Source organism: Homarus americanus, unplaced genomic scaffold (assembly GCF_018991925.1).
Source record: "Homarus americanus isolate GMGI-L3 unplaced genomic scaffold, GMGI_Hamer_2.0 scaffold21914, whole genome shotgun sequence".
Taxonomy (NCBI): domain Eukaryota; kingdom Metazoa; phylum Arthropoda; class Malacostraca; order Decapoda; family Nephropidae; genus Homarus; species Homarus americanus.
In genome coordinates this window covers 3,591,980-3,736,158 of record NW_024719665.1, presented here as the reverse complement: position 1 = coordinate 3,736,158, position 144,179 = coordinate 3,591,980, and the positions used below count along the sequence as shown (strand labels likewise).

Sequence of the window (144,179 nt, the reverse complement as noted above, 5' to 3'; positions counted from 1 at the left end):
TAATATTTTCAGATAAAATTATTCTATTTATCTGAAGTCACTAATTACCTTGTCACTGTAAAGGAAACCTTACCTGGTTCTGGGGATTAAATAAGATTGTACACCAGATGTTAGGACTGTTATCCATAAAACTGTGCCTTTAACAATAAAATTTTCAAGAACTTTTGGATATTATTGTTACGGAATGTTGACATCGTATACACGAGGTTCTCCTCTCTCATCTGATGATTACATAAAGGATACAGAAAGTTTTGAAGTAAATTGTAAACACAAACACACACACACTACATCTTTGACCACCATTGGGTCGAGACCTATTCAGGCGCTGCTCCTGCTGAGCAGTGGCTCTGGCCAATGTTCGGCCCATTCCCCAAGTCCCTTTCCCCGACCCATCCGCACCACCGGAATATCTACATAATCAAAAGTGACAATTTCGTTTCGGGAAGAAGTAGGACCAGTGATGAACAGTGATGAACAGTGTTTAAGCCAGTGAGTTCAGCACTAGACAGTACCAGTGAGAGCCGTGACCCACCAGTGGGATAAGCACCCCTGGGAACTGGCCACCATCTTGTATCCAGGAGGTGCTAATCAGACCACCATGGGAACAACAGTGGGTCGGCTTCACACCTGACTACGAGATAACACAACACCACCTAGCAGAGGGAGTGAGGTACTGTTACACCACCCCACACCACCTTGTGTCCCCATGACCACGTGAGGTCCTTCATATCAACACCTAAGGACGAGTTACTGCACCACGAGGCCTATGTGACCTCACACAGTATGGCAAGAGATTAGCCCAGGCCATCAGCTGCAAACTATAATACTTTGTATGTTCAATTCATATTCCTTCTTCTTTCAGTAATGAAAGCTTTGTTAAACGACCCACCCACCCCATGCCTTTGTATGTAATAAGTAATTTTTTGTCTAATGTATATTTTCAGCCTTCGGGCTGCAGAACTTTTTCAATAAACCGTTAATTATTATTATTATTATTATTACTATTATTTATTTTAACACACACACACACACACAAATACACACACATATACTGTATAACCTTGACTGTCACAATTTGGCATCTTTTATAAGATAACCAAATTATACATAATATTCAGGTATACTCTCTAAGAGAAGGAATTAACCTGCCCTCAGCTACATGCTAAGGTAATTTTTTCGTTCTTGTCTGTCTGTCTGTCTGTGTCTAACTCGAGAATGGGTTTGTGGGTTTGCACTAAACTTGGTAGGCATGATTAACATATAAGAAGGTTCATTTAATAAACTTTCAGTGTAAATCGCGCCAGAATATACCAAGTGTCGTCATGGTAACAGTTTGCGCAGTGATAACACCTAAGATTTTTGGATGTTAAATAAAATAATGAGGCAGTCATCAGCAGTAGCTATATTTATTTACGTACACTGTGTGTGAAAATGTATCACTTTACGACATTGTCTCGCCACTTAAGCATTATGCAACTTACTGACATTTTGTAACAACTTGTCAGTGCGCCACAAAACCTGCACAAAGTTTTGGAGTCTCCGGAAAATGTTTTTACCCGGTGTTGGACTTAACCGTGAAATCTCGATCCAGGAAACTCAGACCGTGGAAGCCGAGTCTGGCCCCAGACATAAGCATTGTTTAGGCTGCCACTGGGCATTATTTCAGAGGGGCACAAAAGAAGTCATTTCTATTTTAGATTTTGTTGTTTATATCTCTTTCTTGCCTTTGTGTCCAGCACTGAGAATAAAATTCAGTTTTAAATCATTTGCACAGACCTCTTCATGGAATAGTTTTCCCTGCAGTGGCGGTTACTGTGGTGTATTTGAGACCTAACAGGAAATCCTTCACAGATAAGCAAGCCCAGGTACTTAAAACACGCTCAGTTAGTTGAAGATTAAAAAAATAATACAATGGGTTTAAAACTGGACTGACATTATCTATCTTCACATACCTGACAGTTTCTGGATTACCAGCACTACCACAACTGTATCTTTACACAAGCAATGATATCAAATGATCCTTCTCGTGAAGGATCACTCCCTCCCTCCTCTTTATTAGTGACTGCTAGTTACTTGCATTGTTCACGTAATAACTGGATGGTCAGTTTAAAAGGAAGCTGAAGAGTTCTTTCTTTCTTCTGCCCCGACTAGGTATATGTCAGCTTCTTGATGTCAGCAGACTCAACAACACGTTTGTATATTTCACCTTCCTACTGCTGCGCGTATCTAGTTATCAGTCATTTCACATTTATATGTGTGCATTATAAACCTGATGGACAGGTTCACCAAATATTTTTGCTCTGCTGGGCTTCAACATGTGAGTAATGGCAGCTCCAACAAGAACTATGTTTGATAACAGTAGGTGCCTTGGATCTTGCCACAGTAAGGTTTATCAGAAAAGTAGTAAGTCGTACAGTACTATTTTTTCTAAATTAAAGTGTATTGGTGTTACAGTAATGACAGTTCTGTTTCGCTTTTTTGGTGATCAAAGTATTCTCGGCATCATTAAATTCTAATTTGTTTCACTACAATGTTGTTGTACACGTTAGCAGTCATTCGAGAGTTATGAGATCTTTTCTGTCCTGGAAGTACAGGTGTATCATGTTATGCCTTAACTGATAGGACATAACATTAAGTGTGTCAGACTTTGTCAGTCCTCAAGCAACATAAATTCATCTATCATTTCACTCTCATTAAATTTACGTTCTGGAGACTAATGTTCAAGTGACATGCTTAGTCAAATTTAACGTAAATTTAGTTCGATATTTTTTGGAATACAGTGAGTCGAGAAATCTTTCCTGCTGTTGACATAAGAAATAGCGCCTCGTTGGAAATCCGCACAAACTGGAAGTAGATTAAGTCAATGGGAACCTTGAATTCGTATCACTTGCCAATGAAGAATGGAAAGCCATCTATAAACACGGTGGATATCAATAGAGTTTTACTCCAGGCCTTAAGAGGATAATAGCAATGCAAATTTTCTGCTGAATAATTATTCCCATTACGAGATTAAAAGACACTAGACAAGTTAACTGTACACCCTCACCCTCTTCGTGTGGCGCCGAGGTGCGTGCCCAGAGGATATGGGTTCAGTAAGGGAAGTATTAAACAGCTTCTCGGTTGATTATTTTTTTTTGTCTTTGTTCCATGATTGTGCTGGTGATACGTCAGGCTTATTTTTTTATACTAAGGAAATAAAATTTGGACACAATAGTAACCAAGTGCTCTGGCGAAAACGATTGTGTTTTATTTAGTGTTTGACTTGTATTGTATCCAGCCCCTCCCCCCCCCCCTCCCTTCCCTATTTCCGTCTCCAGGTGTCCCGCGAAGAGCAAGGTTGTACATTGAACGTACCACTATTTGTCCAACTTGTGTCTACGTGATGACACATTAAATCAGGGAAGGAGAGAGCTCTCATAAGTCTGATGTTCCTGGATATGATTTTACTCGTCCTGAAGTGCTACCATGATATGGGGATGGCGACATTTTCAATTCATAATGTCAACAAGAGACACAGTAATTCAGTGGACCACAAAGGTTGCCGAAGAAGGTTACACGTCAGTACAACTAAATCAAGGCTCCTCCTGTTTATTTACTAAATTCTCCTCACCTTATCTCACCTGAGAAAACTGGTGACCAGTTGAACCACTAAAGTGTGCCTAAAACGTCTTGGGTCAGTGTCAGCACCTGAGACAACCTGTAGCACCTGGGTTACCCACGACAACGCCATTGTGAAAACAACTTCAGCTTGAATCAACGTGACAAAAATGCCAACGTGAGAACTCGACGACGGTATATAATCAAAGCGACATCGCCATTGACATCAACGCCCTAAGTTGCCTATTGCGGCTGGTTATTCAGCAGTCACCGGTTGAATAGCCTCGTAGTCTACATAGCCGGGACGGTTACATAGACTACCAGGCTAGCCAATAAGGTGACGGGAGAATAGCCACATGCCCACAGCCTATATTGTAACGCATCCCTCCTTGCTGGTTACCCGTGAAGAAACCTCTTAGAAGTTTCGGCCCGACAGAGAGGCGCCAGTTAACTCCGCCTCCCGTCTCTCTCATCTCCATTTTTTTCCAGAACACCAGCTGACGCCATCGAAGTAACCAATCACGTTTTTAAAATAGAAATGCGACGTCATCACCGAGGTTATTTAATGAGCTGCCACTCCCTTCTCGACACACTTCACTCCATTCCACTCCTTGCTGTCTACAATCCCAGCTCACTCTGTCTCATTTCCTCAACGTGTCAACCTATGGTATGGTAGTCTACCTCTACAGCACATCTCCAGTCTCATCACGGCCCAGCTAACTTATGCTAAGTCACTTAGGTGTTGGGACGTGCCAGCCTAAAACACAACTTAGTGTTACAAACTGCTGTCCTAGTTGTGTGCTTTCTTCCCAGTATTTATACTAGGACACGACACACTTTCCTGGCCAGTGATCTTACTGTTCGAGCGTTACTCCAGTTGAAGACAGTCACAGTGCTCTTTTCATTTTCCCATTTTGTACGGTAAATTTCTTGAACGTCTGCATAACTTTTCATCTTGGTGTGTATATTGTATATATATTAGTATAAATATTAGGTATAGGTATAAGACAATTACTACCCCTCGCAAGTGATTTCTGAGCCTAGTGATATTATTACATTTTTTTTTAATTATTTAATTGGGAATACTACTTATTTGCTTACGAGTGGAACTTACGGTTAGTTTTCTTGCTAAATCTTAGTCTTTGTGTATCTAAAGAGTTATATGTTAATTCATTCTTTAATTTGTCAACCGTAAATTCTGCCCCGTGACAATACTAATATAGGATACAAATATATAACAGACATACAAATAAAAAATACAGTGAACATGTTTCTGTGTGTGGATAGTGACTGGTGATGACGTGAGGGAAAGAGAGAGTGAAGATGAAGTATGTGTATGTGAGTTAGTGAGGGAAGGGGACACAGGAAGGAGGTGAGAGTGACCAAGGGGCAAGGGAATAGTACAGACATAGAATCAATTGTAATTTGTGGAATCATCCCAGTTATTTCAATACCACACTACCAAGTATGGCTGAAGTATAAGTAACCCGGCGCTTCAGTTGTGACTTTACTGTTCCTAATTAAACTTCATTGAATCTGGCCTTTAGTAAATTAAAAACACTAAAATAATTATTGAAATTAAGATTACATATTTGGTGTGTATGTCAGTTTCCGTCACTTCGAAGCAAGTTTATTCTGAGTATTTTAAGATGTTGTTTAGAGATAAATTCACGGAAAAGAGTAATCGGGTGAAAGTAAAGAGCCTTGAGGGTGTCTGAATATTTTGGCTGTTATGCTTGAACATTATTTATATATCTTATTGTCACTGTCTTCCTCGTCTCATAGTAACATTGGGTAAGTTCCCATAATATCTATTGTCAAATCGTCTATATATTTAACACCAAAACAGAGACGGTGATATAAGACTGTTTTGCTTCACAACACACATATTTAAAACCAGTTTTCCTTGTCTAATAGCGACCAGGCGCTTAATAACTAAATGAATTATTTCAATAGTTACATGAACACGTGTGCTGCCCCAAATAGTTTTGAGATGTTCATTATTAGTTTGTTAATATTCTGAAGTTAGCACAAACAGCCGAGGCGAGTAGAGTGGGAGACAAGATGGCCCCTCATCCATGGAGCCATCACCCCGGGAATCAACTTGGCAACTGTAACTCTCCCCCTCTGAAGTTCTTTACCACATTTACATCAGAGGGTCTTCATCCATTTGTACCAGTTGGAGGGGGTGGAGGATTCCATCTTCTTCCAGTTCTTCCCACAAAGAAATTTGGGTAACTCAGATGTGTGTTTGTGGCGCCATTGAGTGAGGAAGATACAGGATAGTGTGTTAAATGTTTCCCTCGATCATTTTCGCGAGGTCATCGTCGAAGTTCTCACGTGAGCAAGGATCTACAGGAAGTGCATAATTTTACTTATTGTAGAGGCCAAATGGAGAACTTCATTGGTAAGGGCAACATTAGTGCCAGTCTCCGATGCAGCACTCAGGACCAGGAGTGCCTCTGGAGAGTCTCAGAAGGGAAGAGCAGGCACGAGTGGAATTTCCCCTGGGGTATCCGACAAAGCTTCATGTCTTGTAGTGACAGCAACAAGTTCTGCTCAAGAAGAAAACTTTCCATCTCATACCGGAAAGAAGATTTTATCATGAAGAGGATAAAAGATGTCAAGGATAATTCCCGCACCCGCCCGAGAGATCAGTGTATCACAACAACCATCAAGTCTGTGACAGGTAATTTATTTGCAGGATTGTAGAATAGAAACTAGTGTGGCTAATTATAAATTTAAGGAAGCGTTCCAGCCCTATAAGAGATGTTACAGAGCATAAAAAGGGGTCCATTAGGGGCAGACGAATAGGTATTCAGGATTGAGTAGGCCTTACCATCATCACACGGAGAGGTGTTCTTCTCGGTCTTCCTTAAGAGGTTAAGTTTCTTTTGAATTATTGGATCATCCAATGCACTTTCCCCATCAACGTTTGTACGTCACTAGCGCGAGGCTCTTAACCTGCTGTTGTTGATGGAGGTGGGTCAGAACAGCTGGAGAAGCAGCTATATAAAGGTGACAGCACGCCGCCTTAGGTCCGGATCCGCCGACTGCCTGAAACGTACACCACAAATACATGTAACATTAATTTTCCCCGAAACTTCGAGAGAACGTAAAGGAGAGAGAGCTGGTGAAAATAGAATCGGTCCTCTTCTCTAATCTTCTTCCACTCCTTTGTAACGATGAAGCAGCAAGTTCTTGAAATCCTCGTAGTCTTTAGGATCCGTAGGTCTTTTAGTGGTACAGTAAAGGGCCTAGTCATTTTCTGCAGCAATTAAATTTTAATCAAGGTTTATACACATTTCCATTAGAAAACCGTATAACAATGACCTCCGCCATAATTTGGAGAGAAAACCCAAAATCCAGTTACTTGTACCATTCCACTGGTTTATATTTCTTCGTAGAGAGAGAGAGAGAGAGAGAGAGAGAGAGAGAGAGAGTCTTTCTAGTCGGCTTTCCTTAGTATTGGAAGAATAAGAGTCTTTTCTTATTCTTGCGTCTCCTTTCTGCTTCCTGAGCAAAGCTGAAGCTCCTCCGTATCGCCTTTTTTACACAACGTCGGTGCCCGGTGGTAAGTCATCACCTACTGGCGAGGTGCCATGTCTTATGTATTTGGTAGCATCTTATACCTCGTTCATTGTAATAATGTCTTCGATAGGATTCTTTATGTCAACATATCTTCCAGTACATTTCATTTTGTTCTCTTCCTCAACGTTTAGTAGATTAGAGAAACAATATTACGTCCATATCTTACTGCCTTTTTCCTCCCCAAATAAAATTACATTTATCATGTTCATTTTTACGATGTAAAAAAGAGGTCAGTGTTATAGTCGACGTAGCCAGTTAAAGGGAGACTTTAATGATGCCATGAACAGTTAATTATATATTTGAAGTGTAGCGCCATTAATACTGAGTAAACAAGGTACACTACAGTACACTGTGTTCATACAAATCTATCACTAGCAAGTCTACGGACTTGGCGCACCCTCATTCAACTACTACAAACGTTTGCTATTAGAATTACACTTAGTACAGGGTACGTACCTCTGTGTGACCGTCGTTGATATACAAAAATATTAAGTTTTATGTCTAATTGTAGCGGCGGGTGAGCTTCATTGTCTTGTGTCAATACCTGTTAAGTGGAAGCATGTTATTAATTGCTTCTCTGTTACTCAAATACACCTCCCATGCCTTGCACGTTATTATGAAACTCTTACATTTAACATCAACAACTTTTTCTGTGTTTCTCATTTTTTCTTCAGTATCTAACTCTTCTATGCTTTAAGTTTAATCGTTGGTTTTAGTTTCTGTTTGTTTTATTGTTGTATACAATAGTTTTTTATCATTGTTACATTGACAGCTACTGTAGTGCACAATACATACAATCATTGAAGTGCACGTAAGAACACACTTACATCACCTGTCACCTGTGTAAACTTTAATATTAGAGCAAGAACACCTTAGTGCTACGCAGAGTGAGGTTATAACACCTTAAGTACAAGTAAAGACATTCTTAGAACACGTCAGTAGACTAAGTACACACGTCTGGATACTTGAGTGTGATGCAGCATGTGGTTATAACACGTAAATCACCTCTTGAGAAAATCAATATCTTCACTTGTAATTTTCTCCCATCAACCTTCTCATAACGTAGTTGACTCAAACATCAGCAATGTAATTTTACTCCATAACTTCCTACTATTGTTTGCCCTCTTCTTTGTTTTCCCTTTTCTTAAATAAATTACTTTTTAATTCAATTGAAATCATTAAAAAAAATCCACCAAAGTGTCAGAGACCAAGAGTATGTAAAGACAAAATGACCCACTCAAAATTATCAAGAAAATCATTATCATTGGCCATTAAATTTGTCCATAATACCAAAGTTTCATAGACAATGAATATATCGAAACACTTTCAATAATACTAAGGAATCAAACTGTTGCTCAATTAAATATGTCAATGCACTCATTGTTTAACACCTTCAGTATGTTAAAACAAATAGAGTCACACACCAGGAGTACATCAAGACATCAACGTGCCAGAACCTTAATATAAACAGTGGATCATAGACATTGAATAGTTAAGGATGAACAAGGTGCCAGTGACCATAAATATCTCAAGACAATCAGAGTTATGGATTGTGAGTTTGGCAAAGAGATCATTGTGTCCAGACCACACTGTACCACCTACACTGACTGGTGGTTCATGGTTCACAGTATTATGTACCACACTGTACCATCTACACTGACTGGTGGTTCATGGTTCACAGTATTATGTACCACACTGTACCATCTACACTGACTGGTGGTTCATGGTTCACAGTATTATGTACCACACTGTACCATCTACACTGACTGGTGGTTCATGGTTCACAGTATTATGTACCACACTGTACCATCTAGACTGACTGGTGGTTTATGGTTCACAGTATTATGTACCACACTGTACCATCTACACTGACTGGTGGTTCATGGTTCACAGTATTATGTACCACACTACCACCTACACTGACTGGTGGTTCATGGTTCACAGTATTATGTGCCACACTGTACCACCTACACTGACTGGTGGTTCATGGTTCACAGTATTATGTACCACACTGTACCACCTACACTGACTGGTGGTTCATGGTTCACAGTATTATGTGCCACACTGTACCACCTACACTGACTGGTGGTTCATGGTTCATAGTGTTTGGTGCATCATAAACTATTATTCTCTCAGTAAAGTTATACACGACTTCTGAAGACAACAGATGTCAGAGGAAGATCTCGTGTGTTTTGGATGGATGTTCTCACTTCGTCTAGGCGAGAGACATGACAAGGAAGATATATTACATGGAGAGTATGTTCCCCACTGTATTATTTAAGTATTATACGTTGGTGATTGTAAGATTGTGTATATACAAAACTATTATACACAACAAGTCGGAACTGAAAATGCATACAACACACAAAGAATTTGCTGTGTTGATTTCGGAATGAATTTGTCGCTCTTGTAAAAGGTAAAGAGAATTGGTATGTCCTGTGCACTGAGAGGTCTGAAGAATTCAGTTAAAATATGAAGTGTTTGTTGTGGGAGGGACGGTCTGGGAAGCCGGCCACCTGCATCCACGAGTGGTATGCAAACGCTGTCCTTTTTAAGGTTATGATGCGAGACGGGAAAAAAATAACGGAACAAGAACGACAAGTGTTCCTAGGTGTTTGTAAACACAGTCGAGTTAAAAAGAGGAGGCCGGCCTAAAATGAAGTCCTCAGTGGTTGTAGCTGGACACTTAAAATGGGTAACATAATAACATGTCTAACATACATAGGGAGTTGTTGCACATTAAAAACACACACACACAGAGAGAGAGAGAGAGAGAGAATAATTATTTTGAGCTATCAACACGATGTAGCATCAGGAAGAGATAAAGGAGCTGCAGAACTTAAAGTTTTGTAACCTGACGTTATGTATCGAGAATTAAAAAGAAATTTTCCTTACTAGATCGGGTATCCATGAAATACAATAGTCATAAAATGTTAGATACAAAATGAGGAAAGCACTGCAGTACGTTCCACAAGACATGCCATGTCTACCCCCATGACACTCCATGAACCACATATGAAGCAGAACCAAAAAAAAAAAAAAAAAAAAACGTTAAATCCCTTAGTGACTAAATTTCAACTTACCATCTCTAAAATTTTCTTAGAAAAAGAAATGCAAGAAGGGAAAATAATCAAACTCCTGGAGACAGAAGGGAGGCCATGTACAGTGTGACGAATACATGAGACTTAATCTAATTTTCTTTAATAAGATTTTAGTCAGTTATATGGTGGGAGGATCCCTAGATATTGTAAGTTATAGTCAGGTCGGAAGTGTTAACTTGGGTACAGCTAAGATTTTAAACATGGGTTGATGAAACATTGAATTATTTGGGTAAAAGTAATGATATTTGTTTTTAAAGAGTGTTATAGCGTTTCTGGTTTATGGTACTGATTATTAATGTTTATAAGGCAAACAGAAAAAGCAAACCAACACAATAAAGTGTCGCTTGATGTCTCTTGTGTAGAATATTTTTTATCCGTGTTTATTGTGTGTGAAGTTCATTTATCCTCTGCAATAATTTATACGAATATATTGTAAGGCCTAAAACACCCGGTATACGGTGTGCGGTGTTTCAGAACAGATGCTACAGTAAGTCTATAGCTTCACCTCCCACATGCACTAATACTCAACCACTGGTCGCCAACACACCAATCACACCCTAAATTAATGAGTTGTGTGATCCAGTGTTAAGGAAAAGTCCGAAAAGACCGGACAATTTGCCAACTGCACTGATTAACTATTACCCCGGAACACGATCCGCAATTCGATCAACACCATGGCTCTCAATTACTGCTGGGTAGATAGAGGGAAATAGCTTAAGCAAATTTGCCCATAGCTTCACCCTGCTAAGGAATCGAACCCTGGACCGCTAATGCGGGCCAGTATGCTGATCATTACACTGCAGGTCGCCATCTTACCCACGTCATAACCTCTACTCATCCACGCCCTCACCTCTCACAAGTGCCACCACTAACTCATTTAATTACTCCTCCCGGAGCTAGTAAGTAACATTACTTTCTCAGGAACACTCTTTAACATGTGAGCGACCAGACATACAGATATACACGACTGGTGCTAAAACAAACTCCTCATACAGATACTTGTTTTTTCATAGACCCTCACTTTCCTTAGTCACTCTTCCTTCCCAGCTAACCATTAAGTACTCCTGATGTCCACAAGTAGTTCTAACATCACCCCGTGTACTGTACCTACAACAGCTGCCTCTCGTCCGCTCACGTGTACAGTACCTACGCCCTACATTCCCGGGCGGTTTTTTTTTTCAAGTGTCTTTCTTGGTATTACTATTTAATGGATACAATTTAAAACACAAAATATCGAGAGCAATTTTTTTTATACAATTTTAAAAAATTCAAAGACATGTACAGTAAAAGTGACTTGCCGGAGCACCACTGAAGGTGAAAGGAGTCGTTATTAATTTACACTCAAGCCACCAACAATAAATTTAACAAAGAAAATAAAGTATCCTCATAATAGTTATTGATCCAAATTTTGTTTAAACGTAAATAAGGTAAAAATCCTTATGGAAATTAAACACCATATTAAGACTAAAAAAAAAAGCTAAGAACATCAGCAGTGTATACATTAGACACCCACCCCCAGTGGCAGTGAAGAGGCACTTGGCTATAACCCTTACCTGGCAGGCTTCCGGAAGCCTCTCAGTTTGGTGGCTGCCATGATGTCGTTTCTTCGAGTATTCTTTTATAATAAGAAATGGAAGATTTATTTTTTGTATTAAGATTATTTATATGGTTGTACTTAAATTATGTAAGCTTATTAAGAGTTTCAATAACTGGTGGTCCTTGAAATTGTAAAATTATGAAATATAATGAAAATCCTTTAAAGGACTTATTGCCTGGCTACATCTTTCCCAAACACCACATCATTGACAACGACAGCCACTCAGGTGACTGAGGACCCTTGAAGCGGTAGTTTATATTATTCACTTAGTCCCAAAGAAGTGGTTCTCAGTATTATTTTTTTCCTTGGCATAGAAATATACATCAAGATTAAGAATTGAAGCGTATTTCTCTGGACTTCATCATTATTATAATTTTTCATTTTTTTTTAATATCGTTACCCCAGGAGTCTAATTTATGCAAAAAAAAATTACTTATTACTCCAGGCGTTTAGAACAAACTTAGAAAATAAGTAGCACTACGTCTACTACTAATACTACTAATACTATTAACTATGGATAATAGTCGATTTGTGATAACTTGTTTGCAATTCTTTTTTGGGGGGGGTGGAACTTCCGACTGGTCATAAACCTAACTTAACCTAACTTAACCCAGGTAGGGGAGCTTTATAAATCTTTTGTCTTTAGGAACCGTTTGTATCACAGGTTTAGGTGAAATTTATTGTTAAAAAATAACACAAAACTCTAAAAAAAAAAAAAAAAAAAGTGACCAGAGTAAGCATTTGCATATGTCAGTCCTCGGCATATATGATCGAAAATTTTATGTCTACGTATTGGTGATAATTTTCTTTATTTTTCTGACATTTTCTAAGGACAAGACCATTAATGAATTATAAAATATATATAACGTTAAAACTCTGAAGGGAGGATCGCTGAGATGGTATGGACATGTGGGAAGACTACATGAGGAGAGAGAGGAGAGTGAAGAGAGTGTAGCAAGTGTGTTGGGTATATTGAGGGAGACCCTGCATCGTGGAAGAGTATGATGGAAAAATACACGGAGGAGAGAAGAAGGGAGGCGATAAGGGAAGTAGAGAGAACAAAGGAGTTAGGTATAGTGTCAAGGTAGTCTCGAGGCTATATTGTCGTACCTCCACCCCCGAGGAGTGAGGCGTCATACATGGGATAGAAATACATTTAACTGTGGTGAAAAATGTCTCAAAATATAAATTCTGTTTGATGGGGAATTAAATGGTAATCATCAAGCAGTAAGAACCGACTCTTCTAGCTGCATCACAACACCGCTGCAGCCTCTTGTTCCTTGTCCTCCGCCCAGCCTCATCCCCCCCCTCACAACACCATCACCAGATATAGTGAACGTTCAATGGTTTTATCTGCCTGTGTGAAATGACGCCGGACTGTGGAGGGTTGAGTGTTTCTCTCTGGTATTTCTCGTACAGAGGCTGTGACTATATTTCTAAACCAGCTCTGCGCACAAGATTTCATTGGCTTTTACACAAGGGCTGTGTTACTGTTTATCATTTACAAGATCAACACATTCAACTAAACACCTTTAAAAGTCTTTCCCGGCACTAAATTCTTTATATTTGTCTTTCCTATTGACCGATATCGCACATCACCATCATCTGATAGATTGACCATCACCATCTTAACCATCACACATCACCATAAATCTGGTATATTGATCATCACCATCATAATAATCACACATCACCATAAATCTGGTATATTGATCATCACCATCTTAACCATCACATAAGGTTAATATATCTTGACACTATTACTGAGTTATATAGTTAACACGTCTTGACACTATTACTGAGTTATAAAGGTAATACAATATCTTACTGAGTTATAAAGTTGACACATCTTGACGCTATTACTGAGTCATAAAGTTAATATATCTTGACACTATCTGTATTACTGAGTTATGAAGTTAATGCAATAATTTGCTGAGTTATAACGTTAACACATCTTGACACTATTACTGAGTTATAAAGTTAACACAATAATTTACTAAGTTATAAATTTAATACAATAGTTTATCGAGTTGTAAAGTTAACACATTTTGATACTATTACTGAGTAATAGAGTTAACACAATAATTTACTGAGTTATAAATTTAACACATCTTGACTACTACTAAGTTATAAAGTTAACACAATAATTTACTGAGTTATAAAGTTAACACATCTTGACACTACTACTAAGTTATAAAGTTAACACAATAATTTACTGAGTTATTAAGTTAACACATCTTGACACTATTACTGAGTTATAAAGTTAACATAATAATTTACTGAGTTATTAAGTTAACACACCTTGACACTATTACTGAGTTATAAAGTTAACATAATAATTTACTGAGTTATTAAGTTAACACACCTTGACACTATTACTATGTGTCTTCATTTGTATAGTCCAATTGTCTTTAATTCGTCTGAAATTTAAATTACTCCGTTCACTACGAATTTCTCTGAGTGGAAGATCTATTACAGACATCCAGTAAAATCTTTGTTACATTGTCTGACTTCTCCCTCTTACGCGATGGATTGACTGATTGGCACATTGACACACACACAGGTTAATTACTTCCCAATCGGTAGGAAGGGAGGGAGGGAGGTAGGGGGGTAGAAGTAAGAAGCAGAATAGCCATGCGGATACAAGAAAACAACTCTTGATTTTTAAATAGAAAATATATGAAGTTCTTTGAATTTCATAGGAAGTTTATTTTATACTCAACATCTTTCATTTACAAGCTGGACGGGCAAGAAATGTCCTGTCCCTTTTTTTTCTTCAAAAATATAGTCAAATTCATCTCTTTTTACTCCATCCTACCATCAATATCAAAGTAATCTAAATAAGTCAATATTTTCTTGCTAGCCCTTGACCGATTTTCCTTCGCTTTAAAATTACTAGATTCGCATTCAGCATGAACGAAGTGAGTGTCACTATGATCACTCAATGTCAGTTTTTATATTATACAATAACTCTCTATGAACCATGGCCTAAGATCATTGATTTTCAGCTATGTATCGTATCTGTGATTTTTTTTAATTCCTGTTCTACTTTAATTGACTCATCATTTTGTCAGGTACCCTGAACGAGTGTAGGTCATACTCAAACTGGTCGCGCGAACGGACAGCCAACCACGTGTCCACTAAGCTGCATAACATGAAAACTCCCAGATTTTACCAAACAATAATACTTACAATGATCTGCAGAAACATAGGCACCAAAATTGGCTTGTACGGTTATAAACAGTGCTCTCTGTGACAACTCAACAGTATAACTCAACGGAGCGCACAGCCCTAATACAGTCGGCCAGAGGCGACAGCAGCTAAAATTTATTGTTGTTGAGCAGCCACTGAATATTAAAATACTTGATAAATATTTCAAGCGATGTTTACTCACCAGATGGGATCATCTGATGAGGTGAGACCTACGCTTTTGAAGCTAAGTATCATTCTAATATGTACTGTACTCGTGAGTGTGTATATATATATATATATATATATATATATATATATATATATATATATATATATATATATATATATATATATATATATATATATATATATATATATATATATATAATGTGGGTGTAGATGCTTGTAATATTATATATATTAAGTTTTATCAAAAACTTAGCATAATAATGTACAACAGGCCAACAAAGGTAGTACTACTGTATATACAGTACCAATAGATACAATAGAATGTCTGCATATAGCTTCATTTTATTGCTGTCGTAGCCAATAATTTACTTCACATACAAATTATTCAAGTGTCGTAAAAGTGATGTACATGGCGCGTAAAACTGAATTATAACGGATATAAAACACTTGTATTAGTCACAAATTTAATACCGTAATGCTATACTCTTGACGCAATATGCCCATCACGGTCTGATATATAACTTGTGATGTGAAAGTAGTGGGTCGTATGTCTTGGAAATTCAGCTTTGTTGAGGATTGAAATATTGTATGTCATGTTTAACATTATTAGCTATAGGAAATCTTTAATATAAGTTTCACTACTCTTTTTCAAACAGATTTTGTTTTCATTGATGTACTTGTCCTTAAGGAATCTCAGATGAAAAAGAAAAATTATCGCCAATACTTATACATTCATCTTTATTTTTAATTAGATATGTCGAAGAACACTCAAAAGTAAACCATGAAAGGACCACTCGTGTACTGATAGTGAGATCCCGATTCCTTGGTGTAAAGATGGTGTTCTGTGGTTGTGTTTTTTTGATCTGGTTGAATATTCGAAGTGTAGAGGGACTCTAGGATTACAATGTCTGGCCTGGAAAGTGAAAATGTTAGTATTTTAAAATTGTGGTTGGTGAATGGTTGTTTCTCTGGTTGCAGTGGAGACGTTTACTTGTGTGACAGTGAATACAATGACGGAAAGCACCGGTAGTAGAAACGCTTACTTGTGTGACAGTGAAGTACAATGACAGGAAAAGTACCGTTAGTGGTGACGTTGGCTAGTATAACAGTAAAGTACAATTACAGGGAAATTAAATAAAAATATTCTGAAATATGACGAGTGTTGAGCAATGGGTTGAACCAGAAAGGCTGACAAAGAGAGGAATTTAAGGTAAAAAGAGACTGCGACAATAATGGAGAATGAGAGAAAACATCAAGTGAAGTGATAATGGAGGTGAGTTTTAATCTAACCCAGAGGAGTCTGCACGAGTCAACAGTACATCCGCGACTTTACTGGATGGCAACAGTCGCCATACTGGTCATAGATATATATGCACGTAGTGGTAAAAAACTAAACTGCCCCGTCTCCTATATTTATGAAAGGTATTGGCCTTCGCTTTTGGCAGAATGTCAGTTGTCGTTACGAATATGAAATATTGATATACTCGAGATAATTTCTTTTATCGAACTAGATTTCCATAAATGCACGACTGACTGTATGATAAATTTATGTGAAAATGTGGACAGGCTTGCAGTCACAACATTTTCCAAGAAGCTGTAGGGGAAATCCTATTGTGATTGGAGAAAGATTTCTGCCAACCCTCTGCTTCGGGGTGAAATATAACTCCGCGGATATGGCTGTGAGGACAAACAACAAGGAAAAGAATGGTAACACCACCGTACTCCGTGTGCTCACAAGTTATCAAAAACACCATTGTTTGTCACCGTGACGACCTCTGTGTTCTTGTGACTGGTGAGCGTAACACATCCCTCCAGTGCCATTCTTTACCAAAACCATTCACCGCCACCTGGGGTCCTCATACCTGGTCCATCATCGACATAAGACTCACACAACATGGTTCATTATCATCAACCTAAGACTCACACAACATGGTTCATTATCATCAGCCTAAGACTCACACAACATGGTTCATTATCATCAACCTAAGACTCACACAACATGGCCCTCCATCATCAACCTAAGACTCACACAACATGGTCTATCATTATCCTAAGACTCACACAACATGGTCCATCATCATCACCAACCTAAGACTCTCACAACATGGCCCACCATCATAATCAACCTAAGACTCACACAACATGGTCCATCATCAACCTAAAACTCACGCAACATGGCCCTCCATCATCAGCCTAAGACTCACACAACATGGACCATTATCATTAACCTAAGACTCACACAACATGGACCATTATCATCAACCTAAGACTCACACAACATGGTCTATCATTAACCTAAGACTCACACAACATGGTTCATCATCATCAACACAACATGGCCTCCATCATCAACCTAAGACTCACACCTCATGGTCTGTTATCATCATCCTAAGACTCACACAACATGGTTCATCATCATCAACACAACATGGCCTCCATCATCAACCTAAGACTCACACCTCATGGTCTGTTATCATCATCCTAAGACTCACACAACATGGTTCATCATCATCAACACAACATGGCCTCCATCATCAACCTAAGACTCACACCTCATGGTCTGTCATCATCATCCTAAGACTCACATAACATGGTTCATCATCATCAACACAACATGGCCTCCATCATCATCCTGAGACTCACACCTCATGGTCTGTCATCATCATCCTAAGACTCACATAACATGGTTCATCATCATCAACACAACATGGCCTCCATCATCATCCTGAGACTCACACCTCATGGTCTGTCATCATCATCCTAAGACTCACACAACATGGTTCATCATCATCAACACAACATGGCCTCTATCATCATCCTAAGACTCATACCTCATGGTCTGTCATCATCAACCTAAGACTCACACCTCATGGTCTGTCATCATCATCCTAAGACTCACACAACATGGTTCATCATCATCAACACAACATGGCCTCCATCATCATCCTGAGACTCACACCTCATGGTCTGTCATCATCATCCTAAGACTCACACAACATGGTTCATCATCATCAACACAACATGGCCTCTATCATCATCCTAAGACTCATACCTCATGGTCTGTCATCATCATCCTAAGACTCACACAACATTGCCCCCCATCATGATCAACAGCCATAAAATAACCCAAGAGTTCTACACTACTGTTGTTGTTCACTGTTCTACACTACTGTTGCTTTACATTGTTCTACACTACTGTTGTTGTTCACTGTTCTACACTACTGTTGTTGTTCACTGTTCTACTCTACTGTTGTTGTTCACTGTTCTACACTACAATTGTTGTTCACTGTTCTACACTACTGTTGTTGTTCATTGTTCTACACTACAATTGTTGTTCACTGTTCTACACTACTGTTGTTTTACACTGTTCTACACTACTGTTGTTGTTCACTGTTCTACACTACTGTTGTTGTTCACTGTTCTACACTACTGGTGTTGTTCACTGTTCTACACTACTGTTGCTTTACATTGTTCTACACTACTGTTGTTGTTCACTGTTCTACACTACTGTTGTTGTTCACTGTTCTACACTACTGTTGTTGTTCACTGTTCTACACTACTGTTGTTGTTCACTGTTCTACACTACTGTTGTTGTTCACTGTTCTACACTACTGTTGCTTTACATTGTTCTACACTACTGTTGTTGTTCACTGTTCTACACTACTGTTGTTGTTCACTGTTCTACACTACTGTTGCTTTACATTGTTCTACACTACTGTTGTTTTACACTGTTCTACACTACTGTTGTTGTTCACTGTTCTACACTACTGTTGTTGTTCACTGTTCTACACTACTGTTGTTGTTCTGTTCTACACTGTTTTACACTACTACTACTGTTGTTGTTCACTGTTCTACTACTGTTGTTGTTCACTGTTCTACACTACTGTTGCTTGTTCTACACTGTTGTTGTTCACTGTTCTACACTACTGTTGTTGTTCACTGTTCTACACTACTGTTGTTGTTCACTGTTCTACACTACTGTTGTTGTTCACTGTTCTACACTACTGTTGTTGTTCACTGTTCTACTACTGTTGTTCACTGTTCTACACTACTGTTGTTTTACACTACACTACTGTTGTTGTTCACTGTTCTACACTACTGTTGCTTTACATTGTTCTACACTACTGTTGTTGTTCACTGTTCTACACTACTGTTGTTGTTCACTGTTCTACACTACTGTTGTTTTACACTGTTCTACACTACAATTGTTGTTCACTGTTCTACACTACTGTTGTTGTTCACTGTTCTACACAACTGTTGTTGTTCACTGTTCTACACTACAATTGTTGTTCGCTGTTCTACACTACTGTTGTTGTTCACTGTTCTACACTACTGTTGTTGTTCACTGTTCTACACTATGTTGTTGTTCACTGTTCTACACTACTGTTGTTGTTCACTGTTCTACACTACTGTTGTTGTTCACTGTTCTACACTACTGTTGCTTTGCATTGTTCTACACTACTGTTGTTTTACACTGTTCTACACTACTGTTGTTGTTCACTGTTCTACACTACTGTTGTTGTTCACTCTTCTACACTACTGTTGTTTTACACTGTTCTATACTACTGTTGTATACAACTTTTGTTTTGCATTATTTTGTGTACAACTCTATTTCTATAGTTCTTCCTTTGTACACTACATTTGGTATGGACTACTGTTGCAGTGCACTAAGTGTTGTACACAATTATTTCCCACTGCCTTAATGTTGTTAAACATTACTGTTGTTTTCATCACTATTTTTAACAGTACTATTGTTGTATATTGCTGTTGTTTTATACTGAAGTCATAATATATTGCTGCTGCTGCTGCTAAGCGTTATTGCTCTTATACACAATTGATGCAACACGTAAGTTTTGTTACTAACAACTATTAATGGACATAATTATCAGTTTTTGTACATTACTGTTGTTTAACAGGACTCACCGCATATTACTACTGCTGTATATTATAGTTCACGTATATCATATTTGCTTTTATGTATCACTGTTGTTGAACACACAGCAACCAAGTATCTTTACACTTACGGTGTTGATATGTCAGTGACTCACATTTCTCTGTATGCCTATTTATATATAAGCTGCCTTGTGTTTCGTATACAAACTCTACACCAAACTCTTATAGATCTGGGTTGGCTCGAGCAGAATGTTTTTTCATCACTGAATATTACCTGGTTCCAGAAGCTACACCGTTCGCCCGCAAATTTCAGCGCATATTCCATCCGATGTTCCATATTTACATGTCATCTCGGGTTGTGTCTGGTGTGTAGCTATGCAGCCCCTCGGGGTGTATCCTGTTTCTAATAGATTACAAAGACCGCCTTAGCTTACTCCTCGCGGATACTGGCAGCGGTGACGAATAGAGCAGCTTCACCTGCAGCTGTTATAGTGTAATCCAGGGTTACAAAAAACGGTATTATTATTGACAATGAAGATTACGTTATAGGGAATGGAGAGGCTTCAATAGGTTAATTACTGTTCTAAAATTAGAAGCTTTTGACCTGGTCTTGACCTGGAGTTGTGCAGCAATGGGCTCGCTTTGATGATGATTGCTGGTAGCGCCAATACTGTATCTTCATCCTTAGCTATAGCACACGGTGAGCGTCGACATGCCTGCCAGTCCACCTTGCTTAGGCTCCACCGAGAATAGTGATAATGTTTGTGTGCAATACTACAAAACTCTCTATCGTGAATAACAAATCCATGACAGGAATTTACATTATGAGCTCGGATGGTGTTCCATATGAGGCAATGATTTCGCAAAAAAAAAGAAACACCATTCTTTGTAATCAGTAAAAGTCGACTTTTAAACAAATGAAGAGGTTTCTTAATTCTTAAGAGTGTAGTTGGCACCTTTTACACTTGAGCTCATCGTATGTTTCGAAACAAGATTCGCATATTTGTAACAGAAAATAAAAGGACAAAAAACTTGATTATGTATTTGGTTTAGCATCGCATGGGCACATAAGCACTGCATTGTAAATATTTACACTACCCAATTTAAACATGTAATTCGCATTTCTTTTATAAATAGAACAAGAGTCTGTGAACCGATATTACAGTGAAACAAATACAATTTTAACATAATTCGAGTATTTTGTTGTAGCTATATGCTTCCTTTCATATAATATACAGGGTATTCCTATATGGAAACGTATCCCCTGAGTTGTATGTTTCTAATTGTGCATAAAACAAAGCAATCTGTGGCGTCTTAGATTAAGAGTTTAAATGACAACTTGTTTATTTCATAGCAGGAGTAATATAAAGAGCTACAAATATCATTACGGCATTATTAAGATATACACTTCGCATTCGGGCATACCAATCCATCCGATACGACAGTAGCCATATCTCTTTTATTTCTGAAATGTAACGTAATGTACGCAACTGTATATATATATATATATATATATATATATATATATATATATATATATATATATATATATATATATATATATATATATATATATATATATATATAAAATAAATCACTGTAGGTGCGCGTGATCTAGGTATATGCTGATAACCACAAGGAAAAAAAACACGAAGTTAGGCGCTTTCGTGTAATTCACATCTTCAGGGGTGAGTACAGACTAGTCTGTACTCAATATATATATATATATATATATATATATATATATATATATATATATATATATATATATATATATATATATATATATATATATATATATATATATATATATATATATATTAGGTTTGTTAAAGAAAGGAAATAAAAGGGAAAATCTGAGCAGGGAAGTAATATAATCTGGGTGTGAGTGAAGACACTAACACCTGGTGTACCCCAAACCTTTGTTTATGTTCCTCTCTGACACATCCATTGTCCTCTTGTGTGATCACTGCCAGAGAACGTGAGAACTTTTCTCCCAATCTACAAATTTTCTTTTCTCCATTCTCTCTCTCTTACATGGAGTGTTTTTAGGAAAACAGAGGCTTAAATATAGGGGGAAAATTATATTTTGAAGTGATGGATGATAAGCTTAGAACGTGAACGAAACGAAGCGTTGCAACAAGAAGAAATACGCTCGCCACACACACACACACGCACGCCTGCACGCACGCCTGCACGCACGCACCACCTTATGTCTTCAACTGACTACAAAAAAGTTAACCATCCTATTTGTTTATTGTCTTCATAATAAAGTCTCTCCTCCCCATTGATCCTCCTCCGCCCGATGACTGGGGAATGTACTGAGAGAAGCGAATAGAGTAGAGGTAAGTCTTGCTCAGACTGGCAGATAGATGGTGGCTGAATCAATACTCCAGTGCGCGAGTTAGTCCTAACTCCAGTGTTGCTGCCACGCATATTGCTCTCTCTCTCTCTCTCTCTCTCTCTCTCTCTCTCTCTCTCTCTCTCTCTCTCTCTCTCTCTCTCTCATAATATATCACTGCATGTGTGCATGATCCATGTTTATGGTGATAACCACACAGGAAAAAAGAAAACACGAAGCTCTTAAGCGCTTTCGGTTATTTCATATTTTTAGGAGCGAGTAGAAACACAAGGGTAAGTAACAAGGCTAAAATAAAGAGAAAAGGAGACTGAGGTCAAGTCCCTCGGAGCAACAGCTGTCCACCATATTCAAGTCGCTAAGTAGTTACCCAAACCTTTTATCTGGTTAGGCCGTGAGATGGTTAGGCCGTGAGATGTTTAAGCCATGAGATGTTTAAGCCATGAGACGTTCATGCTGCGAGATGTTTAGGCCGCGAAAAGTTTAGTCCGTGATATGTTTAGGCAGTGATATGTTTCGGCCGTGAGATGTTTAGGCCTGAGATGTTTAAGCCATGAGACGTTCAGGCTGCCAGATGTTAAGGCTGCAAGATGTTTAGGTCACGAAATATTTAGACCGCAAGATGTTTAGGTCGTGAGATGTTTAAGCCAAGAGATGTTTAGGTCACGAGATGTTTAGGTCACGAGATATTTAGACCGCGAAATGTTTAGATCACGAGATGTTTAGGTCACGAGATATTTAGACCACGAGATGTTTAGGATGTTTAGACTATGAGATGTTTTAGCTATGAGATGTTTAGGCCGTGACAAGTTTAGGCCTTGAGAAGTTTAGGCCGTGAGATGTTTAGGCCGCGAAATGCTTAGGCCGCAAAATGTTTAGACCCCAAGATTTTTAGTCTGCGAGATGTTTATGTCGCGAGATGTTTTGGTAGCGAGATGTTTAGTAGGCCACGAGAGGTTTATTAGGCCGCGAGATGTTTAGTAGGCCGTGAAATGTAATAGGCTACGAGATGTTTAGTACGCGAGATGTTTAGTAGGCCGCGAGATGTTTAGTAGTCCGAGAGATGTTTTGTAGGCCGCGAGATGTTTAGTAGTCCGCGAGATGTTTAGTAGGCCGCGAGATGTTTAGATCGCGAGAAATATAAGTACAAAACAGTACCGGTATCTATTGTCTTCCATAAACGAATTATGCGTGACTAAAAATAAATAAATAAATTTACAAAAGATTTATACACTTTATTAAATCAATTATTGGTCAGGTTATACCGAGTATCCTACTAGGAGAATTAAATGACAAAAATATATCTTATCCACACAAGAATAAAATAAACTTCATTAAAATCAGTTCTACATTAAATACATGGTGCTGTGAGGTGGGTGCATGCGGACAGGAGCTCGTTGGCCTTTATTTCTTTATTAATATATTGGTCTCATAAATTTAACAGGCGACCCTGCATGTTTTTTATCCTTCTTTTGACAGCGCATTACCTTACGCTCTATCAGTAATTGGACCTGTAGGGGTTCCAGTAAGGCTTCTGTGTAGTAATTCTGAAAGTTTGTATAAGTGTCCATTCGCGCAGACACGAGTTTTAATTATTCTACAGGTATGTCATCCTGCAGTCTCTACATCATTATTTTTGTAGGAACACTCGTGTTAAATGCACTCCATGTGTTTCGCCCCTATGGTTGGTGACAATTGTAACCTTGACACCCCGACGCTTTGTTTTCATGTATAGGATCAGTTCTACAATTGGATTTTTTTTTACGGGGAATTATCCACCCGGGCACAGGTCATCGACCCACATCGGAGCCAAGGGGCGAAAAAATAAGAGTTAAAAGAAATTAAAAATAGAAGAGAAAAAGACTGTATTCATCTACGCCACGAAGATGCCGGAAAACGAGCAATTTGAAGTGAGACAGACTGTAAGAGTATGAAAACACAGAAGAAGGCAGAGCATTCCACAGTTTGGCTGTGTGAGGAAAGAAGGATGCACTGTAACAGGTTATTCTAGTGTGACCGACATCCACAGAGACGCGGTGGGCACCCCGGGCAAGACGAATGTTACGAGCCCACTGTCTTGCCGGTGGTACACAGGATGCCAAATCCACCGAACATTGCCCGTTAAAGTACCTGTAAAAGAGAGAGAATGAAGCAACATTACGGCGAAGAGAAAGGGAAAAAAGATTGTCAACTAAAGGAGGAGAGTTAATAAGAATCAAAGGCATTTCGCCTTTGATTCCACCCTATCTAGCAGTTGGACAGAAGAAGAGCCACCCCAGATATGAGAGCAGTACTCCAAATTAGGACGAATGAATCCCTTATAAACTTGAAGCAACTGCTCAGTAGTGAAGTAGCTACGGCATTTGTACAGCATTCCCAGCTTTCGGGAGGCAGCTTTAGCAAAGCTGTGGATGTGTGGCTTCCATGACATATTAGAGGAAATGGTGAGGCCTAGCATATCTATTTTAGAATTTGGCAGAATGATTGCGTCCTGAAATGTGATTGGTTGGAGATCATCTAATTTGGAAAGTGTAATTGGTAAATACTGAGTTTTATTACTATTGAATTTAACCTAGTTTCTACCTCCCCATTCGGAGATGCTTCACAGATCCGCATTGATAAATTAAATGATATCAGCTCAAGAAACAGATCTAGTTTCATAATTAGGGGAAGGAAAAATTGTGAAGAAGAGCAAAATCATCAGCGTAAGAATGGATAGAATTAGTCGTAGTGTGAAGTAAATCATTGATAAAAAGAAGGAAAAGAGTAGGTAAAAGAACAGAACCCTGTGGGGCACCATTATTGGTAGAGAAAGAGCGAGAGATCGATCCCTCGACAACAACTGCCATGAATCGGTTCTCAAGGAAGCTAGAAATTAGAGAATAAAGTCTGGGAGAGAAACCATAAGAGGGAAGTTTAGAAAGCAGAGACTTGTGCCATACCCTGTCAAATGTTTTGGAGATGTCGAGGGCCACGACGAGAGTTTCCCCATAATCCCTAAGAGAGGATGGCTAAAGATAAGTGCAGTAGGAGAGCAGATCACCAGTAGATCTTGCCTGGCGAAAGCCATACTGGTGATTCGACTGAAGAGAATGGCGTTCAAGGTGACGGAGAAAATGAGAGTTGAAGATTGTTTCGAAAATTTTAGAGAGGGATGAAGTTAGGGTATTGGGACGATAGTTAGAGGGATTGGAGTGGTCACCCTTCTTCGGGATGGGCTGAACCAAGGCATGCTTCCAAGAAGAAGGAAAAATTTGGGTTTTGAGGCAAAGGCGAAAGAGGTGAGCGAGCACAGGGGCCAGAAGTTCAGCACACTCCTTCACAACACGAGGGGGTATTCCACCCGGTTCATGCGCCTTACTCACATCCAACCTGGATAACACACCGGCAACCCTACGAGTGGAGATTATAGGAAAGTGCATAGGTTCAGTAGGAGAAGCAGGAGTAGGAGGGATAGAGTAGGAATCGTCTAAGGTGGAGTTAGAGGAGACTAAGGTGCCAAAGAGATTGACTTTATCAAGGGGAGAGTTGGCTATAGAGTTATCAGATCATAAGAGAGGAGGAAAGAGAGAGTGCAGAAGTTATTACAGATGTTTTTGGTAAAGGACCAGAAGGATTTACTAGAAGAAGAGTTAATCATATTAAGATGTAAAGATATTAACAATTTGTCTATACAAGATCTAGGGTACTTTAGGTTAAATCCAATATTATATATATACAACTAAAATTCCTCATCGATGAATTCCGGATTGCACATTCGAAGAGAACGTAAAATCATTGATGGAAATATAAACTGTTTGACTCATTTATGGTGGACAGAACTAGATAGTGATACCTTGTGTGTTCTTGGTTATGTTTAAGTTTTGTTTCCTCTAACACGGTAGTTGACAGTGTTGACATAGCCAGAGTATTTTACAAATTTTAGGAATACAGTGATTTAACACATGAAAAGGTGAACATTTGCAAGGGCATTGTTTATGCTTGTATGTCGAAGCCATGTATCCCAAATTGTCCGGAAAGAATTATGAAGGCAATCCAAACCCTTAAGAAAGATAAGGATTTACGTGTAACTAAAGCAGATAAAGTCAACACAGTAGTGATTTTGAACAAAGATTACTATCTATCTAAAATGACTGACCTTTTATGTGATGTTGCAACATATTCTGAACTCATAAATAATCACCTCAACACTGAAGTTTGTGTTGAGAGACGAAGATAATCACATTAAACAGTTTTCTTCGTTGTCCCCTTCACTGTCACATATGTACAGTCTTATTAAGACTCATAAACCAAATAGCCCAGCAAGATCCTTTATTAGTTCAATTGGGTCAATCACTTATAAGCTGTTTAGTTGGCAACATATCAAATTCTAATATATATATATATATATATATATATATATATATATATATATATATATATATATATATATATATATATATATATATATATATATATATATATATATATATATATATATATATATATATATGATGATGATGATGATGTTACAAAAATCCGAGATGTAAAATCGTCAGTTCACAGTGGGCTCAGCGGGGAATATTATACCGGCTTAACACCCCAGCACCTGAAGGATATGATCAACCTAATCATTCTAGATGCAGCAGGGGTGCTCCTGGCTAAGCTCATGGGGCTTGTCCTGGACAAAATCAAACCTGTTTTTTTCGGAACCGCTTTGTGTATACTAAATAACCTAGAGCAAGCTTGTCTGCAAGCACTAAACACTCCTCATGCGAGGGATTTTTTCTGACCAACCAAAACTCCTCCTTAGGCACTCGTCTTGATCCCCAGGCCGACCCTGTGGAATAACCCTTCTTTTTGTGGGCTTTATCCACACTGATAACAAGACTGAATGAGGCGTTGAATGGACAGAGCAACACGTTAGCCACGCCCCCATACGCCTTCATATGTGGAACCCTCAGACCAGCATGGGAGGCATAATTAAGTTAATGATGTCATCAAGAGGAGACTGGCAACTGAAGACCAATAGCGTAAAACCTTAACAAAAGGCCCGGGTGCAACAAATGACTGGAGCCTTGGAGGAGCTCAAAAGTTTTCATTGTTGCTCACTGAATTAGTTGCTTGAAATTGTCACTTTTAATGAGGGAAAAAAAAAAAAGTTCAATATAATATAATGCTTATTCTTTGCACTTAGCGGGTACGACATTGAAATGGGTTTATACTTTATTAAAGTTAATGAAATTAATAAAAAGAAAAAGATGCACTCACTGTGTGTTGTATTGTGTTTCACACACTGGAAGAATTGTATTTTTATTAATAATGGGGCTTCCCTAAACTAGTAATGTACAGAATATTTTCCGTATCATTAATGGGCAGGAGTCAGGAGGCCCTTTATTGCAAGAGATCCGCCTTCTGCTGCACCACTCGCCCCTGCTGAGGACTGTCCAGCATACAGGAAACCGTAGGCCTAGACATCTGACAATAAGCGTCCAAACGGAATCATACCGACTCCCTGGAAGGTCGGTAAAAGGCTGGTGTAAGACTACAAATGTCCTTCCACCTTGGTTCCTAATTATCCTCCCGTCTGACTAGCAGGAGTGAGGAGTGAAGCAATCCTAAAGGAAAACCAGAAGGAGGGAAAGTATACGAACTTATTGTGCCTTCAATACTTCCTGATCCTAACAGCATCAGAGACTGGGAGCCTGGGGCATCATGGCCCTGAAGCTTATCAATGAACTGGATAGGACAAGCACAAAACGGTTTCGCTGATGCTCTAAGTATACTTGAAACATAAATTAAAACTCCTGATTTGCCTGACCTTCCGCAGTTTTCTCTATTTTGTGTTTGACGAGAAATCATATATATATATATATATATATATATATATATATATATATATATATATATATATATATATATATATATATATATATATATATATATATATATATATATATATATATATATATATACATGTAAATATATATATGCGCGTGTAACCGGTCGGAATTCTACCTATTGGGGTTTTTGAAGTTATAGTAGACGGTAATTCAGTGGAAGCGCCCCTCAGAGAGTACCGAACCAAAACAAACACATTTAATAAAAGTATTTTCCGTGACCGTGGAATAGCTAGTACCTGTGATTGGGGTTAATGAGACGCACTGGTAAAAGATAACATAACTATTCCTTCCAACACTACAGATGGAATCAATAATTGTACACAAGCACTAGAGTACTTCTTAGCCTGGCTTATAACAATACAATGGGATCAAAAGTTGTACATGGCATCAACAAAATTATTAAAATATATTAATTTAATCTGAAAAGAACTAATAATACAGCAGTACTACATACACCAGAACAGACACAAGAACGAGGAACTCATGTGAAGCAATTCCTTCATACATCCTACATCACTTAGTAGCATATAAAACATTAAAAAAATATTACTTTCACCGATGAAAATACCTTAAGTGCATCCGACAAAATTATAGCAATCCCTGAGGAATAGAAATCCTGATTTAGTCATACTACACAAGAACATGGATCCCGCATACCCTGTCTGGAATGACCCACAAAATACTATAATCCTAACTGTCCTAACAACACAGAACCCGAAGGTTGTAACTACTAACCTATCAAGTGGCAGGCATTTACAAGAAACCGAGAAAATCACTCGTGACCCGTCAGGCAGGCGGGTGCTCCGCTGTTTTTCATTACTCTTTCTAGGTTCAGGAGTCATGAGTGCATTTCACCACCAACACCTGTAACATGCTTCACACATAAGTTCAGAATACACCCGTACTTTAAAGTGCTACAGCATCAACCAATTCTTGAAGAGGAACTCCTACGTTCCACGTGTTCAAGCAACCAAAAGGCCGTTGATCTCACTGGGGAGATGAATGTCTCTACGTAACCACTAGAATTCCAGGTCCCAGCGTGTGACCCTTCATTCACTCAGTCTGCACTTAGTTGGCTTACTCCCAGTACTTGATGGGCAGGAAGAGAACAACCGTTGGCCCAGCTTAGTTAGGCCAGCTCAGAGAACAACCAGGTGAACCCTGCCCGTTAGTAGGATTTATCACTGATTGACTGAGAAGATGTGTGGGTGGTTCCTGTGGTGTTGTATGAACCACCATCAACACCAACCAAGTGGGGTCTCGTGACCTTGCAAGACGGGATGAACGCCTGTGAAGGGACGAGGCCACGTGGTCGCTTTCCTCGCGGAGCACGTATTTAGACGGCCGTCTAGGTCAATGATCGTGAACTTCTGAGGCCAGGCCAACGCCTGCATACCTCAGGGTGCTTGCCTGCCCCCCCCCCCTCCGCCCATGACGTCATCTATTCGAGTATTTCTATTAGTTTCCTTGGGACACGCGTAATATATTTTGAACTGGGAAACTATCCACTATAGCTTTAAATTTTATAATTGTCCCTTGACTTCATGAATCGTGTCTACATTAATTCGTTAAAGTACATTTAAATTTTTTTAAGCCTAGTTCAAAATGCTTCCACCCCCTGAGTGAGGGCGTTGCTTGGAGCCTTTGTTTTAACTCGCCACGAGGCATGAGTGTTTCAGCCTGGCCTACTTATGTTTTCCTGTTCGGCAGATCGGTCATTTTTGTTCTAACATTTCTAAATATCACATTAAAATTTCTGAATATATATATATATATATATATATATATATATATATATATATATATATATATATATATATATATATATATATATATATATATATATATATATATATATATATCTATATATATATATCACCTGCCACTACGTCAGCCCTCATAGCTTCTCTGGTACTAAAAATGTATTTCATGTGAACTCAGTGCAGAGGCTTAATTAAATTCCCTCCCCAACATTCTGTAATAAATATAATTTTACTGTAAATATTGGTCAGTGGCTGAGTTTCCTTCAATACTTGAGTGTCAACTATTTCGGATGTTTTTCGTAAATTTTAACTTGCCAGTGCATAGAAGATATAACGTACACAAAAAATATATATAAATGACTAATATCTTTACTACCTTGAATATTATAACCTAACCTAACCTAACCTTGCCAGGAATGAACTAGAATGGTGAGAGACTGATATAAATGTGTGCTGACTGGTGAATATACTGCTATAAAATATATTAGTACGTATTCGGGAAAAACGGGCAATGGAGAAGACTGTGGGGTGTTAGAATACGTATTGATGGACATAAAAAACAAATTTTTTAGGGTTATGTGGATAAGGAGTAGTATGAGGAAGAGCACTAGGAAAGTCTGATCGTTATTTGGTACAAGTTTGGTTAATAGTGAAGGATTCAATATATTTTAAAGAAAAGCCTGCGAGTTGAGAGAAGAATGTGTACAGAGTGAACCATAGAGAACTGCCTATTACAATCTTATGCACAATTAATACAGAAATATAATAACAAGAAAAAATAATAATTTGCATTGACCCAACTCCATATGACTAGCATATTGCATGGCACATTATCAATCGCTGATTTGATAAAACAATTTGCATAATTGGAATTCACCAACTAACTGGCCAATTTTTGGTATATATGTATACAACCCACAAAGAACAGAAATTGAAAAACAACATACTGTAATCCCGGCAATACCCTTGGATATGATGCTATGAGTTACGTAAAACTTCTGCTGAAGATGCATGTAGTCGTGGAGCGAGATGGTCGAACACTGATAACATTTCAATTTTTATTCCAATTAAACAGGAAATTCTGAAGAAAAAAATAAAATTTATGATCGAAAATGGCATTCAATCACCTGGTAAATAAATCCCGTTATTATATTTCGCAGCAGCAAAAATCGTAGCAAATCCTGTAGCCCAGGGATTTAAAATCACTTGGAAAGAAGTCTAAATGGACGTGTAAAAAGTGCATTCCCACACCACATCTTTCGGTAGTTCTCGAGCAAAGCATTAACCATCGCAGCATAGGCTTCAACAATAAATTTTAATGAGATCCAAGCAACAGTTTCTTTCTGATTGAACACTGTCTCAAAATCACTATTCATCAAAACTTCCTGAATCTGTTGCCCAACCAATATACCTTCTTTCAATTCTGCTTCACTGAATTTCGGAAACTTGCCAAAAAGATATCTGAAGCCATTATCATCTTTGTTCATCTCTTTCATAAAACTTTTCACGAGTCCCAGTTTAATATAAAGTTGGGGCAGGCACACGTTTTGAGGATTCACTAAAGGTTCATAGTTTATATTATGTTTCTCTGGTATATTAAACTCTATCATATGTCATTCGCTCCTTTTAATTTTATTCTTATCATGTAGACTGACCCAGAGACACAAAAATCAACACGGTTTGGTATATCCTCTCTATAGACTTAGGCTGCAGTAGTGCAATCACTTTTAGATCACCAGTATATCTTCCTCTTAAGGGGATCATCTTATATGGTTTTAAGTATAATTTCCATGTTTGATAAGTTTCTTTCATAATCACAGAATAAACAACAGGAATCGATATTTTAGTTCAAGTTACAACTTACACTACATATTTTATTGCAAACATTTTTATAACATTTTAGTTTGGTATTTTGTGTTACCTCAGCGGTTGAATCAGGCTTGTTTTACGCGTTTTTTATAGAAGCGATCAAGGCTTTGTCCCCGTTCTCAATTTCTTCGTCTTTGAATCGTACTTTGATACTGCTCCGACAAGGCTGATTTTGGTCGTTAAATCCTTTTTTGTCAATATCTTTTTGATGATGGTTTAGAGATTTTCAATGAGGTTTAAATTAGGAGAGTTCCCTGGCAAGTTGACCTCTTATACATTTTTGCTTTGCAAGTACAGTATTGATTAACTGTTGTGGGTGTGTGACGGAACAAGGTGATGTTGATAAACCCCTGAGGAATCGGAGAAAAGACCAGGACTTGATGGACTTAGTAAGGGATGAGTGACTAGAGTATGTTGTGATCTGTGCCATAAGTGTATTTAAGTGAATCTGAAATAATTGCTGGAAGTAACTCTGCATGTTGTCCTGTAAGTTTTCCTGGTTATGAGGGTGATTTGAGTAAACAGTGTCTAGGTTTAGGAGGGAGATAGGAAGGAACTGGTTCACACATAGGGTGGTGGACGAGTGGAACAAGCTTAGCAACTTTGTAGTAAGTGCTGGAACGCTGGAAAGTTTCAAAGGGAGGCTGGATAGATTCATGGATGATAGAGAGTGGTAGTAACTCTCGACAGGAGCTGCCATGCACAGGCCAACCGGCCTATTGCAGACTCCTTATTTTCTTATGTTCTTATGTTCTTATTAAAAATCCCCAAATACAGAAGTTGGGTGTGTTAATGATCATCAATAAACAAATAGTCATTCTATCATAAGGGTTACATTGTTTATGAACAACCTCTATCAATTTTGTAGTAACCCATTTTAAGATATCAAAACATTAGATCTTATATGCAACTAGTTGAGTTACTCGGATGTAGTGACGTGAGTTAGTGCACGACCAACCGGAGGGCCAGGTCACTCGCCGCTCCGCACTAAATTTTAGCGCTCCATCTTTAAGACTCTAGACCGTTGTATATATGAAAAAAAAATAGGAAACTTCTCGCGAACATAACTTTATGTGGAAACCCAGTGTAAACTGTCTACTGTGTCATAAATTGCATACGCACACACCAGCAACGCACGAAGGTTTGCTGGGCTGAAACCCTTGGCATGTTTAAGAACTTTACAGCTTCCGGTAACAAACTCTGTGTGAACATTATAAAACTTAAATCTGATTTGCTGGTTATAACCTAAATGTGATTTACCATTTAAGAAAATATTCCAAGTAGAACCCTAGTGAATATGTATAATAACGTAGAGTAAGTGTCACTCCAGTAACAAGAAATCTCGTCAAGCTGAAAACTTGGGAGAGTTACAGAACACTATGATGGTTAAGAGTTAGGATACCTACTGATGTCCACCGTTGGCCTGAATACAATAGATCACATTTGGAGTGCTGTTAGTTACAGATCATGATTCATTACTCTTTCAAAGTAAAAACAAAAACACAAAAATCTGGGAAATGTCTACAGTTTACAGTGTCGACGAAAAGTTATTGCCACTAATTTCTGCAAAATTTTCATGTATATCTGTTGAACATTGTTTCTTTTTCTAAAAACAGATATAAAACTGAAGGAAAAACTCGATTGATTTGTTTTTTAGTTATATAAAAATTTCATACTAATAGTAAATTCGACAAACAATACCACCAATGTTTTCCATACTAAAAGAGGTGCAGAATTCCAAGCGTGACACACAGGAGGTGTGTGCGATGTACTGGATGTGTGTAAGGCGGTGTGTGATGTGGGGGTGTGTGAGGTGGAGGTGTGTGAGGTGGAGGTGTGTGAGGTGGAGGTGTGTGAGGTGGAGGTGTGTGAGATGGAGGTGTGTAAGGTGGAGGTGTGTGAGATGGAGGTGTGAGGTGAGATGGAGGTGTGAGGTGTGTGTGAGATGGAGGTGTGTGGGTGAGGTGGAAGTGTGAGGTGGAGGTGTGTGAGGTGTGTTAGGTGGTGTGTAAGGTGGAGGTGTGTAAGGTGGAGAGGTGGAGGTGTGCGAGGTGTGTTAGGTGGTGTGTGAGGTGGAAGTTGTTGATACACTTATTTAACATAAGTAATAGCATAGAATAATACCCTAAATGGAGCCTTTCCGGGTAGCACTGTAATGATGGCAATAGCGACTTTTTCTCCATTATCTTCAGGCATAATGAAGGTCAGGCTATTTTGTGAGATTTCCAGGTAGTTTTTGACTCCAGGTGAAGTGAAGGTGCACTTATTATAAGTTAAAACTATGAGAACGTCAGTTTAACCGGAGACCCCCGTTATAGCAATTAACAAACAATAAATTTCATTCAGCTGGAAATTTTCAATTTCACGGTAAGAGACTTCATGCAATGTAGTGCTGTGTTACTCTAGCTGCCGATGTTGACACCTGCTGTAGTCTAGTAAAGCGTCGTATGTCGCGTCGTCCTGTACTGTAGAATTGTAATATTTTATTGTGCTGTTGTAACGGAGTTCCACAATGTACTGTAGTACTGCAGTTGTGTTGTGCTATTGTGTAGTATTGTAGTGTCGTGCTGTAGTGTTGGAGTGCGGTGTTGCTCTGTAGATTTGCAGCGTAGTGTTGTGTGCGGTGCCTATGAAGATTAGTAGGGTCACTGCCTAGTGAACGGACCATTGTGGACACTCACTGTCCCTCAGGGACTTGATCTCACCCTCCTCTTCTGTATATATATATATATATATATATATATATATATATATATATATATATATATATATATATATATATATATATATATATATATATATATATATATATATATATATATATGCCTTGTTATGTATTTCTCCTTAGTTTGTACTCACCCGTGAAGTTGTGAATTACACGAAAGCGCTTGGGAACTTAATGTTTTCTTGTTTCCTCGTGGTTATCAACATATACCTGGATCACGCGCACCTACGGTGATTTATATATATATATATATATATATATATATATATATATATATATATATATATATATATATATATATATATATATATATATATATATTTGCACACACACACACACACACACAGTATATGCGGGTGCACTATGCGTGTTTACGTGCGTCTGTATGTATGTGTCAGTTATATCATGCTATAGTCGTCAAAGTTCTTTGGTGACTGGTAACCACAAAGATAAACGTTTTCAACAACTTGTCTGTCCTCTTCTCTAACATTTAAGATGAACAGCTCACACAATAGAATGTCAAAACAAATTATGGCAGAAGGACATCAGCAGTTGTTACTTGTTAAAAGTTGAGACTACTGATTAAAAAAGTTTCAGAAATCTAGTTTTTGCGACTGTTATCTTTTTTAAATTGTTAATTGTCTTTAACTTTTTCCATTATTAAGTGAAATCGTCCATTCTTATTGGCAATATTACAGTTTTTAATTTGGAGGGGGGAAATTGCAGTTATACTGGTGTAGCATCTAATAGCAGACAAATTATTTTGAGAAATTAGTTGTAAGTTTAGCCACAGGGTTCCCGTCATACACGGCGGCATTGTAATTACTGTAGCATATCGAGGACCCGTGTGTACACCTTAGACATAACTCTCTGGTGTTCAGGAACATATTTTATTGAAGTGAAATAAGAAACGACATGTTAATATATAAAATAAGGTAATATATAGAACCATTGTGTTTCTTATTTAGTCATAATTGGGCAATGATGATAGATGTTATACCTATAACAACGACTACTTTGTAGAGGTGTACTGTAGATTATTTATAATGTGTTTATATAAAACACTAGCGTCTGTCTGTAACATACTGTACCTAATTGACGAGTTAACTTGAAATCCTCGGCGTTTTTCCCGTAGATTCCGTCGCGTACTGGTTACAGCTGATGGAGGACTGCGTCATGGTAATTCTGGTGAGGTCTTGAGGATCACGAAGTATTGCTAAGTTAACCTTGTTCCTGACGAGGAAGGATCACAACTAATATGACGCACTGATACTTCTTACTAGAAATATTTACCGGAGGATACTGTAAACAAAGCAAATAATAGAAATGAACAGTGATAATAGTAGGCAAGTAAATAACAACAATCCAAACGTTTCTGGTAACATACATTAGTACTATATATTATATACATTAGTAACATACGTTAATACTATGCTCGTAACCAATTTCATCTGAGTTGTATATAACATTAAGGTTCCTGTGAGAATAATCAACGGCAGATACCGTTCTTTGATAATTTATGAGTTGATTGGTCTGACAGTCAGTGTCGGATAACAAAAGAATACATTAGCACTCGTGACAGATGCCATAAGAGTGTATCTGATTCATCTCCTTTACAGCTACATTATTACAACAGAATAATTCCTGTGGGCATTTACCTAAATGAATCCAATGGATACAAATATTAGTTATTTTTTAATATACTGTACAGGTTATTAAGTAACTCACCATCCTTTGTACAGACCAAATTAATAAAGAGTGGTCTACACATCCTATACATTATACGTGTATGTCACTTCTATAGTGAAGCAGCCTTAAGTAGACAGAGCCTGGTAAAGTATAGCCATAAGAGACAGAATCTGATAAAGTATAGCCATAAGTAGACAGAACCTGGTAAAGTATAGCCATAAGTAGACAGAACCTGGTAAAGTATAGCCATACGAGACAGAATCTGGTAAAGTATAGCCATAATTAGACAGAACCTGGTAAAGTATAGCCATAAGAGACAGAATCTGGTAAAGTATAGCCATAAGTAGACAGAACCTGGTAAAGTATAGCCATAAGAGACAGAATCTGGTAAAGTATAGCCAAAAGTAGACAGAACCTGGTAAAGTACTGTATAGCCATACGAGACAGAACCTAGTAAAGTATAGCCAAAAGTAGACAGAACCTGGTAAAGTACTGTATAGCCATACGACACAGAACCTAGTAAAGTATAGCCAAAAGTAGACAGAACCTGGTAAAGTATAGTAGAGCAGCCATAAGTAGACAGAACCTGATAAAGTATATCCATAAGTAGACAGAACCTGGTAAAGTATAGCTATAAGTAGACAGAACCTGGTAAAGTACTGTATAGCCATACGAGACAGAACCTAGTAAAGTATAGCCAAAAGTAGACAGAACCTGGTAAAGTATATGTAGAGCATAGCCAGACAGAACCTAAAGTAGTAGAGCAGCCATACCAGAACCTGATAAAGTATATCCATAAGTAGACAGAACCCTGGTAAAGTATAGCTATAAGTAGACAGAACCTGGTAAAGTACTGTATAGCCATACGAGACAGAACCTGGTAAAGATAGCTAAAAGTCGACAGAACCTGGTAAAGTACTGTATAGCCATACGAGACAGAACTAGTAAAGTAAAAAGACAGAACCTGGTAGCCAGCCATACGAGACAGAACCTAGTAAAGTATAGCCAAAAGTAGACAGAACCTGGTAAAGTATAGTAGAGCAGCCATAAGTAGACAGAACCTGATAAAGTATATCCATAAGTAGACAGAACCTGGTAAAGTATAGCTATAAGTAGACAGAACCTGGTAAAGTATAGCTATAAGTAGACAGAACCTGGTAAAGTATAGTAGAGCAGCCATAAGTAGACAGAACCTGATAAAGTATATCCATAAGTAGACAGAACCTGGTAAAGTATAGCTATAAGTAGACAGAACCTGGTAAAGTACTGTATAGCCATACGAGACAGAACCTAGTAAAGTATAGCCAAAAGTAGACAGAACCTGATAAAGTATATCCATAAGTAGACAGAACCTGGTAAAGTATAGCTATAAGTAAACAGAACCTGGTAAAGTACTGTATAGCCATACGAGACAGAACCTGGTAAAGTATAGCCAAATGTAGACAGAACCTGGTAAAGTACTGTATAGCCATACGAGACAGAACCTAGTAAAGTATAGCCAAAAGTAGACAGAACCTGGTAAAGTATAGTAGAGCAGCCATAAGTAGACAGAACCTGATAAAGTATATCCATAAGTAGACAGAACCTGATAAAGTATATCCATAAGTAGACAGAACCTGGTAAAGTATAGTAGAGCAGCCATAAGTAGACAGAACCTGATAAAGTATATCCATAAGTAGACAGAACCTGGTAAAGTATAGAAGAGCAGCCATAAGTAGACAGAACCTGATAAAGTATATCCATAAGTAGACAGAACCTGATAAAGTATATCCATAAGTAGACAGAACCTGGTAAAGTATAGTAGAGCAGCCATAAGTAGACAGAACCTGATAAAGTATATCCATAAGTAGACAGAACCTGGTAAAGTATAGCTATAAGTAGACAGAACCTGGTAAAGTACTGTATAGCCATACGAGACAGAACCTGATAAAGTATATCCATAAGTAGACAGAACCTGGTAAAGTATAGTAGAGCAGCCATAAGTAGACAGAACCTGATAAAGTATATCCATAAGTAGACAGAACCTGGTAAAGTATAGTAGAGCAGCCATAAGTAGACAGAACCTGATAAAGTATATCCATAAGTAGACAGAACCTGGTAAAGTATAGCTATAAGTAGACAGAGGCTGGCGGTGTTCACAACTTCCTCGCCCACTCACATAAACAATGATGAACGAGTCAACTTTCCCTCGTGCAAGAATTAGTGAAATGGAAATTTCTTGAGTGAAAGTTTATCTAAAGTATTTCATCTGTAATTTGAATATTTTTTCAACTTTTCATATACCGGGTGTAAGGTTATCAATTGTTTAAATAAGTTTTTAATACTTCTAAATTAGGCAACATTATTCTCGCCAGGTCTCGTGGCTAGTGACTTCCATAACTCATTTTGTCTTCTTCATCTTATGGTTATTTTATTTTTCTTTATTTATACTCTCTCTCTCACTCTCTTTCTTCATGACGAACTTAACAGTTTACTGCACATCTGGGTCTCGTGTGTTTTTCTAGAGAGTTGTGTTCTAAGTGTCCAACTCACAACTTTCCGCACAAAATGTTTCCACTTCTGCAACATTTCCGCGGACGTTAATAATGTGGCCTTTTTTTTTTATCTGTCCTGTCTGGATATTATTTGTTTTTATTTGTTTACGTTGTTTTATTTCTCAGGACCACCGTTACAGTACATACATATCTACAGTATATTAAAGGCCAACGTCTGTGTGTGTTTTTTTATCCACTGAGATCTAGTAGTGTAGTTACTGTACTGTACTGTACTGTACTGTGGGTTTTGCTTGTGTTGGGTTTTACCGGTTTTGTTGTTTTTAACTGTAATGAGGGAAAACTCGTATAGAAGAATCACAGAAGAATATATCGTAGTAGGGTCGTAGAGTGAGGGAAGTTTGGTAGCGTGGCCAATTAGTATATTTCACTTCGTATTATATTCTTAGGGGGAATACTCTCAACGCAAATTCTAAGTACAGTTATTTATTAGTTAACTCAATGACACAAAAACATTAATAGATGATTATATTTACGTTACTAGACAATGACAATCGGATACAAACATGAAATGGATACACTTCTCACCGTAAGTAACTCACCCTTGGATCGCCCTGACAATGACTCATGTGTGACCTTGAGGGAGGCCCAGCAGGTGCTGCTGAAAAGAGGTGCTGGATTATGTCTCCTGTGGAAGACTCTGCTAGCTGGGGCTCGGTGCTGGGAAGGGAAGTTTCCTCCCCGACCTCGACTAGTGTCTTCTTCTGAGTTCTGTCTCTTCCTGTCTGTCTCCGTCTGTTTCTATCTCTGGGAAGGAGCTGTCGGCCCCTTCCCTGTTGCAATAATAATCCGAATGCTCTATAGAAGGAGCTCAAGGGCTCTTATATTGGCGATGGCAAACCGGAAGATGTCGTCACTAATCTGTGTGTCTGGCCAGGTGACAGGTGCACTGGCTGGAGAGTAGCTTCTTGAGTAACACGGTCATGTCCGATCAGCAACCTGGGACTTGGTCACAATTTTCGTGATGCCATATGGCAGCAGGATGTACCATTAGACAACACATTATGCTTTCAATATCTTACTGGGCGGTAGTACCTCCCTGTTTGTTAACTGCCTTTTTCCTACACCCGGTTTCTTCGCTCTCCTGTCTCCACGGAACATAATTTCATTATTTGTGGGGAAGGCGAAGCTCGTCAACCAGCAAATTCTTCGATGGGCCCCTCCTCCAGAAACTCTTCATCTACATCTGGCACAATAGGAGAGGGGATAACATCTTGGCAATATGTCTTTTCCCAAGATTCCTCCTCCTCGAAACCCCAACTACACCTACAGTAGGTGATCCTGTGAGAGCGCTTGTCTATATCTGTTCACTACGCTAGACTTCTGGGAGGTGTGATGAGATCAGCCCTCAAAGACGACATTGTGCATATTCCTGACCCATTTCCACCCTTAGTTGTCTTGAGCAGCTGATAATCAATAACCCCCACACACATAGTTGAACAAGGGACGTAAAATAGTTTTACCTGCCCTCAGGTGGTGCAGGTCCTGGTGGTAGGAATTCACACACTATTTTATCTCCGTCTGAATTTATCGGCTCTTAGTTGTTCCTGGTCTCCCATAGTCACTTATTCAACTCAGTCGGTACCGACAGGTAAGTGGTGTAATTCATCTGTTCATAATCACTTTTACTTTGTTATATATTTTGTATTTAAATTGTGAGTGGCTTTAGTTAATTTTGGTGTAGGATTTAAGTTTCGTTAAAAGCAGTGTTCAGTTCTACTGTATGGTGGTAGCCATGGCCACTATGTGGTGGTGGGCACAACTACTGTGTGCTTGGTGGCCATGACTATTGTGTAGTGGTGGCCATGACCACTGTGTGGTGGTGGCCATGACTACTGTGTAGTGGTGGCCATGACCACTGTGTGTTGGTGACCATTACTACTGTGTGGTTAGTGGCCATGGCCAGTGTGTGGTGGCTGTCACTTTTGACGATGTTGGTAGTATGGCCACAGCCAATTAAATTCTTAAATTATTGGCATGTTCACTTCAGTTAGTAGTGCGATATATACTTAAATTATTGACACTTTCACTGAAGTTAGTAGTGTGGCCACAGATGCAGCAGCTCTGGCAGGGAGGTGAATGAGAGTCTCGGGTCTAATTCACTGAGTTATAGTCTCACTTACCCGGAATACTAGACGAGGCTCAAGTGTTGAAGGGAAGCGTCGGGTCGTCACCACGCGAATCGCTCACTAATGGTGTTGGAATATGAGACGGGAAACCTTGAACACTGACAACAACAAACATCGCTGAGGATTTTCTTGTCAAACATCGAATCTGTTGTATCATTAGTAACGCGAAGAAACATCAAAAGAGATATGTCATTTACCGTAACGCTTGGCAAAAATATTATATGAAATCGAGGTGTACAGTATTCCACAACTTTATCATAAATACTCTATGTCCTGTTACCTGGGAAGTATCAGTGTAGTGAAGATCAAGGCCACCTCTCCTGTCACAGGTCGTTGATGTAAGTCGTACCTCAGTGTAGTGAAGATCAAGGAGAGGACCACAATGACTAAGGTTGTGTGAAGTCGATCACTCTTGTAAAAGGTTCAGGGAAGTGAAGTACGTGTGTGTGTAAGGCCTCTTTGTGGTAGCGCTGAGTCCCAGCCTGAGGCACTATTTTAACACACACACACACACACACACACACACATATGCGATAGCTTACACAAACAGTTATACCAAACATATACACATAAATTATTCACACTCTGATACGCACTAAGAAATGTACCCAAAGCAGCATATACTGCAGTCATATACATTAAATTCGGCATAAAAGTGAGCCGGAACTGGATAGCCTTAACAGTTATATGGATTTATTTGTGATCTATTAATATTAGAATATTATGTATTAGCCAATGAGCTGCAAGGGGGTTCCTCGCCCAGTACCGTCAGCTAAAAAAAAAATCAACTATAGATAAGACGAGAGTACCAGACCAGCCCATAGGCCACTCGCACCTCCCTACCAAATTTCAGCTCTTTCTTCAAAACTGTGGAATCGCCTATGGATCATACATACAGACACACACAAATGTTTCTACATATATAGCAGAAGTTGTAAGGATCTATTATGACTCGTCTTCGATATTTGCCATCCACGAGAGCTTTGATTGTGTTAAATAAATACAGGTATATGAATGAATACAAAAAATATATTGTATGAAAAGTATACAGAGTTTGGCCTGAGCGACAGAATACTCCGTCGTACATGTGTCACAATAGAAGATCTTCGGGTCAAAATTCAGTGGTGTGTGTGTGGCTCACCTCAATATGAGGAGCAAATTTTATTACCCGCCTCAAAGACCGTGCAGGAAATAACAAAAAAGACGGGAAGACATATATAGAAAACCATGAATGTACAGACAAAATCAACTGACAAAAAATACTTCATTGCTAGAAGAAACACGAAGGGAATGTGACTGTAAGATGAGAGTGAATCTTAATTTTGTTGGAAATTGTACCGTCACGTATAGAATGGTGTTGTGAAGTGGGTCCTTGGCGCGGCGAGGGAAGGACGCTCCAAGCGAGCAAGTGGAGGGGACAAGAAGAGGGAGAGAAGAGAACAAAGAGAAATAACTTTCTTTTGTTTCATTATGACAAAAGGGAAAAGGAGCAGAGTTCTGAGAAGAAACTAAGTGTTGACTTTTGTTAAGTCTCAGGGCGTTTGTTGTCATAAACTACCGTGTCGGTGTGACTACCACCTTGTGACTACCACACTGTGTGTATCTTGTGATGACCACACTGTGTGTATCTTGTGACGACCACACTGTGTGTACCTTGTAATGACCACACTGTGTGTAGGTGTGACTACCACTCTGTGTGTACCTTGTGAAGGACACACTGTGTATCTTGTGACTACCACACTGTTTGTACGTTGTGACGACCAAACTGTGTGTATCTGGTGACGACTACTTTGTGTGTAGGTGTGACTACCACACTGTGTAGGTGTGACTACCATACTATGTGTAGGTGTGACTGCCACACTGTGTGTACCTTGTGGCGACCACACTGTGTGTATCTTGTGACAACCACACTGTGTGTAGGTGTGACTACCACATGTGTGTGTACCATGTGACTACCACACTACAGTATGTGTATCTTGTGACGACCAAACTGTGTGTAGGTGTGACTGACAAACTGTGTGTAGGTGCTACCACCACGCACCCTCAATAGTGCCACCACCACGCACCCTCAATAGTGCCACCACCACGCGCCCTCAATAGTGCCACCACGACTCACCCTCAATAGTGCCACCACCACGCACCCTCAATAGTGCCACCACCACGCACGCCCACCACGCTCAATAGTGCCACCACCACGCACCCTCAATAGTGCCACCACCACGCACCCTCAATAGTTCACCCTCAGTGCCACCACCACGCGCCCTCAATAGTGCCACCACCACGCACCCTCAATAGTGCCACCACCACGCACCTCAATAGTGCCACCACCACGCACCCTCAATAGTGCCACCACCACGCACCCTCAATAGTGCCACCACCACTCACCCTCAATAGTGCCACCACCACTCACCCAATAGTGCCACCACCACTCACCCGGAATAGTGCCACCACCACGCACCCTCAATAGTGCCACCACCACTCACCCAATAGTGCCACCACCACTCACCCGGAATAGTGCCACCACCACGCACCCGGAATAGTGCCACCACCACGCACCCTCAATAGTGCCACCACCACGCACCCTCAATAGTGCCACCACCACGCACCCTCACCACCACCACTCACCCTCAATAGTGCCACCACCACGCACCCTCAATGGTGCCACCACCACTCACCCTCAATAGTGCCACCACCACGCCCTCAATAGTGCCACCACCACGCACCCTCAATAGCCACCACCACGCACCCTCAATAGTGCCACCACCACGCACCCTCAATACTGCCACCACCACGCACCGTCAATGCCACCACCACGCATCCTCAATAGTGCCACCACCACGCACCCTCAATAGTGCCACCAACACACACCCTCAATAGTACCACCACCACGCACCTCAATAGTGTCACCACCAGGCGCCCTTATTAGTGGCACCACCACACCCTCAATAGTGCCACCACCACGCACCCTCAATGGTGCCACCACCACGCACCCTCAATAGTGCCACCACCAGGCGCCCTTATTAGTGCCACCACCACGCACCCTCAATAGTGCCACCACCAAGCACCCTCAATAGTGTCACCACGAGGCGCCCTTATTAGTGGCACCACCACTCACCCTTAATAGTGCCAGCACCAGACGCCCTTAATAGTGCCACCACCACGCACCCTCAATAGTGCCACCACCAGGCGCTCTTAATAGTGCCACCACCACGCACCATCAATAGTGTCACCACCAGGCGCCCTCAATAGTGCCATCACCACTCACCCTCAATAGTGCCACCACCAGGCGCCCTTAATAGTGCCACCACCACTCACCCTCAATAGTGCCACCACCAGGCGCCCTTAATAGTGCCACCACCACGCATCCTCAATAGTGCCACCACCACGCACCCTGAATCGGCTTACAAGAACATCTGGGAGAGCCGAGGACTTTTCTGGCGAAGCTCCATTCTGCACAAACTCCTCCTACCAAAGTGATTTATATCCTGACTGTGGACTCGCTGCCAGAGTCTTTTTCCTACATAATAATTACCTCAATCAACTCCAATTATTCTGCTTCAGAGATCCTCAGTCCTTGCCAAGTGACTCCCATGTGATATATTGTTTCTCATGGCCCAGCTCAGCTCATGTAGTGTTTCTCATGGCCCAGTTCTGCTCATGTAGTGTTTCTCATGGCCCAGCTCAGCTCATGTAGTGTTTCTTATAGCCCAGTCCAACTCATGGAGAGTTTCTCATGGCCCAACCGATGCAGTGTTTCTCATGGCCCACCTCAGCTCATGTAGTGTTTTTCATGGCCCACCTCAGCTCATGCAGTGTTTCTCATGGCCCACCTCAGCTCATGTAGTGTTTCTCATGGCCCACCTCAGCTCATGCAGTGTTTCTCATAGCCCAGCCTAACTCAGGCAGTGTTTCTTATGGCCAAACTCATGTAGTGTTTCTCATGGCCCAACTCAGGCAGTGTTTCTCATCAACCAACCTAGCTGATTTGAAAGTTGAGTTGGGTCCAGGAATCTCTGGCCTCTCGCTCCTTTATACCTCATGTTGCTGTTAACTGAAGACAACATCCAGAAATCAGTATAAACCTTCTCAGTCCATTACCTTGATGAGTGCCATTAGCTCTCGGTTACGACCACTCACAACACTGGAAATATATATATATATATATATATATATATATATATATATATATATATATATATATATATATATATATATATATATATATATATATATATATATATATGTGTGTGTGTGTGTGTGTGTGTGTGTGTGTGTGTGTGTGTGTTAGACCATTCATATATCAGCTAAACAACAACAACATAACTATAGAGAATGGTTAATAAAAATATCAGTTTTTCTTGGCAAGTTGTATATCTTTATCTCGTGAGCAAATGTACACAGTTACTGACAACATCACAGCTTCAACATATTAAATTAGCTGTATATTAAGAGGAGTATGAGAGCCACTATCGAGCCCGCTGGTCCCCGACGATTTACTGTATCTTATTCAAAAGTACAATACCACAACTTTCTGATAATTTATAATATTTACATTAGTTAGGTTAGGCATAGGTTCGATTACGTTATGTTAAATTGGGTTAGGTTATATTAGGTTATAATAAGTTAAACCAGGAGAGGTTATTTTGGGTTAGGATTAGGTTAGGTTAAGTTTTATGCAGTCAGGTTAGGTTAGGTCAGGTTAGATTAGGTTATGGTTTTAGGAGAGGAAAGGTTGGGTTAAGTTATGGATACTTTATGTTCGGTGAAGTTATATTTACATTGCATTAAGTTAGGTCAGGTTTGTATGGGTTTAGTTAGGTTACGTTTGGTTACGTTCTATTAGGTTAAGTTAGTAGTACAGTAACTGCCATAGGTTAGGTTGCATAATATTAGATCAGGTTACATTAAGTTAGGTGAGGTAACATTAAGTTAGATTAAGTGTCATTAGTTAAGTTAGGTTACATTAAGTTAGGTTAGGTTACATTACGGAAGGTTAGGTTACATTAAGTTAGGTCAGGTTTAGGGGTCGTGGTGGCTAACATATCCCTCCGTTATTTTACCTCATATACAGTACAGTATAAACACACTCACCAGTAAACACCACACAGTCTCATGCTGTGGGGGTGGGTGCCACAGGAAACATCTTATTAAACATTACATCACCCAGAAATAAGCATAAGTACATTTCATGAATTATATATCAAATATTATTTTCCATTAGTAAGCACATTGGCGTTATACCTTCGTCAAACTATAAACTCATATACAAGGACGCAAGATTTACACTGCTGGAAGAATACGACGAAGAGAACCGCTAACACATTCACTGGAAAGAAACAACTAAGAATAACCTCAGCTGACTAAGATTGACCATCTGATTTTCAAAGAACTTTGGGCATTTTTCCTCTGTTTATACCATGACGGATTAACACAGGGGTTGGCCTGTAGTGATATGGTTATACTACTGGTGCTGGTTCACACAGAGGATGAACCACACCACTCCCGTTTCACTGATGATATGAACCAAGGTAAAGTTAGTTTGGTTGGTTCATCTATTGTAATTGGTTCGGTGGTTCTCTTCGTGGTAATTTTATAATAATTTTCATTTTACACACAAGAGAATTTTACAATTTGACAGATTAAGAGACACAACAAATATTATAAGGAAGCTTAGTTCAAAAGCCATCATGAGATATGGTAGACAGTGTCATTAAATGTTGACATTTTACTTAAAACGGCAAGATGATTAAGTCAAAAACTTGGCCAGCAAACTGTCCATCGATAACAACTCACAATAATTATCACTAATATAAGTGTAGAAATTGTAAATATTCCATGTAACGCGACTCTACAACTCTCTATGGTTAAATCATATGCTGTATGGTCTGCAAACTGTAAATACATAAATTGTAGTCCATGTATGTACAGCAGGGAGCGAGTGTAGTTTTTTACATGGATTAAATCATATAATGTGTTTGAACCCATTTACATTAACACTAAAATTTTATACTTATTTGATCACATATCGACGTTAAACTGTACATATGACTTTCATACACAGCTACCTCGAGATTGAATATACATGAAATCATGTTTTATCTTCAAACTGTAGATACAAAAATCGGTATTCCATGAACATAGTGACTCTATTTTTTTATTATCTACAAACGTAAACCTTGTGTTAATATACCTGTACACACCAGCCATTAACAGGGCGAGCCTTCTCAAACATTATATCCTCATTAATAATGTACAGTCTGCCACAAAAGTCTGGTAACCTTCCCGTGCCCTACTACACCGAGGCTGTTTCGACCAGTGTGTCATCATAGCGCCATCTGTGGTTCAGCTCACAAACTACATCACAAACTTTCCTCTCTGTAACTGTTGGTCAGTTTAGAATCTACTCCAAATGTTGTAGATCAGTGTTAAGCCTTCACAAAACTGGCAAGGCAAACTTTTTCGGAGTGAGTGTTGTGAACTCTTGGTACAACCTGTCAGTGAGTGTTGTGACCAACACTGGTACAGGTCTAGATACATTTTGGAGCAGTTTCATGCTCAGTGCTTGCCAAAAGAGAGTAACAGAGACGTGACCGACCGCCCAGGTTCAGGTCAATCAGTGGCGAAGAAGATGCCTGCAGTCTACTCTGAAGTGTAAGTAAACAGCTTTGTTTTTATTATCAATGTAATATAAAATAATTTCTTAGAAAGTTTGTAAGGTGGAGGAATGGTAATGTGGGAGGGAGGTGTGAGGAGAATGAGGGAAAGGTAGAGTAGAGGGAGGTGAGTGAGGAGGAAGAGGTGGTGTGAGGTGACGGAGGGAGGCAAAGTGAGTGAGGTGAGGACCAGAGTTGCGTACACAGGGAGTCTCATCTGTGGCTCACCTTACTCACTATCAAGGCTCCTGTAGTTTAAATCCTGGTGGCCAGAGGGCGGACAGTAGGCCGTGGTTGGAAGGTTCGGTTTAAGATTGATAATAATGAAGCAGGTTACCGGATTATTGTGGGTGACTGTACATCAACTTCTTTACCGATACTTTTGATGTTATGATTATTAGGACACGTGAGGTGAGGTGAGGTTAGGGGAGGTGAGGTAAGGCGAGGTGAGGTAAGGCGAGGTGAGGTGAGGTTAGGCGAGGTGAGTTGAGGTTATGTCGTCTGAGGTGAGGTGAGGTTATGCTGTGGTTGGTGACGTGAGGTGAGTTAAGGTGACATAAGGTTGTCGCAGGTGAGGTGAGGTTGTGTTATAAGAACATAAGAAAATAGGAGTCTGCAATAGGCCGGTTGGCCTGTGCATGGCAGCTCCTGTCGAGAGTTACTACCACTCTCTATCATCCATAAGAACATAAGAATGGAGGAAACTGCAGAGGGCCTATTGGCCCATACTGGGCAGTCCCGTTTACACCCAACCCCTATTGCTCATATAAGCATCCAACCTATGTTTGAAGCTATTCAGCGTATTCGAGTTAATGATGATATTTAGTAACTTGTTCCATTCATCCACTACTCTGTTTCCAAACCAGTGTTTACCTATTTCGCGCCTAAATCTAAATTTGTCTAATTTAAAACCAATGTTACGAGTTCGCTCCTGGTTGGATAGGTTGAGTACCTTTGTAATGTCTCCTTTGTTTAGCCCCGACTACCATTTATACACCTCTATCAGGTCGCCCCTCGCTCTACGTCTCTCGAGGGAGTACAAATTAAGATGCTTTAACCTGTCTCTGTACTCAAGGTTCCTAATGCCCGGGATTAGTCTTGTCATTCTCCTCTGAATTCTTTCCAAGGATTCTATATCCATTCTGTAATACGGTAACCAGAACTGAACTGCGTAATCCAGGTGTGGTCTCACAAGCGCAAGATGAACCTCACTAGTCTTGTAACTAACACTCCTTTGTATGAACCCAAGTACTTTATTAGCCTTGTTACGAGCAAAAACACATTGTTTACTCCTAAATTTCTCTCGCAGTCGGATTTCTCTATGGCATCCTTGTTCATCTGGTATCCCTGTTTACATCTCCTATACTGAGTACTTTACATTTGTCCACGTTGAATTTCATCTGCCATTTTTCAGACCATTCGAAAATTTTTTTTAGGTCTTCCTGCAGTTTTGCGGAGTCCTTGTCAGATTTAATAACACGTCGTATTTTAGTGTTATCACCAAATTTACTTATGTTGCTGTCTATGCTGATATCTATGTCGTTTATGTATATAATAAATAATAATGGTCCAAGTACAGAGCCTTGGGAACTCCACTAGTGACGTTGCTCCAATGGGACTTAGTGCCGTTAATGCTCACTCGCTGTTTCCTGTCCTGTAACCACGCCCTAATCCATTTAAGGATATTACCTTTGCTGCCATGTGCTTCTACCTTTCTAATTAGTCTTTCATGGGGGACTCTGTCGAAGGCTTTGCTAAAGTCGAGATATACCACATCATAATTGTGCCCCTCGTCCACCGATTCGAAAACTGATGAAAAGAATGTTAATAGATTAGTTAGACAAGAACGCCCGCTTGTGAAGCCATGCTGGGAATCATTGATCAACTTGTGCTTCTCCAGGTGGTTTCGAATAGAGTTTGAAATGATTGATTCTAGTAATTTGCCTATTATTGATGTTAGGCTGATTGGGCTGTAGTTAGAGGATAGTGATCTATCCCCCTTCTTGAAAATCGGTATTACATTCGCTATCCTCCAGGATTCTGGTACTACACCTGTTTTTAAGGACATGTTAAACAACTTTGTTAAAGGCATACTAAGCTCTTCCTTACATTCCTTTAATACTCTGGCAAATATCTCATCGGGACCAGGTGACTTATTAGGCTTTAGTTTGTCTATTTGCTTACTAACATCGTTACTAGTCACTAATATCTCGCTTAATTTGTTTTCTTCACTATCTCTGAATAGAGTCGGTGCCTTGGGTATCATGTTTAAATTTTCAGTGGTGAAAACTGTTGAAAAATATTTATTCAAATTATTGCTCATTTCTCCGTCGTTGTCAGTGAGCTAGCCGGTATCTGACCGTATTGGTCCAATCTTTTCTCGTGTTTTATTTTGATACATTTGGTAGAATCCTTTGGGGTTTGTCTTCGCCTCCCTTGCTATCCTTACCTCATTATTCCTCTTGGCTTTCCTTATCTCGGTTTTAACCCTACTCGCCAATACCTTATAATAATCCTGGAAGTAAATTTCGCCACGATTTATCCTTCTACCTATAGCCTTCCTTTGGCCAATGATGTTCTTTAAATAATTATTTATCCATTTAGGGTCATTGTTGTCTGATCTGAGTTTTTTGTATGGTATGTTCTGCCTTTGTGCATTAAGTAACTCATTAATTAAATTGTCGTGGAACTCGGCAATCTCAGATCTCGTTATCAGGTCGGTGTCATCTGTCAGCTTCACACCCAAGCGCGACACCCCTTCTCTCAGCTGCCTCTTTAAACTGTCAAAGTTTGCCTTTCTGAAATCTGGTACTTAAGTGGAATTTTCCTTACGTCTAGCCTCCTTTTGAAACTTTCCAGCGTTCCAGCACTTACTACAAAGTTGCTAAGCTTGTTCCACTCGTCCACCACCCTATTTGTGAACCAGTTCCTTCCTATCTCCCTCCTAAACCTAAACTTATCCAACTTAAATCCGTTGCTCTGAGTCCTATCCTGCTCGGATATTATAAGAACTGTATCTATATCCCCTTTATTGATTCCTTTCACCCACTTAAATACTTCTATCATATCTCCCCGCACTCTTCGTCTTTCTAGGGAGTGCAAGTTAAGTTTCTTTAACCTATCCTGATATGGAAGGTTTCTAAGTCCCGGAATCATTTTCGTCATTCTTCGCTGCACCGACTCTAGTGAATTGATATCCATTCTATAATAAGGGCACCAGAACTGAACTGCATAATCGAGGTGCGACCTGACTAGCGCAAGATATAGTTGCAATAAGACCTCTGCAGTCTTATTGCTTACACTTCTAGATATAAAACCCAATACTCTGTTTGCCTTATTTCGAACATTAACGCACTGTTTTCTAGGCCGTAGGTCCGGGCTTACAAGTGCCCCTAGGTCTCTTTCACAAGTCGACTTCTCTAGGTTGATGTTGTTAAGGCTGTATACATTGTCAGTATTTGTTCTTCCAATATTAAGTACGCTGCACTTGCTGGTGTTGAATTTCATTTGCCATTTTTCAGACCACCCCTGCAGTTTATTTAGATCCTCCTGTAATGTATTTGCATCTTGCCCTGAATTAATCTGCCGCCCTATTTTGGTGTCATCCGCAAACTTGCTTATGTCACTGCTGATCCCAGTATCTAGATCGTTCATGTAGATTATGAGCAAGAGTGGGCCTAGTACTGACCCCTGGGGAACCCCACTGGTTACACCGCCCCACTCAGATTTAACACCATCTACGCTGACCCTCTGCGTTCTATCGGTGAGCCGTGATTTTGTCCAATTTAAAACTTTCCCCTTGATACCATGAGCCTTAATTTTTCTCAGAAGCCTCTGATGCGGTACTCTGTCAAATGCTTTGCTAAAGTCTAAGTAAATAAGTAGATGAGGTGAGGTTGTGTTGTCTTAGGTGAGTTGAGGTGATGTTGTCTTAAGTGAGGTTATGTTGTTTTAGGTGAGGTGAAGTTATGTTGTGTTAGGTGAGGTGATGTTGTCTTAGGTGAGACATGGATGGTGTTGTGGGGAGGGGCTGGGTATGGGCAGGGGTGGTGGTGTGGGCACGGGCTGGGTATGGGCGGTGTTGTAGAGAGGGGCAGGGGTGGTGTTGTGGGCTGGGAAAGGGAGGGCTTTATCACATTGGTAACCCGCTTCTCACAGCTAGGTTTCACCAGCCTTTGTGACGCTAATTGGTAATATTTTTACGTCATTTTCTGATGATCGCGTAAATTTTCGACTCGTTTCTAGGAATAAATCCAAACCAGTCCGGACGCGTGACTGTTCGGTGGCAAGAGTCTCCTGGCTATGTTTCTACTCTTAAGTTAACATAATGTCGTCGTGTGGCGAGTTCATATTCTGTTTATCAGCCAGAACTACTGGATCAAGCTCCTATATGGCTCGGTCCCTGGGAGGAAAAGTAGAAGAAACATATTTGGCTGTCCACAATAAAGTTACACTGTTGACCCTTCTGCCAAGACTGTTGATATGAACGTGCTATTACTACTCTTCTCTACAGTGGTAGTATGTGGCATGCTTGACGAAAATAAACGCTGTAGTGTTAATGATCTACGGTAGACAGTTGTTTCATGCTACAGGTCAACGGTCGCGTCGCCTGTATTGAAAATATTTTTTTTTTGTGGGAGAAAGGAGTTGAGCACACTTTTTGAGCTACATAATCCAGACCACAGAATTGTCTTAAGAAATTAACTTGATGATGGTACATTTTTGACACATTTTCCTACTAAAACTTACACACACACATATACACACACACAGCATATATATACAGGGTGTCCCATCAGTTTCCATACAACGTATCACCAACGCCATTACAAGCATAACTCCAGCTGTGCTTGAACGTGTTCTTCAGCAGTGGAGGACACGCATTGAAGAGTGTTTTCAACAGAATGGTAGTCATGTAGAGCATATTATATAAATAAAAATGGATTTTCATATAAAATTTATTTTTCCTATGTATGGAAATTTATGGGACACCCTGTATATATATATATAAATAAATAAATATATATATATATATATATATATATATATATATATATATATATATATATATATATATATATATATATATATATATATTTATATATATATATATATATTCAAGGCATGTTTCAACAATTTATTTCATTTGAAAGTAATAACCACAATATAATACTTGATGTAATATTGAAAAATTTCTTAGTTAACTAATGACAGTTAGATAACTTTTATAGGCAATGAAAAAAATATATACTATATTATGAGAACAAGATGTGTAGACAAAGGGTGCGAGAGCACATCAGGGTAGGAGGCTGGTGCTACACGTCTCAACACTAACGATCTCTACTAACTTCCACAAAATACATATTGTCAGCGTATATCAGAGGAACTGAAATATCAGAATGTCAGGTATCGAACCTCGTAATGACAAGTGCTGGTGGCTGAGTGGTTAATGCCTTGAGCTGACGCTAGTTAGTACTGGGTTTGAATCCACACAAGACTGGGTTGGCGGGCCACTGAACAGCTGTGGAGTGATGGGCAGGCGTGATCAATTATCTCTTGTAATGATGCTGATTATGATCATTAGCACGGCGAGTTAACAAACACACAAATGTCATTAATCCTATTTTCTTTACTAAACAATAAACCAACTCAATTATTAATGATTAATAGGTACTTAACTTAATAAGGGGACTAAGTGATAGCTTAAAGGGCTGGATCATATTGTACTGTAGGACTGTCACAGCTCGTACTGCCCACCACTGCTATAGTATCCCGTGTGAGGACTCGAGCCCAGTAGTAACGACTGCTGGTGACGGAGGTTTTCGCTTGGAATTGACTTTTGTTTGAACTGGATTCGAGCAAGTGCCTGATATTGGAATATTTCAATAACTTTCACAAGTTTGGAGGTGAGTGACCTCACCGGTACTGGAAACACAATACTTGGGTACCTTCGAGTGTGTGTGTCATGACCTGTAAGGGTGTCTATCACAAGGTGTTGATTGTTCACTTCACTTAATTTCTACAATACTTGACACACGATGAAGTTTTGTAAAATGTGAGAATAAGTTTATTAAAACAAAGGCTAGACTCTAAATGTTGGCTTCCTTGGTTAACAATATTCTATGTTATCACAATTACATCTTTATTTTACATTATGTACAAACAGACACACACAACTTCATATATTATATATGTATAATATGTATCACTTTGGCTTAAGGGATCCATACAAAAAGTGAACCCTATTATAAAGTGGTCACGCAGTGACTAAAGTGTTTTATAAAAAGTTTAAGGAGTTTCAGCAACTAGGTGTGGAAGATGTACTATGTTGGAGAAGTACCACGGGTCATTAATATTTTTCTTAAACGATAACCAACCAAACTTAACTAAATCTGACTTAAGGATCCTAGAATAGTTTTGGCTAGGTTTGATTGGTTTGTACAATACCTTCTGTCGTATGGGGGGATTAAATGGTAGCGCTGGTGGTAGCCTTACAACATTGTATATTTTGCACTAGGTAAAGCCTGGCTCACACGGCGCTTTCCCTTCTACCTGACGCGGGACTTTCTGGATCTTCTGGTATCCTGGCCAGGCCCGTGGTCACGCCCTGGGTAGGAGCGCCGTCACCCTTATACATATGGGGCACCGAGACGTGATCAGGAGCGGGCGCTGGGGGCGTCCCACTGTCACCTCCGCTCTCGGCAAAATGTACCTCGATGTCAGCGCCGCCACACACCTGGACCAGAACACCATAACTTATTACCTATGTGAGAGCAGTCTGACACACCACCAGACCCCAGGATCACGTACACACACACCACCAGACACCCAGGATCACGTACATACACACACCAGCAAACCCCAGGATCACGTACATACACACACCATCAGACTCCAGGATCACGTACACACATACACTACACAACACACCATAACCACTACACCACCACCCACTACACAACACACCATAACCACCACACCACCACCCACTACACAACACACCATAACCACTACACCACCACCCACTGCACAGCACTCCATTACCACCACCCACTACACAACTCACCACTACACCATAACCACTACACCACCACCCACTACACAACACACATAACCAGCACACCACCGCACACACAACACACCATAACCACCACCCACTACACAACACGCCATAACCACTACACCACCACCCACTACACAACACACCACTACACCACCATCCACTACACAACTCACCATAACCACTACACCACCACCCACTACACAGCACGCTATAACCACTACACCACCATCCACTACACAACACGCTATAACCACTACACCACCACCACCCACTACACAACACGCCATAACCACTACACCACCATCCACTAACAACACGCCATAACCACTACACCACCACCACCCACTCCACAACACGCCATAACCACTACGCCATAACCACCCACTACACAACACGCCATAACCACACTCCACCACCCACTACACAACACGCCATAACCACTACTCCACCACCCACTACACAACACGCCATAACCACTACTCCACCACCCACTACAACACGCTATAACCACTACTCCACCACCACTACACAACACGCCATAACCACTACTCCACCACCCACTACACAACATGCCATAACCACTACTCCACCACCCACTACACAACACGCCATAACCACTACTCCACCACCCACTATCTGGCGGAGTTCACCACTACCACATAACACAGTCTAGCGTAATATTATCGTCTGGGAAGGTGTGACTCACTCCCATTAGGTCTTATGTTGGCAATGGGACTCCATTAGCTTGATGTAACTCTCGGTATCTGGAGCTGAAGCAGTTAACACCTGAGTCTGGTGCTCAGTTAGTCACAGCCTTAAGCCACTGGTCGGGGACTTATATATATATATATATATATACTTTCAATATATATATATATATATATATATATTTAGTAGAATGTTGCATTTACCTAATTCTGATGACCTGTTGATCTGCCACAACTCAGCCTGTACCCAGCCTCACTCACCTCACCAGCCTGTACCTGTTGTAGCCTCACTCACCTCACTCACCCTGTACCAGTTGTAGCCTCACACACCCTCACGCAGACTGTACCAGTTGTAGACTCACACCCTCACTCAGCCTGTACCAGCTGTAGCCTCACACACCCTCACGCAGCCTGTACCAGTTGTAGACTCACACCCTCACTCAGCCTGTACCAGCTGTAGCCTCACACACCCTCACTCAGCCTGTACCAGTTGTAGCCTTACACACCCTCACGCAGACTGTACCAGTTGTAGACTCACACCCTCACTCAGCCTGTACCAGCTGTAGCCTCACACGCCCTCACGCAGCCTGTACCAGTTGTATGTGTAAGTGCGATAAGTGTGTACATTAACTTACCCTGGGAGCGGTGGAGTAGGCAGCCTGCGTGAGGTGAGCGTGTCTTAGGTCATGGGTGCCGTGACCGGAGAGCGGCAAGGTGTAGCTGTGTGGGGGCTGTGTTGAAGACTGCTGTTGCTGGCTGTGTTGACCGAGTGACGGAGAGTGCTGCTGATGGAGATGCTGTAGTGCTGGAGAGTGCTGCTGTTGACACTGCTGGAGGTTGTGATGGGACACCGGTTGTGGTGGGGACTGCTGGTGGGTGTGAGCGTGGTGCAACTGCTGTAGGTGGTGGTGCTGGGCAGTGTGACGGTGACCAGGCATGAAGGACAGCGCCCCTCCGGGCCGTATGCTCACGCTCACCTCATCACAGTCTGCAACATTATCATTATCTACCGTGAATAATATTATCCTTAATAATCCGTAGTCTATGGCAGTATGTTATTGAATACATTTTTACAAACATATACGAATTATAAAAGGACATGTGTGTGTGTGTGTGTGTGTGTGTCTCGTCACCAGAAGACGTCTCTGCGTGTGGGTCTGTTGGCTTGGGATTCACCCAACCGTTTCAATTTTTCGTGCCAGGATAAAATTCTTGTTAGCCCCCATTTAAAAATCATAAAATGAACGAAGTTTTATGAGCTAATTAGATTTTGTAGATATAAATGATGATAACAAGCGGCAATCACATGTGTTTACACCAGTAGGTATCACTGCCATGTTAGTTTATAAGGTAATAACGTGTGACTCACCGTGTAATGTTGTTTACAACCCATCGAATTTTGAATGTTTTCTGCGGTGATACGTTATAGTACATTATATAACACTCATGTGATAATTAAGAGCCAGCCACGGACCTGGAACACGTACCTCCACTGCAAGCAACAACATCAGGACTCTGGTCATCAGGAACATGCTGGCGAAGGTGCTGCTCCCTGTAACAGTCGTGCAGGTCGTCTACCGGGCTGTGGACCTCCTCACTATGACTCCCGTGACTCTTCTTTAATGACGGTTGATGCTGGTGCTCATGATATTGTTGTTTTGTTTTATGTTGCTGTGCATGTGATCTTTTCTCTTGTTTTCTTTGTTGTTTGTCACCGTTTTTATGGTTTCCTCGCTCGTGGGCCTGACGTCGTCTGGCTGCCGCGCTGCACTGAACCTGCCAACAAGAAATAAACACGTGTGTGAGGGTGTCATTAATTAAAGCTGGTGAGTCTTCATCAGTCATATCATTGTCCACCAATCTCCCGTCCCCCATTCCGTCTTTAGGTGCTGTGCGAAGCGCGTGCCCCAGGCATATGAATTCCGAAAGAGTATACTCAGTGGGAGATGCTTCTGGAGTGTCAGAAACTCTGTTAGCCAAGACGCACAATAATAACCAAAAATCAATAATATGAACAAAGCTCCTTTTTGCTAATGTTTTGTTCATGGCAGGATAGGAGGGTGTGTACACCACTACTTGCGTTATTTATATAACAGAAAATATCTCACATCAATCCTGCCTGGGAACACTATACCAAAGGCTAACGACCCGTCCACCACTCCCGCCTAGTTTATGGCGGACCATAACTACCATACACACACATTTATATATATATAAATATATATATATATATATATATATATATATATATATATATATATATATATATATATATATATATATATATATATATATATATATATATATATATCATCAGTACATATAGCACGTGGACTTCCATGTACAAACAATACCTCACTAGTTGGGAGTCGAACCCCCCTGCGAGTGAACTGGGATCGCTATTACCGCGCCAGGGTTTGTGTGTAATATAACAAAGCCTAGGTTTGTTTTTGTTGTTCTTGTGACGCGGTGGTAGCGATCCTTGTTCACACGCAGAGGTTCAGGGTTTGATTCCCGACAAGTGAGGTATTGTATATATATATATATATATATATATATATATATATAATCATTTTCGAACAATAAATAAGTAAACGAACGCTTATAAGAATTTACCGTAAAATAGAAAAAAAATTTAATATTTACAATATCACGTTTATTTCTTTCGGTCGTCAATATTTTATTGTTGTGTGGCCCCGTGGGGTGGCCCCGTCGGGTGGCCCCGTCGGGTGGCCCCGTGGGGTGGCCCCGTCGGGTGGCCCCGTGGGGTGGCCCCGTCGGGTGGCCCCGTAGGGTGGCCCCGTGGGGTGGGCCGGTAGGGTGGCACGGTAGGGTGACCCCCAAAAGTAAACCAAGTTACTGAGGTTTATGTACCACCCGACTCATAAGGTACAGCATGCGTGTACCACCCGACTCATGATGTAAGTATTAACTCCACATGTTGTACATAACCGTGCGTGAGAGGTCAGTGTTGCGGATCAATAGGGACACAAAGGCCGCCCTCCAGCAGTGTGTCTCCACCTGTCATTTGCGTCACGCTGCTCCGGTGGGTCAGGTATAAGACCCACTACCCACCACTCTCTCCCAGACTCCTTAAGAGATGAATCATTGTCAAGTAATTAAAATCAAATTAACAAATTGTGGTATCATTGTGTGCTGGTAAACCCTCTCCTTGTCATATCCTAACGCTATCCTAACCCATCCTAACATTATTAATTTTAAACCTAACCCTATCCCAACCTTATCCTTACCCATCCTAATTCAACCTAACCTAACCTAACCCAATAGAAGGCCACCCAAACCCATCCTGTCCTTAGCCTATCCTTACTCAACCTATCCTATCCCTTATTCACCTTAACCGATCCTAAACTAAACTATCCCGCCCTTATCCTATTCAAACCTAACCTAACCCCACATAGTCTACCTTAAACCCTCCTCCCCTAAATCATACACTTTGAGATTCACAAGAAGTCAGTTAGCAGGTCAGAAGGTGCGCCACACGCTTGTGAATGTTGGCGAGGCTGTACTGGCCACAACAACTCGTCCATCCGCCTGTCCGTCCGCCCGCCCGCCCGTCCGTCCGTCCGTCCACAACCAAGTATCCATAAGGTTCTGAATGTTGTCTTAGTATAGAGAGAGTACATGCTTGTTCTGCTCTATGCGAGGATGGCACCTAATGACACCTTAGCTGGCCTACGCTGTACACTGTAATATATGTTCACCGTAACGCTTGGAGGAGCATCACAGAAGGTGTCAATAATTTCGAGTTAGCCCGACTGCATAACGAGGCAGACAAGCGCCAACGCCGGAAAGACGCTGCAGCCGCCCGTCCCGCACTAGATGTAGCCTCCCACATGTGCAACATCTGTGATAGATCCTGCCGGTCCCGTTTCGGCCTCTTTAGTCACCTCAGAACTCACCTACCTAGGCGACATCCTTAATAACTCATATAATTGTATCATAGCTGGATGATCGTCATACTCGATACCGAGTGACAGCAAAGTAGTAGTAGTAATATGTTCACCCTCCAGTTACCACGAATGTGTTCACTGATTTGCCAAATTATTTGTGGAGTGAAGTGGAATTTGTTACGTAGCACCATAACATATCCCTTGGTCGAGCTCTGTTATCATCATTTTCCCATTATCATTCAGTGCAGTTGTGGATCGTGGCACGACTTCAGGTATTTGGTGAGGTCATGTATTTATAGATTGATTTACTGAATGTCTAATTTTCAAGGATGATAACAGTCAGACTGCCTCTCAGTCAAGGATGTGGCGGTGTTAGCTGACGAGGCAGCTCACCACACACTCACGTTGTTGTCTAAATCACTGTTGTTATATACCTGTAGTGACACCCATCTTAGAGTGGGTGTCAGGGTGTCTGTCAGGGAGCGTGTCGGGGTGAGTATCAGTGTGTCTATCAGGGAGGGTGTCAGGGAGTGTCAGGGTGGGTATCATGGAGGGTCAGTATCAGGGAGTGTACCTGTCAGGGTAGGCATCAGGGATTTTACATGAGTGTGACTTGCCTTATTGAACTATTGCATGTATATGGTGACTGCACTCGAGTGAAGAGCCTAGTCATATCGGGCTTGTTCTTATTTTGTCAATATTGTGAGTGTTTACCTTTTATCAACTAGCCTTAAGAGGACAGAGGCTTTCCACTCTGTCTGGTAAAAGTACACGCGAGTATGAACCACGGCTTTGCCCCCTTGTCGTGCTTTTGTTATACTCACTCACTCACTCAATCTGGTCAGAATGAGTCAATATTGAAACATTGTAAGCGCTTTGCATTAAACTCGCTCTGAGAATAGTTAATGTAGAGTTGGGTGCTCTCGTCAAAGAGTAATGTGTGGAGTGTTGCTGTTGTCGGTAGGAAGTGTATCGTCCGCTCAATACCTGAAGAAAGGCTTGGGATTGACGCTTAGTTCACATGAGGTCATCTTAGCTGTGTTCGATAACCTGTAGATGGGGCCATACATCATGGGCTACTTTTATTACTCTGTGTCAAACTTTCTTGTAAAAATCTCGAGAACTTATGCATGAAACTGAAAGAAATGAAGGTGGTGTTTGCTCGCGTATCATATTATGGTGATGTAATATCCGGTTTTCCTTTGGTGTCGTAATGCATCTTATCAGCGCCTGCCAGCGTGAGTGGTAACGCACCTCCGGAATATTGTCACTGCATTAACGAGAAATATTAGCCCTCTCACTCTCACAGTTACTCATCTGCTTCTGCCAGATAACATCCTCGCTAACTCCTGCTACTCTTCAATTACTTTCCACACAAGATATATAGTTATACAGTAACTTAACCTCCAGGCTATCCTAAGCAGGGTGTTCTTCAAGGTCTTTGCAGCGTGTGGGGTTTATGGAGGGAGGAGGAGGAGGAATTGAAATTTGAAGAACATTTTCTAAACTTCTTTATTGACACTGGCAACAATAGGGGACTTGTGTTGAGAGGGTGATCTAATCATACAGAATAATAATATACTAAACAGACAAAATTCTCTTCATTGTAGGTGGAAATAGAAAGCAAGTTGCTTGGGGTGGAAGAGTAGGGTAGCCATCATTAAATTAATTAACCACGATAAAGTTTAATCATTTAAGCGTGTTAGGGAACCATTACTGACGACACGTGAACTCAAAAACCTTCATGGGAAATTAATTGTGTTTACATTATGTTAGATTTAGGTGTTCTTAAACATGACTCGGTTATTCCTGGATGGGATTATAATGTTCAGTAATGGCTCCTTATACAACCATAGTCCGTAAAGAAAAACTGTCCTTATGAAGAGTGTCTTACCCTCAGGATGACGATGATGACGACAGCGATGACGGCGAGGACGAGGACGATCCCGGCAAGTACCCCAAGTAGTGGTGTCACCTCGACCGCCAGTGTGTCCTGCGTCACCCCTGGTGTGGGAGACAACAGTGGGTGAGTCTCTTATCTCCAGCCTCTCGCACTCAGCCTTTATTATCTTTTCCTCATCAGCCTAGATTGGTATTCGACAGCATACAATCTTACGAAATAGATCATTAGGTTTTAATTTGTCTTCTTACCCGATACACACATGCATTCTGTCTACAACACCTCTGGATTGTGTTAGAGAGTAAAGTGTTTCTGTGTTCTTGTTGATCTGTCTCGCACAATCATACTGGTCCTCAGCCCTAGTCTGGTGTGATCCTAGGCACATTACTTACCAGCACTGTCGCCGCTACTCAGTCGTGTCTCCAGCTGCTTTACGGGTAACTTGTGCGTGATGGCCACCAGGCGGGTAATGCCGCTACGACCCTTGGCATTCCCTGCGTACACGATCAGCTGAAACTCTGACTCATTGTCCAGACCAATCACCACGAACCTGTCAAGATAATAACAGTTGTGTCTTTTTACCTTATTATATGTGATATTAACTGTTAGTACCCCGGGTGGGGCGCGAAACTGCCTGCTCTACACACGGAGGTGTAAAAGTGAGCTGGTGGCCCACCAGCGGTACTGGTGTTTCACCAGGAACCCGTTCACCCCATCTCGTCTCTGTGTAACTGACGCACGCATTAAACACACGCGGCCCACCTCGGATACATCACCATCACCGAGCCGGGGTACACGCACACTTGTCGATCTTTGGATCTATTTGTCACACCCCGTGGCCGCGTCTGCCAAAACAATATTGATTAACATTAAAACAACTTTAATTGCTTGAATAAGAAGGTACTTTCATTAGTTCATAATGTACAGTTGCCAGCAAAAGTCCTCCCACAACTTGCTACACAGGGCTGTGGGAGAATAATCTTACCTCTATGGAGTCTGTGTTTACTTAAAATAACGTTGTTATGTGACACACTGATCAATGAGGAAGACTCTCTCTCTCTCTCTCTCTCTCTCTCTCTCTCTCTCTCTCTCTCTTTCTCTCTCTCTCTCTCTTTTTTCTATGCCCCCCCCCAAAAAAATGGTTAGTTTCCGTTGTTTAGTAACAAATAGTATTACTAATATTAACATGGTCGTTACCGCCAAACAAAGCCGTCATATGCACATATATCTGCCAGCAACACACTGCACCATCATTTAAATGCAGCCCGGTAATAATACATATTAAATGGCTTTATTAGAGCGTACAAACGGCACTAAATTTAGCAAATGTGCTTTCAAAAATCACTCATAATAAAATAGGATAAATTAAATTTCTTTGAACGAACGAAATGGACATCGATTGATTCTGGTCCAGACCATTGTGAATTAGCAAGGCAGAGAGATCGCAGTGCAGAGATACACAAATTTTCCCTCAATTTAGTTGTGATTTGTTTCTGGTATAAAACTATCCCAGTCATAATACTTCTTATCTCACCTTTGTGTTTACAGAAGCCAACATGTAGGTGACGTTCCCCAAATGTTGGCGTCATATCCCAAAATGTTGGCTTCATGTTCCCAAATGTTGGCTTTATGTCCCAAAGTGTTGGCTGTGTCCCAAAATGTTGGATTCATGTCCCAAAATGTTGGCTTCAAGTCTCAAAATGTTGGCTCCATGTCCCAAAGTGTTAGCTTCATGTCCCAAAATGTTGGCTTCATGTCCAAAAGTGTTGGCTTCACGTCCCAAAATGTTGCCTTTATGTCCCAAAATGTTGGCTTCATGTTCCAAAATGTTGGCTTCACGTCCCAAAATGTTGGTTTCACGTCCAAAAATGTTGGCTTCATGTCCTAAAATGTTGGCTTCACGTCCGAAAATGTTGGCTTCACGTCCCAAAATGTTGGCTTCCTTTCCCAAAATGTTGGCTTCCTTTCCCAAAATGTTGACTTCACGTCCCAAAATATTGGCTTCACGTCCCCAAATGTTGGCTTCATGTCCCCAAATCAAAGACATTATTAATATTGCCGGAAAACTCCAGACAAGACGAGGCGAGCTGAGTGACCACTGTATTACTGTATTTTGTTGTGTTCTATGGATCAAATTCATATTCATTATGAGTGAATTGGGTCTCAGACATGAATTCCAATTAGGGGCAGTTTGAATACACCACTGTGTTTACTAAGTCTTCGGTTGGCAAGGAGGCAGAGTGGCAAGCACGGTACTTGATCACCTTCAGTTCCCTGCTGGTAAAGTTAGGCGCCCACTTACGGTTAGATAGACTGGGCGTGTCTCGGGATATAAGTAGCCACTGTCAAGACAGGAGGCGAGTGCTGCATCACTGTCCGCTTCATTATGGTCAGGGGCGTTCCCCGTCGTGAATGAAGCGGCCGGTCACTACAAGACTGTAACTGAAACCATAACGTAATGTTACAGATGCTGATGAGTTCAGAGCAGAATGGAATTACTTAAACAATATCAATGGCAAAGACCAGAGCAGGTGGAGGAAGAACAGGCAGGTGAAGGAAAAACAAGTCAGTACATTTAAGAGTCATTCACTGCCACTATCGTTCATCCTCCCGCCTTCCCCTCAAAGGGTTAAAAGTTATGTAGAGATTAGTGAATTACTAAACTTTTTTTTCTTATTAATGAGAAACTGGCAGATGAATTCTGACAAGAAAACAATATATAATGACTCAAAGTTAAACTTCACACGAAAATAAATGGAAACAATTTTCTGGTTGTTTGTTTGTGACGCGAGTCTTGGCATTTATTTGATACAAAATTAATTACACAACATCCAAGACTAATGGCCACCTTTATGGTAAGTCCTGTCTGTCTTAATAAATCACCGATTAATTAGAGAGAAAAAATAAAATAATAATTATATATCTAGATTTTCAGTGACATAAGATTTATCATATTAGTGTGGCGTGGTAACTCAAGGCGTGGTAACTCAGGTGTGGCGTGATAACTCAGGTGTGGCGTGGTAACTCAAGGCGTGGTAACTCAGGTGTGGCGTGGTAACTCAGGTGTGGTGTGGTAACTCAAGGTGTGGTAACTCAGGTATGGCGTGGTAGCTCAAGGTGTGGTGGCGTGATACTCAGGTGTGGTGTGTAACTCAGATGGCGTGGTAACTCAAGGCGTGGTAACTCAGGTGTGGCGTAGTAACTCAAGGTGTGGTAACTCAGGTGTGGCGCAGTAACTCAAAGTGTGGTAACCAGGTGTGGCGTGATAACTCAAGACGTGGTAACTCAGGTGTAGCGTGGTAACTCAAGGCGTGATAACTCAGGTGTGGTGTGGTAACTCAGGTCTGGTGTGGTAACTCAGGTGTATCATGGTAACTCAGGCGTGGCATGGTAACTCAAGGTGTGGTAATTCAGGTGTGGCGTGGTAACTCAAGGTGTGGTAACCCAGGTGTGGCGTAGTAACTCAAAGCGTGGTAAACCAGGTGTGGCGTGGTTACTCACTTGGGTGGAGGAATTGTTTTTTCCCTCAATAGTTGGATAATGAGTTAACATTCCGGCAAATCATTTTAACTACATAATGGCGACTAGTTCAGAAAAATGTATTTAAGTTTCATGAAGAGTTTGTAGACCTATAATGTGTCAGAAAAAAAAGACTCGCTTTAAAATATTTAGTGGTTCATCTTCAACTCAACAGCGCCTTCATCACGAGTGGGTTAAGAGTTTCCAAATGTTTCCCCGGCGAGCATAATTATACGTGACGTAGATGGCATGTGTTAGTAGCTTGTCACCTTGAGGACTCGCTCTAGCTGCTTCTCACCAACGAAGGAGTTTGGATATAAAATTCAAGGTGATATGTCGTCTGCTTTCTGGTGTACAATATTTTCTAAAGAAGTGACGGAGATTAGATCTGTGTGGAGAGGCACTCACGGCCAAACTCTAGTCAAACATTTGTGTGTACATAAGATGCATTATGCTGGATTATCATGGGTGAAATATGAAACACAAAACGTTCAACGAAAGTTGGGAACATGGTTGACAAAAGAGGTGGAGAAGTCCCTCCCTCTCCCCTCCCTCCCCTCTCTAACCAGAGCAAGTTCAATCGGCCATAACTACAGGCAGAAAATAGTTATTATCTCTTTCGACTAGCATCTTGTGATATATCAAGTTGGGTTAGAATGCAGTGCCATTAATCTCAGTTATAGTCTTCACAACTCCCGGAGGCACTTAGAGAGATGACGTACATTCCTATGTTCCTTCTGAAACAACGGGAGACGTTACATATTATAAGCGCTGTTCTCTCTCCCTCTCTTCAGCTACAGTGACGGCCTGGGGGTACTCGACGCACTAGACCTCTCGTCCTGGAGTTGTCAACACGATAACTTTGAGAAGGAGCGATGGAATTTAATCAAATTTGGTACGTTAGTGTGTCATAACAAGACCCCGGGAGAGGTCGATAGTCAGTAACTTATGCCATTACTGTCCAGACGAACATTGTTGTGGGTAGCCAGAGACCTTTACTGGCAACCTCCATTACCATTCACATCCCGTATGGTGCCGCACCCCATGTTCAGTACACCTTGGAGGAAATGCTGACACTGTGACTCACTTGAGAGACCTAGGAGGACTCACCTGGGCACCTTGGACTGAACATGAGTCAAAGGGTGATGCGCAAACGTTAAATGCCGTGTCATGATGGTGTATTTTATTTTAGCAACACGGAAGAAAAAGTTGGATGCACACAACTCAGTCATGCTTGTGAAGTTATTTTGAGATGAGGCAGAGTGGAGGATCTTGGGCGGGGGGCTGAGACGTTTGCATAAGAACACACAGAGTTGTTTGTAACTGAAAGAAGACATTTAGTGTATAATGAGGAGTTAGTGTTATGTACGGCATTAAGTGAGTGGTAGAGGATAGATAAACCTTCCAGCACTACACACACACACACACACACACACACACACACACACACACACACAAGAGAATAATGTAAACAGACTAAGGAGAAAAAGCAACACAGAGGCAATTTTTCAATAAGGATCGGTCCCAAATTTTGTCAGATGGTTTGTAGATGTCGAGAGCTACTGCATGGGTTTCACCGCTGCAGTCTATTGATCGGTGGGGTGAATGGCAGAAGACCAACAGTAGAGCGTGGGCTGTGGAAGCTATACTGCTGATCCCTGAGTAAATGATAATTTTCTAGCAATATGATTATTAATTATTGTTTCGATGATTTTTGCTTATTTTTTGCGAGAGGAAAGTTAGTTTTTTATTATATATTGTTGGATTTATCATTCTTATTTAGAGTTGTATGAATGATGCAGATATCTTGGAGGACGAAGAGCGTGAAGAGATTAGACACACACCAGAGCTGGACCAGCTAAACGTGAATTAATTTACGTCTTTTGTTTTAATTTCAAAGAGCGAAACTCAAGGCACCTCCAGATCCACATTAGGAATTATCTGCTCCTCCTCTTGAAGAGTTGAGTTGGCGGCTGAGAAAGTAGGTTGGCCCCTTGAGAATCTGAGACCACTGAACAATAAGGTGAATTGACACGAAGAATGAATGGATGGCTACTGAAGCCTTAAAAACGGGTCAGAATACCTTACTATTGCCTGGGTAGTTTAGTAATGTGAATGAATTTTATGCATACAAATGATTTAGATAACGTATTAGTTGAATTAACGTGACCGCCTGTAGGTTAGTAGATACTGAGTGACTATACAGAGAATAAATTTTTGTAGTAAGATATTATTGGAATCTTTGGTTAGGACTTTCTTTATCCAGACCATGATGATATCAGTGATGTGTTCAGCAGTAAAAGAAAGTTCGCCGGAAAAGAAGGAAAACTAAAGTGATGAAAAAGAGATATCCCGGTACTCGCCCCAGTGTGTATGATCCTATCACTGAAACAATGGTCAAGAGAGCACAGTGGAGAGAACGCTCTGGCATATAAGAATTGGAATGGTTCGTTAAAAAAGTGATCAGTCAGATATGTTCTGTGTCGAGGAACACTGGGAATCCGTGTGGGAGTGTTGACCAGTTATGGAATATTAAGTGAGGTTACAAAGTGCTCCACCTCCACACCAGCTTGGTCAGTGTGGTCCGAATACGTCAACCATTGTGTCTTGTTGGTTTTGAAGTGACCAGACATCCTGAATTAGAGTGAGGGATGTTGTGTATGTTGTTAATTAGAGACTGATGATGGACGCAGGAGGTGACTATAAGTAAAAGTGCGGTGGTCTTGTGGATACAGCACTCGCCTCATATTCTAGGGGTCAATAATTCATACCTAGAACACTCACAATCAACGCAGCTGTGAATGGGTACCTGGCTTTAGTTGAGTAATTAATGACGGTCAAGTGTAGCTAGCACCAATTACGAATATTGAAATAACTGTCTGTATGGTATTACTGATGATTGATAGTATTACGGTGGTGGAAAGGTCCTTTGTATATTAATAATCGGGGGTGGTTAGCGAGGACAACACCAGCTAATGGGAGGAATAGGGCTCTACAGTAGGTCTCCCGGTACTTACTAGCAGAATTTTTAGCTCTCGACGGGTGGAAGAGGAGGGAAGGTGGCCCGGTGTAGTGAGGCAGACAGCAAAAGCCAGTAATTATCCAGGTATCTATGCTAAAGCCTCTCTAAGTTCCGACGGTTGTGCTGCCCTCCCTGGCTGCCTAGATACTGCCTGTAGCATATTACATGGTCACCTGGGAAGTAGTCTTGGCCTCGAGAATTATGAGGGCATCTTGATCTTAGACTCATATGCTTGGTCACCTGGTCACCTTGGATAATCACTTGGTCACTTGGATAACTCACCTGGTAATTTTGGATAGTTCAACTCGTCCCCTTGGATAGCTCACCTGGTTTCCTTGGATAGCTCACCTGGTCACCTTGGAGAGCTCACCTGGTCGCCTTGGATAGCTCACCTGGTAACCTTGGAGAGCTCACCTGGTCACTTTGGATAACTCACCTGGTTACCTTAAGATTCACCTGGGCATTTCGGTATCTAAGGGGACACACTTGATCACCTGAGATAATTATTACCTGAGTATCTTGGAGGTGGACTCGCCTTCTGACGGTGAAGTACATACCTTGGTAATTTGGATGTAATATTGGCCTTGAGAGTATGAGGGTTGGTGCCGTAGACCTCCATGGCGAAGGTCTGGTTAAGACCCCCGTCAAACCCAGGCTCACACTCCACCGTCAGGCTGTTGGCAGACACGTTGTGTAGTGAACAGTTGGTGGGCGACTCCGGCTGGGCTGTGGTAACAAGAGGGAGGCAAGGGAAAGAAGTGTGAGCATCTTGGTAATGTTTGTAATATTTCTCTCTCTCTCTCTCTCTCTCTCTCTCTCTCTCTCTCTCTCTCTCTCTCTCTCTCAGGTTTCATTTCATAATGGTAATAATAGTGGTAGATGATCAAACCATTATAATAGTAATAGTTGTGGTAGATGATCAAACCATTATAATAGTAGTAGTTGTGGTAGATGATCAAACCATTATAATAGTAATAGTTGTGGTAGATGATCAAACCATTATAATAGTAATAGTTGTGGTAGATGATCAAACCATTATAATAGTAATAGTTGTGGTAGATGATCAAACCATTATAATAGTTGTAGTTGTGGTAGATGGTCACAGACATTTACAACACATATTAACCTACTCACTGTATGGTATAGCAGATATACTTACTAGCTGGTATAATATGGAAGACACAAGGTACCGCCTGCCGGCCCACCATGTTCTCTGACGAACACAGCAAGGTACCGTAGTCGAGGTCTGACATCGGGGTGTATACCACTACGGTACGGCCTCCAAGGCTCTCTGTGAACCTCTCCCGCGGCACCTCCAGGCTCTCTGCGGTGTTGTTGAACGTCCAGAAGAACCTCGTTACCTACAGCACCCAAGAATTAAGGCGGTGAATAATGGTGAACTCTGATAAAAAGGGAAACTGTATTGTGTGTTGGACTGCGGGGAGGTAAACATGAGTGTCTGTCTTCTGAAAGGCAATAAAACTAACAAATTATCTATATGCAAGCCACTACCTAACACACCATGAATAACAACTAGAAAAACCTTTGTTGATAAGAGCTGTAAAATGTAGGCGGAGGGAGAGATTTGACAGGGCAAGAAATTTCATAAATAAGAGTTCAGGGAATAAAAGAAACGAATGATGGTAAATTTCAACGAAAGAAAACCTACACAGTATGAGAATACATTACTGTTGATGTGATACACTCATCACCACAACAACACAGGAGGTATAGTTCTCAGTGTGGTGGTGTTGCTGTGGTACACTCATCACCGCAACAACACAGGAGGTATAGTTCTCAGTGTGGTGGTGTTGCTGTGTATGCGGGTGTTTGGTGTTGAGGTATATATATATATATAGAGAGAGAGAGAGAGGGAGGGAGGGAGAGAGAGAGAGAGAGAGCAGGTGTGGGGGGTTGGCAGGTATATATAGCAGGTGGGGGGGTTGGCAGGTATATATAGCAGGTGTGGGGGGTTGGCAGGTATATATAGCAGTGTGGGGTTGGCAGGTACATATAGCAGGTGTGGGGGGTGGCATAAATTGCAGGTGTGGAGGTTTGGCAGGTATATATAGCGGGTGTGTGGGTGTTTACAGGTATTATAGCTGGTGTGTGGGGGTTGACGGGTATATAGCTGGTTTGTGGATGTTGGCAGGTATATATAGCGGGTGTGTGGGGGTTGACAGGTATATACAGTGGGTGTGTGGGTGGTGGCAGGTATATATAGCTGGTGTGTGGGGGTTGGCAAGTATATATAGCAGGTGTGTGAGGGGTTGGCAAGTATATATAGCAGGTGTGTGGGAGGTTGGGAGGTATATATACAGGTAACAGCGGTGGTAGAAATACTTACCTGAGGCACAGCGTCCACTTGGCACGTTACTTGGGCTTTTTCTAGTTTTGAGACGCCGTACACAGTCACCTGCCCGGGGCGACATAGTGGCACGTCTGTCAAAGGCGAAGTTCAGGTGTGGTTGGCTTACGGTCGGACTTACACGACATATATGGGCCTTAGTTATAATGAATAAATGAGAAGAGAAATTATCATGAAATATACACATAAGAGTGGAGGTAGACACTAGACAGTAATGGAGGTAAAGAGGTAGACAGTAATGGAGGTAGACACTAGACAGTAATGGAGGTAGACACTAGACAGTAATGGAGGTAGACACTAGACAGTAATGGAGGTAGACACTAGACAGTAATGGAGGTAGAGAGGTAGACAGTAGTGGAGGTAGAGAGGTAGACAGTAGTGGAGGTAGACAGTAGTGGAGGTAGAGAGGTAGACAGTAGTAGATGTAGACAGTAGTGGAGGTTGAGAGGTAGACACTAGACAGTAGACAGTGGAGGAGGTAGACACTAGACAGTAATGGAGGTAGAGAGGTAGACAGTAGTGGAGGTAGAGAGGTAGACAGTAGTAGATGTAGACAGTAGTGGAGGTTGAGAGGTAGACACTAGACAGTAATGGAGGTAGAGAGGTAGACAGTAGTGGAGGTAGAGAGGTAGACAGGAGTAGATGTAGACAGTAGTGGAGGTTGAGAGACACTAGACAGTAATGAAGGTAGAGAGGTAGACAGTAGTGGAGGTAGAGAGATAGACAGTAGTGGAGGTAGAGAGGTAGACAGTAGTAGAGGTAGAGAGGTAGACAGTAGTAGAGGTAAAGAGGTAGACAGTAGTAGATGTAGACAGTAGTGGAGGCAGAGAGGTAAACAGTAATAGAAGTAGTGAGGTAGACAGCAGTAGAGGTAGCCAGTAATGGAGGTAGAGAAGTAGACAGTAATAGAAGTAGTGAGGTAGACAGCAGTAGAGGTAGACAGTAATGGAGGTAGAGAGGCAGACAGTAATGGAGGTAGAGAGGTAGACAGTACAGGGGAGGCTTCCTTACACTGCACAGCTAAAGATATAGGCGGTGAGCTGGAATCGCCCTCCACGTTGCTAGCTTGACATGTATAATGCCCCGCGTGGCTTCTCGTCACCTCCTGCACCACCAGACTCCGGTTAGTAACGAGGACGCCTCCTTCTCGCTCATCTCTCACCACCACGCCCTGGCAAAAGCAACATCACCTCCCTGAGACATCCACTCGCGAAAATATGACCCTCAATTTGAACACGTATATTACCATTATACTCTTGACAAGACACGACCATCACCATACTCTCACAGACATGTAAACATATGTGTACTGTACGTGCGTGTATGTGGGAGAATGTTTGTATTGTAGAGGTATGTGAGTAATGGGTACTTACATTGTGCTTCCAGACAACCTTGTAAGCGGGTGGGTTGGCTTGCACCAAACACTCGAAATACACGTCATCACCCTCCCGGATGTTCTTAGGATTGATCGATGCTCCCAAAACGGCTCTAGCTGATGGCGCGTCTGTTGGAGGAAGAGGTCAGGACGGTGGTGATGATGGTGACGATGATAGTGATGATGGTGTTGGTGGTGATGGTGTTAGTGATGATGGTAATGGTGTTTGGTGGTGATGGTGTTAATGATGGTGGTGATGGTGTTAGTGATGATGGTAATGGTGTTTGGTGGTGATGGTGTTAATGATGGTGGTGATGGTGTTAGTGATGATGGTAATGGTGTTTGGCGGTGATGGTGTTAGTGATGGTGGTGATGGTGTTAGTGATGATGGTAATGGTGTTTGGCGGTGATGGTGTTAGTGATGATGGTGATGATGATATGATGATAGTGATAGTTGAGATGATGATGATGATGTTGATGATGATGGTGTTAGTGGTGGTATTAGTGATGGTGAAGATGGTGGCAATGATGGTGATGGTGACAGTGAGACCTCCCTGAAACTATTGATGGTGTTGTTATGGAAACAATTCCCGATATTTTATGTTATAATATTCACAACTTTTCTCATTCAGCTCTGCAACATGAAAGCGAAATCCGTAATGTATCGGTATTTTTGTTCATTTACGGCCCCTGACAATGGAACTTTCCTATTTAAGTTTACTGGGCGTTAAGACATTTATTGATAGTTTATGTGGGTATTGTGATGGTGGGTTATAGTAAACACTGTACTGTAGTGTAATAATAACGGAGGTCATGTTGGGGCACCATCCTCACTACCCACTCCCAGGTACTCCCACACCTCCACAACGTTCTACTTAAACTCGTAAGTAAGGACCTACACCTCCCATAAGTGTCTCCAGCCTCTCAGAAGTAAACAGTTTTACCACTTTTTATATAAACTGTTACTCCTTTGGCTCAGTTTAGAGTCTTAACATACCTAGTTTTATTTTACTAAATAACCTAACTTGGTATAATAGGAGCTACAGCCCACACTGTTGATATATATATATATATATATATATATATATATATATATATATATATATATATATATATATATATATATATATATATATATATATATATATATATGTGTGTGTGTGTGTGTGTGTGTGTGTGTGTGTGCGCGTGATTGTGTGTGTGTGCACACCTGATGTAACCTTCAGTAGATGTCAACACCTGGTAGTTTGTCTTGCCTACTGTAATATTAAGATGAGGCTTGCCTGCTGTTAACATTAGGCAATCTTCCACAATATGCGCATATCGTGTCGACCCCCAGGTTATGTTATATTAATATCACACAGTGTTCTGTACAGTGGTATGCATACACTGATGTACCATCATATCCGGTACAGCGGTATGTGTACCAGTTGTACCATTGTCTCCGGTACAGCGGTATGTGTACCAGTTGTACCATTATCTCCAGTACAGTGATAAGCATACATAGTTGTACCATCATCTCCAGCACAGTGATATGTACGAGTAAACACAGTATACCATCATACAGTATTCTCATAGAGTTCTCAACACTAAACTTTATCTGAATATTTCATCGCTATACGACTCAGATGTTGACCTAAGCCAAATGGGGTCGGCTCATAACCTTGTTGCTTATCAGACGGCCGTAATTCCTTTGGTAATGGCCGTAAACCCTTCAGTATCACCAGATTTAAGAGAAAATAAAGATCTCTAAATATGCATTAATTAAGACAATGGGACATAGGAAAGAGAAAATGATCCCTTACTGGAGAACCCCGGACGAAGTTGAAGGTGATGTGGTCTAGTCTACACCATTTGTTGGGTAAAAGTGTGGTTAATCTTCTCCTCCTCCTTATCCTCACCCTCTTCCTGTATCACTAACTCTTCCTCCTCCTCCTTATCCTCATCCTCTTCTTGTATCACTAACTCTTCCTCCTCCTCCTTATCCTCACCCTCTTCCTGTATCACTAACTCTTCCTCCTCCTCCTCCTTATCCTCATCCTCTTCCTGTATCACTAATTCTTCCTCCTCCTCCTTATCCTCATCCTCTTCTTGTATCACTAACTCTTCCTCCTCCTCCTTATCCTCATCCTCTTCTTGTATCACTAACTCTTCCTCCTCCTCCTTATCCTCATCCCTCTTCTTGTATCACTAACTCTTCCTCCTCCTCCTTATCCTCATCCTCTTCTTGTATCACTAACTCTTCCTCCTCCTCCCTTATCCTCACCCTCTTCTGTATCACTAACTCTTCCTCCTCCTCCTCCTTATCCTCATCCTCTTCCTGTATCACTAATTCTTCCTCCTCCTCCTTATCATCATCCTCTTCTTGTATCACTAACTCTTCCTCCTCCTCCTTATCCTCATCCTCTTCTTGTATCACTAACTCCTCCTCCTCCTCCTTATCCTCACCCTCTTCTTGTATCACTAACTCTTCCTCCTCCTCCTTATCCTCATCCTCTTCCTGTATCACTAACTCTTCCTCCTCCTCCTTATCCTCATCATCTTCCTGTATCACTAACTCTTCCTCCTCCTCCTTATCATCATCCTCTTCTTGTATCACTAACTCTTCCTCCTCCTCCTTATCCTCATCCTCTTCCTGTATCACTAACTCTTCCTCCTCCTCCTTATCCTCATCCTCTTCTTGTATCACTAACTCTTCCTCCTCCTCCTTATCCTCATCCTCTTCTTGTATCACTAACTCTTCCTCCTCCTCCTCCTTATCCTCACCCTCTTCTTGTATCACTAACTCTTCCTCCTCCTCCTTATCCTCATCCTCTTCCTGTATCACTAACTCTTCCTCCTCCTCCTTATCCTCATCCTCTTCTTGTATCACTAACTCTTCCTCCTCCTCCTTATCCTCATCCTCTATCACTAACTCTTTCTCCTCCTGCCTCACCAATTCCTTCTCCTCCTCCTCTTCCTTCTCCTGCATCAATAACAAATGCTGTGTATCTGTACGCCTCCTCAGCTCTCTCACTCCGCGTCTAGGTGCCACGCGAAGCTCGAACCCTAAGGATATGAATTCCATAAGGAAGATGCCTAGTGGTTGTTTCGTTTACTTGCTCTTCCAGACGACATATTTGACACAGTGTGAGCGAGGAAGTTCAAATTTGTAGATAATAATGACCGATTTTTTTATTAATTTTCTCCCTTTATGTTTATCTTTCTTGCTTGACTGTCCAGATAATGCCTCCGGCACTTCTGAGCTTGGTAGCTGAAGTGTGACAAATAAACCAACCATGAAGTTACTAACGCTCTTCTTTGGTGACCTGAACTGTGCAAATATTTCTCATATTAGTTCCTGGCATGGAGAGGGGAGGGGAGGGGAGGGGAGAGGAGGGGAAGAGAGGGGAGGTATACACAGAACGCGCCCCCTAGTTGTCATGGTACACTAACTAAATCACTTCATAGCCGTCATGGTATTCCCAACCAGTCATAAACAACAGATGATATATCAACGAAATCATACTAAGCTTTAGTGTTTCCTCTTAAAGCTGAACGTTCCACACACTCACAAGGTTCACCAGTAAGGCTCCATCTCTTCACGCTTCTCTCTATAAAAAAAAACTTTGAAATCGCTTCTTGGTGAAAGGGAGGGTGGAACATCACACCATTTTCTGTTGATCTGATGAGTATTTTGTGATGATAAATGATTATAGTTAAAGTATGAAGTCTGTAGATTGTCACACGTCAGATAGTGAAAACCTCTCTGGTATAACACTACATCTTACAGCATTCCAGATTATGATACTTTTAGTTAGTTTAGTTTAAGTAGGGATGGATTAGGTTAGCGTAAGTTATAATACGTTATATTGGGTTAAGGTAATTCAGTTTATATAGGGTTAGGTTAAGTAGGGTAAGGTTATTTAAGTTAGGTTTAAGTTAGGGTTAGGTTAGTTTAAACTCGGTTAAGTCAAGTTAGCTTAGTTGAAATATGGCTAAGTTAAGTGGGGTTGCGTTAGGTTGATTTCAGGTAACTTTGATATAAATGAAGTTAGGCCATTCTAAGTTATGATAGATTAAGTAGGGTTTGGTTAAGTTATTTTAAGTTAATATAGGTTAATTAGTGTTGGGTAAGGTTAGCATTAGTTAGGATAGGTTAAGAAGGGTTTGGTTAGAAGATGATATTGGTTGGGTTATAATACACTCAAGTTACCAGGTCACGTTAGGCTGAGGTGATCAATGGGACGCTACGTAACTTGTTGGCAACTCACAGTAAACGCTAAGTTTCCAGGTGTCCTCGATAACTGCTGTGGGCAGGTTGTGGTTCTCGGCCCGACAAGCCAGGAGCCTCCCATCATCAGAAGCATTGGGAGTGAGGCGAACCATGGAGCTGGATACGTTACCCCCGTGGGAGGTCTGTGAGAGAGAGAGAGAGAGAGAGAGAGAGAGAGAGAGAGAGAGAGAGAGAGAGAGAGAGAGAGAGATGCAATTAACAATACTTATCACTTCATAAAACTTGAACTAATAGTCCAAAAATACATACGATTATCTTTTTCTATCTATTTATCTTTACTCCCGTTCTATTATGCTATCCAAGGTGGTAGTGAGTGTAGTGGCTAGACAGGCTTATACTGTCTACCGCCGTAAACGTTATCTAACATTGAACAAAACGGTGAAGGTCGTTTACTGTAGTCCTTGAAATAAGTAAATTGTTGTCGTGTTTTGGACGAAATAGCTTCACTTAACCTCTAGCGTTACCCTTATACGAGCAGAGAGATACGCTCGATGACGTTGATCACTCTCAACGGTGAAAAATTTACCAGCGATCGATCTGAAGTGTGGAGGCTGGCGAGCGGGGAGTGGCCTTCTGTGATAAGCCTCCACAGTCTTCACCTTTGATCTTTTGAACATAACCATTATTATCCTTTCTACTTACCTTGGCAAGAGGACTTACAGACGAGGAGAGCAAACAGAAGGAACAGACAGGGGTAGAAAGACAAGACAGACAGGAGAACAGACATACACACAGTCGAACGAAAAAGATGAACAAACTTACCGACATACACACAACACAGATACAGTAAGGGAGGTACTCACAGTATCGTCAGCGGCAGGCACCCTGGACGACCCCCACCACCAGGTTAGGACAGCAGGTGGCCGGGAGCCCCTGGAGGAGCACAACACCTCGTAGGTCCTGGAAGCTGAGAGCGGCTCCCTGGGATGGTGGATGATCACGTCCAATGGCCGTACTGTTTGATACACCAAGGCAACTAACTGGTTTAGCTGACACATCATCGCCATCTCTTATGACCGAATTATGGGACTTAATCTTATTTTTCTCCCTCATTTTAATGACAAGTTAAAAACCCGAGTTATTCCCAAGGTTAAATTAAATGTTGACTAACCTAACCAATCCTAGCGTTAATTCAGCTTTAAATATGACTCGTGTATTTCCATAAAAAGCTTTTGTGGTTCATTAGTGCATTCAATAACCATCTGACCCTCAGTGCTTATACGAGTTGCAACCACCACGCAGATAAAAAAAAGCAACTGTAAAGATTTTATAGATTGAAGAGCTGAGAAGAGAGAAAAGGCTGAAATATTTAAAGGAAGAAACTTGGTGGTATATAGACTGAGGATTAAAGCGGGAGAGACTGAAGAAGAATGGGAGCAGAAGAATGCACGACTTAACGATGGGATGGAAGGTTGGCTGCTCTATTTAAGACGAGAAGTGAGAGTTTAAAGTACATAATAATGAATGAAGGCAAATCTTACGGCGTTGTGTTAAATTAGCGTCCATTTGACCAGTCACGTGGTAAAGTTAGGGCAGGTCAAGCCAAGTTAGAATAGCTTAAGTTAGATTAGTGGGTACGGTCTTGTTAGGCGCAAGTTAACCTAACCTAACCATGAAAATAGAAACCAATTCAGACTGGAGCCTAGTTGGGACTGGGACATAATTGGACTAAACTTTAAGGTAAATTAATGATCAGGTTAAATTAGGATGGAGATTACTTTAGATTATGATTGGTAAGGTTAGTTTAGGTTATGACATGTAAGGTCACTTTAGGTTATGACATGTAAGGTCACTTTAGGTCATGGCATGTAAGGTCACTTTAGATTATGACATGTAAGGTTAGTTTAGGTCATGGCATGTAAGGTCACTTTAGGTTATGACATGTAAGGTCACTTTAGATTATGACATGTAAGGTCACTTTAGGTTATGACATGTAAGGTCACTTTAGGTTATGACATGTAAGGTTACTTTAGGTTATGACATGTAAGGTTACTTTAGATTATGACATGTAAGGTCACTTTAGGTCATGGCATGTAAGGTCACTTTAGATTATGACATGTAAGGTTACTTTGGGTTATGACATGTAAGGTTACTTTGGGTTATGACATGTAAGGTTACTTTAGGTTATGGCATGTAAGGTTACTTTAGGTTATGGCATGTAAGGTCACTTTAGGTTATGACATGTAAGGTTACTTTAGGTTATGACATGTAAGGTCACTTTAGGTTATGACATGTAAGGTTACTTTAGGTTATGACATGTAAGGTTACTTTAGGTTATGGCATGTAAGGTCACTTTAGGTTATGACATGTAAGGTCACTTTAGATTATGACATGTAAGGTCACTTTAGGTTATGACATGCAAGGTCACTTTAGATTATGACATGTAAGGTTACTTTAGGTTGACACACGACTTGACTGTTCTCTTGGCTTATAAATTCCACAAATCACATGTAATGTCTACTTGTTCCTGGTACAGATTCGGTGTCTGGCCAGGAAACCCACTACTTTAATGATGACCTTTGCGATAGAGACGCGGAAGAGGTCGTGTGAATGTTATTTACTCCGTGCCCAAGGGAGTGATGACCATTATATCATTGCTCATTGTCTAATTAACTGGGCTGGTGCAGTATATACAGTATAATGTTAAATGTCGTAAGTTTACATTTATACACTTGTTATTGTCTATATATTTAACAGAGGCTAATACAGGTTAATTTTGGTTATTATATGTGATTCTATACTTTAGGGTATTATACGGTATTTAATATTACTTGAGGTTAAGTTAGATTGGATAAGAAACTAGGTAAGTCTAAGTTAGGTTAGGTTAGGAACTAGATGACTCAGGTTAGGCTAGGTTAGGTTATGCTGTTGATGTGACTCACAGTTCATGTCTATGGTAACGGTCGTTGATATCGCCGAAGACACCTGGTTGTTAGAGGCCCGGCAGGTAAGCTGGGCTCGAAGTAATGATCTTGTTACTCCACTCACCGTCAGGTCATTGCTTGTCTCATCAGCCTCCCGACTTTCTACATCATCATCAATCACCTGGTCGTTCAGTAGCCAGATAACAGATGGCGCTGGTCGACCTACACCACAGAAAGGGGAATTTTCTTCATAGCACCACAATGTTTTGCGGATCTCTTGAAGTTTATCAGCCTGTTTATTTCATCATGAGATTAACCATCCTAAAACTAACCTAACCCATCATACTTTCACCTAACCTAACCTATCATACCTTCACCTAACCTAACCTAACCTATCATACCTTCACCTAACCTAACCTAACTTCACAGGTAGCGTTAGAATGGTTAATCATCAGGTGAAATAAACTGGGGCTGATCTTTCGCTGATCCTATATTTTATTAATAGAAGCATAAAACGATCAAAAGGTTAAATTGCCTCTATAAACTGCTACAACAACATGTTATCACTAAAGCTCTAAGGCTGTGAACTTATTATAAATGTGGTAAATTTTCAGTAAAGGTTTGTGTTATGCAATAGACTGTGGCTATCTCAAACAGCATATGCATGACTCGACCACACAAACCGAGTACTGTATGTGTAAGCATTCTAGTGACATCTGGTTGAGTGTGGCTCGTGAAATATAACTCACAATATTTACAACTCTTACGTGTTTTGTGTTTAGGTCGTTTCCATGGTTACCAGTGACTGTGTTACCAGATGTATGGGAACTTCAAACTCCCTCAGTTTTTATGGGTAAGATTTATCACCTCACGCGCCACTCTCTACTTCAGCAAACATTGGTTACCATAATGGAGGTTAAATAATTCCTCTCTATGTTTATCTTCAACTATATTATCCTCTTTGATCCTATGTATTACAAGTACTATACAAAAATATACGTAATAAACCATTTAAAACTGTAAGCCTTTTAACGCATACACACACACGTCCACCCCTCCCTTCACGCCACTGCTTATAAATAGTTTAGAACTTTAGACATACGAGTACTATCGGAGTAATGTAATATAAACTTCTCATACAAGTTATCACGGTGTTGGCTATCATAATGTATATATGTTGTTATTCTCAAAGCGTGTGTGAATAAGGGTCACACTCACCACCATGGGCTAAACTTAACACCATGGGCTACACTTACCATCATGGGCTACACTCACCACCATGGGCTACACTCACCACCATGGGCTACACTCACCACCATGGGCTACACTCACCACCATGGGCTACACTCACCACCATGGGCCAAACTTATCACTATGGGTTACACTAGCTACCATGGGCTATACACCTACCACCATGGGCCACACAGGACAGGTGAAGATCGTTACCCTCGTTAATTGGACCCACATAATTTCGGACCTCTGCCCCGCTCTCCTCTACCAACACAAGTCGTCGCGGCGGTACTGTGGGAGATAATGGTGAGAGATAATGGTGAGGGAGACACTGGTGTTAATGGTGAGAGAGGTAATGGTGAGAGGTAATGGTGAGAGATAATGGTGAGGGAGGCAATGGTGTTAATGGTGAGAGAGGTAATGGTGAGAGGTAATGGTGAGAGATAATGGTCAGGGAGGCAATGATGTTAATGGTGAGAGATAATGGTGAGAGGAAATGGTGAGAGAATGGTGAGGGAGGCACTGGTGTTAATGGTGAGAGAGATAATGGTGAGAGGTAATGGTGAGAGATAATGGTGTAATGGTAAAGGAGATACTGGTGAGAGGTAATGGTGAGAGAGAATGATGAGGGAAACACTGGTGTTAATGGTGAGGGAGATAATGGTGAGAGATAATGGTGTTACTGGTAAAGGAGATAATGGTGAGAAGTAATGGTGAGAGATATTGGTGAGGGAGACAATGGTGTAAATGATAAGGGAGAAAATAGCGAGGGAGATAATGGTGAGTTATAATGGTGTGGGTAAGAGACAAGGTAGGATATAATGGTGCTAGTGGTGAGAGAAACAATGGCGCAAACAGAGAGACGAGTTACCTTCATAAACACACACAATCTCACCACCACTATGGTCATACACTATACGGAACATGCAACTCTCATGACTCCTTGTGGCGCAGACACACACACACACACACACGGGCGTACGGTGTATATTTATATAAAGTGTGAGTAGCTACAGTATGAGTGAGTGTATATGAGGGAAGTTTATAATATTTCTATACAATACGAGTAACTACAGCATCAGTGAGGGAAACTGACTCTGAAGTATGGACTGTTCCCCACGTCCCACACTCTTGAGTCAGCAGCCAATCAAATAACTTGAAATTGGCACTCCATCCACATCTCTGCCCAATCAGATTTAGTCTGCCCGGTATAGACTTGCACTGTAATCTCAGTGAACTTGTCACTGTTATCTTTGACAATATGAAGTTTTTCAGGATAACTTTCATTGCGGAAGTATTGGCTCTGTTGCTATTTAGGTGATAGATGAAAGCGTGGAAACGATTAACAGAATCTGATGTGTGGGGGCTGGAGAAGGGGTGTTGAATGTAGCGAGGGATCCCTTTATTGTGAGAGTGAGTCGCTTAGGGCTGGCTGTTGACTCTTTAGTGCAGCCAGGGCTTTACATTTCCAAATACACAGGGTTGTAATGAGGCCGGCACTACACCCGACCGCCTTCACTTCCCCAACTGTATATTAGGTAACCCATCACGGTTGAGAATACCGAGGTGGCCCGGGCTGGAATCACTGACCCTTAGGATAGGAAGTGATCGCTACATCCGCTTAGCCGCCTCACCCCGTATAATTCCGTTGAATAAAACATGTCTCTCTGAGTTGCATCGTTGCAGAAACTTAAGGTTGGTCAGTTGCTGTGCATCAGTTAGTGTTCTTTTCAATATTTACACAAAGAAGGTATTAAGAACAAAATACACGTCGTCATGTTTTACGTAAAGCGTAACAAATAGTAATTAGTTTAGCATAATGAAGCGAGAGTGAGTATGTTACCTGGAGGAATGTGTTATAGTACAGAGGGACACTTACCCACCTCCAATATTGTTGTTACTGTAGCATCTTCTTCAACAATTAACATAAAGGTAACAAGGCAATTATAACTCACGTCACTTTTCTCCCAAGTTATAATTGGACTATCAGGGAAGGTCTACTGCCCTGAACTTTGTCTACACACAAACCGGAAAGACCTTAATAGTTGTATCTTAAATGATAAATGATGGTGACAGTCTCGCTAGTCTCGCCTATTGTACATAACCCTTACTGTAAGTCCGCTGCTTATGTTCGTGTAGAGAGCGACATGGAGATCATGAAACAGCAAAACAATCCACGCACATACCTGAATGATTAACACACACACACACACACACATACATACATACATACATACATCCTACTATGATTCAGTTCACTATACCGACGACAGTGAGGTTGATGCGGGTGTTCCTGGTAGGCGCCCGCTGAAAGTCGACGCGACACTTGTAGAGGCCAGCATCTTCCCTTGAGAGACCCTGCAGTAGTAGATGGGAGGGAGCGGAGCCAGCGTTGAAGAAGGCTCGGGACCCCAACAGCTCAGCATCCCACCAGTGCTTAGGTTGTCCTCCCAGAAGCTCCCGCACGTCGTAACTGTCTTGTAACAACAATTATATAATGAGTACATATCCGCTGTCTTGTTTAAATTGGATTTTTATTTTATTTTTTAACAAAGACTGAATGGGATGTGAAGATAACCTTTACAAAACTTCTGAACATTAATCGTCAATGTTTTCTGCTGCGTGTACACACACACACACACACACAGTGGATCAGGTTCACCCTCGACTGGATCTCACTTGATAAAATCCATAACAATGGACAACTTTCAGAGAGACAGAATAAGTTAGGAAGTTTCATTCAATGGACTGGGAAGACTTATAAGAGAGAAGAGAGGAAGTTTTTAAAAGTGTAGGAACTATCAACCAACAGTGGACTGATACAGATTAATGACACTCCCTCTCTCACACAGTCTATCTATCTAGCTAACCATCCATCCATCCATACAGGGTGCCCCATAAGTTCGGTCTCACAGGAAAGTAGTGGAAATTAATGAAGACGTTAGATTACAAACTTAAAAAGATGTATATCACTAAAGCCAGTACATAAAGTATGTTATACAAGTATACAGTTTATATAGACAATGTAGGTATACAAACGATGAAGGTAAACAGTAAATGAATTGCACATGAAAGAAGAAAAAAGACCTGACTTATGGCACACCCTATATATGAAGGAACTGGGGCTAACTCATTGTGCTGTGAATATTAACACAAAACTGTCTAACATTATTAAATTTATTGTATTTAGTTATAATGAGGTGACAGAACTGTTTACCTACCCTTATGAGCAAGCCATTGGTGGGAGGAAGGTGAAACACGGGGAGACTGTACTGTAGTTACTAGCGAAACATCCAATAATTTCCTTCATAACTTAATTAAGACTTTATTTCCCATACTCCGGATTTTCTTTGTCTCTACAATCTGTGTTCACTCCTTGAAGACTTTTTTCCCTTCTTTAGGTCAATTTTCACAACTTTAGTTTTGTTTACACTATTTAGGATTTTCTTCCCTTATGTAGGCTTATTTTTACCTTATTTAGGATTAACTTCTTTTAACATAATAACAACCTGGAAGTGCTTCAATACTTATACGCGTCCTAATGAATCAAGACAAATTTCGACTGAAGTAATTGGTTGCAGCTAGAAGTAACGACTGACCATTGTAGAACTTTTCAGGCTTACAGCTGCTGAAAGAAACCCAAACATTTGCCAGCAAGAATCAGAAAGATGCGTCGGAATCATTCATTCAATCATCCTTAGTAAGAGATCGTCTCTGAAGGTTAAATCAACAAAGTTTCTACCACCAGGATACTCGATGATTTATTGCTCACAGAGAACCGTTCTCAATCAGCAAGTTTTCCTGAGATTTGCACAGCCTTGTTATTGTTGTTGACAATACAAGTAATGACTGCTCGTGTAGAATGGTCTTTCTCAAAGCTAGAAATTCTTTTAAAAAAAATTATGGCGAAGCATCAAGAGTCAGCAGCGATTTTATAGACCAGCACTTCTGTCACCTGAACAAGGTCTTGTCCATCAGTTGAACTTCAGCGAAATCATAGATCAATTTTCTTTAATAGAATATTGATAAGTTTTATGTAAACCTGTCTGAAACTCTTCAGTATTTTTGCTAATATTGATTCACTGACCTTGTACGATGTGAAATATTCATTAACATCAATCATGAAAACAATGAAGTTTTATAATGATAATTTAAAATATTCAACATATAAATCAATCTCAAACTCTGTTTACATTTGCTAACACGGATTTCATAATGCTTTGAAATATAAACTGAACTCCATCTAGCGGAAAATAAATTCATATTGAAAATCCTAACCCTTCCTGCTCATCCATTATATTTGATTAATTAGACAGTGACGCTTAACAGGCTCTTCATATTTTAGCTCCAAATTAACCATAAACGTTGTTAGTTTGGGAGGGGCTCAGGCCTCAGGGGCCCATCAGTAACACTTTGCCGCGGGCCTTTCTACTCCTTGTTGTGTCACTGCGTTTCAGGAAAACTCCGAGTCACTAGTGATCTATTTGGTGGAAAATCCATAAAAACATTATTTTCCTGGGCAATACACAGGTAAGCCTTAAACATGTTACAAAATAAAACAGATACTCGTAAACTAGATACTGGATCTACCTCTCCATTACCTGTAGTTGTTTGTCCCTCCCGCTCACTAGCGAATGCTTCGAATTAATACTTCCGAGTTTTGGGTTCACACCTCAGGGAGAGAGGAGTGGGAAAGCTAAGTGGTAAACGCGAGAGTTGAGCCAACTGTAGTCACCTCAAAAAGTTCGTGTCCTTAGCAATCAGAATGAACGGCTAGAGTGAACCCTGTGAGTCCTTTGGTTCAGTTTCGAGTTTCAATCCATAGATGGAGCTTCTTACAGCTCGAATTACACACACCGCGCCTGGTATAGTTGCCGGGAGTGTCCCAACAGGTGATGCTGATCATGCCCGGCGACTTTATACACAAAAGCATTTACGGGCCTGAATTTCTTTGTTTACCCCGGAACTGGAGTTACAATCTCCGATCGGTATTTTCAAAACAAATATTTGGCAGTGGATATAGCAAGTCGCTATTTCCCGATAGCAAAATTAATAATACATGTTATAATAATTCTTGTTAGACTTGTTTTATCATAGAATAATGAAGAAAATGTTTTGTATATCAACATACTAAAATACGATATTACGTGAAGAGGCTTCAGTGTGTTTCTATTTGTCGCGGAATGGAAGAGATGAGCTTTTGTCTTCTGACAATTTTCCACGTAATTTGTATCAAAATAGAATATTTGTATTGTCCACATTTATGGTACAAATATGTTTTATGACTGAGTAAACTTGCAGATAGACCTTATTAATGTGGTATAGCCGTAGATATCCGTCAGTAATGAAAGCCTACTGTACACTCCGCCTTCTTGTTATGGATAGGACCAAGTTATAGCAAGCCATTCTGCCAAGTATCCAAGAAGTGCCCATGACTCATAGTGAAATAATTTCTAATCCAATCTAAGTTCATCTAACCTAATAAAAAGAGGGTAAAAATTAACAGTGGTATTGCATTTTTTTTCTAAGAAAAAGAATTATGTTCATATGTTTTTTTATCCGATACATTCAGTAGTGTCCTCAAGTATTACTCAAACATAATTCCATCTTCACTAATGACGCTTTAAGTACGTCTAGCAACTATCACGCGCGTCGATCTCGGCTAATTTCTCCTTCTCTTGTGATTGGTTGATTATTTTGTGAACTGAGCGACGATTGGCCAATTAGCTCATGCACTGCCATCTACCTTCGGACAAGAGAACTTTATTTAGTGGGTTAACACAGATTTACAGACTGCTTATGAACCCGTAGTTCAATTTTGAGTATGATAAATTTATGGGACTATAAGGAGTCGGGAAGTTATGGTACTGTATCTCTGCTACTATACGTAACTGATGAGGTGTTTTGAGAATGCGTCCCCATCATCTCAGTGGGCCACATGGGTTCTAGATTAACGTATCAAGTATTTAGTAAATTCAAAGAAAGAGATACAATAGAAGTCTTCTCACAGTGATGAGACAGGTTCATTGAACCCATGAAGCTCCGACACCTGCTTTGAGGTGTTTTGTGAATCACTGTCATGAATCACGACGGTCAGTTCCGTTGTTGTTGTCGTCGCGTTAAGAAGTGTCACAGTGAAGTGTCGCAAAGTGTCATCGCGGATGAGGGAATATAATATCAAGAGGTAAGTGGCTGTCAACACGGGTTGTATTTGTTGAGGTTAATGTGTTAAATATGAGGTTGTACAGTGAGGACGTAGTTGTTGTGGGCCAGAGCTGACACAACCAACTGCTAAAACTATATAACATAACTTTATTCCCCTTCACAAAAAGCTCTTACCAATCATTCCATAAAAAAAAAATGCATTTCACCTAACTTGAAGGAATACATAGACATATTTTTATAGTTCGGGAGTCTTACGTCTTCGCTAACTGAGTAAATTACCTTTACCTCCCGTGTTGACGATCAAGATCACGTTTGTTATATTAATCGGCTGTATGCAAGACCATTTAGCTTGAGATGTTCCTATGGGGACTGCCCACGTTTTCCTTTCAAGAAGCGTAGTGAATTCTCAAGGTGTGAGCAATGCACATGGATATTACTGGAATAATCGTGAGAAGGGGGTGGGCGCCTTAAGCAAGCCCTAGGGTAAATCAATGTTGACTATTAACATTACAATTCCAAATATGTTGTAATGCTTCTAGTCTAGTCGAAAAAAATATTCATACAATAGAATTTTGCTGATGGACAAGGACGGATATGGAGTTTAGAAATTTATTCTCTACCCCCAAAATTTTATACTTTACGTTTGTTTACCAAAAATCAGACCGCCAAATTTGAAACCCATCTGCAGTCGACAACAGCAAATCTCAGCTTATCTCAGTTGTATTTCTGATAGATATATGAGTATTCAATGAGGTTAGTTCAAACCAATATAGAACAGCAAATCGCTTGCTATTGGAATATTTTGCATATTCATGAATCTAGAAATATCCCTTCAGTTTTGTTGATGTCTTTAGGCTTACTCTAATCTAACACTCGCATGTGTGAACTCACGTGCCGCAAATACAGAAGACAATTGATAATTCTATTGATTTAGTATAACTTTAATGTATTTTTATTGCCCATAATTAACATTACAGCATGGGTTGTTTGACGCACTCGAGGAAAATATATCTTTAGTTGTCAATATTTTTATTGGTGATATATGAATCAGATATTATATCCGAAATTAATTAAATATTTCAATACTTATTGCATATTAGCCAAGGTCAGGGTTTAAAAAGTGCTGATGCTGAAGTCTTCACTCTACCTCACACTCACATGTGGACTTATTCATCAGCAGTATACAAGATTTGTACTTTGTACAATACATTATATATGATAATTTTATTGAATGGCATCCTAAATTCGTCCCAAGCCATTTCTTCCCGATGTTACTGGGCTCAAGTCGTTTATCTTGAATGATTGCTCGTTTCTCGACAATCAATGCGACAAGTGTCTATCTATGGCACTCAGAGAGCGGCACTGTAAGTTGCATCTTCGTCCCTTTGGCCTCCATCATCTCCTTGAAATGTTGTTATTGTGATCAGCAGTTCGCAAGTCCCACACAAGCACCATGATTTATACCGCCTAGAAAGAGACCTACGCCCATGGCTTGGGCAAACCTTACCACGAGGATTTCTCAAGAGGAGAGCCCACGTAAAACGATCTTGTGTAAGGCCGAATGTCACTCGGGAAATTTTCTTTATCCAGTGATTTTCTGGATACCAACTTGCGTATATCATTAACCAGTTAATTTTTTTTCTTGCCTTTATGTCTAGGAGAACCCATTTTTTTTCTTACACCATTCAAACTTACTATTGTGAATTTTTGATGACGGCATCACGTTTGTATAGCCAGAAATTAATCAACTTGCTACATAGTAATCGGCATTTAATTATCCGCATAGTGTCGATATTACTATACATTGTTGAAGCGATCCATCAGCCTCGGATAGTTTAATTAAGCGTAGTGCAATGCTTGTTACAGCTATATTTTTGTTTTCATTCATGTAGTTTTACTATTACTGATTAGTAACAAAGGCTAAGCAAAGAATAATACTGACTTTATTGTCATTTCTTGGTCAAATTACCTTACTTTCCCATGGCTTTTTATACCTGCACTCTCTTTGCACACTGTATACCTGCGTTGTCTATATGCAAGCTAAACTGTATACCTGCATACTCTGAAGAGTTGTATCTCTCGTAATTTTTTATGTTGATGGAATAGTGTAATTGCTGTGGTAGTAATGCGCTTAAGGGCCTTAGTTGTTGAGGTGCAGTGGTGACATTATAACACCAATCTGCATTACTCAAGAGAGTTTTATCTCATATTTTTTTAATATTTTTGCAATAGTTGAATTACTAACCTTGTTACGCTCTTAAAAACCTTAGTTGTTGAAGGGCAGTAATAATATTATAACAACAACTTGTATTATTTATATACCTGTATATGGTAAACCAACTGTAAACTTGTCTAAGAATTTTACTTTATCTGTCTGTCTGCCCAATGCTTGTCTTATCGTTTCACAAATGTTTGCATATTTGGAGATTGACTCTACTTATGTAAGTTGCTTTATATTTCGAACATAAACCTCTGGTTGTTGCTGGGCCTCGGGTTGCTATTTACACGTGTCCTGAGCAACTGTATCTGTGACCGCTGGTAATGTTTCTTCAAGATAACGGAATCCTTAATTTTCTCGGGAATACATGTAAGGTTCCACAGCTAAGTATGACACACAAGTGCCAGAGTGTTATGACATGACATGTGGTAAATAAATATCATTGTCAACGGCATAGTAAAGCCTTACAAAATATTTAGGAGTGAAAATAAATTAAGTATTAACTTGTGACGGTAAAAAGTAAATTGCAGAAATCCTGAATTGCTGGAATTGCCATGAGGGTGTGGCCTCGCTGGCCCGCCCCACACCCTTTGTGAAGTTTTGAAACTGAGGGGAGCACAGTAGAGGGGTGAGCGGTCGAGGGGAGCACAGTAGAGGGGTGAGCAGTCGAGGGGAAAAAAGTTTAGGGGAGAGAATGAATAATTTTTTCTCACCCGGAAGGCCGAGACAGAGGTCAGGCAGTGTACAGTAGTATTCAGTAATGAAAACATTGTTCTTCCATTCATCTTGTTTTCTCTCAAATTCTTCCCTTCCTAGACACATACTATCTGGCCTTAGGACAAGAGGTAACTGCTCGAAAAACTTCACACTTCAACCTACAACTTGAACATTGATCCATTCGCTTCTGCTGACAACATCCCACTGGCCGTTAATTGTGGCCTAGAACACTTTATCCTCCACTCTGCACTGATGATGATAACAGCATCCCGCTCAACCCTTCCTGCCAAAGGGCGTCCGAACATAAATAATCCTCCTACAGACAATAGAAACTCAATTGAGACCATTTACAACGCTCACATTACCGCTTAAGACCCTGCTAAACATACTGTTAATAAAACAAAGAAATATTTAATTTTATCTAAAATATAATCCCTTCATTCTGAACCCGACAAATGGCACACCTGTATGGTCTTTATATGAATCATATTACAAAAGTTTATCTGTAGTGGCGGTTGTAATGGGTGGGACACCCAATACAACAGCCACTACAGGACCAGTATTTCCTTTTAAAATTCAGCCCGTGATCCTGGTAACGATATCCCCCAGAGTACATACACTCGATTCTTCACACCTATGAAACCACCTGAACTTTTATGCCCACGCAAGTATTTTTTTGCTCTCCCCAGCGTACACCCAAACAAAGCCGCAGGAACTGATGGTATCACACCTCTCAGCCTCAAAAAATTTAGCAGGGGGGGGGGGGGTATATCGATGTCTCCTCCTCGAGCCTTCTATGATCACAATAGTCTTTGAGCAACATTTATATTTTGTCTCCTTGTAGACAACCAATAAGTCTTTACTTAACTACTCGAAAAAGAAAATCCTGTCCATACAAATAAGTTTCGTAATTCAATGTCTTTTTGGTTGTAAGGTTAGGTTGGGTTTGGGATGTCAGCTAGATCAGTTCTTCGGCATTTGGCAATACCTAAAAAATAGATATCCATCGTTTTACTGTTTACTTTCTCTTTCACACTACAAGCTGGTGGTGATGTGGTTATACTGCTGGTACTGACCCACACTACAAGCTGGTGGTGATGTGGTTATACTGCTGGTACTGACTCACACTACAAGCTGGTGGTGATGTGGTTATACTACTGGTACTGACTCACACTACAAGCTGGTGGTGATGTGGTTATTACTCACTGCTGGTACTGACTCACACTACAAGCTGGTGGTGATGTGGTTATACTACTGGTACTGACTCACACTGCAAGCTGGGTGGTGATAGTTATACTGCTGATACTGACTCACACTACAAGCTGGTGGTGATGTGGTTATACTGCTGGTACTGACTCACACTACAACTGACTCACACTACAAGATGGTGGTGATGTGGTTATACTGCTGGTACTGACTCACACTACAAGCTGGTGGTGATGTGGTTATACTGCTGGTACTGACTCACACTACAAGCTGGTGGTGATGTAGTTATACTGCTGGTACTGACTCACACTACAAGCTGGTGGTGATGTGGTTATACTGCTGGTACTGACTCACACTACAAGCTGGTGGTGATGTGGTTATACTGCTGGTACTGACTCACACTACAAGCTGGTGGTGATGTAGTTATACTGCTGGTTCTGACCCACACCTCAAGCTGGTGGTGATGTGGTTATACTACTGGTACTGAATCACACTACAAGCTGGTGGTGATGTGGTTATACTGCTGGTACTGACTCACACTACAAGCTGGTGGTGATGTGGTTATACTGCTGGTACTGACTCACACTACAAGCTGGTGGTGATGTGGTTATACTGCTGGTACTGACTCACACTACAAGCTGGTGGTGATGTGGTTATACTGCTGGTACTGACTCACACTACAAGCTGGTGGTGATGTGGTTATACTGCTGGTACTGACTCACACTACAAGCTGGTGGTGATGTGGTTATACTGCTGGTACTGACTCACACTACAAGCTGGTGGTGATGTGGTTATACTGCTGGTACTGACTCACACTACAAGCTGGTGGTGACAGTTGCTACTGCTGGTACTGACTCACACTACAAGCTGGTGGTGATGTAAGTTATACTGCTGGTTCTGACCCACTGCCTCAAGCTGGTGGTGATGTGGTTATACTAGGTACTGACTCACACTACAAGCTGGTGGTGATATGATTATACTACTGGTACTGACTCACACTACAAGCTGGTGGTGATATGTTATATCTGATGACTCACACTACGTGTTGGTGATTATTATACTACTGGTACTGACTCACACTACAAGCTGGTGGTGATATGATTATAATACTGGTACTGACTCACACTACAAGCTGGTGGTGATATGGTTATACTACTGGTACTGACTCACACTACAAGCTGGTGGTGATATGATTATACTACTGGTACTGACTCACACTACAAGCTGTTGGTGATATGGTTATACTACTGGTACTGACTCACACTACAAGCTGGTGGTGATATGATTATACTACTGTTACTGACTCACACTACAAGCCGGTGGTGATATGATTATACTACTGGTACTGACTCACACTACAAGCTGTTGGTGATATGGTTATACTACTGGTACTGACTCACACTACAAGCCGGTGGTGATATGATTATACTACTGGTACTGACTCACACTACAAGCTGTTGGTGATATGGTTATACTACTGGTACTGACTCACACTACAAGCCGGTGGTGATATGGTTATACTACTGGTACTGACTCACACTACAAGCTGGTGGTGATATGGTTATACTACTGGTACTGACTCACACTACAAGCTGGTGGTGATGTGGTTATACTACTGGTGGTACTGACTGGATGTGGTTATACTGCTGGTACTGACTCACACCACAAGCTGGTGGTGATGTGGTTATACTGCTGGTACTGACTCACACTACGGCTGGTGGTGATGTGGTTATACTGCTGGTACTGATTCACACTACAAGCTGGTGGTGATGTGGTTATACTGCTGGTACTGACTCACACTACAAGCTGGTGGTGATGTGTTTATACTGCTGGTACTGACTCTCACTACAAGCTGGTGGTGATGTGGTTATACTGCTGGTACTAACTCACATTACAAGCTAGTGGTGATGTGGTTATACTGCTGGTACTGACTCACACTACAAGCTGGTGGTGATGTGGTTATCCTACTGGTACTGACTCTCACTACAAGCTGGTGGTGATGTGGTTATACTGCTGGTTCTGACTCACACTACAAGCTGGTTGTGATGTGGTTATACTGCTGGTACTGACTCGCACTACAAGCTGGTGGTGATATGGTTATACTACTGGTACTGACTCTCACTACAAGCTGGTGGTGATGTGGTTATACTACTGGTACTGACTCGCACTACAAGCCGGTGTTTATTTGGCAGTATAATTACCAGTTAATTAATTAATGAGAAAGAAAATAAGTCCAACTTCTCAAGTGTGCCCAAAAGAATTAAATTCAATTCAATTAAATTAAATTGAAATAAAATAACTGCTATATGTGTTGTATCCATAATTTCTATCTAAGGTTTTATTAGTTCCCGCTTGTGTCTCAGTTGTGAACCCGGAGTAACATATTGTACTGCAAAAGCGTTACTGTGTATAGAATAATGCTGCCAAGTTCTCAAGATCAACTTAGGCCCGTGATGGCTCGACCTGTTTTCATAAGCCACAGAGGTCGAAATAACAGAGTAGAAGAATGTGGCTCAGTAGCGTCACCAGGAGCCCGGGACGGTGAGTCAGACTCTCGCTGTTTGGGATAACTTTCCTCAGATAGGCACTTGGGTCTAATGCATCTTTTATAGCTTGTTTTGGGTGAGTTAAGACCACGTCCAATTGTCTAGGGGCACGTGTATGCAAGTCTGCGGGACGGGAATCAGGATCTTGTGAATATTCTCACTAACAAAAAACATTTATTTTTGTCAACTCAAGATAGATGACATCCACTGACATAAGTGTTTCAACGAGAGGTACATTATAGGGGTGGACAGAGTGGACCAAACAAACCAATCCTGAACTAACATTACTCGGGTAGTTTTGATGACCTTAGGTTATATCCAATGGGTTTGTGTTACTTTCTTTGAGGAAAGAAATGGCTTATCAGTCCTATTGGCGGTACTTTTGTAACATTTTGGTTAGGTTGGCCCTTTCACTCACCAAGAGCCAAACGACTGGCAATCTTAAACCACGGGAGTCTTGGCAAGTTCCTCGCTTTTATGTTCCTTCTTCCATTGTTACCTTCTTTCTTTACAACTGCAATTTCCACCCAACAATTTTACAACAATGTAATTTTTTTTTAAGTACACATTACGTCAAGATTTACTAGGCAGTAAAGACCACGTGTGAGGAGTGCTTACTATACTGTACTGACAATAGCCTTAAAGAGGTCCTCTTTCTCTTGAAAACTCCCGACCAAACAGAAAAGAAAACAAGAGTAATATTACCCACACTGTCGGAGGTTACATCAGGAGAAAGGTCATTGACATCTGTCTGAAAGGAACAATGTCCTTAGCATAAATTATTCAACGGAAATACCTACACTTTTAGTCGTACAAGACAAATGCGGATATTAAGTAAATCGACCGCTAAACCTGCATCAAGAAGTCAGGAGTTAAGGACACAACTTTACAACCAGCATAATTTGACGCCTTCTAGTACAGCTTACTGATGCATTAGGTAAAGGACCAAGTCATAATATGCCCAAGTCAATCCTTAAAGGCCCTAGATCTAACAGTCTTAGTTTTTATACGGTCCTGACCGCTCCTAGTCCTTAGACGCCTTGGTCCTAAGAGACCCAATCCTTATAGGCCCTAGTTCTAACAGCCCTTAGTCCTTATACGCCTAGTTTTAAAAGCCCCCTCTCCTAAAAGATTCTCAATCCTAATTGTTAGGTTAGATTAGGTTAGGTTAAGTTGGGACATATTTGTACTGGAACCAACCTAACCCTAATGTCCGTACCTCACGACATTTCTCACACCCAGATCGTGTTGGACGGGCCACACTGGTTCAAGAGCTACTTGTCACTATAGCGGATATTAAATTCCTGCTGTCACACAACACACAGCTTCTCGTTTACCATAAGGGTAAAATACGTGCACACAAAAGTGTTCGTAATCCCAGAGGAACAAATCCTGTGAGTCAAGCAATAAAACAAATATTGGATAAAACAAAAACAAAACGTACAAAGTTATAACAGTGTAAGACTGTGATAACAGTGTAAGGCCTTGATAACAGTGTAAGACCGTGATAACAGTGTAAGACCGTGATAACAGTGTAAGACTGTGATAACTGTGTAAGACTGTGATAACAGTGTAAGACTGTGATAACAGTGTAAGACTGTGATAACAGTGTAAGACAGGTGATAACAGTGTAAGACCGTGATAACAGTGTAAGACTGTGATAACCATGTAAGACCGTGATAACAGTGTAAGACTGTGATAACAGTGTAAGACTGTGATAACAGTGTAAGACTGTGATAACAGTGTAAGACAGGTGATCACAGTGTAAGACAGGTGATAACAGTGTAAGACTGTGATAACAGTGTAAGACTGTGATAACAGTGTAAGACAGGTGATAACAGTGTAAGACCGTGATAACAGTGTAAGACTGTGATAACAGTGTAAGACTGTGATAACAGTGTAAGACTGTGATAACAGTGTAAGACTGTGATAACAGTGTAAGACAGGTGATAACAGTGTAAGACAGGTGATAACAGTGTAAGACCGTGATAACAGTGTAAGACTGTGATAACAGTGTAAGACCATGATAACAGTGTAAGACCGTGATAACAGTGTAAGGCCGTGATAACAGTGTAAGACTGTGATAACTGTGTAAGACCGTGATAACAGTGTAAGACTGTGATAACAGTGTAAGACCGTGATAACAGTGTAAGACTGTGATAACAGTGTAAAACTGTGATAACAGTGTAAAGCCGTGATAACAGTGTAAGACCGTGATAACAGTGTAAGACCGTGATAACAGTGTAAAACTGTGATAACAGTGTAAGACAGGTGACAACAGTGTAAGACCGTGATAACAGTGTAAGACTGTGATAACAGTGTAAGACCGTGATAACAGTGTAAGACTGTGATAACAGTGTAAGACTGTGATAACAGTATAAGACTGTGATAACCGTATAAGACTGTGATAACCGTGTAAGACTGTGATAACAGTGTTAGACTGTGATAACAATGTGAGACTGTGATAACAGTGTAAGCCTGTGATAAGTGTAAGACTGTGATAACAGTGTAAGGCTGTAATAACAGTGTAAGACTGTGATAACAGTGTAAGACTGTGATAACAGTGTAAGACTGTGATAACAGTGTAAGGCCGTGATAACAGTGTAAGGCCGTGATAACAGTGTAAGACCGTGATAACAGTGTAAGACCGTGATAACAGTGTAAGACCGTGATAACAGTGTAAGACTGTGATAACAGTGTAAGACTGTGATAACAGTGTACGACAGGTGATAACAGTGTAAGACTGTGATAACAGTGTAAGACAGGTGATAACAGTGTAAGACAGGTGATAACAGTGTAAGACAGGTGATAACAGTGTAAGACCGTGATAACAGTGTAAGACCGTGATAACAGTGAACTCTTAAATCACCACTGGTCTCTCTGTGTTTGCGTGTGTAGGCATAATCCACACTGTCCCTAACGGGTTGTCAGGCTATGGAAGCCATCTTCACCTTTAAAATTGGCTTCGTCACTTTGAAATTTTACTCCGTTATTCAAGTAATGGTTTCGTTTATAATGAAACGCTCCCATATGTTACTCATGCAACGTTGACATGAAGATCGGAATGCTTACATCGCTGAGGAACTGTGAACACTGTTAGGTTGTTTTGATCACAACTCGCATTAAAGGTGTCCATCACCTTATATGCCGGGGTCCACTAGTACTGGCTACCATTGGGACTAGGTCCTATTGGGCCTGTGTTGTCTACCGGGAGGTCAAAGCTTCCCCATCTTTCATCATAATCTATCTTGTGCCTTGAATGCTTCTAAATTCCCTGGTATTATCTGCTTTTATGGTAGCTGGTCATTTTGGGGCACAATCTGCCCTAAACGAAGCGTCAGTATATGTTTCTAGTATATCATTACAGTATACAGCCTATGCAGTGATCCAGTCATCATACGTTGGTGTATGCTACTCTGGTTGGTGTGTAAACAGTGTAAGGCGGTCACGGTAGATCATGATGGGTCAAACCATTGACTGGTCAGTTGTGTAACTATTGACTATAACATCTCGCACTTTAGCTTGCTTACAATCTGTATAAACTTGGTACTGCACCTGTAGCTGACGAATGCGTCAATATTTACTGATGCAGGAAGTACCTCGACCTGCTCTTCTGTGTAACGAATGGCGTGACTTACAGGTGCAGGAAGTAGTTGTACTGACCTGTAGATGGGTGTGGTAAGTCCCTCCTTGAACCACAGTACGAGGTTGACAGTGTCACTGGCCACACAGGTCCAGGAAGTAGCTATACTCACCTGTAGATGGGTGTGGTGAGTCCCTCCTTGAACCACAGTACGAGGTAGACAGTGTCACCCGTCTGGACCGACATGTTGCACGGTAGACGCGCTGCCTCACCCGACACTCCCTCCACCTCCTCTACCACATCTGTTAAGGACAAAGATAAACAGTTATATGTGGCATAAACTGAGTTGTTTACACACACACACACACACACACACACACACACACACACACAGACAGTAAGGTAGGGTTTTTACACAACGTTGAATATTACGGTATTTTTTTAAATTAATTTAACTAAAGTCATGTACACTAATTTATGATTTAAGGGAATGGGTTTGAATTATGTCTGAAATAGGTAAATGCTTGGGTAAAACTGACCGTCGGGTTGTATAAATTCCTGATAAACAAGTTTCACATTATATTTATCAGTTGTGTATGGCAGAGAAGCCATACACTGTAATAAGGTGGGTCAAGAAGATGTGTGGGCTAGATGATGACCCCGACCTTCAGATGCCACCACTAGCCTGAGTCAAGAGCGTAACTATGGTGGACCAGTATATCACAGTTAATATAATATACCATTGAGGTTAACTTGTCATATAAAAGTGTTGTCACCGTCATCCACAAACATTCAGGAATGTCTTAAGGTTTCTGCAAGATGAGTTCCCTAAACCTTAGTGTTGAGGGTTGATACCAAAGAATGGTCTTGAGTTCCTTAACCTGGACGAAAAAGATACAGCCAACATTCTTTCATCTCCGGTGGCAGAAGATAAAATATGGGATTCCATACAAAGACTCGTGTCAAAGATGTAATTGAAGTATATGTATTTTCCGACACCCTACAAATAATTCACAAGTCGACCCTCTGCTGGCAAGATCATGGCTCACTCTATTTTCTGGGGTGCCACAAAGAATCTGCTGACTGACCTTCTTCCACATAAAACAACCATCACCGGTGACTATTATGCTGGCCTGATGTGAAAACTGCGCGACGCCATCCAGAAGAAACGTCGGGGGATGCTGACTAAAGGAGTGTGTTCTTGCCTACCACAATATAATGGCCCATAAAACCACGTGTCACACATATATCTATTTTCTTTTGTGGTTTTAAGCAACCCGACCACCTTCCCAAACGCCAAGATCTTCCTCCAAGCGACTATTACTGTACCTCTTTCGAAACCTGAAGACATTCCTCGGGATAATGAGCAGTTGGCAGGAAGAGTATTGAATGAATTGTGGTTTTATCAGTTTTATCATTATTCACAAAGCAGTTCGACCTTATTTATTGATTTAAGCCTCAGTATTATTTTTGTTTGACAATTAACTTTATATTTTATTCATTACGTTTCAGTTCAGGTCCCGTTAACCTCTTCCTGGTTACGAAAGTGACTTAAGTCGATGTACTGTACTGTAACATATCATTATTTTACAAGCAACGGCTGAGTGATAATGGACTACTATATTAATGGTCAAGGGTGAGCAGGTGTCTTATATTTATGGTCAAGGGTGAACAGGTGTCTTATATTTATGGTCAAGGGTGAACAGGTGTCTTATATTAATGGTCAAGGGTGAACAGGTGTCTTATATTAATGGTCAAGGGTGAGCAGGTGTCTTATATTAATGGTCAAGGGTGAACAGGTGTCTTATATTAATGGTCAAGGGTGAGCAGGTGTCTTATATTAATGGTCAAGGGTGAGCAGGTGTCTTATATTAACGGTCAAGGGTGAGCAGGTGTCTTATATTAACGGTCAAGGGTGAGCAGGTGTCTTATATTAACGGTCAAGGGTGAGCAGGTGTCTTATATTAACGGTCAAGGGTGAGCAGGTGTCTTATATTAACAGATATACAATATATAGATCCATCACTTATAACAGATTGTCCCCGAATGTTATGCCCGTGCTGTCAAAAGCCAAAACATTCAGTGAATATGATCTCGTTCCCGACAAAGTAAGCACGACCGTCGTGTTCTAATCATAGAAAATGGAACACCTGACTCATCCCTGAGTGTCCCATTTCTCGACAGATCTACACCACAGGTAAAGAGAGCCGACCCGTCTTCCCTCTTGTAATCATGAAATGAGTTTTCAGGATCAATACTCCATTTATGGTGGTGGCACTCTGTAGGTGGCTCAGGATTGCAGAAGCTAGATAAATCACGAGAGAGAGAGAGAGAGAGAGAGAGAGAGAGAGAGAGAGATAACCGAAGCAAGAAAACGAAGCTAGATGTCAGGGCTGACACGTTCTAGGACGACCACACCATCAGCTCTCTCTACCTCTCTAAACTGGTAATGAGAGATAATCGTTTGTAGATCAAGATCCAGTTTGTAAATCGAGGCAATTATCATGTCTTCCCTCTCAGATGTTCAGCGGCTGAGTGCGTACATTCCTCGCCTATTGTTCTGAAAGTTCGTTGGATCATGCTCGGGGTACCCCCAGTCCACCCAGCTGTGAATGGGTACCTAATTTTACAGTTTGCTGTCACCGCACTGCCCTTAACGGTTCATCGCGCATACAGGACCCACTTTCCTCACTAATTAAGGCGAATGAAGAAGACATAAAACTGAAGCCAAGTGCCCAAGGCGAGCAGCCTGGATAATTAATTTATTGACCCCGAGGTCATTTAGATATACTGTACAATGTCTATACGCCTTAGATGTTTCAGAAGGAGAACATTTTGACTCCGATGAATAAATACAAAATGGTGTCTATCTTGGTAGCTTCCACAGATAGGAAGTAAATACTGACGCCCGTGTTATTTAACATCTTCCCTTGAAGAGGGTCATCGTGTTCAACCCGAATTTTAAACTAAGTGAGTCCTGAGGGACACCGCAGTACAGTACTTAACGGGGTGGTGTGGCGGTAAAATTAATTAATTCCAATAAAATTAATTTACAATATTGGAATTAGTTAATTTTACCGACACCGTTAAGTACTGTACTGCGGTATCCCTCAGGATTCACTTAGTTTAAAATTCGGGTTGAAACACGACGACCCTCTTCAAGGGAAGATGTTAAATAACACGGGCGTTAGGCCTAAAGTTTGGTGCTTTATGTTTGCCAAGATTTTATACAAAGACTAACTGAGCATCAAGAAACTACCTGAGAATCTTTACTTAGAGCATAAAATTTTTATATACTTCTGCCTGAAGCCAAGGCCCATAGAAATATAAAACCCACTTCAACGTTGATGTTCTCCAAGAATTCCTAAGTGGAATAAAAGCAACTTAATACTGGTTCAAAAGACGTCATTAAGGATTCTAACGATCTTTTCAGAGGTGAATGATCAATAATCTTTCAATACACATTTACATGAAGACACACAACAAGGAGTTTAATCTACTTAACTCTTTGGCTGCGGGAGTTTCCCCTAAGCTGAATAAAATCGTCCAGCGGTAGTCAGTATAAAATGATAAGGGGGGGAATCTCGTATGATATTTACCTGAGAAATCCCATTTAAAATTAATGCTAACGCGAAAATAATAGAACAGAGGACTTAAACTATTTACTTCATCTTATGTAAAACGGAATAAATGAATCGGAATAAAATTTAGACAGTCGGAAGGCCACCATCCTGTGGTTCAGGGGCAGAAGATGGTAGACCAGGTAGAGGGTTGAGGACGGAATGATTAGGCAAGGCATACTTATCATAAGCAGTCAAGTATGATGCTATAAGAAATTCTTTAATCTAATCCATCAGTTTTTCATCTAACAAGTTAATAAAATAGTGATATGGGTAAGATCAATATATCTATAGATGTTTTGACAAGAAGGAACTCATGCTAAACAAAACAAAAATTTAATACAATTACATCCTGTAGTTGGATCAGCAAGTCATTAAGGATCGAATGACCTCCTGCACTTACCAAATTGGGGAAATTCTGACCCAAAATATCACTGAGTTGAAAGAAATAGGAACAGAGAGCCGTTAGGAACGTTTTCCTGGTTCCTACTTCCATTCTGGCGAGTCTTTTTGAAAGGCTTTCTACAACTAAACCAGAAAACACAAACATTCTCATTGAAAGCCTGTGCCTTGGGGCAACTTAAAATGTTCACAAAGGAATATTCCACCAAAGGTGCGACAAAAGATTAACTCTGCTCAAAGAACATATTCTTCAGAAAAAAAAAGATTCTGTGATACTATGTAATCATCGTGTTCAATAATTCAGCTTATTCGACGCAACTGGTCGAGAAATTAAAAACTCTAAGAACTTAATAAATTAACAGCCTTGAGTTGTGTTTCTTACGAGTTTTGTTACAAGGAGTTAACTTGTGTCCACTAGACGTATGTAACGATGACTATCCATAGGCCGCATATGATTAACTTTTTACATATTCGAAGGCAGGAATAGATGTTTTTATTTTACGGGGAATAGCCAACTCGGGCACAGGTCATCGACTCACGGCGTCGCCTAGGGGGCGAAAAAATAAGAGTAAAGAGAAATTAAGAATAGAAAAGAAAAAGATTATATTAATCTACACCTCGAAGAAGCCGGAAAATCTTAAATCTTGAACTCTCAGTTCCATGTAAATAATCCTTATAAAAATATATGTTTTATTTATCTGTAATCTTGTTATGTATCTGCTTAAAGTGGAACAAGTTCAGAGCAACCCTTAAAAAAATAATAGCGAGAAAATCAAGATGTCCGCAGACTGCCCAGGAAAAGTCTGTACTGACAACTGGGAAAAGGAAATTGGCTTTTATTCCGTATCTAACGTAGCCTAATATTATTCTCGCGTATATTTATAATCTCGGCTTGGTCAGCAGACTGGGAAGCAACGGCTTCACTGTCTTGACTCAACTGTAACTCGGGACACTAAGAGAGCGTATCCTAGACTAATGTGAAATGAATTTCATTAACTTATTATGTTGTGATGTAAAATATTTTTAGCTGAAATGTCTTTAATTGCATTGCTTCAGATTTTTTGTAATAGAAAATTCCCTCCAATCAACCTCCCGGTGTTGATAGAACTAAATGTCCTGTTCAGGAGAGTTCACTATATATATATATATATATATATATATATATATATATATATATATATATATATATATATATATATATATATATATATATATATATATATATATATATATATATATATATATATATATATATCGATAAAATCACACGGGAAAAGGGAAACAACGGAGCACCTTAGCTTTCGTCTTTATTCAAGACATCTTCAGAGGCAACTGAATTACTAGGACTGAGAGAGAGCTTATGTACACAGGGAAATTATGTAGGTCAGACTGGGAAAGCATTGCAACTCAGAATTAAACAGCACAAGTGCAATATTAGAACAGCATCTGAAAGCCGTGCACTTTTTGTTCATATAAGGAACAATAATCATCCCATAGATTGGGAAAACAGTTTAGAAGTGTATAAATCACCATGTGTCACAGAAAGACTTCTGGTTGAAGCAAGTTTGATTAGAGAAATGAATTCTTTTAACCTTAGTGATGGTCAGTACAAAACTGTGGGTGCGGGTGATCCAGGTATATAAGCTGTTAACACCCAGTTCAACAAAAAACTGAAGTCTCTATTGAGAGGCAAAGCTACTCTCATTAAACATCTTACTTCAACGTCCCCTCCACTGCCATACATGTACGGTGTAATCAAGACCCACAAGCCTAATAACCCAGCAAGACCCATCATTAGCTCAGTTGGGTCAATCTCTTATAAATTATCTAAATGGTTAGTTTCTTTACTAAATCCCTTAGTTGGCAACATTTCTAACTCTAATATTAAGAATAATATGGATCTGGTTGATAAACTCAATAACTTACAAATTAATTATGATTTTAAACTGGTCAGTTTTGATGTAACATCGCTCTTTACAAAGGTCCCAGTTGATGATTTACTGGAGTTCCTCATAGATTCCCTGGATAATATTCCATTGCCCGTCTCGAAAGACAACTACATCGAACTCATCAAACTATGTATTAAGGATTGTAAATTTGAATTCAATGGAGAATATTATGCTCAAAAATTTGGTATGGCAATGGGTAATCCACTCTCACCTGTATTAAGCAACCTATATATGGAATTCTTTGAAAAGAAACTATTAAGTAATATTTTACCACCCTCAGCAGTCTGGTTTAGATATGTTGATGATGTATTATGTCTCTGGCCCATGTAATGAGGACCTAAAGCTTTCCTGCCACAACCCACTAACCTTCTCAATCAAATTCACTGTGGAATTAGAGCAGGGCTTTGTAAGTGCCATTCTAGACTGTGTTACACAGAATAGGTAACTTTTAAGTTCGGTATTTATAAAACCAACGAAAAAATGTTGTTTGCTAGAGCTCATTATTTATTCTGCCCTGCTTAATAAGTCAAACAGTCAGTATTTTCAAGCAATGTTTTACGTGCGCCAGAATTTGCAGTCCGGAATTCATCGATGAGTAATACAAATATATATATAATATTGGCTCAAACCTTAAATACCCTAGATCTTTCATAGACAAATGCTTAAACATTACTAAGAAAACTTTTTATAGAACTGACCCCAAGCCCACCCATGACCATAAGAATATCTTAATATTACCATTTCACATAAATTTTCACACATTCCTGCACAGCTAAAAACCTGGAACGTCAATGTGGCATTTAAAAACTCATGCACTGTTAAACAAATGTTAATCAAGAACTCACACCCCAACAACACAATTGGACAGTTTATAAAGTTCCTTGCGAGGAATGTAATATGTTTTTACTTAGGCCAGACAGGTAAAGATCTTTTGGCTAAATTAAACAACACACAAATACGGTGTTAGGACGAGCCGAAGTCTAATGGCTCTGTTTGTTCATTTGAGGGATAACAAGCATTGCATTGACTGGGATATTACCTCCTCAATATTTACCATGTAAATTTCAATTGATAGTACAGACATCATAGAATCTGGTCTTATTAAACATACGCGAAGCATTTCAAGCATGAATTTGAGTAACAGCATGTACAAGCTGGACAATTTTTGTAATTAAGAAGATTTGTGATCAGGTGAGAAGGCCGGGTCACTTGACCATCTGACCTGACCACCAACCGTTGTGTGCTATTTAAAGATTAGTAGGGTCATTACCTAATACCTGACCACTGTGGACCTGGTCTCACCTTCCTCTGTATATATACACCTTGATTTGTATTACTCTCTCTAGTCTGTACTCACCCCTGAAGATGTGAATTACACGAAAGCGCTTGGGAACTTCGTGTTTTCTTCTTTCCTTGTGGTTATCAGCATATACCTAGATCACGCGCACCTACAGTGATTTACTTTTATATATATATATATATATATATGTATATATATATATATATATATATATATATATATATATATATATATATATATATATATATATATATATATATATATAATATATATATAATATATACAGGTCATTTGTTGAAGCCCAGCAATACTATTTTGACGTCAACGTCCACCTTGCTATCTAACAAAACACCTGCACGTAGGACGTATCTATGAAATGTGAGGTCGTCACCACGAGTGGGAAGTCCTCAGGTGTTCCAAGGCTAAACACCTCACTGGTTTACCTCGCAGATAGATATATCGTAGCCAGGCAGTTATTGCTTCTGATGACACACTGACTTATTGTCTGCATTGTTTCCTCTGACACACTGGACACTCACAACCGCTCAACAAAGTGAACAATAAACAGATCGCTGAGACAAGGCCAGTGTGGAGCTGAGACACGGCCAATGTGGAGCTGAGACATGGCCAGTGTGGAGCTGAGACATGACCAGTGTGGAGCTGAGACATGACCAATGTGGAGCTGAGATATGACCAGCTGAGAGATAACATGTTAAATGGAACTCGTGGAGTGGGTAAAAAAATCTTGTTTTCTATGATGAGATCGAGACAGAAGTGTTCTTGTTTTTGTTTTTCAGGGATCAACCGTCTTGACTCTGACTTTTCTTAACCACATCCAATCCACTTGATAACCTTTTCAGGATGGAATGAATGGGTCCAGATACGGTTGATTGTAAGTGAATTAGTAGCTGCTGACGCGAGACAGTGTTACTACTTGTTTCTCTCGTGACGGCTGGTGAGTCTCGTCATCACGAAGAAAAACTGAATTTCCCCTCAAAAAATTGCGTTTCAGCCTTTGAGTAATTTGCTCACGCTATACAACACTGGTGACAGAGAATGCAAAATTGTTGACTGCTATATTGGGCCATATATCTCTGTCATCATCAGACCTAAAACATAAAATACAATAGCATCAACACTTAATATAAGAAATAAAATAGAATAAAATAATATAAAATATTACACTTAAGATCATTAAGTTACTTGAGAAAAACAAACACATGAACATCAAAACATTGAATTATTATTTGTTAACCTTTACTCTATTTACTGAACAAAAATAAAAATAACTGAAGCTTAGAGATAAAGGTAAATACGCAAATAATAGCAAATATGTAACAACTAGCAGGAACATTAAAAACAAGTTAGGGGCAAAGTAATGAAGTGGAGGAGTCGCGGATGCCCAGTAGGTGAGGAACGACTCTGCTGTGACTTGTGACCCGTATTATGTAGTCGGGGCCAGTGGGGAGGATGGTGAAGTCTGTTTTATTTATAGGGTGATCGGATGTTTGACTCTGGTCTCTGATTGCTGAATAAGGTGGTTTACATATTAGTTAGTTTGTTCTGAATGAGTGATCCTGGTATTCGGCAATGCTAACCCTCAACTGTCCTTTAGTTTGACCAACGTAAGTCGCATTACATAGATTATACACTTGCATAAATAAACAATGAGGATTACATTTCATCAAGAACCCGCTCTTTATATGTAAACTCTTGGAAAGAATTCAGAGGAGAATGACAAGACTAATCCCGGGCATTAGGAACCTGGAGTGTAGAGACAGGTTAAAGCATCTTAATTTGCACTCCCTCGAGAGACGTAGAGCGAGGGGCGACCTGATAGAGGTTTATAAATGGAAGTCAGGGCTAAACAAAGGGGACATTACAAAGGTACTCAAACTATCCAACCAGGAGCGAACTCGTAACAATGGTTTTAAATTAGACAGATTTAGATTTAGGCGCGAAATAGGTAAACACTGGTTTGGAAACAGAGTAGTGGATGAATGGAACAAGTTACCAAATATCATCATTAACTCGAATACGCTGAATAGCTTCAAGCATGGGTTGGATGCTTATATGAGCAATAGGGGTTGGGTGTAAACGGGACTGCCCAGTATGGGCCAATAGGCCCGCTGCAGTTTCCTCCATTCTTATGTACTTATGTTAACCTTTGTATTGTGTTCTCTGATCTGAGCACCACTCAATGATCGGAACACCACTCTTGTTGAAACTTTGCAGATATAATTCTCGTAATAACTCGGCCAGTTTGTTTCTGGGGACAAAGCTACTTTAGGCATAGCACAAGAACCTTACTGTAGTATTGTATTGGAAAGAAAAAAAATATGGCTTCGCTGGCAGTGGTTGGTTGGATGTTTGGTTTGAGCAGTTAGGAGAATTGGTTCCCTATGTAAGCATTAAGGTCCAGAGATTTCATGTTTTCCTAAGGGACTGTAATTCAAGTTGTAATTTTCAGTAATCTGAGCAAATGTTGTAAGCCCTGGTGACTTAAGGGGATAATAGATTCTTTTTTGTATTGGACAGCTGTAAAGGAATGGATGTTAGACCTGTTTACGTAGGTTTTCTATAAATTGGCGTATAAAAGGTGTTCCCAGACTTCTCGACGTGTACGTCTAAGTAAATTTGTTCTAGTTCTTTTGTTCTGAAGTGAAGTGTATATTGTTATGCGTGGAGTTTATTTATTCTAAAAAGACGTGAATGTGGTCAACAGATTTAGAGAGAAGAAAAGTGTCATCAACATATCGTGTGTACATAATGGGTTTAAACTCAGGAGGACAATCACTGAACCATTTTATTTCGTGGAAACAGAGAAAACCATTAGCAAGGGTTGGTACAAGTGGACTTCCCATCACTACAACATCAACTTGTCTTTATGTTATATTAATAAACATAACTAAACAGTCCTTAGCATCTAGAGATAATAATTTTTGGAACTGCGGTTTGTTTGACATAGTGACCAGGTCATCATTCCCCAAAGGAGTTCCTCCGTTTACAGTACATAAAATTTCACGTCAAAGAGGCCATAAGGGGGATTAACATTTCAACAAATTATTATTAAAAGTAAGAATAGCAGAGAGTACTGGACGAGCTGGAGAGCCTACACTGGCATAATGTACGGATTGCCATAGGTAGTCCGTACACTATGCCTGGCCGAGCCTCAGATACAGTACTAATAGTGTTAAATCCCTGTCCTCATTGATTGCATTATCGACCTTAAGTTTCCTCAAGCAATTGTTGATCTTTTATGCCTCGCACACACCAAGATACATTACTTAGAAACAATCGCGCAACAATGTATCTCAGTGTGTACGCGGCCTTATATTTTACATTCAATTCCTTTTTATTTTATTTTGTTTTAATCCTGATGTTGGTAAGAGATATCTGTCAAAACGTTACCAAATAAATACGTTGCTGGTTATCAATACGTTGGGGCTGTTATTCATACTATGTATACGATTCCCCGGGGAGAGTCAATTGCATCAGTTATATATACAGTATACTGGTATAATTATTTTCCCTAGGAGAATAAATCGTCGGTATGAAGAGTAACAGAGTTAACCTAAACGCCATTAACCACAGTTACCAGACCAAACAACGAGGAGTGTATTTACTAACGATCTCTGTACCACTCGCTATGAAGGCCCAAGTAGGCAAAAAAAAAAAATCTAAATAAAAAGATGACACCCACAAACTACAATAAACTGTAACTTACTAAAACATTGACAAAAACACAACGTATTCTACAAATGTGAATAATTGAATATTAAAAGTTAGCGGAATCTACATTAATAAGGGATTATATTTGTACAATATAATATTCAACAAAAGCGACACACACGGAAACATACCCGAGTTGTGGTGGCAGAAAATTTAAAACATTGTTGGGGCGTTATCACCACCAACACTAAAACAAAGTATATGAGTGTGCCAACTCACTCACACGGCAACGCACTAAACATGAATAAAAACGTATAAAAATTCGACATATCGTTTGGAATTTTCTGAGAATTGCATATTCGACATATTATGATCACCCCATGTTTTTATCTGTGGTGAGGCAGAATGTTTGTAGGTAAGATAAGACCACCACTGTGCACTTTACTCCCCCAGCACCACTATACACTTTACTCCCCCAGCACCACTATACACTTTACTCCCCCAGCACCACTACACACTTTACTCCCCCAGCACCACTACACACTTTTTACCCCCAGCACCACTCACACACTTTACTCCCCAGCACCACTCACACACTTTACTCCCCAGCTCCACTATACACTTTACCCCCAGCTCAGCCCACTATACTTACTCCCCAGCACCACTACACACTTTACTCCCCCAGCACCACTATACACTTTACTCCCCCAGCTCCACTATACACTTTACTCCCCAGCACCACTATACACACTTCCCAGCACCACTATACACTTTACTTCCCCAACACCACTACACACACTTTACTCCCCAGCTCCACTATACACTTTACTCCCCAGCACCACTCACACACTTTACCCCCAGTACCACTATACACTTTACTCCCCAGCACCACTATGCACTTTACTCCCCAGCACCACTATACACTTTACTCCCCCAGCACCACTACACACTTTACTCCCCAGCACCACTATACACTTTACTGTCCCAGCTCCACTATACACTTTACCCCCAGCACCACTATACACTTTACTTCCCCAGCACCACTATACACTTTACTTCCCAACACCACTACACACTTTACCCCCAGCTCCACGATACACTTTACCCCCAGCACCACTATACACTTTACTTCCCCAACACCACTACACACTTACTCCCCAGCTCCACTATACACTTTACTCCCCAGCACCACTATACACTTTACTCCCCAGCACCACTACACACACTGCTCTCAGCACACTGTACACTTACTCCCCCAGCACCACTATACACTTTACCCCCAGCCACTCTACACTTACTCCCCAGCACCACTATACACTTACTTCCCCAGCACCACTATACACTTACTTCCCAACACCACTACACACTTTACTCCCCGGCTCCACTATACATTTTACTCCCCAGCACCACTATACACTTTACTTCCCCAACACCACTACACACTTTACTCCCCCAGCTCCACTATACACTTTACTCCCCAGCACCACTATACACTTTACTCTCCCAGCACCACTACACACTTTACTCCCCAGCACCACTATACACTTTACTCCCCAGCACCACTACACACTTTACTCCCCAGCACCACTATACACTTTACTCCCCAGCTCCACTATACACTTTACTCCCCCAGCACCACTACACACTTTACTCCCTTAGCACCACTATACACTTTTAGTCCCCCAGCTCCACTATACACTTTACTCCCCAGCTCCACTATACACTTACTCCCCAGCTCCACTATACACTTTACTGCACTGTACACTTTACTCCCCCAGCACCACTATACACTTTACTCCCCCAGCACCACTATGCACTTTACTCCCCTGCACCACTCACACACTTTACTCCCTTAGTCCCCAGCACCACTGTACACTTTACTCCCCAGCACCACCAACCCCCAGCACCACTATGCACACTCCCCTGCACCACTACACACTTTTACTCCTTAGCACCACTATACACTTACTCCCCAGCTCCACTACACTTGCTCCACTATCACTTTACCCCCAGCTCCACCATACACTTTACTCCCCAGCACCACTCACACACTTTACTCCTTAGCACCACCATACACTTTACCCCAGCTCCACTATACACTTTACTTCCCCAGCTCCACTATACACTTTACTCCCCCAGCACCACTGTACACTTTACTCCCCAGCACCACTATACACTTTACTCCCCAGCACCACTATGCACTTTACTCCCCTGCACCACTACACACTTACTTAGCACCACTATACACTTTCCCCAGCACCACTGCCTTACTTACTTTCCCCAGCACCACTATGCACTTTACTCCCCTGCACCACTATGCACTTTACTCCCCCTGCACCACTACACACTTTACTCCCTTAGCACCACTATACACTTTACTCCCCCAGCACCACTGACAGCAGGCAGTATCACACAATGGGGACTCAGGCTAAGAACCTTGCCTCTTATCAAACCGAGACATCGTTCGCGAACTAGACCCAAGTTCTCAAGCTTACTAAAGAGGATCTGTACGGATTCCTTCAAGAGACTCACCACACTGAACGAATCGCCCTCATCTTGTCTCCTTTATGGCGCCGTTCTTCCCCTCTCACGTACACACTAATATGACTGTTGAGATAGGAATCACGGTTATAATCACAGGACTTGTAGTAATGAGTTTATATTTATTTAAGACTTAAGGTGTATTGCCCCCTCTCCTGAACAAGGTATCCTCCCCGTCCTCCAGCATGTCACGGGATAAACACCCTGATTGTCTTCCTCAGTTGTGCCTCTGTTATTGTAAATATATTTTGGATAACACCATAAGGGTTCCCATAATTGTTTCCCTTTATTATATATATATATATATATATATATATATATATATATATATATATATATATATATATATATATATATATATATATATATATATATATATATATATATATATATATATATATATATATATACCATGTATTTTTCTATTTTTTTATATATGTATAACATGCTCCCATGTTGTTCCATATTATTCCTGTAATGATGTGTTAAATTTACTATAATATATTCTAGTCACCTTACCCTGTGCTGTTAAGGTTTTAACTGTCATTATTTGTTCAAGCCCATCTTATTTCTGTATTTAGGATTGTAACAAGCATTCTTTTTTCTGTAACGACCATCTGCATCGTTAAACGACCCACCGGCGGGTTTTTGGCCTGTTTTGGCCTTATACATAGGACCCACCAGCAGACGGAGTTGAGTCCAGTCCTCCTTGTCTTTCTTCCATTTCTCTTCGCCTCGATGTTGCTTCACTCTTTTACGGGTACTTTAACGGGCAGTGTTCGGTGGATTTGGCATCCTGCGTTCCGCCGGCAAGGTCGTGGGCTTGTAACACTCGTCTTGCCCTCGGTGTCCACCACTTCTCTGTGGATGTCGTTCACACTAGAATAACCCGTTATAGTACATCCTTCTTTCCTCACACAGCTAAACTGAGGAATGCTCTGCCTTCTTCTGTGTTTCCACACTCGTGCTATCTGTCTTGCTTTAAAAAGCTGGCTTTCCGGCATCTTCGTGGTGTAGATTAATATAACCTTTTCCTTTTCTATTTTTAAATTCTTTTTATTCTTATTTTTTCGGCCCCGAGGCCCCGATGTGGGCCGATGACCTGTGCCCGGGTGGGCTATTCACATAAAAAAAAATTATATATATATATATATATCTTGATATTCAACATACCTTAGCTTTCGTCTTTATTCAAGACATCTTCAGAGGCAACTGAAGATGTCTTGAATAAAGACAAACAAATTTTATCAAGATTATCTTATCCACGTTTTCATGAAATATATATATATATATATATATATATATATATATATATATATATATATATATATATATATATATATATATATATATATATATATATATATATATATATATATATATATATATATATTATATATATATACACAGTATATATATATACAGTATATTTATATATATATTATTTTGGGTCATCACCAAGATTATTTTACTCTAACAATTTTCCATGTATTGTGCTGCCAATAAGACTCACCCCATATACATTGTATTTTTTTTTTTTTTTATTGGCCACTCCCCTACATCCTTGTGTACGGTGAAGCGCAGAAGCGTTTACAGCGCCCAACAGGGAAGCATGCTAAGTTCATGCTTGCCTTTATGTCTCATGAGTTAAGGGCGTAGAAGCCTGAAGAGTCGGTGGTTTTTATGTCATCAAGTTATTGGAAGCTCCAACAACTTGTCCCTGAATACGAATTCGCAACTTGCGACTTACACCAGGTACCTACTTTACTGCTAGGTGAACAGGACTAATGGGGGCTAGGAAGTAAGTCCAAACAACTTCCACCGGCCCGGGAATCGAACCCGTGACATCTCGCTTGCGAGGCAAGAACGGTACCGCTTCTACCACCGGCCCCCCCCTATACTTTGTAATGTAATGTTCACAATAACTTCCTATGTATTTCATGCCAGATTATTTTGTTTTTTGTTTTTAATTTTATAATCCATTGACTAAATACGTCAGGACGACGTAATGGGCGTGGCCGAGCACTGTGACGGTCGACACACTCCCCGTTATTATTGTTCCTGCCAGTACTGCACACTGGCCGGGCTATTCATTTGCCAAACAACACAAATGCAAAACTAAGCAATATGCAACGTATAGACAATTTGATTCAGTCTGATATTTGTGTTGTGGTTGTCAAATGAATAGTCACGCCAGTGTACTGACTGGAATAATAGTAACGGCCAGTGTGTCGTCCGTTACACACACACACACATGCACACACACTGTACACATCCCTTCCGATTGCTATGGTGACAGGTTGTGCACCTTGCGCCAGGGCTTAACAGACCAAACACCTAGTTGTTGCTTTCACTCTTATTAAATATAAAGTAACAAAATCTAGAGCATCTCTCTATCGATTTGTGTGTCGCGAAATAATATCGCGCAAAAATGAACGTTTTTATTGGAACTGATAACCATTAATTTTTATGTTGAAGTTCCATGAAAGTTAAACTAATTGATTTCAGTGCTGCTTTATGGGAAGCCGTGCAACTGCGGAGTGGGAACTGCACTCGCCTCTTGTCTTCATTGTAGCCGATTCGTGCCCGGGACACCCCCAGTTCACGCAGCTATAAATGAATACTTTAGCTTTGGGAAAAGTGAAATTGGTTGAGTGCGGTGTCGACCACGCTGCCCTTACGGGACCCATATTCATGTCAGTGGTGGGTAAATCTCAATAGAGTAATGACGTTCCTACTCCATAAACTTTGCTGAACATTCCACACACAATCAGAATTTGCCGTCTAAACCATTAGTTACCAGCTGTTTTAGTGAAGTGTTTCCAGACTGTGGCGCACAGTCGTGTGTTACTGGTAAATGTTATGAGGGAAGTCACTTTATGGGGCAGTATTATTAGTGGTGTTACGAGTATAAGATTATACCTGTAGATGGTAGGTAGTTAACACTGGGATATGGATACTGAAGAAGTTAATCATTACTAGTAAACTTACTCTAGGTCTTTTTACTGCCCTTGATCAATCAGATGTATAAGGGGAAAAATAACAACAATTATGATCAGAAAACAGGTGTTGTGAATATAACCTTACTGATGCAGGTGGTGTTCCGTATACCCAACACCATTATATTATAATGATGTTTTATAATGTTTATAGCGTCAATTTTGCTGCATTTAAAACAAAAATAAAGTTTTGAAACCTTTTGTGATTTACGATTTTGGGGGGGAAAAAATTTGGTTTATTCCAGTTACCAATAATGATGTATACAGTTATGTACACTACGCGTGATAAATCATATAAATTAGAATGTGAAATAAACCTCAGGATGTAAACTGTGGTGTAAAGTAAATAGTGAGGAACCCGAGACACTCTAAGCTGGGAGAGATGAAACAATTACTAATTACTGGGAGAGGTGACACAGGTGCTGGGAGAGGTGACACAGGTGCTGGAAGAGGTGACACAGGTGCTGGGATAAATGAAACAAATACTGGGAGAGGTGGTACAGGTGCTGGGAGAAGCACTCTGCCACCTACAGAACACACCAGGTCTTCGCCACAATACAAACACACTGCTCTCTTCTCTTAGTTATTGATTTTCCTTTGTTCTTACCCCCATCACGACGCACTATATACACTGACATACAATTGTTTTTTTTTTATTATTCCACTTTCTAAACTGTTATGAAATTACCGAACTTGATCACTCTCATTGATTACTTGGTTACAGTTGATAAAGGTCCGTCCTCATAGTTCTTCGCCTCTAGTAGCCATTATAATAGTAGCACATTATAACAGGGCATCAATCCTAATGGTCAGAGCATATCATTATGACTGGAGACCACTGAAACAAAACACAACATTAATATTTAATATACAGGCATTTTGACTAATTCTTACTTATATATAAAGCATACAGATCGTCTCTACGAAGGTTGAAAGTTTCCATCAGAATGAATTAGGTTTTCACAGAATGTTGGGTTTTCAGACAGAATCCATCGACAAGTGTTGTGTCTTTAATTCATTTTGTTGTGTAGTTTTTAGTCTGGTGATATTAATTAAGGTGTTATTAATAAACAGTGAGTTCTATCCCTCATGATTATTAATTGTTGTTGGACTAGAGTGTAACTCTTAACCTTGCTACGATCTTCAAGACCATCGTATTGAAGCGCACTGCTGACATTATAACGTCAACATTAAGAACACCTATACAAACTATGTCGGATCCAGTAATGAGTTATGTTTACCTATAATCATCGCGCTAATAATATATAGAAATTAGTGTTTCTCGCTAAATACACACTCATACGAATTACCGCAGATGTTCCTCAGAGAATAAATTAACCTTTCATAATTGGTGTAGCTTCCTACAATAATCATATAACTAAACGATGCATACCTTAATATATTTGCAGTATGTTTAACTTTTATTCTCGTTAGACACACACTATTAAGCGGGCGTTAGATACATAATGAGTCACACAGATACAGAGTCCCTAAATTAGTACAGTTTGCCGTGTAACTTTAATATTGGTCCTCGTTAAACAGACATTGACAGATGTCGGGACTTATTTTTAAAGCAAAATAGTTTGTTTACAATTTATTGAAGTAAGAGTTATATAGTCACATAGTGTTTAAATAGATCCACCTGCTGATGTAATGCTTTATTTGCATTTTCATTAAATACACACAGAAATAAACCGGTTCTTGCTTTCGGATTAAATTAATTTTACACAATCAGTCGAAATTTCAAAATGAGTTATATTGGTGAATGATATTTACAAAAATACGCTTTGTGGTGCATTAATTACTATTGTCTGCTGTGCACTGTGTATTTTGGTGGAAGAAACTAGATTTTCATTATTTAATGCTGATTATTAACACAAACTGTTTAGTTAAATATAATGTGGTAGCAAATTTGTGATTTCACTCTTGTTAAACACACGCTGACATACACTGGGATTATCTTTTGGAATAGTTTGTTTTAAACGCTGGAATTGATTATGAGTGATGCAGAAATACGCAGTTATGCAATGTTTATCGATTTCACTTGCGTTGAACAAACACTGGTACGAAGTGGATGTTTCCTTCCTAAAAATCAAAGCATTATTGGTTTACAATCTGTGGCGACTCATAATTAGTGTTTATACTAACACACATTAGTGGTTGTGTAACGTTCGGCTTTCTCTCGTTAATGACGCAGCCACACACAACCACCTCGCCTATTCCATCACTATAAAGACTAGAGTGATGTTTGGGACATACAATACTCATGGTCGGTCTCCCACCGTGAGGGAATCAAAGGGCCACACAGCCCAGCGGCAGTTTAAAAGGTAACATAGTGTAATACAAGCACAGCAATGTATGATATTTTAGGTTATTTTAATACACCCGATTTACTCGTTAAACACACACTATGGGGTGGATGTTTTTCTTCTCATTAAACACACACTATGGGATGGATGTTTCTCTTCTCGTTAAGCACACACTATGGGATGGATGTTTCTCTTCTCGTTAAGCACACACTATGGGATGGATGTTTCTCTTCTCGTTAAGCACACACTATGGGATGGATGTTTCTCTTCTCGTTAAGCACACACTATGGGATGGATGTTTCTCTTCCCGTTAAGCACACACTATGGGATGGATGTTTCTCTTCCCGTTAAGCACACACTATGGGATGGATGTTTCTCTTCTCGTTAAGCACACACTATGGGATGGATGTTTCTTTCGGAATGGACGACTTGGTTAAAATTCCTCGTATTTATAATGAGTCATTCAGACAATCGTCGTCTTCGTTAACCACTCAGTGATGTACGCTTGAACTTAGTCTTGGTGTACTGGATTTACTTAATAATATGAACGCAAATTGACTTTTTTCAACTCTGGCTTTTATATATCGGAATATTTTCATGGGGTCAAATACTTTTTTCTTCAAAAATCGTCGTGATGGTAAACTGAGCATAATCGTACGTAATGTTTACCTAAACACAGATTGTAATGTATTTGTTTTGCTTTCCTCATTTCACCAGCAGTTAGGTGACAAAGTATTACTGACAGAAGCGATTCGACTAAAAATGGTTTAGTAATGTTGAAAAGTTTAGTTTATACTCTGGTTAAACACAGTGATATCTACTGGAAGTTTCATTCGGAATATAAAAAAAATCACGGATCCATGGATTTTATTCTTCGTCATACTCATACACACACACGCTGTTTACTGAGACATACTATTGATCTCGGCCACAATACTGTTGGCTTGCACCTTCGTTCACTACACACTAATAAAAACTGGAAGTTTCTGAACACTGTTTCACTAACTGTCGGGTGTGATAATGTGGTTAACCTAAATTAACTTGGTAGTGGTTTAATGTTTAACCTTTCCTCCATAATGAAGCATTTATATACACAAATACTACTAAGTTGCACACATAAATAATTCAAGACTTCCAGAACTACCATTTCTCCGAATGAGTAAAACACCGAAAGAAAAGAATGTCTTGTTTAATTTATTTTCTCTCGTCGAAGACATATTAATATACAGTAAATATAGAACAGGATTTTTAATTGTTGACTGAGTAATATAATTAATAACCTTGCCACACGCCTTAAGGTACAGCAACACCATTATAACCTGAACGATGTATACAAAAGTTTCAATCAAGTGTTTAATAATTCAACAGGTTTCACAGTGACTATCATTGATAAAATCTAAACATACAGTATATAATCTGGTGCTGGTTTAATATGTGTTATTTTCCTTGTACAACAAAAGTTTCTTTCGGAACAAATTAATTTTTCACTTAATCGATGGAGCTGATATTGTATTCTGTAAACACATTTAAAAGTCCGTTATTTGAATGTCAAGTTTTATTTTTACTGAATATACAGTACAATCATTTAAATTAAATTTTGTAAAAAAAAAATGTATGCCACAATGAATCGGATTTGAACATGAGGTTGTCCATATAAAGGTTGGTGGTTATGTAATGTTTAATTTTCTTTTGACAAAGAATGATTAATCGAGATAGGTTGTAACCCACAGAGTGCCAGGGGTTTCCCTCAGCTGAATAAAATCGTCTGGCCTTAACTAGAATAAAATACCTAAATGCAACAGTACTCCTTAAAGGATTAATAACCAATAGAACATCACTAACTCACACAACTAAAGGACTTAAAAAATTTCCTCAGCTACCATTTTTTAAAACTATTAATGGGTTGTAATACCACAAAACTATTAATGGGTTGTAATAAAACAAAATTCGTAATGAAAACGTGTTATACAGTACAGCAACACCTCAGAGATAAACTGTGTGATACTCTATAACTGATATTTCAACCAATATAATAGACAGTAAAATATTATTGATATTTACATCCTAATTTTCTTTTACTGTCGCTCTTTATTATGTTATTGCGAATGTCATGCACAGATGGTTCCTTATATTTAGTCTTTGAAAATAATTACGAAATATCCCCAGGATTTTGCGATGTTAAACCATTTTAGCTCGCAAGCAAATTTGGTTCGAATTTCCCCGAATATCGATGTGTTGATGTAAAAATTTATTAATTGGGTTACTCGGCTTCCACCGGATGGAGGGACAGTAGAATTATAGTGCACGACCATACCCTATGCCATTAGCACCTCCCTACTAAGGTTCAGCTCTCTGCCTTCAAAATTTACTGTGGAAATGCCTGCGACTCAGAGATAGGGAGTCGTGGGTGGCTCTTGCGTGGCCGACCCCTTCTGGAGGTACTAGAGATAAGGAAATTCCTAAGGTCAATCACACCTCCTTACCAAATTTCAGCTTTCTATCTTGAATACTGAAGAAATACATAAAGAAACACGCACACACACACTCAGTTCTTTCTGATCATCACCATGGCCTCATTCTTGTCATCTGAAATCATTCGGCCACGAATGCAGTTCGATACTACAACATCATCAAGCCCATACGACCAAGTGTTCACTCTTGCCAATCTCATTTTTGCACTGTAACTGCTGAAATTCTTTAAGTAACCCTCTACCCCTTGTCATTATATATTAGGCCTATTTGTACCACTAATTTTGCTGAAATTCGAAATGAGTCATAATATCAAATTCACATACTGTAAGTATGTTTTGTTATGTTTTCTTTCGTCCAACAGAGCGATATGAACGAACTGCCACTTTTTATAAAATTTGTTTCATAATTCATTAGGTTTTCTGATAAATTGTTTCGTAACGACAAAATATAGTTTCATTAGCATTAAACAAACGTTTATTCACACAATTTAACTTTCGGAATAAACTTGTTTTCACAAAGCGTTTGTTCTGGTAATGAGTCATATAGACAAACTGTTATCCTAAATACTGTCCATACATGTTTAATGTTTGATTTTTACTTGCGTTCAACACGCTGATTTTATAGCTTTTTTTTTTTTTAGAATTTGTTTTTCACAGTCTGTAGAGTTATATATTGAGCTTATGACATTATTAAAGGTAAACAGTTATATAATGTTGACAATTTACTTGCTAAAGACTCATGGTATACAATGTGATGAAACTCTAGGTACAGTATGTGCTGTTATCTTCTATGGTGAATGTACCCTATGAGTCATAGGAACACAAGTTGACTGTCACACTACAGGCTCTTTTTCATAACTTGTTCTTTTCTCACAATGGCTCTTTTAAAACACTGTACAAAACATTACTTCAGGTAAGGAGAAAAATTATGAAATGTAGTTAAACTTACTCTACTTTAGTATTCACCTATTTAAAGATGAATTTTGGACAATAACGGTGAAAGAGAACCAATTAATTAAACAAATTAATGGTGGCGACTGCTTTTCTTTACCACTTGACGACACGCGACATGTTGCCAATCAGCAGTCAAAGAGGAAATACTTTACAAACCTTCAATGAAGTATACGATTATGTTATGTATACAAGTGGTGTGTTGATGTGTACAGATAATGTGTTGATTTACGGCGACCTGTGGTGTAATAGTCAGCTTGCTCGCCTCGCAAGCGAGCGGACCCGGGTTCGATCATCGGGCATGGTGGAACTATGAGTAAGTTTCTTGACGCCATTTGCCCCCTGTCTACCCACCAGTAATTGGGAACCTGGATGTTAATAGATTTGCGAATCGTATTCCGGGGTAATGGTTAGACAGCGCAGTTGGCGAGTTGTCCGGTCATCTCGGACTATTCCTTGATACTGGGTCATGCAACTCGTTAACTTAGGGTGTGGTTGTTGTGTTGGCGACAGCTTCTACTCCTTAAACAAATTCACGCCTAGGTGGCCCTAAAGCCGGCCATCCTCGTCACGCGAGGGGCAACCATTGTTATTATTAGTGTGTTGGACTGTTGGTGTGTGTACAGTGTGCAGTCAGCCAAAAAAAAAAAACGTTCTGTTTTCTAAATACATTCGGTATGTAGCACTCCTCGGACTTCATAATGGCACATACTGATAAACCCATTCAGTTTATTAGTGATGTTTAGTGTTGCATCTTGTTAAACACAAGTTGATATACTCTTGGTCTGTTTTGGAATTGATTTGTTTTATATAATGTTTTTCAACTGGTAAAGATTCATATAGATGCTATATGTTATTTTTTATATCCACCTGTGTTAGTGAAGCACTGATATACTGGTGTTAGTGAAGCACTGATATACTGGTGTTAGTGAAGCACTGGTATACTGGTGTTAGTGAAGCACTGGTATACTGGTGTTAATGAATCACTAATGTACTCGTGTGATTGAATCACTGATGTACTCGTGTGATTCAATCACTGATGTACTCGTGTTAGTAAAGCACTGATGTACATGTGTTCGTGAAGCACTGATGTACATGTGTTAGTAGGGTGTGTCATAGGAGGGAAGATCAGCTAAAACTAATGGCCCATCACTTTTTTTGGTAGATTTTAGTGTATATAAACAGAAAATAATTTCAGTTTCAATATTTTGCAACCTTTTGCTAGGTAAATTTTAGCGTGAAATTTATCGAAAATCTAACGTACAGCTGCATTAGTGCATTACAATTAAATAGTGAACATTGCTTTCTGACTTCATTCTTTAACAACCCAACTAACAAATTTTTTTTCTGTTTCAGATTCTGATGCATTTATAAGTTGATAATATTTGCGATGGCTGCTTGTGTCAGGACGAGGAACCAAAAATCCAGCCATCTCAGTCACTATCTTGAGTCTGGGAGAGAGCTCCTGAAGTCGGAGTTGCCTACATTGAGAGATGCTTTGAGATACGGTGTTTTTAATCAGGCAAATCAGTGAAAAGAACCAAAGAACTTACACAAACAAAGACATTGCCAGTGATATGACCAAAGCTGTCTTGGCACAGTACACTCTGGCTAACGCTCAGTTCAAGCCTCCAGTCATAACAAGTCAGAAGAAGATTAGTGAGAGACTGCTAGCCAGTTGGGAAAAGGCAAGAGATATCTCTCTTGGGAGAGGAAAACTTGCAGTTAAGGACAGCTTTGCCAAGCAACTGGACCAGTTATTTGACATAATTACTTGCAAGTGCCCAATTGTTCTCTGTCCTGAGTTTGGATGCGATCGTGACTGTAAATCCGAGGCCCACATCTCCTGTATTTGCAAGCGTGAACTGAAGATTCCTGTGATCGAACTGGCATTTGTCAAATCACAGAGAGAGAAGACTGGCAGTATAGGGGCTCTCATGATTTCTAGCCAAGATATTCCGGAGTCCAAGAGACAGGAGGCTGCCACAGAGAGACAGAAGAGGAGAAGAGTTGCCGAGGAAAAGAGACTTGGGAAGGCCCAGGGTAAGGTAAAAAAGGCCGATGATTGGAGTCAAGCTGATTCAGAGTTTAATGACTTCCCCATGGCTGATCCGAGTGCTGATCAGGAGAATGGTGACTTTGTCCCTAACCCAGAAAATAATGATCCCAAACCTTCCAGGCATAAGATTCGAAATAGGAAAGATATCCCGAGCATAGCTCTGGCCAGCATGCGACACCACACTGGTCTCAGAGAAACTGCAGAGATAGCAACAGCTGCCTGGATTGACGGTGGTTTGATAACACCTGATGATGTTCACCTGGTGATAGATCATAACAAAGTAAGGAGAGCTCAGGAGAAACTTGTCAGTAACCTAGAAGAGGAGTTTGATAAGGGGATAAGAGAAAATGGAATCAATTGTTTGTTCTTTGATGGGAGAAGGGATGACACTAAAGTGTTCATGAAAGTTGAGATTCTGACAAGTTGTTCCCTGCCATGGTGAAGGAGGAACACTACTCCTGCTGCAGTGAACCAGGAGGGAAGTATTTGTGGCATTTCACTCCAGAGAAAGATGACATCAGGAAACCAGCTGAGATAGTGGCAGATAACATTGTGAACTGGCTCAGAGAGAGGAACGTAGACCAGACCCTGCAGGCCATTGGAGGGGACAGCACCAACACGAACACAGGGTGGCAAGGGGGGGTCATACAGTGGATAGAGCGGAAGATTGGGAGGAAGCTGGTCTGGATTGTTTGTGACCTCCACACCAACGAGTTGCCACTTAGACATCTGATCCAGGAGCTGGATGGCAAGACTCTTTCAAACAACAGATGGTCTGGTCCTCTTGGCAAGATGCTGGACTCTGCCACTGAGTTAGAAATAAATCCGAGCTTTGAAAAAATCACAGTTGGCCCTCCACTCGTTGAGCTTGCACATACTGTCATTGACGACCTGAGTACTGACCAGTACTATAGTTACATGATTTGTAGTGCCATCAAAACTGGGGTCATGCCTGATAGACTTGCTTACCTGCAGATAGGTCCAGTCTCACATTCTAGGTGGCTCACAACGGCTCTCAGGTTCTGCAGAATTTGGGTCGCTCATCATAAACTGAAAGGGAACCAGCTTCACAACCTGAGACTTATTGTCCAATTCATCGTGAGTGTCTACTTGCCAAATTGGTTCAACACCAAGGTCAAGTCATAGTTCTCCGAAGGTCCGAGGCATGTTCTCTTCCAGCTTGAGCTCCTGAGGAGTCAGCCAAGGAAGGTTGTTCAGATTGTGGAGCAGACTGTGAGGAGATCTTTCTGGTATGCTCATCCTGAGGCAGTTCTGCAGACAATGCTCTGCAGTAAGGATGAGGAGGAGAGAAGAGTGGCAGTCAAAAAGATCTTGGATATGAGACTTATGAGAGGATCTGGGCATGACGAATCAGTTGGTGACGATTCCTTCAGGGTCAGGAAGACTCCTGAAGTCAATCTAGGTGCCAAGACCCTCACTGATCTCATAGATCTGGATAACATCCAGGCTGGCAGTGAGCCCCCTCTTACCTGCAGCCTCACCAATGTTCAAGTCAGAGCTTTCCTGGACAACCCCATGCATGTCCCTGCCTGGCCCTCGCACACCCAGAGTATAGAGCGTTGTGTACAGCAAGTGAGCGAGGCCAGCAGTCACGTGTACAGCCAGGAGAGGAGGGAAGGCTACATCCGAGCTCAGGTGGTCAGCAGAGAGGTGATGAGTAGAAACAGAAGCAAGAAAGACATGTTCTCTATGGTGTGCAGCAACACCGGGTCGTAGTAGTAAAACCGGTTTTTGTATTTGATGATTCTGTTTTCTAAAGGAATATTAAATTTGATAAATGTGTCAAGATCATTCTTTTCACTATTCTGGATCATTTTCATCCTAATAAATTAACCTGATACATTTACTTTACTTTAAATAAGCTATTTAGTGGTGTTGGTAAAAGGGTGGGAATACTGAATTTTCATAAGATTTCAAGTTAAAATTTACCTAGCAAAAAATAAAAACTTTTCAAATCTGAAGATATCACATGATTCTGCACATAGAACTACACATTGTGTTAGTGAAGCACTGATGTACGCGTGTAAGTGTAACACTGCTATACTGGTGTTAGTGAAGCACTGCTATACTGGTGTTAGTGAAACACTGGTGTACTCGTGTTAGTGAATCACTGATGTTCTCGTGTTAGTGAAGCACTGATGTACATGTATTCGTGAAGCACTGATGTACTGGTGCTAGTGAAACACTGATATACTGGTGCTAGTGAAACACTGATATACTGGTGTTAGTGAAGCACTGATATACTGGTGCTAGTGAAGCACTGATATACTGGTGTTAGTGAAGCACTGATATACTGGTGTTAGTGAAACACTGATATACTGGTGCTAGTGAAACACTGATATACTGGTATTAGTGAAACACTGATGTACTTGTGTTAAAGAAGCTCTGGTGTACTCGCGTTATTCAAGCACTGATATATTGGTGTTAGTGAGGCACGGATGGGCTCGTGTTATTGAAGCACTGATATACTGGTGTCTGTGAAGCACTGATATACTGGTGCTAGTGAAGCACTGATGTACTCGTGTTAGTGAAGCACTGATATACTGGTGTCAGTGAAGCACTGAAATACTCGTGTTCGTGAAGCGCTCGTGTTAGTGAAGCACTGATGTACTTGTGTTAGTGAAGCAATGGTGTACTCGTGTTATTGAAGCACTGATATACTGGTGTTAGTGAAACACTGATGTACTCGTGTTAGTGAAGCACTGGTGTATATGTGTTAGTGGAGCACTGATGTACTCGTGTTAGTGAAGCACTGGTGTACTCGTGTGAAGCACTGACATAGTGGTGTTAGTGAAGCACTGATGCACTTGTATTAGTGAAGCACTGGTGCACTTGTGTTAGTGAAGCACTGGTGCACTTGTGTTAGTGAAGCACTGGTGTACTCATGTTAGTGAAACATTGATATATATTGAATGTATCACTCAACCTGTCTTCATAAATAATGAGTTGTTCCCCAAACAGTTGTGTGGTTCTGTAAGGTTTAGTTGTCTCTGGTAAACTTGCTGTGTCATCAATAACTGAGGCTGCCGGGCTGGATGGGGCAAGGTGTCCCAAGATAAGAGGCCTCAGGTGCATACTGAGGTAGGTAACGAGAAGTGGAGATCATGTCACCGTTAATAAATTAGTAACTCCTCACTAGTAACTAGTAATTTGAGCGTCATTATAAAACTAATAATCCCTTGATATAACAAATGTCTGATTTAAACTTATTATCCACTCTATTAAAGAGTAAGTCACCTGGGCCGTCTTTATCTTGGGACACCCTGTAAAATGCCCCACGCCTCAGCAGCTTAGAGGTAAGCTCAGTGTAATACACAATGCACTCACTATAATATTAGGTAAAGGTTTATTGGGATATACATCAAAGTTATATTTTCTCATCTTCGTTTTTTTTTACAATTTGTTTCATTATCACACATTTTATTTTGATTTTCGTCTTGTTGAAAACCGGCGAATTATCTCGATAATTTGAAATTCTAACCTTTTAGGATCGTAAAAAAATTCCTTGTGAATTTAGCCGAACTTAGAGTTGTTTAACTGTATGTCAGTTAGGTGCTGCAGGTCACAAGGTGTCTGCTAGTTGCTCACAATCTATTCACTTTTCATCCATTACATTTAAACAAACTTTACTGGTGTAAAAATGTCATTTGATATTATTTTGTGCTTCCATTCCCATTAAACACACACTCGTAAATGGAATAAGGTAATTCTATACAGATCGTCGGATTACAACAGGTCGGTCAGGCACGAGTTGTTACTCTAAATAACTACAACCTGTGGTGTTATGGTCATTTTTCTCCCTTGACAAAGATACAACAATAAGCCCCAACTATTTTTCTCGGACTTTAGTAATTTTGTATAATTTGTCGTATGTGATTGAAAGACTCATTCGGTGTATACCAACAGATTATATTAATGTATTATACGTAGTTCCATTAATCACACTTATATAAACTGGACGTATATCTTCTGGAGTATTTTTTTTTTCACAAACTGTTGAAATCCCGTAATGAGTCAAATCGGTAGAGGAGAATTACCTAAATCCTGACTGTGATGCATTGTTCAATTTTCTCTTGTTATCACACAAGGATATGAAGTGGAAGTTTCTTTTTTTAGATAACTAGACTGTGTATCGGGTGGCCTAGTAGTTTTATATCTACACTAAATAGCGTTGGTTGTGGAGTAACGTTTAGTTGCTATTCTCGGTAAACATAGCTGACGCACGCTATTTTTATGACTAATTCATCAGATTTTCAAAATATGCGCCGTAAATGATTCTCACTTTCGTTGAACAAATACTGATCTTAAATCTACTTAATGTGATTATTTCCTATTGTGTTTTATTGTTTTATTTCGTTAAACACATTAATAATATACTGTACAATATACTCTTGAGAAGATGCTTGTCTTGTGTTATATGTTGCATGCTTACCTCACATAACTATTACATTTCATACGATTTATATTATTATTTCTCGTTAAGCGCACACCAACATATAGTCTCACTTGTTATGTTGTATTTCCTTTCGTAATTAGTATTATTAACACAAATTTTTATTACGTTCTCGTATTCATGTAAATCTTGTTACTCTTTCCTTAATCACAAACTCATATACGCTAAGTTTCTTCAGGAATCAACTACCGCTTCACTATGACTTGGATTTAATACTGAGTCAAAGGAACCACTTATTCTGGACCTAAATACGGCTCATAGTTGCGTAAAAAGGCTGGACGAGTCTCTGAGGAATCTAATTTGTCACGTTTTGTTACGTTTTCATAATGTGTTGCTCACCTTCAGACACCTGGATGGTCAGGTATATGGAGCTTTATTTATATTTACAAACATTAAAACCTCTCTAATTCTCAAATCTCAGAGTGAGTGTTAACTATTATCAGAAAGGTGTGACTGAAGATAACGTTACGGAGAATCCACCTGTTAGTTAATGATAAGCGCAATATAAACACTAATATACTCTTACAATACTGACATTAAACTTTCAAATATATATATATATATATATATATATATATATATATATATATATATATATATATATATATATATATATATATATATATATTACTATGTTTTGCCACAGAAGCGCGAAATTTCACAAATATTTGGATTTTGTCTTTTTTTTCTGACAAACAAATTCTGTTTATGTTATCCCCTATTGGGTATTGGTTGAGTTGCTTAGTGAGTTATTGTAGAGTGAAGCTTATCCCTAGTATGTAAGACTTTATTGATGAGTGAAGCTTATCCCTCGTATTGAAGATCTGATTGAAGAGTGAAGCTTATCCCGAGCATGAAAGACTTTATTGATGAGTGAAGCTTATCCCTAGTATTTAAGATCTTATTGTAGAGTGAAGCTTATCCCTAGTATTTAAGATCTTATTGTAGAGTGAAGCTTATCCCTAGTATTTAAGATCTTATTAAAGAGTGAAGCTTATCCCTAGTATGTAAGATCTTATTAAAGAGTGAAGCTTATCCCTAGTATGTAAGATCTTATTAAAGAGTGAAGCTTATCCCAAGTATTTAAGATCTTATTAAAGAGTGAAGCTTATCCCTAGTTTGTAAGATCTTATTGTAGAGTGAAGCTTATCCCTAGTCCGTAAGATCTTATTGTAGAGTGAAGCTTATCCTAAGGATGTAAGATCTTATTGTAGAGTGAAGCTTATCCCTAGTATATAAGATCTTATTGTAGAGTGAAGCTTATCCCTAGTCCGTAAGATCTTATTGTAGAGTGAAGCTTATCCTAAGGATGTAAGATCTTATTGTAGAGTGAAGCTTATCCCTAGTATGTAAGATCTTATTGTAGAGTGAAGCTTATCCCTAGTCCGTAAGATCTTATTGTAGAGTGAAGCTTATCCTAAGGATGTAAGATCTTATTGTAGAGTGAAGCTTATCCCTAGGATGTAAGATCTTATTGTAGAGTGAAGCTTAGCCTTCGTATGTAAGATCTTATTGTAGAGTGAAGCTTTTCCTTCGTATGCAAGATCTTATTGTAGAGTGAAGCTTATCCTTAGTATGTAAGATCTTATTGTAGAGTGAAGTTTCCCCTCCTGCGTAAGATCTCACGTTCCGTCGACTATTGCAAATGAATCAAACGAACACAGACCGTCTGCTCAATACGTATTTGCTTCTCCAAAGTCTTTTGAATTTTAACAATGATCATATAGACAAACGATGTTTACAACATTGGTATAATGTTTAGTTTGTGAAGGACACACACTATTAAATAGAAGTGTATTTCGGCATAAACTAATTCCTCGCAATTTATAGGGCTTATCATAATTTATTGAGGCACACCTTGCTTCCCTTAATTATTGCAGCTGAAATTGTTTAGTTTCGTTCTCGTTAAACACACACTGATAGACACTGGAACTAATTTTCAGAGTATAGTAATGTTTTAAATTCGTATGTTTTGATCAGGAGTCATATAATCAACGCTGTTCAACTAAATACAGCTTTTTATGTCATGAATAATTTTTATTTTCGTTAAGAACACTTCATTATAAACAGTATAACCCATTTAGGAATATATTGGCTTGCATGAAGTTTAACCACCCAGTGTATTTCACCTAATTATTAAACACCCTAACGTTACCGGGAGAGTTAGGTTGAATTAGGTTACATTACGTGACATTAGCGTGGTTAAATAATCTTAGGTGAATTAAGGTGGTTGGTAAATCGTCGTGTGACCAATTATATTAATTTTGATAGCCCATTGAAACTGAAAATTTATTCTTTAATGTATATGTTATTTAGGTAAGTGAGTTGTGACGGAGCTGTATCATTTAAGTTTCTCTCATTTGAGCCAGAAGTTTCGTTTTAAATTAAATTAACCTTTCCCAACTCCTCGACCACAGAGTGACCATTATTGACACTCGATGTTAAACTTGATACTGTTTGATCTTAATGCAATGTGATTTTTTTTATTCCCGTTAAACACACACTAATGTTCACGGTACAGAACCTTTTGGAAACGAGTTTATTTTTCACAATTCTAAAGATGTAATAATGAGGGGTATAGTCGAGCTGTTTACCTACTCGAACACACACTTACTGTAAATACCGACTGATTTTTCACAATGCGTCAGTTGGAGGTAACGATATGTTTATTTTTCCCTCGATATTTTTTTTTCACAATATTTCGGATGATCAATGTGAATCAAACTCAGGTTATTTGTCTACCCAAAATACGGCTTAATTTACATTTTATTTGAACACCTGTTGTGTACAGTAATGACAGACTCAAACAACCACACACACAAGATTGATATAATCAAGTGTATGTCATGTCTCCCAGCTTCCTAATGAGTCAGGTAAGCATGCGTTGTGTACAATACCAATGGCCAGGTACGAACGACCAGGTGATAACTGCCAGGTACTAAACGAACAGGTACTGACGGACAGGCACTGACGGCCAGGTGCTGAAAGCCAGGTGTTCTTAACCTTTAATTCCTTCATCAAAATACAATTAGGTGTTCACACTAGTTTTATAAACAGTTCTGTCTCGTTTATTGTCTTACCTTGTTCCTTAGTAACTGATCACTCATGTTGGATGTTAACCACGGTCGTATACCTCCAGAGTGTGTTGCTATAATGTTTAATGTTGGATGTTAACCACGGTCGTATACCTCCAGTGTGTGTTGCTATAATGTTTTGTTTTAATGAATTAGCTCTTCTGAATTCATCGCGTGAGTGTTCTTTACACGCGCTGTTTAATTAAATACAGTTTTTAGTTCTAACGAAGGGTTTAGATTTCCTTCTCCTTAATCAACGAACGATACACCTGAGAATTTAATTTTCATTCTCGTTAATGAAACAATTTTTTATTTTGCTTTCAGTTTCGATAAACAATGGTCCTCGTTGATGCTAAGCTTTTAATCTCGTTAAACAATGGTATACGCTCATATTTAGGTTTCAGTCAAGTTAAACAGCGACTTACAATAAGACTACAATCTCGTTAAACAATGCGACACACAGATGATTAGTTTTCAGTAGAGCTAAACTATAGTGTGTATAATTTTTAGTTCAACTTTCAAACTTTACAAGAGATAAATAAGTATTAATTGTTCTGCTGAAGACAAGCAAAACCAACGAAGCAACTTTCGGTTTAGGTTTGATGAATATTAATAAAAAAAATCATTAGCTTGGAAGAACAGATTTACTATTATTTCTGTTGTTGTTATTGTCATTGTAGGATATTTGCACCGTTAGCCTTAACTGCATACCAAATGCATATATATATATATATATATATATATATATATATATATATATATATATATATATATATATATATATATATATATATATATATATATATATATATATATATATATATATATGTGTGTGTGTGTGTGTGTGTGTGGAATTAAAACATAATAATTTTCATTCCTTAATTACAGTTTTATATATACTGGGAGGACAAGATCAAGTTGAGTACAGACACAGAATAAATGTGCCCCAGGCAGTGATGACAGGCTGGGCTCAACCATTAGGACTGGGGGCATTATGATTTTTTTTTTTTACGGGGATTAGCCCACCCGGGCACAGGTCACTGACCCACATCGGGGCCTGGGGGGCGAAAATGTAATAATAATAATAATAATAATAATAATAATAATAATAATAATAATTGTCTACGACTCGCAACATGGGAATCTACGACTCGCAACATGGGTTTATAAAGGGAAACTCTTGTCTAACAAATCTGCTGACGTTTTTTAGGAAAGTCTTCGAGGTAGTAGATAATGACGAAAATTACGATGTTATTTACTTAGATTTTAGCAAAGCATTTGACAGAGTACCGCATCACAGGCTTCTGAGAAAAGTTAAGGCTCATGGTATCGAGGGGAAAGTTTTAAATTGGATAAAATCATGGCTCACCGATAGAACGCAGAGGGTCAGCGTAGATGGTGTTAAATCTGAGTGGGGCCGTGTAACCAGTGGGGTTCCCCAGGGGTCAGTACTAGGCCCACTCTTGTTCATAATCTACATAAACGATCTAGATACTGGGATCAGCAGTGACATAAGCAAGTTTGCGGATGACACCAAAATAGGGCGGCAGATTAATTCAGGGCAGGATGCAAATGCATTACAGGAGGATCTAAATAAACTGCAGGGGTGGTCTGAAAAATGGCAAATGAAATTCAACACCAGCAAGAGCAGCGTACTTAATATTGGAAGAACAAATACTGACAATGTATACAGCCTTAACAACATCAACCTAGAGAAGTCGACATGTGAAAGAGACCTAGGGGTACTTGTAAGCCCGGACCTACGGCCTAGAAAACAGTGCGTTAATGTTCGAAATAAGGCAAACAGAGTATTGGGTTTTATATCTAGACGTGTAAGTAATAAGAGTGCAGAAGTCTTATTGCAACTATATCTTGCGCTAGTCAGGCCGCACCTCGATTATGCGGTTCAGTTCTGGTGCCCTTATTATAGAATGGATATCAATTCACTAGAGTCGGTGCAGCGAAAAATGACGAAAATGGTTCCGGGACTTAGAAACCTTCCATATCAGGATAGGTTAAAGAAACTTAACTTGCATTCCCTAGAAAGACGAAGAGTGCGGGGAGATATGATAGAAGTATTTAAGTGGATGAAAGGAATCAATAAAGGGGATATAGATAAAGTTTTTATAATATCCGAGCAGGATAGGACTCGTAGCAATGGATTTAAGTTGGATAAGTTTAGGTTTAGGAGGGAGATAGGAAGAAACTGGTTCACAAATAGGGTGGTGGACGAGTGGAACAAGCTTAGCAACTTTGTAGTAAGTGCTGGAACTCTGGAAAGTTTCAAAAGGAGGCTAGATAGATTCATGGATGATAGAGAGTGGTAGTAACTCTCGACAGGAGCTACCATGCACAGGCCAACTGGCCTATTGCAGACTCCTTATTTTCTTATGTTCTTCTTTCTTCTTCTTAAATGAAAAAAAGATAAATAGTGAGAAACAATATACTGTATGTATGTTGTATTGTCAATAGTACGAGAAACAACTGAGACCCTGCAAGTGTGTGTAAATGAGGCAGAAAGTCAGATCAGCAACCTGGGACTTGGTCACAATTTACGTGATGCCATATGGCAGCAGGGTCTACCATTAGACAACACATTATGCTTCCAATATCTTCCCAGGCGGTAGTAACTCCATTTGGTAGCTGCCTACCACCAGTGGATGGGCTTATTATGATCGTTTAGATTAGATGACTGTGGTCACCAATCTTCAGATATGATGCCAATAATATGATTGGTTGATTAAGATTAGGATGTCAGTGGGACCGAGGTCCAAAACATTTAGGGATGGGACCTTCTAAGGACCCTTTGGATCAAGAACCCAATAGGAATTGGGGGATCTGGGTTAAATTAGGACTTGGATGCATCCATTTAGAAATGGAACCCCATACCCGAATGGTTAGGTTTAAGAGAAGTGGGCGCCAATAAGGCTGGGACCCTCCATTTCACCAGTCATCATCGTTTAACACCACACACACAGACACACACGCCAGCTAAGAAGACGAGGAAAGTTAATACTCACATTTTTTCTTCTGAAAGAGAAACTCTCCCTCGGTGACGGCGTGGTAGAAGAGGTTCAAGAAGAGGAACACACACATGTTCCTCTTGTTACGAGCCTCCTCGCCCATTTTTCCTCTTTCCCTTTCTTACACAGATCTCAAGATGCGAATATTAAGTAGTCGGAGCGCTTTATCCTGCTCCTGATGAGGACGTAGCGTGGAAGTTAGTCACCAGAGAGGGAAACCAGAGGAGTTCACATTTTTGCACTTAATTAACTGAAGATTTCTTAATTACTGTTTGTTTCTACTTATTTCTGGCTCCGTCTATCATTCTCCTACCTATGGCTTGTGCCGCCACTCCCCCTACCAGTCGTCCACCTACAGTATATAGAGCAGAGAGAGGAGAGACACACGATTTACTAACGACACTTCTCACTTCTTGTAATTCATAATATATTTACTTTTTCACAAAATTTATAATTGTTTTCATCATCAACACCGACCTTAACATATTACCGGACACAAAGATAAATAAGTTATTCAGGTGCAAAATTCTGTCTTGGTCATCGTTATCATAAAATATCTTACGATGAAGTCACACCTGCCTTTATTTCACACATTTAAAACTTTATTGCACCAGCAAACTCACACAATATTCACATGCAAAGCTTTCTGACTTTTGGGCACCTTTTTCAGAATATATGAAAACTTTTATTTAAGAAATTATCTCTCGGGAAAAGTCACGTCTTTCCAGGCGTTTTATTTTTTTTATTTTTTTCTATTTATTTCAGTCTAAAAATTCTGGGACGGCGTTGAAATATACATGTAGTGATGGGCCATTACGCTGGCCATTTAGAAGAGAATGAATAAGAAAACTTTTCACAACAAGAAAGGAATTATTTTTATGTATTTGAAAAAGTGTTTGAGAAGATGGTGGACTGTTTCTTGTCTTCCATCAAAACGTGAATAAAATGGAAGAGAACAATAGTTTCTGTACACTTCTCTATATATCCTTTACTAGGAAGTTGACAAAATAAATATTTGTTTCGGTGTAAAATTTGCTCGTGTTTTCCTTGTTAACTATATAATTAACAAGTGTTTTTCTTGTTAAATATGCAATTTACAACCATTTTCCTTGGCACCTCTATAATTTACAAGTATTTTCCTGATTAACTATAATTTAAAAGAATTTTCCTTATTTACGTTTTTATTTTACAGTATATATCCTGGTTTATAATTTACGTCTAATAGTCTAGTTTAGGTTTATATTTTACAGCGTTTTTCCTGTCATTTCCTTTATGTTTTACCTGTATTTTCCTGTTTAACTTTAAGTTGTGTTCACGAGTATTTTTCAGGTTTACTTTTATATTTTATGAATGTTCATATTGTCGATTTTTTTATCGGATTATCTTCATATTTTCTATTAATTTCTGGTCTTACCTTTATGAGAGTAACAGTGTGCTGGTTTACCTTTACACCTTACATGTATTATCTTGGTTCGGTGCGCTAAATTTTTCCGGCCACCAAATCTCTCGGATCAAGTTAGGTAAGCAGGTTTAAGTTAGGTTTGGTGAGGTGAGGTAAGCTGGTTTAACTTAGATTAGATGAGGTGAGGTAAGCTGGGTTACGTTAAGTGAAGTGAGGTGAGGTAAGGTGTTCAAGAGACGTAATATTTTGACAAAAGAACAAATATTTATGCCTGAAGGGATGGAAGAAGTTATTATGTCTACTTCCGTGTCTAAAAAAAATCATTTATGCAAAAAACAAGCACACGTGAGGGAATGAACCTAATTCACTATTTGAGAATAGAATAAAATGAAACAAAACTACCAGGCGAAAAGTCAACCACATGGAAATATGACACATTAACGTGCAACAGAACAGAAATACCAAGTAATCCCTACACATACTCATATTATACACCCAGTAGCTTTATTACACGGGGAAGTTTGGCACATCACACCAATTTATTTCTATATTTTACGTCAATTTTCCTTGAGTCTATGGAATATTTAGTTGAAAGCTTATCATTATAAAATATATTTTATCTATATTTCTACAGCATTGTGATATGTTGTTTAGTAGCTGAATGTTATTATGGCAGAGTTTATAAAACTATATTTTAAGACGATCTAATCTAACCGAACCTAACTGGTCGAAATAGAAATATTTTTGTTCAATTAATCTAGGTAAGGTTAGGTTAAGTTGGGTTGATGTAAAACAGAGAGAATGAACCACAGTCAACATGATGCAGTGGTCCTCTGTGCACTTCTCCATAATTACATTTTTTTTTTTAATTAATCTACGATCACAGAACAGCTATACGCACAGGTGATTTAGTTTCATTATTTCTAATTACTTGTTTCCTGTTTCAACTTATTTTGTCCTCCTTTGAGTTTACGAATAAAAGAAGTCAAGGCTTCCTTTTAATTTAATTAACGATATAATTACAGGTTCATTTTAATTTACGTCCTTAATAAGTTCAACCACTAATTAACTCACCATACTTAGTTTTCCTTCATAATGTATAATAATAATCTTTCCTCCAAGCTCATGAATTTTATTTTTCTGTTTTCAATCCATTAAAATTTTTTGCTCCTCGTTATTTCCTCTTCCTGATAAATCCGTAGATCACTTTAGTCATTTTTGCGTTATTTTTCGTCTATCTTCAATGTGGAAGTTGATCCCATAAACCAGATGACTCACCAGGAGCAGTGTTTGCTTATTAATCAGTTAGTTAGTTAGCGTCAGTCCTGCATTCGGCCAGCGTCGCTTCCTCACCTGGAAACCTACTCCAGGTGTCCATTAAAGTTAGCTAGATTAGAAGTGCCTTGGGGTCGAAACATTGATTCCAAGAACCGGGAGAGAGCGTTGTATCCACTCGGCCACCGCACCCTTCTTTTATATCCTTTATTCTCTTTATTCGTAATTTATATAAAGAATCGCGTAAGTTCGTTTAAAAGGTAAAGTTAAGTCTTAGCTAATGGCGCAGTTAACTTCCGATATATTAAATGCAAGTATATATATATATATATATATATATATATATATATATATATATATATATATATATATATATATAGTATATACTATATATATATATATATATATATATATATATATATATATATATATATATATATATATATATATATATATATATATATATATATATATATATATATATATATATATATATATATACTGTATATATATATATATATATATATATATATATATATATATATATATATATATATATATATATATATATATATATATATATATATATATATATATATATCTGTGTGTATGTATGTCACTCGCACATGTTCACACACACTACATCAATAATCTAAAACGTTGCTGCGTGCGTGGCCTTAATCTCACTCTGGAGGGGTTAAGGCAGGACAGTACAGGACTCACACACACTATGATGCTAATTGGAACTTAGATAAGGCTTCAATCCCCAAGAGCTTTAGATCACCGAGGTGCCATCTAGGTATTAAGCGTATCGTGGTATTCAGGTATCAAAGTACCATACTACTGCTCAATACCAGACTCAAAACATAGTATAAGATATCAAGGAAAGTATTCAAGGTACCATCATGGGAGGAAAGTATCAAGGTACCATCATGGGAGGAAAGTATCAAGGTACCATCATGGCAGGAAAGTATCAAGGTACCATCATGTTAGGAAAGTATTCAAGGTACCGACAAGAATCCAAAGTAAATAAATGACCAAGTAACAAATTATAAGTTTATTAAGATAAAGAAGTAGCAAAGTATAATAATATCAAAGTGACAAGGCATTAGGGTGTCAAAATATTCCAAAGTTCTAGGCAAACAAAGTATCAAAATAACAAGATATTACATATAAGTATCGAAATCTCAATCCTTTAAGATATCCAGGTTTAACATCATGGTATCATATGCGTATAAAAAAAACTTCAGAGTATCATGGTGTCCAAGTGTATAATATTAAGGTTTGTAAATACGAAGTAAGATTTTGCTTGTTTCGACACCAGGGTTGATGCAGGCGCCATTTAAAAAGTGGTAATGTTTCCCGCTGTGAACCACATCACTGCGGCAACAATTAACAGTACCCGGTGGTAGTTTCCTTGATAGCGATTGTAAAGCTCAAGTTTACAGCCGCAATTTCCTGGCGTCTACGAGCGCCCCGCTGCGTAGCCAGAATCTTTTAAGTATTGTAATTTTCCACTAATTTTCTCTCAGTGATAGTGTTATGTTGTCCACAAATACTCTGCGTCTATTAGAGAGATTACTGATTCCTTATTCTTTATTCAAGTTAAGTTTTCTTCATGGGTTAGATAGTGGCGCCCTCTGAAGTCATGATAAACGTTGTTTTACCTGTATGTTGCTGGTGAACGTAGTTAAAGTAAACGTTAAGGCTGTATGTTGCTGGTGATCGTAGTTAAGGTAAACGTTAAGGCTGTATGTTGATGGTTAACGTAGTGATGATAAATGTTAAGGCTGTGTGTTACGGGTTACCACATAGGACTCCAGAATGAACACCACCTAACCTCTGCATAAAACTTTGCTTGCATACAAAACACGAGCCAATATTACACGATGAAAATCTCCGCTATTAGTGAACAACATCACACCTCCACTGAGACAAATTAGCCCGAAACAGCGATACTTAAGTGTCAACAACCTATGGCTAATTAACATTAATTGGGGATCACCATTTTCTATTTCTTACAATATATCTTTAGTGGACATTAGACATTAACTTTTGTAGATACATTTATTATAATACTACTGGTTGGGCTTTACATTATAGGGGCGAACATTTAGAAGTGAATTGTCAAGTTTTTTCTCCAGTACAATACATATCTTCCGACAGTAAGTACTTTCTTTTCATCGCAAAATTTTCTAAACTCTTTATCGTTTCTTGTAGACAAAACTCGGGTGATGCTCGTAGTTATTAAGGTGTGGAAAATCTAGCGGTGTCATGCTGTTCGTTTTTGCCGAGTATAAAGTTGTGTCCATACAGGACGAGTACATTACTATATAATGCACTTACGGCTGATAGGATACTGCGAGACAGGTCCTGACCTCAATGGTCATTTGTCGAAATTAGGGATTTGTAATGGTGTAATGGTAAAGATTTCAGAGAAGAAACAAGATTCTCTACTCATATCATAATTCGTATGTTGTCACTAGGTCCAGGTTTCACATTCTGTGCACAATTGAATCAAAATCCATCAATTTCAATACATTACAAGCTTACTTCTTGTGTTCGTAGGAAATCATATACTGTTGCTACCTCTTTTCTGTCAGTTAAACGTTTGTAATTTGTTTTCCAAGCGGAACGTTTCACAGATTTCATCAATATAAAAACATTCGTTCCTGAAATGGTTCTCAGATCACGAAGCATCGCTCCAAAATACACAGCTTCACTTTAGCGTTAAACATCGATTACTTAGAGTCAATCATCTGAATCTTTATTTCTTGTACATGACGTTGTTGTGTTTCATCTTAACCTAATAAATCACTCCAAAAATGAGTCGCTAAATAATGTCGCTTCACACGGTACACGGTTTCACTTATAGCTCTAAAAATCGATTGGATTTCTAGTCACTAATCCACAACTTCATTTTTTTTCGTTTTCCGTCGAAACTGGTATGGTTTTAGTATTTGTGAGAGAGACGAAGACATAGGGACAAGGCTAAATTTGCATCTCTGAATATCATCACTCCACACACACACACGCACACACACACACACACACGGTTCACTTGAATATCCTTGGAAACCTATTTTCTATATATCCAGTGAGCTGTAACTTCACCTTCTTACACTTCCCTACGTTTTTCGTCGGGCCAGGTGGTGAATTGGTATCATTTTGCAAGGCTAAGACGTAAAATAAGAGCTGGGTGGTAAGAGCCGGCGGGGCCTGGTGTACGGAGCGACGGGACCAACACACTACGCCACCTCAACAGCCACTGAGGCTTCCAGCGCCCCTCACCACCTTCACCCACCTACCCCCCACACTCCGCCAGCGCCACCTGCACCCGCTTGCATCCACTACACCACTTCTTTATTCTATGTGGTTTGGGCTTTCAACCTCCTCCCGCCACTAACACCCACCTCCACCCCTTTTTATATTGGATTTTAGTTTTTCATCAACATTACTTCACCTCCAGTCCAGCAACGACTCCACTTATTTTATTTAATCACACACACACACACATTGTGTGTGACGCTAAATAGGGATAACTGCCGATTAGCTTGCAAAAGCAACTGACCATTTTGCTAAATAAGGATATTTTTCTATTGTTATAACTTAATGAAAAATAATTCGTATGTGGTAAAACTCAATCCGTTTCTTTTAATTAAAACGTTGTTCCCACCAAGAGAACCCCGAAGTATACCGAAGTAGATTAGGCTAGGTTACACATGACACTATAAATTAATACTGTACGTATTAGGAGTATTTACATGAACGTTTTTAGCCAGTCAGAAGTTTCTAAAAAATGAACGCATAGAAGTTTTTGCTATTAGGCAATTATCCCTATTTACTATAACACACACACACACACATGCACACTATATATAAGAACATAAGAACGGAGGAAACTGCAGCGGGCCTATTGGCCCATACTGGGCAGCCCCGTTTACACCCAACCCCTATTGCTCATATAAGCATCCAACCTATGTTTGAAGCTATTCAGCGTATTCGAGTTAATGATGATATTTGGTAACTTGTTCCATTCATGCACTACTCTGTTTCCAAACCAGTGTTTACCTATTTCGCTCCTAAATCTAAATTTGTCTAATTTAAAACCATTGTTACGAGTTCGCTCCTGGTTGGATAGTTTGAGTACCTTTGTAATGTCCCCTTTGTTTAGCCGTGACTTCCACTTATACACCTCTATCAGGTCGCCCCTCGCTCTACGTCTCTCGAGGGAGTGCAAATTAAGATGCTTTAACCTGCCTCTATACTCAAGGTTCCTAATGCCCGGGATTAGTCTTGTCATTCTCCTCTGAATTCTTTCCAATGATTCTATATCCATCCTGTAATACGGTGACCAGAACTGAACTGCGTAATCCAGGTGTGGTCTCACAAGCGCAAGATACAGTTTTAGGATGACCTCACTAGTCTTGTAACTAACACTCCTTTGTATGAACCCAAGTACTTTATTAGCCTTGTTACGAGCAAAAACACATTGTTTACTTGGCTTAAGGTTCCTACTTATCATTACTCCTAAATCTCTCTCGCAGTCGGATTTCTCTATGGCATCATTGTTCATCTGGTATCTGGTTTCCCTGTTTACATCTCCTATACTGAGTACTTTACATTTGTCCACGTTGAATTTCATCTGCCATTTTTCAGACCATTCGAAAAATTTGTTTAGATCTTCCTGTAGTTTTGCGGAGTTCTCGTCAGATTTAATAACACGTCCTATTTTAGTGTCATACCAAATTTTTGAGCATAATATTCTCCATTGAATTCAAATGGCAATGGGTAATCCACTCTCACCTGTATTAAGCAACCTATATATGGAATTCTTTGAAAAGAAACTATTAAGTAATATTTTACTAACTTCAGCAGTCTGGTTTAGATATGTTAATGATGTATTATGTCTCTGGCCATGTAATGAGGACCTAAAAGCTTTCCTGCCACAACTTAACAACTTTGCTCCCTCGATCAAATTCAATGTGGAATTAGAGCATGACTGTAAATTGCCATTCCTAGACTGTCTGATACACAGAATAGGTAACACTTTTAAGTTCAGTATTTATAGAAAACCTACTTATGTGTGTTCATACATTCATTATTATTCTGCCCACCATAATAGAGTCAAACAGTCAGTATTTTCAACAATGTATTTACGTGCTTTAAGAATTTGCAGCCCGGAATTCATTGATGAGGAATATAAATATATCTATAATATTGGCTCAAACCTTAAATACCCTAGATCTTTCATAGACAAATGCCTGAACATTACTAAGAAATCTTTTTATAGAACTGATCCCAAGCCCACCCATGACCATAAGAATCTCTTAGTATTACCATTTCACAAAAATTTCTCTCAAAGTCCTTTACATCTAAAAACCTGGAACGACAATGTGGCATTTAAAAACTCATGCACTGTTAAACAAATGTTAATCAAGAACTCCCCCAACAACACAATTGGTTGCATTTATACAGATCCTTGCAAGGAATGTAATATGTTTTACTTAGGCCAGACAGGTAAAGATCTTGTAACTAGACTTAAACAACATAAATATAGTGTTAGGACAGGCCAGGAATCCAATGCTCTGTTTGTTCATTTGAGGGATAACAAGCATTGCATTGACTGGGATAATGCCTCCTCAATATTACCTTGTAATTCAATTGACAGCAGGAACATCATAGAATCTAGTCTCATTAAACATACCGAAGCATTCAACTGAATTTGAGTAATGGCATGTACAAACTGGAAAATTTTGTAATTAAGAAGATTTGTAACCAGGTGAGAAGGTTGGGTCACCTTACCCTCTGACCTGACTAACGACCGTTGCGGTGCTATTTAAAGATTAGTAGGGTCATTACCTAATACCTGACCATTGTGGACCTGATCTCACCCTCCTCTGTTTATATACACCTTGTTTTGTACTTCTCTTTAGTCTGTACTCACCCCTGAAGATGTGAATTACACGAAAGCGCTTGGGAACTTCGTGTTTTCTTCTTTCCTTGTGGTTATCAGCATATACCTAGATCACGCGCACCTACAGTGATTTACTTGCATAAATATATATATATATATATATATATATATATATATATATATATATATATATATATATATATATATATATATATATATATATATATATATTTCATGTAAATCCACAATGAAAACGTGGATAAGATAAATCTTGATAAAATCACACGGGAAAATGGAAACATATATATATATATATATATATATATATATATATATATATATATATATATATATATATATATATATATATATATATATATATATCAGTACGTGTAAGTACTTATAACAATACACACAAACAAGAAATATGTCGCCTTGCAGAACTTATTTGTTCGTGAAGAATTTTCTAACACATTAAATCTCGCTCAGCCTCCAGCAGGGCTGTGTCCAGACAGGCTGGCGTCTGTCGCTCACTGAAAACAACTTTAAATTCTTTCGCAAAAATCTTCTGTTACATCAAAGTTTCAGTAATTTGGAAACGAATGAATATCTGGAGAGACCTGACGGGATCTGTCTGTCTCTTCACTAAGCACCACTGCCAAACTCATCAAAACAGGAGAATCATATAACTAACTTGTTAATTTTAATTTTCTAACAATTTATGATTGTTACATTAATTAATTTAGAATAATTTTTTTATGTTTCTGTAGTTCCTTGCATGTCCTCATTATATACTACAACAACTTAGTATAATAATGATAATTTGATTAAATCCAGACCAAAATGTGTTGAGTGACAGACAGTTACTGTTGTAGCATTAATTTTATGTTGCCGCGAAAGTTCCAAATGGGATCACAGCCCATACTTAAATAAGTGTCTTAACAAAGCCCAATATTTGGATGTATGGTGCTGGATCCATCACGCCTTGAGAACCGGAAATATGAAGAACGTTTCACTTTGCCTTCTTGTAACAGTCAGTGCATTGGTAAAGGATTCATTTTATGTTCAACTTGGACATCAACAACACAGCACTGAGAGGTTAATCCTTTTTCAGTGTTTTTTTTTTTTTTTTTTTACAGTAATCGAATAAATCACTCCTGGTCGTTAACTAACTGGGAAATCCTTAATTCAGGTGTTGTCAGGTCGATGTGATGAGGTCTCTTGTGCTCTGAGTGTCGAAAGTACCCGAGTTATTGAAGTACAGGAAACCATGTTCAAGAAAATTTTCTGTTTTAGCAGAGAAGGAATAGATGTTATAAGAACATAAGAAAATAAGGAGTCTGCAATAGGCCGGTTGGCCTGTGCATGGCAGCTCCTGTCGAGAGTTACTACCACTCTCTATCATCCATGAATCTATCTAGCCTCCTTTTGAAACTTTCCAGAGTTCCAGCACTTACTACAAAGTTGCTAAGCTTGTTCCACTTGTCCACCACCCTATTTGTGAACCAGTTTCTTCCTATCTCCCTCCTAAACCTAAACTTATCCAACTTAAATCCGTTGCTCCGAGTCCTATCCTGCTCGGATATTATAAGAACTTTATCTATATCCCTTTATTGATTCCTTTCACCCACTTAAATACTTCTATCATATCTCCCCGCACTCTTCGTCTTTCTAGGGAATGCAAGTTAAGTTTCTTTAACCTATCCTGATATGGAAGGTTTCTAAGTCCCGGAATCATTTTCGTCATTCTTCGCTGCACCTACTCTAGTGAATTGATATCCATTCTATAATAAGGGCACCAGAACTGAACCGCATAATCGAGGTGCGGCCTGACTAGCGCAAGATATAGTTGCAATAAGACCTCTGCACTCTTATTACTTACATTTCTAGATATGAAACCCAATACTCTGTTTGCCATATTTCGAACATTAACGCACTGTTTTCTAGGCAGTAGGTCCGGGCTTACAAGTACCCCTAGGTCTCTTTCACAAGTTGACTTCTCTAGGTTGATGTTGTTAAGGCTGAATACATTGTCAGTATTTGTTCTTCCAATATTAAATATGCTGCACTTCCTGGTGTTGAATTTAATTTGCCATTTTTCAGACCACCCCTGCAGTTTATTTAGATCCTCCTGTAATGTATTTGCATCCTGCCCTGAATTAATCTGCCGCCCTATTTTGGTGTCATCCGCAAACTTGCTTATGTCACTGCTGATCCCAGTATCTAGATCGTTTATGTAGATTATGAACAAGAGTGGGCGGAGTACTGACCCCTGGGGAACCCCACTGGTTACACGGCCCCACTCAGATTTAACACCATCTACGCTGACCCTCTATGCTCTATCGGTGAGCCATGATTTGATCCAATTTAAAACTTTCCCCTCGATACCATGAGCCTTAATTTTTCTCAGAAGCCTCTGATGCGGTACTCTGTCAAATGCTTTGCTAAAGTCTAAGTAAATAACATCATAATTTTCGTCATTATCTACTACCTCGAAGACTTTCCTAAAAAACGTCAGCAGATGTGTTAGACAAGATTTTCCATTTGTAAACCCATGTTGCGGGTCGTAGATTAATTTGCTTTTCTCTAGATGCGATCGGATGCTATCTGCTATAATTGATTCAAGAAATTTCCCCATTACTGACGTCAAACTGATCGGCCGGTAATTTGACGCTGATGCTCTGTCTCCCTTTTTGAATATGGGTACTACATTTGCCTGTTTCCACAAGTCTGGCACAACTCCAGTGTCTAATGATTTTGTAAATAAATTTACAAGGGGTCCGCTAATCTGTTCCCTACACTCTTTGAAGACTCGAGGGAAAATTTCATCCGGCCCTGGGGATTTTGTCTTCTTTAGTTTATTTATCCTCTTAAGAACATCTTCTTTTCTGATAGTGATATTCTTTAATTTCTCTTCTTCCTTTCCCCTAAATATCAGTTCCACCTCTGGAATTTCCTCGCAAATTTCTAATGTGAAAACTGATAAGAAGTAGTTGTTCAATGCTTTGCTTATTTCTTCACTGCCATTTATCACTTCTCCCCTCCCTGACTTTAAAGGCCCAACTTTGTCCCTGACTTTTGTTCTATATACCTGGAAAAATCCCTTGGGATTCGCCTTGGATTCTCTTGCTATTTTGACTTCATAGTCTCTCTTTGCTTTCCTTATATTTTTCTTAACATTCCTAGATAGTTCATTATACCTATTTCTGAGCTGCTCCTCCCCTCCCTTTAATCTCTTATAAATTCCTTTCTTTATTCCTATGTCATGTTTAAGTTTTCTGGTCATCCACCCTGGCTCATTCTTATTTAACCTAATTTTTCTGTATGGTATATTTTGTTCTTGTGCTTTATGTAGTATACTAGTGAATATATTATAGTCATGATCAATTGTTGTGTCATCTGTGACCTCACCCCTTCCTACTGGGGACTGACGTGACTGTTCCCAGGTGACCTCACCTAGGTACCTTCTTAATCCTTGATAATCCACCAACCAAAAGTTTGGGACTCTGACCATATTGTCATTGTTTTTTGTTTCCCAATTTAGGGTGAGCCTGATTTCTCTGTGATCACTGTTACCTAGTTTTTCCCCTACTGTGATATCTCTGATAATATTTTCTTTATTTGTTAATATTAGGTCTAATATATTGTCACTTCTAGTAGGTTCTGTAATTAGTTGTTTCAAAAAATTGTCATGTACTGCATCTAGGAAGTCTTCAGATTCATAGTCACCTACAATGTTGTCCCAGTCAATATTTCTGAAGTTGAAATCCCCCATAATGCATAGGTTGTTATATTTTGCTGCCCTACTCATTTCCTGCCATATGGGCTGAGTTGCTTCTTTGCCCAGACTTGGGGGCCTGTAAATCACTCCCATAATTAGTTTTTCTCTTCCTTCCTTGATTTCTACCCATACAGACTCGGTTCCCATATCACCCTTTATTGAATTATTAATACAACATTTCAATGTATCCTTGACGAAGATTGCGACCCCTCCCCCCTTCCAACCTTCCCTGTCCTTGTGAAAAAGGTTGTACCCTTCTATGTGGTACTCTGATAAAAAAAAAATTTGCTCGCCAGATTCATCCAGTTTCGGTGATTGCTATGACGTCTACATTCTCGGTACATACAATCGCTCTCAGCAAGTCTATTTTATTTCTAACGCTCCTACTGTTTGTATAGTATACATTTAAGCCTACCCTTCCCTGGTCCTGTTTTACCCCTTGTCCTGAGTAACCAATTTTACTTCCCAGGACCTGCTTGTTTTTTGACTCCCACTTTCCCCGACCTCTC

The 144,179-nt window shown here is 39.8% G+C and overlaps 1 protein-coding gene across 3 annotated transcripts; it reads right to left on the bottom strand.

Annotated features, from left to right (window-relative positions):
* Positions 1-52,909: 52,909 nt before the first annotated feature.
* LOC121860223 (nephrin-like) lies at positions 52,910-137,248 on the bottom strand. 3 transcript variants are annotated; one of them, XM_042357309.1, is made up of 18 exons: positions 137,087-137,248; positions 131,293-131,647; positions 96,624-96,753; positions 82,281-82,489; positions 80,197-80,307; positions 78,805-79,008; positions 76,726-76,877; positions 75,900-76,044; positions 71,645-71,775; positions 71,283-71,442; positions 70,251-70,345; positions 69,063-69,264; positions 68,461-68,629; positions 61,755-61,912; positions 61,357-61,466; positions 57,039-57,327; positions 56,187-56,539; positions 52,910-54,517 (listed from the first exon to the last, which is right to left on the bottom strand). In XM_042357309.1, the coding sequence occupies exons 2-18, from the start codon at positions 131,396-131,398 to the stop codon at positions 54,311-54,313; spliced, it is 2,931 nt and encodes a 976-aa protein (XP_042213243.1). In that variant the 5' UTR covers positions 131,399-131,647; positions 137,087-137,248; the 3' UTR covers positions 52,910-54,310. The 3 variants fall into 3 exon arrangements, with proteins under 3 accessions (XP_042213243.1, XP_042213242.1, XP_042213244.1); XM_042357308.1 differs by having other exon boundaries at positions 137,105-137,248; XM_042357310.1 differs by lacking the exon at positions 52,910-54,517 and having other exon boundaries at positions 56,411-56,539; positions 57,026-57,327; positions 137,105-137,248.
* Between the last annotated feature and the right edge of the window lie 6,931 nt (positions 137,249-144,179).

What these genes read in the sequence shown, in the direction of transcription:
- LOC121860223 (XM_042357309.1), bottom strand. Translation starts at nt 131,398, where the DNA reads ATGGGCGAGGAGGCTCGTAACAAGAGGAACATGTGTGTGTTCCTCTTC. An exon ending in CATCAACCTCACTGTCGTCG is followed by an intron (nt 80,308 to 82,280) that starts GTATAGTGAACT and finishes TATCTCCCACAG; the next exon opens with TACCGCCGCGACGACTTGTG. An exon ending in CGTTACCATAGACATGAACT is followed by an intron (nt 76,878 to 78,804) that starts GTGAGTCACATC and finishes TGTATCAAACAG; the next exon opens with TACGGCCATTGGACGTGATC.